This window comes from Thermobia domestica, chromosome 7, assembly GCF_964235325.1.
Source record: "Thermobia domestica chromosome 7, izTheDome1.hap1.1, whole genome shotgun sequence".
Taxonomy (NCBI): domain Eukaryota; kingdom Metazoa; phylum Arthropoda; class Insecta; order Zygentoma; family Lepismatidae; genus Thermobia; species Thermobia domestica.
Genome location: NC_137460.1, coordinates 262,604,203 through 262,748,381, shown reverse-complemented (window position 1 = coordinate 262,748,381; position 144,179 = coordinate 262,604,203). Strand labels below are relative to the sequence as shown.

The window sequence follows — 144,179 nt, the reverse complement described above, 5'->3', positions numbered from 1 at the left end:
CGTACGAGTAGAATAGGTTTATGGGAGATATTTAAAAGTTATATTTGATCACCCTTTCCCCGTTACGTAACTTATTTGAACAAAAGTGAAATAAAACCCCTAGCTCGACCATGTTCAAAAATGTGTTTCATACCATGCAGTATTTATTCTTTGCAAGAAATCTAAATTCTCTTCTGCTTTTACGATTCTTTTATTTCGAAGTGAGTTGATAAAATAGAAATGTCCCACATGCTAAATATGTTTAAAAATTCATTTCAGACGTTTCAAACACCTTGTCACTTTGTCACACCTCGGACCCCTCCAAACATTCGACCACGAAAAATAAAAGTTCTTGTAACAATATGTCAAATGTGTGTATAGGACATGAAGAATTGCAACGAAACTTTGTGTATGAACAATAGGCAAAAAATGAAAGAATACGTTTTCTTAATGTTCTGCAGGAAAACGGTTTTAGGGGGGCAAATGAACCCACCCCAAAAGTTTGAAATTTGACGCCGAAAAAGCAAGAAGAACTGAACCGAAGTGAATGAAATTTTTCACACATATTGTGAAAATAAAATGTGGGAATTCTAGTTCCGTATTTCCTGAAAAAACTGTTAGGTGGGGCACGGACCACTCCAAACATTTGCTCAGGAAATATCAAAAGTGCTAGTAACAGTATATCAGATTTGTGTAAAGGACATGAAGAATTCCAATGAAACTTTATGTACGGGCAATACGCAAAAAAAAAAAAAAAAAAAAATGGAGAAGGGTTTTCGGTTTTAGGGGCAAAAGCTCTCACACAAAATTATGAAAGTTGACGCCAGGAAGGCAAAAAGAAGTGAACCGAAGTGAATCAAATTGTGCACGGACATTGTAGACATAAAATGAGAGAATATGGGTTTGCTATTTTCCTGGAAAAAAGGAGTGGGTGCGGCACGGACCCTCCCTAACGTTTGATCACAAAATATCAAAAGTGCTAGTATGTCAGATGTGTGTCAAGGACATGAAAAATTGCAACATAACTTTGTGTATGGACAATACGGAAAAAGTAAACGAATACGGGTTTTTCTAAGTTTTGCGGGAAAACGGTTTTAGGGGGCAAAAGCTCCCACCCTAAATTTTGAAAGTTGAACTCGAAAGGCAAACAGAAGTGAATCGAAAAAAATGAAATGAAATCTAAATTTTACGTCCCACGGTTATGCCGGTTATGATGATGAGTAATGAATGAAATGGTGGAATGAAGAAAGTGGTAGGAAACGGGAGAACCCCGAGAAAACCCACGCACACGGTGTTTGTCCACCACAAAGTTCACTTGGCGGGGGCTGGGATCGAACCCGGGACCCCAAGCACCAGAGGCGAACGCTCTACCACTGAGCCACCGCGGCCCCAAGAAGTGAATCGAAGTGAGTGCAAATGTGAACATATATTGTAGACATAAAATAAGAATACGGGTTTCATATTTTCCTGGAGAAAATAGTCGTGTGGGGCACGGACCCCTCCAAACCTTTGATCACAAAAAATTAAAATGCTAATAACAGTATGTAGAAAGTGTATAAGGGACATGAAGAATTGCAATGAAACTTTTTGTATGGATAATACGCCAGAAATAAAGCAATACGGGTTCTTTTATGTTCTGTTGAAAAATGGTATTAGGGGCAAAAGCTCCCACACAAAATTTTGAAAATTGACGCCCGAAAGGCAAAAAGAAGTGAACCGAATGAATGAAATTCTACACATATATTGTAGACGTAAAATGAGGGAATACGGTTTTCTATTTTCCTGGAAAACAGGGTTGGGTGCTGCATGGACCCCTCCAAACCTGTGATCACGAAATATTAAAAGTGCTACCAACAGTATGTTAGATGTGTGCAAACAACTTGAAGAATTCCAACATAACTTTGTGTTTTAACAATACGCAGAAAAATCAATACTTTTTTTTTGTTGTGCGGAAAAACGGTTTCAGGGGCAAAAGCCACCACCCGAAATTTTGAAAGTTGACGTACGAAAGGCAAGAAGATGTGAGCCGAAGTGCATGAAATTGTGCACAGATATTGCAGACGTGAAATGAGGGTACGAGTTTCGTACTTTCCTGGGAAAAACAGTAGGGTGGTGAACAGACCCCTCCAAACCTTTGATCCCGAAAAATCAAAAGTAATAATAACAGTATGTCAGATGTGTGTAAAGGAAATAAAGAATTGCAACATAACTTTGTGTATGGACAATACGCAGAAAGTAAATGAATACGGGTTTTGTTATGATCTGCGGGAAAACGGTTTTTGGGGGGCAAAACCTCCCTAATAAAATTTTGAATGTTGACTCCCGAAAGGCAAAAAGAAGTGAACCGAAGGGAGTTAATTTGTGCACAGATATTGTAGACATAAAGTGAGTGAATACGGGTTTCGTATTTTCCTTTAGAAATCGGTTGGGTGGGGCACCGACCCTTCCAAAGCTTTGATCACAAAAAATGAAAAATGCTAGTAACAATATGTTAGATGTGTGTAAAAGACATGAAGAATTGCAACAAAACTTTCTGTGTGGACAAAAATAAAGAATATGTTTTTCTTTTTTGCGGAAAGACGATTTTAGGGGCAAAAGAACCCAAAACCAAAATTTTGAAAGTTGACGCGCGAAAGGTAAGAAGAAGTGAACTGAAGTGAATGAAATTTGGACAGATATTGTAGATACAAAATTAGGGAATAAGTTTCCTGGAAAAAACGGCCAGGTGGAGCATGGATCCCTCCAAACCCTTCATCACGAAATATCAAAATATCTAGTAACAGTATATCAGATGCGTGTAACGGACATGAAGAATTGCATCAAACTGCGTGTATGGGTTGAGTTGAGTTGATTTTAGTTTAGCGTCCCTTTCAGCAGCGAGGCTATATGAGACGTGGACCTACTGATTAATGTGGAATCCGAACTACATGAGCTCCCGCCGGGAATCGAACCCGGGTCTCCCACGCCAAAGGCCCGTACGCTAACCGCTTAGCCACGGAGGAGCTCTGCGAGTATGGGCAATACGCAAAAAATAAAGGAATACATTTTTTAATTTTGGTTAAAAATGGTTTTGGTTGGCAAAAGCCCCCGTCTACAATTTTGGACGCCATGGACCCCAAAAGACAAGAAGAAGGGGACCGAAGTGAATGAAATGTCCACTAATATTGTAGAGGTAAGGTGAGGGAATACGTGTTTCGTATTTTCCTGAAAGAAAAAAAATTGTGAGTGAACCAAGGCGTTGAGTCGCGGGAGAAGTGGACCGAAGCGAAAGCAATTGTATGTAGATATTGGATATGTAAAATATGGCCTCTCGTATTTCACAAGTGTCGTGTCTCTATCCGATTTCTTCAAATTTGGCAGATCAAGTAACAGCAAACACAAACAGTATAGCGTATTTTATAGTATTTCAGGAGGCACCTTTAACCCTTGCAATGTTTTTTCAGCATAAAGAAAAACACGTGTCGATTTATTTCCAGTTTGCTATTGGTATGCCAAATTTGAAGCAAAACGGATAGGAACACTTGAGAAACACGAGAGCCCTTATTTTACATATAATGTCTACACACAATTTGATTTGCTTGGGTCCACTCCTTTCTGAGCTATTACGGTAATATTTCCTTTTTTTGGGGGGATGGGACCTAGGCCCCAACACTGTTTTTCCGCAAAAATTAAAACACGTTTCATATACTGTTTTGCAAATAGTCCCTTTACAAAGTTTCGCTCCAATTCTCCATATTCTTTAGGAACTTTTGCGTATGCTTATTTGCACTTTTGATATTCCGTAATCAACGGTTTAGAAGGTCCGTGCCTCACTCAACCGCTTTTCCCAGGAAAATACGAAACCCAATTATCTCGTTTTTCGTCTACAATATCTGCGCACAGTTTCATTTAATTCGGTGCACTTCTTCTTGCATTTTGGGCCTCAAATTTCAAAATTTGGGATGGGGGCTTTTGTCCCCTAAAACCGTTTTTCCGCAGAAAATAAAAGAAAAACCGTGTTCGTTTATTTTTTGCGTATTGTCCCTACACAATGTGTCGTTCCAATTCGTCATGTCCTTCAAACACTTCTGTTATTAGCAGTTTTGATATTTCATGATCAAAGTTCTGGAGGTGTGTGTGTCCCACCTAAATGGTTTTCTTTTTTTTTTCTCAGGAAAATGAGAAAAACGTATTCCCTCATTTTATGTCGACAATATCTGTGCACAATTTCATTCAGTTCGGTTCACTTCCTCTGGCCTTACGGGCCTTAACTTTCAAAATTTTGGGTGATAGATTTTGCCCCCTGAAATCGTTTCTCAGCACAAAATAAAAAAAAACCGTGTGCCTTTATTTTTTGGTATGTTGTTCATACACAAAGTTTCGTTGCAATTCTTTGTGTCCTTTACACACATTTGTCATATTGCTATTATCACTTTCGATATTTCGTGATGAAAGTTTTGGAGGGATCCGGTACCCACCGTTTTTTCCAGGAAAATACGAAACACGTGTTCCCTAATTTTATATCTGCAATATGTGTGTAAAATTTCGTTTACTTCGGTTTCCTTGGTTTTTGCCTTTGGGGCGTCAACTTTCAAAATTGTGGGTGGGGTCTCTTGCCCCATAAACCCTTTTCTCCGCAGAAAATAAGAAACACGCATTCGTTTATTTCATGTATAGTATCTACATTCCAAATTTTATCAAGATCGGAGTGTTACACTTCAGAAGTGTTGCTTGTTAATAATAATATTTTTCTAAAATTTTATGAACAAATAGAGGAAATTAAAGCGAAAAATTGGGATCAATTGGAACTTCGGTTCCTACCAACATTGAAAGAAATGACAGCACAAGTATTTAGATGCAAGGTAGACATAAAATTTAGAACTGAGATTTAACTATATTTCTGTCATGATTTTAATGCAGACTTCGAAGTTCTTAAATGCTAATTAAGTCAGGATTTCACATCCAAATTAAGTTGCAACATAATAATTCTTGTTAGAAAACCCGAATCGGCAATGCGAATTTAAGATTAGCCGATACTTTAGATAGCATGGGAAAAAGGTGAAGAGTGTAACCTAAGTGTGCTGCCAAGTGAGTTGCGAGGCGGTTTAATAAATTGGATGTCTTCTACTCGGCAGAGTCCACTTCAACCGTTTAATTTTGTTTTAAAACAAAACATTTTTGTCATGAGTTACATTTAGGGATGCGCACGAGACGAATCGAGACAGGATTTTCCTGACAAAATTCGAGTCGAGACATGGCATTTCCAATAGAGAAATTAACATTTTTCGAGTCGACACATCACTTTTACAGCACATTTTCGAGACGAGACAGCCACAAATCTTGTCTCGTGCGCATCCCTAGTTATATTAGCACACACTACATGAGTGACAATTTATATTATGATAGAATATACTATGAGCTTTAATAGAAAAAGTGTAGACACTCGATAATTATTTTATGTAGTAAGATTTCAATAGATTCAGTGCTTGATCGTGCCGTGTATGAAGTTATGAAATATGAATTGGTTTCAACAGGCGCGGATCCAAGAGGAATTTTATAGGGGATAGGGATACAGCCCCCCCCCATGACGCTCAGGTGTACACTGGATAGAGTGGGTTTCAATCCTAGTTTATTTACACTGGGTAGAGTTGGAAACTATGGTTTAGTCCAGCGTTTCCCAACCTTTTTCAACTTGCGGCACATTTCAGGGTAACTTGAATTCTCGCGGCACACATATTATTATTATTATTATTATTATTATTATTATTATTATTATTATTATTATTATTATTATTATTATTATTTGAAAATATAAAATACTGTTGTATTTTTTTTCTGATTACTTACATCCTTCTCACAGAGAAGAAAGCTAGACCACTGTTTTTATCCCCATGGTAAATCATTATGCTTATTTTTTATTTTAATTTAAAAATAGAAAACAATTACAATCAGATATAGGGCTCAAGTTGTTAAAAATACACTTTTTTTTCGAAAACTGTATCCAACCTTTCATTAAGAAGGAGGATCACTAAATAACGAACGAACAAACGAATCTCTTTTACTTTTAAAACACAAATAAGTAATTCGTATGCATGTTTACTTTGCCGGAAGGATTGAATAATATTTTAAAATTTCAAGTTACGAAATAGTCTGCAACAATAAAGAAGCAATAATGGTCATAACGATGATAACAAATACTTTTTTTAAATTAGAAATGTACAGAAAAATGTTCTACAGAAAAGTAACACAGTATGAAACTTTTTAGATTCATAGTAGTAATTTGAAATACAAATATACCTTTTTCTGTATGTCTTGCAATTTGATTGCTGTAGAATTAATAATTTTGTTCCGATTTCCTCGCGGCACACCGGTTGGCAAACGGTGGTTTAGTCCATCCCTTGATCATATTCTGGTTCTGCGGTGTTAATATCTGGTCAGAACTTGCTGTTCTAGAAGCCTTAAGTTCATACGCTATAAAATAGTATTTCCGCATTATGCCCCTTTTTAAACTATTTTCAATATTTGTATGTATCTTCAGATAAACCCTCCGTGAAAAGTTTTATTTATTGGATACTGTATTTCTGACGATGCTTCCATTATCAAATAGTGTATGTAGTTTTATTTAACATAGAATTGCATACGACAAAACAGTAGAAAACATTCTCATTGTTTTAACTTTTCTTGAGTTGATTTTGAACTTAACGTCCCTTTCAGCAGCGAAGCTATATAAAACGTGGACCTACTAATTAACGTCGAATCCGAATCACACGAACTCCCACCGGGAATCGAACCTGGGTCTTCCATGCGTTAACTTTACTTGAATTTGGACTCGAACGCTCTGCAGCAGATTTAAAACGGTTGACTTGCCACCCCTGAGTTTTTCAATGAATGTATTTCTTAGTAATTATTTTAATTTTACTTTTGAAAAGGTAAAGGCATTTTGCTTTAAAAAAAATCCTTGAATTATACGTAGTCAGTGTTGAATACAGGTTTCATTTTTGTACGTGGCAATAGTAACTTCCATGGTCCTCTCTCTTCTACCTCTAGACACAGAAATTTTGTTTTTAACAACGCCAAATTACGATTTTTATCAATAAAGAGTGGCTGTCCTACTAACTCTTGTATCGATTTCCTGCTAAGCAAAGATAAAGTGAATCTGAAAAGGTAGGGGATCGGTAGGTAGCGGCATGACATCACGCCGTCCCCCATGCCTATCTTTGCCCATTGTAATTTCTTAGGAACTGGGGGGACGCCGTACACATTTTTTGGAGGTGGGGGACGGCGTCCCCTGCATTCCCAAGCACTTTTACCTCTGCTGCTAAGTATTAATTGCTGTAAGGACTAACGAAAAATAGTATGTGGTAATTCTACTACTACTACCACTACTACTACTACTACTAATAATAATAATAATAATAATAATAATAATAATAATAATAAAAACAATAATAATAACAAATGATCTGAATGATAAAGATATTTTTTTTAACTTTCTAATACAATCTCTGCGTGCTTTCGCGAATCTGGATATATTGTTTTTTTGAGGAATAAAGAGGCTTCAAACAACGACGATTTGTATAAAAGTCTTATCAGCTGCCTGACAGCTGACCTTGTGTTTTTTTTTAACACAATGTTACAAGGCAGTAGATGTACCCCACTTCAGAAGGTCGAGTCAGCGAAATTTGATCTTGTTTTCCTAGAAATCGATATCATTTCTTCGAATTGTGAGGCAAGTTTCGACAAGCCTTTAGTTGCTATGGTCATAGCCTTTTACGGCTACCACAGAAGCGCGTGGGAAAATTTTGGTTTATTTGAACCCCCGTCACCCCCTACTCCTCTTTAGTTGCTATGTTCATAGCCTTTTACGGTTACCACAGAACCCCGTGGGAAAATGTTGGTTTGCTGTTGCTATGCTCATAGTCTTGGACGCCTACCAGATATAAAAAAACAAGATAAAACATGCCTTTTTCGTGTTCTTGTCGTTTATTGGCTAATCATTTGAATCCCCAAAACCCCCCACCCTCTTGCGAAGAGCGTAAGCGGAACGTATGTGCTTGTGTAGATCATTCTGCTAGCAGCTGTTGCAAAGGAAGAAACGTCAAAAATTTTCAAGATTTCATCGTCAATGAGTTTATTAGATAAGCTTAATAAGCCATCAATGGTACCCTTTACAAAAATGCGAGATTTGGAGATTGGAGTACCATTTCGTATTGTAAACTGTGAGATAATTACAACGGTATATGGTAGGAAGGCATGTGTGACATTTGAAGGAGGCGAAAAAGTGATTTTACCTGGACGTTGTACTGAAAAATTGGAAGCAGATAATGGTGCATTATTAACGTATTTACAAAGTAGAAATGTCTGTTTAATATATAAAGGAATGAAGATTAATGTATCTGGACGTAACATGCACGATCTTGAATTTACTGAACTGGTTTACTCATCGTAAGTGTATGGTAGCATGTACAAACAAGATGAAACATGAATTTTTCTCTTCGCCCCTCCTCTTCATGCATGCGCAGTCATCTGTATGCATAGTGTCGTTATTCTGTGCTGACCAGCGACTGGAGTAACATGTCTTTGAGTGCTTGTGCGTCAACTATGGATACCAAGAAAGAGTACTTGTTAAATGTTGAATATGGACTTAATTCAATGAAAACGAAATTAATTTGTATTGGACTGGATAGTGATACATTTGAACCAGTGATTCGTGTTGGCAAAGGACTTGTGTTTGGAGTGGAGTTAAATTTGGCCGAGCGGGAGAAACTTGTACATTTAACCCCATTTGTTACGGACTATTTAAATTCTCAAGTGGAAATTACATTTATAAAATATCTTGGTCGAAAAAACGAACTGGTGGTACGAAAACTAATGGGTGAGAAATTAGTGATGTTAGAGAAGAAAGGAACACTTCATGCTCCTCGAAACACTGTGTACTTAACTTCAAGTGATTGGCTTTATTTCTTGGAAATATTACCGTGTATTGAACATGCTGTGAAAAACAGTAAAGTTTGTAGTGTTGTGCTACGTGAATATTTTGACTTGTGTACAGATACTATTCGTAATCATGTACAATCGCAGTGTCTTACATGCAGAGGACTAGCCGGAATCCATACCTGTGTAGATGAACAGAGTATTATTAATGGTATGAACATTAGTTTTCCAAGTGTCTCTCTTGATATGAACAGTGATGTGAACATTGATGGTGAACGATTAAAATTGGAAATGAAAGTATTTTGCAAACAAAAACTCATAGATTCAATTATGGCTGATTTATTTGATAGTGTATCGACACAACCATGGTGGGGAGAAACCGATACTCAACCTTCGGAGGGTATCAACGAAGTTAACGACTCTTCATAAAGAAGAAGAAGAAGAAAATTGATTAGTTTTTTCATGTATACTAAACAACGTAATATCAAATGTAATAAAAATATATACAGTGAAAAGTGAAATGTTTTATTTGTGTGTGTTTTGTGTTTATTTCATACACCTCAATATGATAGGATTTTTAAGTTTTTTATAAGAAAAAAATCCTAACATATTTTTTTCCTCGTATATTATAAGTGATACGTATAATAATAATAATAATAATAATAATAATAATAATAATAATAATAATAATGAATTCAAATTCTTGAAATGAATGTTTAAATAAAAATTAGTATTTGAAATTGTTATTATTATTATTATTATACAACTTTGTCTGAAGTATGATGTGACTTTTTTATTTTTTTAAAAAAGGAACTAAAATACTTAATATTAAAATTTTAGAAATAAAAGTCCTATCATAATAATAATAATATTGAATTCACATACTTGATTTAATTTACGAAAAGAATAACTGATTAAGTATTTGAATTCGTTATTATTATGATTATATGATTATGTTATTATGTTATTATGTTATTATGTTATTATGTTATGATTATGATTATATTATTATGATTATATGTTATTCGTTATATGATTACAGCATTGAATTAAAATCAGTTTTAGAATCTTTTTTTAAATCACTATGAAATTCTTTAATTCAATGACTTAAAAATATGTTTTATGATATGTGTATTTAATTACATAATTGATCATAAAACATATTTATTTATTAGGAAACGGAGAAAATAAGAAATAAAACATTTGTTTTCAAAAAGAAAATAGAATACAAAAGGTTTATTGCTGATGAAACTATTTACACAATTATAACGACGGTAAGTATAGTACATTTTAAAAGAACGTTAGATTTTGTTTTCATTGTTCATGTGACGATAACTTCACAACTGTCATATAGTGTTCACTGATGATACTACTGCTGTTGATGATGGTGATGAAACGTAGATAGAAGTCAGTCTGTACAATGCTGATGTCCATACACACGATGACGATCTTTTACTCTCTGAAATGAAAAAAAAATGAAAAACAAACTTAAAATTTATTTTATCTATAATCATGAACAAATAAAACAACAAATGATAATACATACAAACACATTATAATAAAGAAGAAGAAGAAGAAGAAGAAATGACTACCTGCAATAATATGAAAAGAAAGTAATCAAAACAAACGAAGAAGAAGAATGAAGACATGATTGCCTGTAAAAGTAAATACAGCAAGCGACGATCATTTTTTTCTGGAGTTGATGAGAAAGTGTAATGAAATTCATTTAAGGACTTTCCTTTAGCTTTAAAGCATAGGAAAAAATATGAATTTTGCCCACATATTGACGATTTCACACTTTGAATTTGTTTATTATTAAATGTATAAAAAGTGGAATTTCTACGTAGAAATTGAATATGTTGCATTACATATGGAGGAAATCCAAATGTATCGAAGTAGTGGGCACGTCCGTTAGTATGAATATATACGGAAATCCAGTGTGTGCCAAGTTTGTTCGAGGGGTCTGTATTTATGATGATAGCTGCAGGTAGTGGAACATGTGCTGGTAATTCATTGTCTGCATATACGCCAACGAAATGATTATGAAATAAAGAATTTGTTTGCAAAGCATTCAATAAATCTAGTGTAGAGGACATCATGTATAAAAATGCAGACATGTACATATATGATATGATATTTAAATAACGTACCTTTAAAAATCCATGATGATGTTCCTCTCATGATCCACTTCTAAGAGAGATTGGAATTCTCCATACACAATGCAGGAGATAGGTGCTGCTAGAGGCTTCGTAAAATGAACTTCCAGACGAACACAGCCGTGACGTATAAGGTTCCAATGCTGCACAGCGCTGGCTTCTCCATCTTGAGTAATGTCGAAAACAAAGATAGTGTATCCTTGAGGAAAGTCAAGGCGAGGAATATTGTTGCCATGATTGGAAAAGTGAATGCCTGATCCACAGAATAAGGTATGATATGAGGAAACATAGAGGTTGTTTTCGAAATTTGGTTGTAATGGTTTTGAAGGTACAGGTTTTCCATCAATGTATAGAGAGAAGAAATTGATGTCAAAATGTTTGAAATGAAATGGACTTGAAGTTATTGTTCCTGTATACGCATCATTTTGTGTAAACGCCACAATCACTCGATTGGTAACACTCCCATAAATAAATTATCAATTGTTTTTGATTGAAGATTCTTTGGAATGACGAATGACTTCATTTGCACTCTTGTGAGAGGATATTTGGCTGTTGTTGATTGTAGAAGCTTGTTATGTGCTAGTTTTATTGTAGGACTAACATTAATCTTTTTAATATGTAAAGCAGCATCTAAAATATTCACTTTAGCCTCAACAGACGCATAACTATGAGACAAAAGTTTGGCTTTGCAGGAATTAACTTCAGACGTAATTCTACTCCTTGGATTAGAAATTTATCTTGATTAAAAATATCACAATGAAGATGTCCAAGCAGGTCGAATTCTGCACTTTTTTGTTAATTCATATCGTTGTTGAAATCCTCTATTATCACTAGATGTTGCATCCATATGTCCAGCAGTATCTTGAAACCAGAATGCACATTGAAGATGAGTATTTTTAGCAGAATCATCATAATTTAACAGTTTTTCAATGTATGATCGATATGGATGATTATGAGATGGAAATGAAATCAGTTTGTTATTTAAATACACTTCCACTTCACTGAACATAGAATTTAAAAAGTCATTAATAGGAGCCACAGCTTTATCACTTTCGCCAAATGCTGATCCATCAGGCTTAACGATTTGAGCTTCGATGTAAAGAGTATGTGGTAGATCTATGTATTCATCACTTGTTCCTGGGATGACAAACTCTATAGGAGCATTATCAGCTAGTGAACTGATTGGTTTGTATGTAACAACATGATTATCCAATATACTGGTTTGCGTTGGTTTTGTAGAAAAAATATCTAGTTCACTCTTTACACACTCGCAGGATTGATGATGTAAGAAAGCCATAATGGTGATGATTTAATCAAAGATATCGTGTGATAAGTTCCTCTTCTTATAAGACTGATTTTTCTTTGTTTTCTGTGTACGTTTCCTCTTGCCCTCCTTCTTCTTGCGCTTGATGATGTGTAATGATGTAGGGTTAAAGATGGAATGATGTGTAATTCTTCTTTTCCTTCGTTGATATCCAGATCGTAGCATAGATTTGAGTTTATTTTTTGCTTTATCTTGCAAGACGGATCTCGCTTCACCCATTCGTTGATGAAAGAATTCGTTAATAGGTTGATTATCGATGATGACATCAGTAATAACGTTTGCTCCAGATTTTAATAATTCCTTTCCTACTGTTAAGCTCCTTGTTTTACTAGTGGAATGACAGAACGAAATAATCCTCCAAGGAAACTTCCAATACCATGTCCAACTTGATAAGGGGAACCAACATAAACGTTTCCAGTTCCAGAAAGAGCTTGTTTTTGATAATATTGTAAATATGGATTATTCATATTTGTCGATGTTGACGCACTGGTCGAAAATGTAGTTTAACGCATACAGTTCCGAAAGTGAATGCCAGTGGAGAGCCTGTACTATCTCTTATATCTATTTTGATGTGTTCAAAATGCATCTTCTTTATAGGCACATAATGTGGCGGATGAAAAATTTCTATAACACTACTTCCAAATGTATGATTCACAGGATTCATATTTATGATACGTAATAATGGTGCTACTGTATCTCCAACAAATACAGATTGAATTATATCACAATACACATACATTGTAGATGGAAGTCCTAAACGTAAATTTGGAATGCTTTGGCCTTGTTGCATATCCTTTAAATCAACGCTTGGATCAAACCCCAACATCACACTAACACTTGGTGATAATGCAACGTCTACATCTATGTCTTTATGAAGACGTCGTATAAAACAGGTATTACTCTCACGAGTATAAGAAATATGTAAATTTGTGAATCTGTTGTACGTATGTATTATCTTTATCAATTCTGATATGTCAGTGTAATAACGTACAGGAATAGTTATAAATTTCCATTCATCACTTTTTGCAGGTTTGTAAAAAATTTTATTATTTTCGTCATTAATATTTAATATTGAATGAGGATAATGAATTTCAACAATAGCCACTTCCAACTTTTCATGGAATTCCATTCTTTGATGAAGTTTCGTAGTGTATGATGTTAAGGTGTTGTCAGGAAAATATTCCATAGAACTATTACTGGGAAGCGTAACGTAAAAATCTCCATCAGGTTCCATTGTACTTCTCGATCTTCTATACGGACGATGCAGGTATCCAGGAATCGAAAAAAGAAGGATATCCTTTCCATTGAACAAGATATTCTTTTCTGCTGCCTTTTCTTCTTGTACGTATGATTTTATCTATGTAAAATGTCTTTGATAACGTCACAGGTTGTAATTCCACTTTGTAAAACAATCCATCCAGTGGTTCCTTGTTTAAATCTTCAATTTCGTAAACAGGTGGATCTCTTGGTATTATCTTCTTCACTTTAAATATTTCCCAAGTCCAATTTTGCATATATCCTTTATCAAATGTACGTTTAGTTTCACTAATTCGTACTGTATCACCAATCTTAAGATGTTTTGAGAAATTTGGATTCTTCTTCTTCTTCTTTATTTTATTATCATATTGATTATGCCATACTTGTAATAGGTTATTTTGAGAAACATTTGCAGGTGACATCTTTATGCTTGAATGATAACCTTCATTGTATGATTTCACAAGAAGAGGTAATACATTTAAATAATTATACGTTTGATACTTTGTAAAATACTTCCACATTTTTTATTTTAGAGTTCTGTTAAAACGTTCTACAATACTAGCTTTTATATCAGGATTTTTAGTTGTAATATGTTTTATTTTGTTGTCCTCTAAGTACTTCTGTATTGTTTTATAGTAAACTCACTTCCTTTATCTGTTCGGAATGTAATTAGTTTTCTGTCTTTGAAAACAATTTGCAATCCTTTTAAGACATCATTTGTACTTTTAGATTTTAATGGCACAGCCCATGCATGTCGACTGAACACATCTATCACTGTAAGAATATAACGATATCCATCATTAAATTTATGAAGAGATTGAAGATCATTAATATCACTTTCCCACTCATCATCAATGTTATTCACTACATAGAAATCTCTTTTAAAACGACGACGTACAGGTTTGTGTAACGTATATGTTGTTTGTTGCAGTAACCATCTTCTTATACAATGTATAGGAATTTTCTTCTTTGTTGCTATCCACAATTTTTTAACAGTTGAAAACGAGGCAGGATGTGAAGGGTTGTAGTAAATCTTGCTTAACTGTCTGTTTACGGTTTCCACCTTGACCATACTGGACGTTTACAGGCACGTTTCCTTTTCCTTATAGGAAATATTACTTTTTCGTTTTCTTCTTCTTCTTCGTAGTCTTCTGGAAACGATTTCAGAGGTATTTTTTCCCTTGACGATGATGCTGTTGGTGATGCTTTAGTTCGTCGTAAAATATATGACAAACGTTTTGGATTTCCAATAAGTTCTTGAGGTGTGTTATTAGAAGATAAATAATTACAAAATTTCTCCCATCCCGGTGGATTTGTGTGTTTCCGGGGTCGCGACACATCAGAAATTAAATCTACAATTTAGGATCCTTCTAGTTTATCACCTCTGATGTAAACAGTTCCTTTATTATCCCACGTGATATTATCATCATGTTTCATTCTATGTAGTAGTAATTCAGCTCTTTTACGAAACATTTTGGGTATAGATAATAATATTTCTTCTTCTACTTCAGGCTTCTCTGATTTAGTTGACGTAATTGAAATTGACACAGGTTCTTCTTGTTTTCGTATTAAATGTAAATATTTTTGAAGAATATTGTTATACTGATTCCACTTTTCTTCATCACTAAGCGGTGATAACTGTAAAATCTCTTGCATTTCTTGATCCAAATTAGATTCACGTTTCTCCAGGGCTGATGATGATGATGATGATGGTGTTTGTATACGATTCAGAACTTCAGGTGGAACTAAAATCATCTTCTTTGCGTGTTCCATTGTACTAACGGAATAGTATACTTGATAATGCACCAGTTAAAATAGGAGCTAATAATGCCGGTAGGAATCCACCCTGCTGCTGCAATAATAAATGCTTCTTCTTCTTTTGGATGGAATTTCCTTTCTTCACAAGATATCGAAGCGTCCTCTTGTATCGCTTTAATCTTGCTTTCTGTGTCTTTGTAAGAGGTACATTCCCTTTTAATAGATTATAACAACATTCGCAAATACTTCAAATCACTGAAGAGTCTGCATTGGCCAGTATAGCTTTACGTAATTTAGGATTTGCTTTGCTCAGCGTACGAAGAAGATCTCCGTGTTTTACTCTTGGAGACATATTGTCAGAATGAAGAAACACAGTTTAAAACAAACATTATAAACACATCTTCTTCTTCTATTTCGATGGAACATAAACGTAATGATAAATATCATCAGGAAAGATATTTGTTTGAAAACGAAGTTCATCTGGCGTATCCTGTTTTAAATCAATAAATAAATATCCACATGGTAACTTTGTTGCGTCGTTGAAACTTTCTTGAAGAAATTTTGGATTCTCAGGAGCTAGTTGATAACTCAAATGTTTAATTTGTGATTTATCTCTTGGATTTTTAAATAATACGAGATAAGAACAATTCAAGCTCATATCTCTGCTTCCTTTTCCCTGATGAAATATGTTTTGTGTAATAAATAGTACACTAAGATTTCTATGATGAGAACCCTTTGTAAAGAAATCAACTATATTGCGGTTCACTACACACATTTGATCATCAATAATAATAAGATGTGGTCCAGTTCCAGGTAGAAAGTCTTTTGTTCGAGGTAATCCTTCAATAAATTGTACTTTTGTCGAAATTTCTCTGTATGCATTTTGCCATTCTGCATAGTACCAATAAATATGACGAAACGATGTATTAACCATACGTGGTAAATTGGACAGGAATCGTATTACAAAGGAAGTTTTTCCACATCCACTTGGTCCGGCAACAATACATGAAAAGGGATGTTTCCACGTCGTGTCCATATTAAAGAGTATGATCATTCTTTCTTCATACGTATATTTATAAAGGGCTTTATTACATTTCTCTTCTTCTTTTGTTGGAAGTAGTGTAGCTATATGGAAGAGTATCATATGAATTTGGTATTCTACGTCGTTTAATATAATTTATCTTATAATTTTTTGTTTCGGGCATGCTGACGATAGTATGGTGTTTCCTGCGGCATTTTTTTTTCTCATTGGTAATTTTGACTTCAGTGGGACGAGATTCTTCTTCTTCTTCTTCCGCATCCTCTTCACTATCAACTATCATTTTCTTCATTACATCAAAATTTAGGTGTTTTGAAGATTCATAGTTTAATGAAAAGCCCCGTATCTTGCATACTTGAAACTCCTTCTTCGTGCTGGGATCAAAAATACGTAAGCTGCAATTCTTCGGGCCCGCCGATACATATTCTGAAATATAAGCTTCTTTACCATATTCGAGGACTTCATTTGTTAAATCGCCTAAAAAGTCACCAGTTGGAATTGTACTTTCACCAGGTTTTTGCGTATAAATGACGGAATCAGTATCAAAATATAATACTCTTTCTTGTAGTTGATCTAAATATTTGTACAATTCTAATCTTGCTTGTGCTGTTGTGTATGCGGCTATGACAACATTTACTGTTGGTAGTGAAACAGGAACGTCATCGGTGTATTGCCAATATACATATAACATGTCATCATTTACTGGAAATATTTGATGAACATCTATATCATGAGATGTTAATTTCTCATATAATTCCTTGGGTTCATTAATAATGCTGAAATGACCCATGTTCTCACGTTGACCAAATTTTCCCAAAATGAATTTAGCATTAATTTAGCTAAACTTCTAAGTGCTGGATTATGTTTAATTTTGTTCTCATCTAGACGTATTCCTTCCTTTTTATAAAATTGCTGAATGTACTTCTTCTTTAATTCATGTGTTTCACACCATGATGGCCATCCACTAGCTTCTGTTTTTGCTTTCAGGAAGGTGTTTATGTATTCTGCAAATAAGCCGCCACTTTTTTCATCATATTGAACAACGTCATATGCCCATATTTCATGAATATCTATTTTTTGTATCCTTTTTCTAATGCCTTTCTTACTTCATCTGCTACCCATGTTCCATGTAGAACTCGGTCTTCATCGTTGTGATTACAAGGTGCTTGGTTTAATTCACCACAACATGTACGGCAGAGTGGAAACATCAATCTATCATTTGATTTATAAGGGAGGACAGGATGAAACAGTTGTTTTGGAGGCAAAATACTGAGCTTAACTAATCCTTCTACTTCTTCAATGTTGGGAATATTTGAATTTCCAGGCAGGTAGATAGTAGGATGACGAATTGGAAACTTCTTAGTCTTAGAGATAAATGGATAAAGTGAAATAACATCTTTGTATTATATGGTTTCTCCTTCAGATTCTTGTGCTTTATGATACAAACGTATGGCATTCACACGTCCTCCATAAAAAGCGTCACGAGGATTTAATGGTGTTTTCTTTGTATACGGATGATTACTAACATACTTCTTCATCTCTTCATTTCCTGCCAATTTTTTTTTAAATTCACAACCCCATATTTCATGCACTTCACAGCCAAAATCTTTTAATTTTTGGATTTTCTTCTTTGTTGCTTCATATCGAAATTCCATGGTATCTGTAGTATTGTTATATATGAATTTATCTCTGTCGTTAGTGTAACACTTGATACAGGCATGCGTTCAGCATCCCTCATACTCCCACACGTGTATTTTTCCTGTATTGGGTTCTGTCCATACACCATCTACTTTCATTGATGCTATTCGTTTTTCCTTACTACGTGCAGCATTCGTAATTTGGACGTTTCTGTTTTTTTCTTCCCAAGCTATCCATTGTACTGCTTCAATTGATTGTACATCTCTCCATCGATATCCGTTCTTTGGTATGATACCAATTGTATTTTCCTTTAAGAAATTTCTACGATACACTAAATTACATGCACTGGCAATTGTAATACATTCAAGTAAGGGATTGACATTAGTTTCAGATTCAAATGTATTCATAAAGGAAATACAGGCTTGACGTAATACTTCGACATCCTGTACACAATACTTGATGAGTTCTTCTTTCATTTTAAAGGTGTCGTTTTGATGTTCGGTATACCATTCGAGAAACTTGCGTCTTTCGTCTACTTTCATAGTATCTGCTCCATAATATTTAATGTCTGGAAGCGGCCCTTCATAGGTTTGGTTCTCACGTCGATTAAAGAAGTGTGGGAAATATCCTTTGCACGATTGAAGCCCAAATGCACCACTTAATTTACTTAAGGGCATAGGAAGAAAGCTTAGTGAATCGATGAAGGTTACGTTTCTTATTTTAAGAGAGAGAATTTTTGCTCCATTCGTGATTACTTCTGGAGTCCAATTCATCTTCTCAACCATGGTCTTAATGATGAAATGTGCGTCATATCCCTTTGAATTATGGGCAACACAGGTTACTGATTTAATGTTTGGTCGACGTTGTTGAAGATGTTTTAGAAAATCTTCTATTACATTTTCTCCGTCAAAAATATTTTCTCCCTTTCCACAAATGACACAATCATTCTTGATGTTGTTATCTTCATAACATTGGTAACATACATGTTGACTAACCAAGACATTAGGTATGTGTTCATATATGTTTGCGTCCTCGTCTTCTATTTTCGTATCTTGTGTGGATTCAATATCATAAAACAGAATCATAGCTTTCTTCTCCATGATATTTTTTTCATTGGCTTTTTTTGATTTTCTTCTTTCATTCACTTTCATGTAACATTCATGATTGGGTGGTACTATATCATAGCAAATGTTGCAATAAGTTTCTCCACATACGTGAGATCCTTTTTCTTTCACTACAAAAACTTTCAAACACTGGGTACAGCATTTCACAGTTGAACATAAAGGCTTTCCATTTTGATACGGCGCTGACTTGTGATAGTCATAGCATGACTGGCCATAAAATTCTCGATTACAATCATTGCAAGTAATGTGGGTTTCTTTAAAGTCACATGGTGGCTTCTGATGACAACGATAGCATACAGCTGTACAATGTTTCAAATGTGCATGCTTCTTTTCATATTTCTTATGACAGCTTTCGCAATAAAACTTACAGCTAAAACATGCTGTCAAGCTTTCAATGACGTTGTAGTGGTTATTTATGAACAGTAAATTTAAAGCAGTTGTCTCGTTATCACTTGGTGGTGCTTCAAACATAACATCACTTCCTGAAAAGCCCCTATACACTGTAATTTTATAATCCTTTAAATAATCCTGAAATTTACGTATTTCAGGAATTCCACCACCATGACTGAGATCTACATCGGCAGCTTCACACAGTTCTTCTGCTTCTTTTTCTATTATATAATTACTTTGAGTTTTTACATATCTATTATATTCAGTTTGATTTCTTCCCTTGTATTTTTTCAGTCCTATGGCAACGACGATTGCATGTGCTAAACATCTTGTACCTTTATTCTTAATTGTGATAATACCACGTTTTGCCTGTACATATTCTTCAGTATTCATAACATGTTGTTTCAAACGTCCTTGTTCTCTTGGCATACGTACATGATGAAAATTCACGATGCAATCTTCACTTATAAGAAAAGCCGCATTACTTTGCAGTACTTTCTCATAACTTGTCGATAGAACTTCTGCTGAGAGATTTCTTGCTTCTCTGAACGATAACCAAAAAGGGCGGTGTCCTTCTCTCTCATTTGTAATTGTTATTCCTACGTAATCATGCTGGTCCACATTACGTAGTAAATAATCTATTAGTGCCCGTAGACTTGCTTCAATTGCCGTAAAAGGGTTTTCATCTGCACGCACGGGGGCTAGACGGAATCGTAGCATTCTACCCTCCATATTGTATCTTCTGTATTGTCTTCTTCGTTCTTCTATTGTATGAAATCTATTGTGTCCATCATTACGGTTGTTATTTCCGAATCCTACTTGTATATTTGATATTCGTTGTGCTTGAAATACGACTAGCAATTCGTCCATTCTTTTTTCTATGTCGTCTAAATCGACTTCCATTTCTTCGTGTTCTGTACTAGCCTCTGCTAATATTTCCATAATTGAGGGATATATTACTTCTTCTTCTTTTCTGGGATCAGGAAACAAATTTTTTAATCCAATTTTCTAGTTCATTCTTGTAAAACTTATCATCTTCTTCTTCTATTTTCATCTCTTCCTTATTGTAATCCTCTCCTATTATTTGGGAAAACGTGAGATTTAGCAGCTCTTCTTCATTTCTCCTTTCTTCGACGTCTTCTTCTGTTCCTTCTTGTAACCACTTTATAATTTCTTTAATACGGCCTGATGCTTCTTCTGTTATCTTTCTATTGCTAGCACTGTTCAATATTTGTAATAGTTCTTCTTCATCATATTCTTCTTTTTCTACTGGAATTTGAATTTCAATAGTTTCTCTTTCTTCTTCTTCTTCTGTTGCTGATGCTGTTGCTGTTGCTGCTTTTTCTATTCTTTTTTCTATTTTCATTTGTTCTTCTCCGTCTTCTTCTTCTTCTTCTTGCATTTTTTCATGATGATCTATTTCCATTTTTTTCTTTTGCGTCTTCTTCTTCTTCTTCTTCTTCTTGTATTTCTTCTTCTTCTTCTTCTTCTTGCATTTCTTCTTCTTCTTCTTCTATCCCGATTATGGCATTTATTTCACTTAAAAGAACTTGCGTTTCGTTATTTACGTCCACTACCTCTTCTTCTTCTTCAATGCCATTAATGAAGACCGTAATCTCCTTCAGTAAATCTTGCGTACTCTCTTTTGCCATTTTTCTTCCTCAGATGTATATACGTAATGCGATAAATGTAAATGGTATATGTAATAGTATATGAATATGATATATAATAGTATATATAATAGGATATATAAATTTTATTTAAATGGAATATATATGTATATAAATATTTGAAAGGATATATAAGCGATTAAAAGAATATACGAATAAGTAAAAATGTGATATATAACTAATTAAAAAGGAATAATAATAATATCAACAGGAATAGGGAAAAGGATTACACTTATCTTTATTTGTATGCAACCTAAAATAAAAAAGAAATGAATTTTGTTACTTATAAATCAATATATATTAGATATATAAATATATACTATATAAGACTTGAAGGTATACAGGCGACGACAAGAATTAAATTCAGTATGATGTAAACTCTAAACCTTAACTGGACATAAAACTATATAAGACAGAACTTTATGATGTCAATGAAATAATCTCTCATCATACCTTTTAAATATTTTTAACTTTTCTTCCTATTCCACGGGATGAGGAGTGAAACAAGTGTATGCTCACAGTCTCTTTCAAATGTATTGACTAATGAAGATATGTAGATTACACGGCCTTTTATACTTATTCTGTTTTAGAATTTTATCGTTAATTTTAGTGAACGCGAAATCCGTATTTCCTCCTCCTCTCTACACGTCTTTCTTTTATACTGTCATTAATATTAGCGACTACAAATTCAATGCTATCTTCTTTACAACTTAACGAAAAGATGCTATTGACTTTCCCCCTTAAAACCGTTCCTACATGTGTCTTACTTGTCTTATTCATATGCTCCCCTTAACGTGTGAATGAAGGAGGGAAGACATTTTAAACTAAAAGATTTCATCTCTTTTTCTTACGTGATACAACGTTCATCTTTAGTGCACGGGAAGTCACAGGTTGGAATCCTGTCACGATATGGAATCAACACTAGGAAAACTATGGAATCGATACTAATATTGTTTATTTTATATTATTTTACGTGTAAGAATATCACCCCCGGGAACCCACCACTTTTTACCCCTTAGATGTCATGTTACTGATTTCAAAGTGTCTTTATTGAATACAACACCTTCGAAAACTATAGAATCGATACTAATATTGTTTATTTTAATTTTTTACGTATATGAATATCACCCCCGGGAGCCCACCACTTTTTACCCCTTAGATGTCATGTTACTGATTTCAAAGTGTCTTTATTGAATACAACACCTTCGAAAACTATGGAATCGATACTAATATTGTTTATTTTAAATTATTTACGTGTATGAATATTACCCCCGGGAGCTCACCACTTTTTACCCCTTAGATGTCATGTTACTGTTTTCAAAGTGTCTTTATTGAATACAATACCTTCGAAAACTATGGAATCGATACTAATATTGTTTATTTTAAATTATTTTACGTGTATGAATATCACCCCCGGGACCTCACCACTTTTTACCCCTTAGATGTCATGTTACTGTTTTCAAAGTGTCTTTATTGAATACAACACCTTCGAAAACTATGGAATCGATACTAATATTGTTTATTTTAAATTATTTTACGTGTATGAATACCACCCCCGGGAGCTCAACACTTTCTTCCCCTTAGATGTCATGTTACTGTTTTCAAAGTGTCTTTATTGAATACAACACCTTCGAAAACTATGGAATCGATACTAATATTGTTTATTTTAAATTATTTTACGTGTATGAATACCACCCCCCAGGGAGCCCCTCGACAAGTGAACTTTATGTTAGATATTATTATTACATGAGTACTGTACTTTGATCTAAGGGGACTCGGTGAATCAATGGTAAAGCGTTCACTTGTGATGCGATAGGGGACCTTGGTGATTTAGTGATATAGCGTTCATCTTTTGTGCATGGGTTCTGAGTTGAGCAAAATTTTGTTATATTTAGAATGAACTTGTGGTGTACAAACACCGTGTACGTGGATTTAATCCAACTCTTTCCTTTCCAACATTTCATTCATTTCTCATCACCACCGTCCCGGCGGGAGCTCATGTGATTCGGATTCCACGTTAATCAGTAGGTCCACGTCTCTGCTGAAAGGGACGCTAAACTAAAATCAACTCAACTCAACAACTCATCATCACCGTCTGCATTAGCATAGCCGACATAACTGTAAGACGTAAAACTTAGTGGTTCGGATTCCACGTTAATCAGTAGGTCCACGTCTCATATAGCCTCGCTGCTGAAAGGGACACTAAACTAAAATCAACTCAACTCATCACCACCGTCTACATTAGCATAGCCGACATAGAAAGACAGACAGACCTTGTTGGCTTTATTGTTGGACGTAGAACTCTTCATTGTTCAAAAGATTTCATTTACAGACAGAAAGACAGACAGGTATACATCATATTATCAAAATTAAAACACCAAGTCTACAGACACTTCTTGCGTCAATTGCAATGCGAGCCAGAAAACATTCAAGGTGATCATCCTTTTCTCTATTTGGTCTTTCTAGAGAATTATTCACAGTTAAGATGAGATTTTGTAAAGCCGGTCAACAGATATTTTCTCCTTCGTGATCAACTGCCAGTAAAACTGTACCTGCTTGATACAACTAGTCTAACAATTATATTTATTACATTGGTTAGAGCAACAACCAACAATTACAAAAAATATTATACATCAAAGCAAATTTCTCTTGCAAAGTGATATTACTAATATTAACCTTCAGAATTCTACAAACTAGTAAACTTTGGGGACAACACATATCAACTGAAGTCTGCTGAACCGGACGAAACTTCACTGACATAAGTTTTCATTCACTAACGTATATATCATTATATACCAAAAAAATGACTCAAACTGGAACCAAGCTCATGAATTTAAGGTTTTGTTGTAAGATCTGCGTTTTACCAGAGAGCTATCTTGAGCCTTTTTGATATGCTAGTTTTTAGTGGGAAAGAAGCGGGATAATATTGCATACAAATGGAAAAAGGAAATAAAGAAGTGTTTAAAAACCCTCAGAAATATAGTTTCCACTAAGACAGCTATAATGAACAAGTTCAAAAAATACAAAATTTGTAAAATATTTGCGTTTATGAGCAACTGGTACGGTGTAAGTGTAATGTGTGAAATAACTAACGTAAATGTCGGAATTGTAAAATCTTGTAGTGGTTAAAACATACGTCATTGGCTGGAAAACGAACTTCAACTGGATTGCCTAGTACTAAAATAATATTTCAAATCAGGATAAACGTTAAAATTCATGGCAGTGAAAAAGAAAGTGTGAAGTCGGCACAGTTTTTATTAACCATTCACATAACTTCTGCCACATATCTGTTACATAGCTACAACTTTTTTATGCATGACTAAAGGTTTCAACTTGGTGGGTTTCAACATGTTATAAAATACACAAAATAAACAAGTGAATATCGTTTCTCAGGGTGAATCTAAGACTTCCAAAATATGTGAATTCAATACTCAAACTTGAGGTAGTACATCTGTAATAATTTGTTCCCATATAGTAAGAAGATCAAAGAAGGAATCTGTTCCTTGGACGCTGGATCTATGTCAAAAAACTATTACTAGTTATTCGTTACTCTTTCACTTCTATAGAGATAAATGTTGAAAAAATCTTTAACTTGAAGCATTTGTAATTTGATTAGAAAGTTAAGGAAGACGATAGAAGCTATCGTTGGGACGCTGATCCGATCGCAGAAGAGCTGATCGTCATCTTATACAGTTTTATCTATGAAAATTAGATATCAGGATTACTAATCACTTACTAAACAGCAGCTACTACATTTTCGTTTTGTAGCGATAAATATTCAAATCGGAGGCGGATAATTTTAACCAAAACCAGTTTGATTTGAATTTCAGCGGAAAAAAATGAACATACTATTTGAATGCAGAATTGATTACAAGAAACTGCAACGTGACAGATTTTAGCATAGATGAAAAGTGTTGCTGGAATTTAAAAGAGTCCTTACATATCTTACCTTGTTTCCATACCTGCAATAGTAACCGAGTTGGCCTATGGGCTCCGGACTTTTGCGTCACTCTGCATATATAACGGCTTCTTGCTGGGAACAAATAGTGGGTTGAAAACAAGGCGGCCAGGCTGTGACATATAGTGCTCTTAAACTGGTCGGGTTACGGGTCGGGTCGGGTCAGGTAAACTCGGGTCGGTCAGTCGGGTCAGCTCGGGTCGGGTTAGTCGGGTCAGTTCACTTTGGTCAACTGAGTTTAGGTTGTTTAAACTCGGCTGGAGTCGAAAGCTGCTGTTTTTCACTAGCTGCCTAATTAAAAATTCAATTGATTTTATAGAAACCATAAATCTATTTTAAACACTTGCAGCTAGTGTTTTTATGATAAATGCTTATTTTTCTACTTGTGTGTACTTTAATTTTTAAATGCGGAAGATTGATTTTACCAATCGACTGTAGGCCCTAATATTAATATCTACGCCAATATGGAGTCTGGATTTAGAAGAAAACTAGAAGTTGTTTAAGCAACGCCAAAAGAGATATTGGATATGGACGACCAAGCCCAAGCAGGGCCGCGGTGGCTCAGTGGTAGAGAATTCATCTCTGGTGCATGGTGTCCAGTAGCGTAGCTGAAGTTTTTTTCAGGGGGGGGGGCAATTAAGGGTCCAAGAGGATTTTGAGGGGGACATCTCCAATATATATATATATATATATATATATATATATGTGTGTGTGTGTATGTGTGTGTGTGTGTGTGTATTCAAGGTGAATGTTTCCATCTTTATTGTTCATGATTTTACTCTTTGGAAAACAGTGAAAATATAAGAATTTAGTACCTCAAACAACTAGGATTCATTAATGCAATTGATTTCTAATATAAGTAAATAGTTATTTAATCATGACGTTTAAAATATGTGTAGCTGGTTGACTTAAGTGGAAGCAAATACACTTTTACAGGTTAAGAAAATAACTTATAGGTTGATGCCTCTACTTGAAGAGGATCTTTCTATTCGTGTGGGCAGCAGCAAACATATCCACAACTTGTTTAAGATCTAACGATTTAGCAATTTTCTTCTCAGAATAAAGTAACACTAAGTTTTTCAACCTATCATGAGTCATTGAATTGCGTATACAAGTCTTTAATCTTTTCAAAGAAGAGAATGACCTTTCACATGTAGCACTAGAAACTGATATAATCACAGAGATGATACCTAGCTTGTAGGTTTCTAGGAGTGCGTTTTTGTAGACACAAAGAAGATCAACGAAATTCGTAAAGGAATCAGCTTTCGTTTTCTTCTCGTCTTCATACAACTTAATTGTTAGAGCAACCCACATTATGCTTTATTTCTTGTTTAATTATGCTTTTTTTAAATTATGCTTTATTGTTAATTTCAATGATTATTTTACATTAATCGTGTATAATGTATATTTATTATACATCAAATATTCTAAATATCTTGATCTATTTATTGATATTTTTTGCAACTAGTTTCTCTCATATTTAATGAACTTTCTACTTAATTCATTGTAAAGAGATGTGCTTTGCTCGAATAATTTTTTTCTATCATTTGTTTGCGCCTTACAGGTACATATATACAGAAAGGGAAAGTAAAAGATGCCACCAAAAAGTACAGAAAGTGCTTAAGTTCAAAAAGTAAACATAACAATACAGTGACGACACCAGAGGGGGCAAGGGGGTTAGCGCCCCCCTAGTAGCTACTTCTGCCCCCTGACTGCCACCTAGACTGCCCCTCCAGACTCGTACAATCTTTAAACATTCTTCACGTAGTATTTTATATCAGTATCATAACCAATCTCATTGACAAATTGTAGTCTATTTTCCATGAATTTACTATGTGGCAGATTAATCCTCAAGCTTTCTTCTTTGAGCGTCTGGGTATGCACGCATATTTCTGTTTTCTAATTTAGCCCCTTTTGAGGTAAATTTTAGTTATACTTCTTTCTTATGATTTTTAATAATTGTGCCTAGTGAACAATAGTAGATTTGGTCGACTTGTTTTCTTTTCATTGGATCAACTTCGATTGGAAACAAAAGAAAGGTAAAACCAGTTACGTAACTTGTTTGTATTTATCCAGGTTTGAAGTTTTCAGTTTCATATTTTGTTTTATTTAAAACTTCTTTTTTCTGAGACATTATTCTCGGCTTCCAATATTCAGAGGATGTGCTTATAACAGCTTAGTTTGCAACTACCAGGGCTTAATTTTTTGAAGGAGATAAAAATAGTTGTGTTTTCCCTTCCTGCAAATGATAATAATAAAATTATGGAATGAAATTGATTCCCAATAAAATGTATTGTCAGAGTGCTGATCTTTAGTTAGTAATTGGTTTATACTAGTGCTCCTTTACTTATTTTGTTTCAAAGTACTGACGTGACGTCTACCATATAGACTAGGAACTGCTGAAAAATTCGTAGCCCAACCAGAAAGAGTGCACGTGGATTGGTGAAGTTTTACTTCTTCTTCTCTTCCCCCGAGAGTCAATATACTACCTTGTACAGTGCTCCAGCTTTTGCAGAAAAGTTAAAAAAATCTAGATTTCCTCGCACAACTGTTCGTAGTACTACCCCTATCAGATCTAAAATGGCGTCTTTCAAGTGTTATTTAAGTTTGGAAATAAGTACACGTAATAGTTAGACGGAGCCAAATCTGCGGAATAAGAATGATAATCTAGACATTGAAATCCTAAATTATGCAATGTCAGTTATGCTCGCAGGGGCTTGATGGACAGGTGTATTCTCCTGAAGGAACAGAATTCCTTTCTTTTCATTTTCCGCAGCGTTGAACTTTGAATTTTTCTTTCAGTTTTGTAAGTAATGTATAGATTCTGGATTAAATATCTGACCATTGAGGAGGTAGTCTACCACTCCATACTTATATCAGAAGAATGTTCCAAACAGTTTCTCAATCTACTTCTGTGTCTTGAACTTTTTGGGGCGATGGAGATATGAGTGCTACTACTCCATTGACTGTTGTTCCGATTCAGGATCATAGTGGTACAACCATATTTCATCTATGGTTACTATTCGTCAGCGAAATTGATCAGCATTACGGTCAAATTGGAAGAAGACTTCTCTTAATGCCGTTACCCTTTTATTCTCCTGACATATATTTTGGGAACCCATTATGCCGAGAACTTGCGCATACCCAAGCCATTCTGAATTATGCTACCGACGAGTTCCAAAGAAATGCCCAGAATCTCTGACACAAGTTTTGCTGAGAAGGTAAAAACTGAGAAAGCGGGGTGCAGACCTCAGACTATAATAAATATATCGTGAGTTTACTATACACTTTAAAAACTGTATAAATAATAGGTTAAATTATTTTTGTCACACAAAAACTGGGGTGGCCTAGGCCCTCTGGCCCCGGGCTATATCCACCACGAGCTGAAATGCTGCAATTTTCAAGAATAATGTCACAAATTGCATCCATGATTCCAGGAAGAGTCATTGCTTTTAATCATCTTGGATGTAAAGCATAATTTGTTGAGAAATTGCTACGTTTATACTAAGCCACTTACTTCTTCTCCACCATATATAACGGAGGAGAGTCCCGTGGTTTTTCACTGATTTCCTAATTAATTTACTTCGGTGACTTTCCTTGGTGGAACAAAAATGTTATAACAGTAAGGATCTGGATGTTCGTGAAATTATCTGTTTGGGCACACATAATCACTTCAGAGGTCTGAGAAACAATAAGAATTTCATTATTAATATGAAAATTTATATTTGTACATACAGAGATATGTTTTTCTAAACTACGGTTTCATTTTTCTACCTAGTACCTACACTCCTTCTGGATTGGACTACGACATTTTCAGCAGCTCCTCGTAAATTCTGTCTCTGGCTATATATATATATATATATATATATATATATATATATATATATATATATATATATATAGAGAGAGAGAGAGAGAGAGAGAGAGATACATAGCATATAGACGAATGTGTTACTTGTAGCATACGCGAAAGAAATTCAATTTATGTTTAGGCTTCAAAAGTTTCATTGAAAAATATTTCATATGCAGACGTTACTTGTTAGTTACAAATTTTATTTTAAATAAGTTTAATTTATAATCATATAGATCTAACATAAAAACAGCAACGAAATACACAATGTAATGTAAAATAAGTCAAACGTAATAAATATGTCATTTTTGGTATGGCAAATAGCCGCCCCATGAAAATGTATCTGCCCCTCCTTTGCCCCCCTAAGAACTTAAAGCTGGCGTCGTCACTGTAACAATATAGTATGGAGTTCTTGCATACTATTCATTGTTGGCAGAAAAATTTCTTCTTTTACTTTTTTCTTTTCTCCACATCAAAGAATTTCACCGAAAAGTTTACAGAAATGAAAATAAGCTTTTCATTGTTGCATTGTTATCTTCTCAATGATTTTGCATTGTAAATATTGGCTTTAAAAAATATTAACACAGTATGTTAAACTTTCAGTTAAAGAGAATTTTCCAAGAATTGTGCTATATATTTTAAATTATGCTTTATTTTCTAAAATTATGCTTTTAAAACTAGTTTTCCAATGTGAGTGCATTTTGGCGTTCACCCAGTGTCGTGACCATAGTCGGGTCGGGTCAGTTCGGGTCGGGTCGGGTCAACGTGGGTCGGGTTGTCGGGTCGAATCAGTCGGGTCAGCTCGGGTCGGGTCAATCGGGTCAGCTCGGGTCGGGTTGTCGGGTCGGGTCAGCTCGGGTCGGGTTATTCGGGTCGGGTTGTCGGGTCGGGTCAACCGGGTCAGCTCGGGTAGGGTCGGGTCAATGGGTCGGGTTAGTCAATTCGGGTCACGGGTCTTCAACCCGACCCGACCCGACCCGTTGAGAGCACTAGTGACATAGCAGCTGGAAGAAAACAAGATTCTTCTGGACAATTTTACCTGCTTAGACATCTTTGCCTCACTCTGTCTTCATGACGAGGAACCATAGCGGCCCACAGACTGACAATAAATAAATAAATAAATAAATAAAAACAAAATAATAATAATAATAATAATAATAATAATAATAATAATAATAATAATAATAATAATAATAATAATAATAATAAACAGTGTAAATTATAACTACATAATGTTAGCTTGCTCTCATAATTTTAAGCATTTTTTTTACTCAAAATCTTATTTACACAGAGAACGTTTCTGGGTGTTTCACTGGTACTAGTAGTATGTGACCATGCCGTGCATATATGTTGGGGGGTCTTATGTTACTTACGAGATTCAAACTGCATATCAGTGTGTTCACAATCGCAGCTTGCCAGTTTTGAAAGCGGCTGTATTTTTTTTTTTAATACGAAAAGGATTGAAGTTTAGACATCCAATTCAAGAAACAATTGTTGGCAATCATTTTCCTATCTTAAAAATAATAAATCCAATATAGCTGCTTTGAAAATTGGTACGCGATGATTGTGAAGGCTCCAATTTGCAGTCTGAACCTCGCAACATCACATAAGACACCCCAACACACATAGTCGGCGTGGCCACATACCAGTAGTAGCAGTGGAACACCCAGAAGCATTCTGTGTGTAAATAAGATTTTGAGTTAATAATAATAATAAATGCAGCTTAAAATTATGAGAGCAAGCTAGCATTATACAGTTATAATTTACACTGTCCACAATAATAAATATACATATATATCAGTTTCTATCGGTTAGTAGTTAAATAAAAATATAAATGTACACTAATCTGCCTTTATTTATTTAAATTCTCCTCAGCAGCATCTTCATGCTGCTCGTATTATTTGTTTCTATACATTAAGAACCATCTTCTCAAACATCAGAAATTCACATTTTAACTTGTAAACACTTGTTCTAGAAAATTGTCACTGACACTAATTAAATAGAAATCAACAACAATATTTACGTATGTTGGTGAAAATATGTATTACAAATCTACGGAGCATGGTAAATAGATCTTTTCACGAAATGCCACTTTTTGCTACTTTCAAGAAATATCACATTGATGAATAACCAGAAATATATATTACCTTCTTTATAATGTCACTTTTGATTACCACAACTAACTATAATTTCGACGCTGCGAATTGTCAGTTAAAGTTCTGTGGAACTGCAACTGAATTCTTAACTGATCTTCTTCTTCGTCCCTGTATGACATGTTGAAACCATATCCCAATAATCTACGCGATCTCATCGTTAGTTACGTTTCTCTTGTGTTACACAGTTTCTGAAATTAAAAATAATAGGCAGTGTTTAATAACATAATAACAGCAGGTAATGATTAAAGTTCAATTATTACAACTTGTACCTTGTGAGGACAATATTGTGTTACAAAAGTAACATCCTGAAGAAAATGTAAACGGCAAGGAAGACAACAGCTACAGCTGAAAGTGACATATCTCAGACTGTAGCTTAATTACGGACGTTGTAACATGTTGAAGCGATCACACATTTATTTCTAAAAAGTATAGCATATTATAAATATTAGACCTAATATTAAAAAGAAATAATAATTTGAAAACATGTGGCAGCATTTGAGTTGATGAAGAACTAGTGTCTCATTCCGAAGGCTCTGATATCAAATCTGGACCCGATCATTCTTTTTCTCTCAGTCGCACCAGGTGAATGCCGAGGTGGTTACTAAGGCCTTGATGGCCGCTACCTTGCTTGATTTCTTTCCCCACGTAGCTGGCCATACATATTATTTTGCCTTATACAAATGAACAATTTTGATAACGTTGCATTGCAAAGAATACAAAAAATCGCGAATGTAGGAATGTATCATGAAATGCTCAAGAAAACTACCAACATGACGGAACAATTCAGTAAAAGGATGAAATATACTGTATACATATTCGGCTCTTTCTTCCACGGACACTTAAATGTAACGTGTTACTTGAAGATGGGAAAATTGCACATTTTGCTAGAATAAGGATTTTCACTGTTTTAAATGTTATAACAGCGCTTGTAGTACATGCTTTTGGGAAATACAGTTTACAGGAAGATGATTCTGAGAAATATTATTGGGACAATAGTATGTATTTAAAGCGAAAGAAAATAAAAAAGGGCACCAGAAAGTTTTTCCTCTTTTATTTATTTATTTTTTTACAATAATTTACACATAGTGTATCCCTCTTCAAATGACAACTATATTCTTTTCCACTCTGAAAATGAGATTAAAGAACAGTAGGGAGAGTTTCTTACCTATTATTGTGTTAGTGATTAATTAGTGAAAGCTCTTTCCTTTTGCACCGTGCCAACTAAATTGCTCAGCTATTACACTTGTCTTTTTCATGATGTTTCTTGTGATGGCTTCTGAGCTGTGACCTCCAAGTTTTTCATTTTTAGACCTGTAACGAAATACACACTAAGCACTCAAGTAATAGTAATTTAAATTAGAGCATACAACTGATGCCCTTAAACAAATTAGATTGATTTTAGACGACAGTGTCACCGAGTCAGTTGCAATTAGTGCATCCTCAAAAATTAATATTTGCACTGACGTTTTGTTTTTCCAATAAAAGAAAGTTACATACTAATTTTCAAGCAGTTGTACAGGATTGGCAAAAACCATGGTTTTTATTGAAAAAACAAAAAAAACAGGTTTTTTGGTTTAAATAATTTACACTGTGTACTTATATTAGATATGGACAGAAATTAGTTTGTTTCGTCTTGGTGTTATTATGCAACAACAAGGTTATGCTGAAAGGGAATCCAAACCGTTTCTCGGCTTACATCCAAGAGAAATCTTCTATTTCGACACAAAACCGGGACTAATTGGTCACAAATGAGATTGCCGACTCACTCACGGACTCCTGATAAAAATACGTTGTACTGATCTTTACATAGGTTTACTTGTTAATATAATTGTCAAGGGTCATTTCAGAATTACAAAAAGATAAGCAGTTACACAAGTAAAATTTGGTTTCGTTTCGTATGTTTAGGCTTAACTTCCTTATGAAATACCAAGATTATCACGGAGAAGACTTTCGCTTAAAGGGACACCTTGAATCGGTTCTTGGTTTACACTTGAAAGATAGGTTGTGGTTCGACGGAGAATTGAACACAGGACCCCTTGATTAAAAGGTAAAAAGTAGATAAACGTAATGCAGATGGTGCGATTTGTGAAAACGTCACTATGAAGTTCACATGATTTAATTTTTTTTGTTTAAACCAGCCAACCCTACAGTTGTAAATTAGAAATTGATGAAAGCAACGTATCTATAAAAAATATTACTAAATCTTCAGGAAGACAAGGAATAATTTAACAGTTTCAGAATAGACACGGTAGTTGTAAAGTCAATACTCTTTTTAACCTAGATTACCCTAGAAAGTAGCATCTGCTTTAGCTGGCGTGCAATACTATTAACATTTTAGAAGTTGTGGAAAATGCGGGTGTATACGTTGAATTGTAACTTAAGCAAATGGTACACTCTAATAATGTATTCGATGAAAATAAAACTGGTAGGTTGTTTACTTTTAGAAATATACATTGTTACAAATAAGAACTGACTTTACACGCACGCTGTATTCAGGGAGTAATAAAGGGGAAACAAAAACTATTAGCGAACTTCAACATGGATGAGAGATACTTTCCGGCATGCATTGAACAAGTCATGTCTTTCCAAATTACTTCCAAAGCAAAGCCTACACGAAGTTGTTCTATCAGAAATCATAAATATCAGAAAAAATAAAATTTTTGAGTGTTACGTCCCACGCTTATGCCGGTTAGGCTAAAGGAGACGGTGATGATGAGAGATGAATGAAATGGTGGCATGAAGAAAGTGGGAGGAAACGGGAGAATCCACGGTGTTTGTTTACCACATCATAAATATCAGAATTGTCGGCACTATAACGTCAGGAACCTATATTAATACACTAGTTTAGCATTGTTCACAGATTGAAAATATTATGTATAGCTCAAGAAGCAGGTACTTTTACATGGAAGTTAAGATGAAATGAAACATTTAGTTTAACGTCTCACGATTATGCATGGAGGTTAAGTGAGACGCTGATGATGAGAAATGAATTAAGTAGTGGAATGAAGTAAGTGGGAGGAAACAGGACCGCCCCGAGAAAACACACGCAAACGGTTTGTCTACTACAAAGCCCGCTTGGCGCGAGCTGGGATCGAACCAAGGACCCCATGCAGCAGAGATGAACTACGTACTTTCTAAACGTTTCAACTAGTTCTAAACGTACTCGCTTTGCTGTCAGACCAACAATTAAGCCCCTTTCACTCTAATATACGGAATTTTCATAAACTCTCGGACACGTGTCTACTAATTTTTACCAGCTCCATTCTCCCTCCATCGCCGTCAGCGCAATTCTTGTTCCCTTCTAGAATATATATTTAAAAAAGAAAGCTTAATTACGTATCTAATTATTTTAAATTAGAAGTCCAAATACCAAATTCCACGTTTCTAACCTTCAAACCAAAACCTTTTTTTCCTTTGCCCCTCTTTTCTTCAAATTTTTACTAAAATATCAAAACTCAGTGAAACACATACAAATTATTTTGAATGAGGAGCCTAAATACAAAGCATCAAATTTTTAAGCTTAAGGGATTCGGTGATGTGGCTATCTCATTAAAATGCTTTTCACCCCTTTCCGCGTAGCCAGCCTTTTTCTTCCATTCTAAGTTGTCAAAAAATAATATATATATATATATATATATATATATTCATCCTCACGGCATTGTCAAGGCTCTATATTTGTATTTTACATTTATTATTGCAACCGGGTGTTACTGACTTCCGTATACGGTAGCCCGATCATCACCCTTGTTCTTCCCGCGCACAGTCATTCGAAGAACTGAAAACGTACTCTGTACACAAACAGTTTATGGTTGTGAACTCGGAAAGCCTGGTACTTCTGCTTGTCAAGGTCAAAAAGTGGGAGAAAAAAGGATGTGTAGAATGTAAAGAGGGTGCAACAGTGACGGATGCTTGTAAGGGAACATATTCATTTGTAGTTCGTGCACATTCCGCCTGTAGCGCTACTGTGGCACGACGTATATTGTAACTGTATAACTCTTGTACACCGCTAGTAGGTCTATTCGCGTTAGTGACGACCGAAACTATGTTGTCAGCTCTGACTGCGATAAGGCACTGCCGTGCTGGTTTTCCTTCTCTTTTTTTCCCCCTTTTCCATTTGTGAGACGCCAAACATGTTGTTTTTGCTTGTTGCACGCGCTGAACGTGTTTCGGCGAGCGAAGTATTTAAGAAGTTGACTACATATTCTTGTTTGCGATAGTTTTAAATTGGTTAACTGTTGAAAAATATACGAAAATAAAGCTGTACTTGTTAAGGTATATTAGTCGAGGACGTAGCTACTGACAGTGTTGATTACAGATTTTCTCGAGGAAGAATTTAATTACAGTAGAGGTGAAAAGGAGACGTCCATTTAGACAGCCCCCCTTCCTTATCAGACTCAATCGGAAATGGTCTCAATCGTTTGTACACAAATGTGCAGGCGAAATTTTCGTTTGTACACAATTAGGGGCGCCGTCAGAACGAAAACAAAGTGGGGGCTGTCTAAATGGTAGCCCCCCAACAACATGTCCTATTCAAGTACAAATTGTCGCAATCATTTGTACATCGTTTCTACAGAAATGTGAAGGCGAAATTTTCGTTTGTACACAATTAGGGGCGCCGTCAGAACGAAAACAAAGTGGGGGCTGTCTAAATGGTAGCCCCCACCAACAAGTCCTATTCAAGCACAAATTTTCGCAATCATTTGTACATCGTTTCTACAGAAATGTGAAGGCAAAATTTTCGTTTGTACACAATTAGGGGCGCCGTCAGAACGAAACCAAAGTGGGGGCTGTCCAAATGGTAGCCCCCCCTCACCATGTCCACTTCAATCACAAATTGTCGCAATCGTTTTGTACATCGTTTGTACAGAAATGTGCAGGCGAAATTTTTGTTTTACACAATTAGGGGCGCCGCCAGAACGAAAACAAAGTCGGGGATGCCTAAGTGGTAGCCCTCCCACCATGTCCAGTTGAATCACAAATTGTCGCAATCGTGTGTACTTCGTTTCTACAGAAATGTGCAGGCGAAATTTTCGTTTGTACACAATTAGGGGCGCCGCCAGAACAGAAAAAAATGGGGGCTGTTTAAGTGGTAGCCTCCCACCATGTCCAATTGAATCACAAATTGTCGCAATTGTTTGTACTTCGTTTGTGCAGAAATGTGCAGGCGAAATGTATGTTCGCACGCAATTAGGGGCGCCGCCAGAACGAAAAAAATTGGGGGCTGTCTAAGTGGTTGCCCCCGACCATGTCCTATTCAATCACAAATTGTCGCAATCGTTTGTACTTCGTTTGTACAGAAATGTGCACCCGAAATTTTCGTTTGTACATAATTAAGGACGCCGCCAGAACAGAAAAAATGGGGGCTAAGTTGTAGCCCCCCCCACCATGTCCAATTCAATCACAAGTTGTCGCATTCGTTTGTGCATCTTTTGTACAGAAATGTGCAGGCGAAATGTTTGTTTGAACAAACTTAGGGGCGCCGCCAGAACGAAAACAAAGTGGGGAGCTGTCTGAGTGGTAGCTCCCCCCACGATGTCCAATTGAATCACAAAGTATCGCAATCGTTTGTACATTGTTTGTACAGAAATGTGCAGGCCAAATTTTCGTTTGTACACTATTAGGGGCGCCGCCAGAACGAAAACAATGTGAGGGCTGTCTCAATGGTAGCCCCTCCCATTTCCAATTCAATCACAAATTGTCACAATCGTTTCTATATCGTTTGTACAGAAATGTGCAGGCTAAATTATTGTTTGTACATAATTAAGGGCGCTGCCAGAACGAAAACAAAGTGGGGGGCTGTTTAAGTGATAGCCCCCGACCATGTCCAATTCAATCACAAATTGTCGCAATCGTTTGTACATCGTTTGTACAGAAATGTGCATGCAAAATTTTCGTTTGTACATAATTAGGGGCGCCGCCAGGGCGAAAACAAAGTGGGGGGCTTTCTAAGTGATAGCCCAATCACCATGTTCAATTCAATCACAAATTGTCGCAATCGTTTGTACATCGTTTGTACAGAAATATGCAGGCAAAATTTTCGTTTGTACACAATTAGGGGCGACCTCAGAACGAAAACAAAGGGGGGGCTGTCTAAATGGTAGCCCTCCCACCATGTGCAATTGAATCACAAATTGTCGCATTCGTTTGAATATAGTTATAAAGAAATGTGCAGGCGAGATTTTCGTTTGTACACAATTAGGGGCGCCGCCAGAACGAAAACAAAGTGGGGGGTTGTCTAAATGTTAGCCCTCCCACCATGTTCAATTCAACCACAAACTGTCTCACTTGTTTGTACGCCTTTGTACATAATAAATGTGCAACTGAAATTTTCGTTTGCACATAAATGTGGCCCCGCCAAAACGATAACAAACTATGGGCTCTCTAATTGATAGGCCTCCCACCATGTCGAATTCAACCACAAACTGTCGCACTTGTTTGTTACGGTTTTGTACAGAAATTTGCAGGCGAAATTTTCGTTTGTACACAATTGCGGGCGCGCCAAAACGATAACAAAGTATAGGCTACCTAATTGGTAGCACCCCCTACGTCCGATTCAAAAGAAAATCATCTCAATTGTTTGCACATCGTTTGAGCAGTAATGCGCAGGCGAAATTTTTTTTCTAAGCTATCACATGCGTGGACAGAACGAAAAAAAGGGGAGTTGTCTAAGTGCTAGCCCCACCATGTTCGATTGAACCACAAATTGTCGCCATCGTTTATACATCGTTTGTGCAGAAATGTGCAGGTAAAATTTTCGTTTGTATTAAATAATATACGGATGTGAGTATTTTTAATATCTGCGATCAACATTAACCGGTTTGAATAACGGTTGATGAGTTTGAAAATGGTTCCTATTGCACTAGTTGAAAAAAAAATTCTTTTTCTCTGGCACACGGAAGAAAATGCCTGATTCTAATAGAACTTTTCACGTAGAATTCGAAATTAGTTTTTCTCCATCACCCTCAGTTTTCCCGTGACAGAGGTGTTTTCGGAAAATTTCCCCTCAAATTTCTGTTCTTTTTCTTTTTTTCTTTTTTTAAACCATTTTCATACTTGTAGCTTGGGTACCTTAGGTATATAAACGCACAAATTATATTGTATGTTAGCCTGATTTATACTTAGTAAGCCCTCTAAGTTTCATAAGAATAGCATTATTCTATCTAGAGAAATAAACATATTTATATAAAAAATATGCTATGTGTACTGTTCATTTTACAATATTCATTAGTGCAGATAAAATCACATATAACTTCCACGAAAATTACAATATAAGCACGGTTTATATCTTATTGGATTTGAAATAAAACATTTTCAATGATGTATACACCGTGTCACCATTTTATATCTACTTAATAAATAATACAAAAGAAGTGAGTGGTATCTTCTTAATAAATGTGCACTTACTTACCTCAACTAATATGTTTTAGTTGTCGACTTTCTTCTCTGTTTGGTTTCTGGAACATCTCTTTTAAGTGTCCAACAGTAATCAGCTAGCATTTTTGAACTACACTGTCACTGGTACCTCTTCTCCATGGAAGAAATGTCCTGATGAAAATGTTCCCCATACTCATCACTAACAGCACCAAGCTTTTCAGGAAAGAAATGCAGGTGAGAGTCTAGAAAGTGAACTTTAAGGGACATGTTGCAACCCATTTCATTGAATGATTGCCGGAAATCACTCACAATTTCACGGTAATTTGGGGCTTTCTTGTTTTCTAAAAAAATCTCTGTTAAACATTTAAATGGACACCAAGATGCTTTCTCAACCAGAGTTAAGAGATCCTCAAATTTTTGGTCACGAATCAAACATCTTATTTGGGGGTCTACAAAAATCCCTAGCGTCACTAACCCGAGGAATTTTTTCCTTGAGGTAACAAGATCCTGCATTACTTTTGTCCATTGTCCTAACAAAGTTTTTTAAGAGCCCCAACTTTATGTGAAGAGGAGGTAGAATTATCTAATCAGGGCTCACCAGTGAGGAATAAACAGCATTCTTCTGTCCAGGAGTTAATACATGCGTTGGCCATTCCTTCTTGATGTAATGTTCCGCTTTGTTCCTGCTGTCCCATTCGCAGAGGAAACAACAATATTTCGTATAACCAAGCTGCAAACCCATTAACAAAGAAATGACTTGTAAATCACAGCAAACGGTCCACTTGTATTTCTCATACTGAATTTTTTCTAACACTATTTCGATGTTTTCATAGGTTTCCTTCATATTAGTTGCATAAGCCAAAGGCACTGAAGGAAATTTGTTCCTATTGTGTAAGAGGACAGCCTTAAAACTAGTTTTCAAAAAGTCAATAAGCAATCTCCACTCTTTACTTATCTATGCATGTCCAAGTCTATCCATCACAGCACAGACATTATTACAATACACTAAATCATTTTCTTGAGAATAGTAGTTTTAAAACTCTGTATGAAGGTTTCGAAAAATACACACTTTAGTGTCACGATGGAGCAGATTCCAGCCTTAAGTTTAGAATCAAGAAGTTCTGTCTGTGTATTGGAGAGTTTTAAATCCCGTATGAGGTCATTTAGTTCACCCGGAGTTATCAGATGGGAATCCAATGTAGATGTGCTTCCTACATAAGTAGGATCATCATCTTCATTTGGAACTTCAATAGTTGCCTCAAGTACGTAATCCTCATTTACCGTAAGATGAGAAGGAGGTACCGGTACAGGTAATTCTGCACTGTGTGGAACTGGCCTAATTACTGATGCAAATTAGGGTACTGTACTGTGTGGTTAGATTTACTGCTTATTTGTTTTATCTGTGTCATACAAAAGTAGCAGTCTGAAGAATGATCTTTTGGTTCCCTCCATGTTTCGTCCATGTTTCGTCCACCATTTGCCCATCCAGTCAGACGTTTCACGCAAGTACAACAAATGTAGTGAGGAACCCAGTTCTTATCCTGGTCTCCTACACAGCAACCAAAATATAACTAATAACACTTCCTCACAAGTGGAGTAAAACATCGACGTTGTGATTTAAATATCAGCTCCCCACATACATAACAGAAATTGTCCGGTTTATTTACACACTTCCTCGACATCTTGTATCCTGTAAGGTATCACACACACACATACATACATACATACACACACACACACACACACACACGTATACGCGTATTTGCGTACTTGTTAGCTCCGAGTTGGGAGACCGACTTGTTGGAACCAAATGTGCATAAAAAACTAGAAGAGATACAAAAACGAGAGTGAGATCAAAATGCATTAATTTTATTCATATTTGTGGTGGGAAAATACTTATGTCGCTATTTCTGGCAGTTTCTTGGAAAACACGTGTGGTGCCGTACTATATTTATTGGATCCTGGTGCCAACATCACCTGCAAGATATAATTGGTACCGGTACCAATAACATATCTGGATAATCTAATATCACACACATACACACTATTAACATTCTTCTACAGAATTGCAGGCGCTGTTGGGACCTCTACAATGTTGCAATATTTCAGTTATCTACAGTGTAAAATAATAGCACAAAGTAGATAAGTGCACGCAGTTTTGGGGAAATAAGTCGACAAGAATTTAAAAGTATGTGGAAAGAAACTACATATTATTATATTTAAATTACCAGATATTCGTCAAGTTAACTTCCTACTCTACTCCTTAAATCTGGCAACCACGTTAAACCGGGAGGCACTCTGTATGTTTGGTCTCCACTTCGCTTTATCGGAGTAGAAGTGGGTATTTAAAACAAGTTCTACCAAGAAAGAAACAACTCGTTCGTAAACGGGCGAGAGGCAGTTTGAGGTTTGCTATGATTACAACTGCTCGCTGCATTTGTTAATAAACGCTCAGAAGAATATATCCACCTTTTCGATTAACTCTCCCGCCATTCAAACAGTTCCTTTCCCTTCTGCGTGACGATGACGTAGAAACATTCTCACGACAGTGAGACTCGTTTTATATCACATTCGTCGATAGAAAGGAAAAACATAAGATCTGAATTGTTTCGAAAGAAAAATGTTAATACAGAAACATAAATAGGATATGCTGAGAATTTTAACGCGTAGCTACTTTTTGCATTTTCTTGCTAAGTACTTAGACGTTCAATGTGGGACATTTGGAATTGCTTTTCGAATAGATGAACTGGACTTTTGATCGGGCTCTTGTACTGATCATATGAATTTAAATGTATTCCACATTTGACACTATTGAAACATGAGCATTCAGTACAAAAATTGCACATTAGAAAATGACTGTGACAACTTTGTTTCCACAGTTTGTATGTAAATTCTAGAATTAGAAAATATTCTTGTAATAATCCTGGTCACTGTGTAAGATAATTCTTGTGGCCATCATTATTACATTACTGAATACGTCTCTAACAAGGAAACTTACAGAAGTGTAACTCACCGATTTGAATGAAACTTTGCAGATTTGTACAACATCGAAAAAGAATCGACACGTATTTTTTTTAAAATTTCGAAAATGGTACGGATTTAAATTCCCTAGTTAACCCTTTAAACGTTAGGGAAGGTTTTGAAGCATAGACAGAAAACAATCATTTAATATAGAAAACATACTCCCAGGGAGGTTTTAGGACAGCTGATTCAGAATTTGATGTCAAAATTAGAAAATTCAAAATAGCGATTCAATATGTTGATTACAATTACAAAAGTATTCTGGTTTGAAATGGTTTGCAGTTAGCCAAGAACAATCATAATTGGCATGAGTTATTGCGAGAAGGTTGCAAACCGATTTGAAACCCCTTTCTGTACTTATTTTAGAGGCATGTTTGATTAAAGTGAGTTTCTGCACCTCTCACTATTCGGGTGCTTATTTAAAGTGAGTCCCCTCGCTTCTCACTATTAAAGGTGCTGATTGAAAGTGACCCCCTCGGCTCTTACTACTCGAAGTGCTTATTGAAAGTGAGTCCCCTCGCTTCTTACTAGTCGGGGTGAGTATTTAAGTGATTTATATTCCTATTTGAATCCCGAGTTAAACCTCAAAATTGTATCTCAAAATAGAAACCATTCCTGCAGGAACAACTGGATTTAGTATCTTGATGTATTTTCATTATGAGTCCCTGGAAAAACTTCTTGGGACATTTTTCTGACATTGTCCTTCTCTATAACATAAATTTACATATCCGTAATAATGTAATTAAGATCCAATCATTGATTCATAAATAGCTTTTCTTCTCCCACATTTGTAAATATTAGGTATCTAGGATACGAAAGCGGTTATTTGAACAAAAACCTCCTACATTTGACAATCCCGTAACATTTTATTTCAAAGATTGTGCATCATTTTGTAATTTGTGCGCAGTTATTGCTGTAATAAGGTGTGCGTTGTGTGAACTATGTTTATGCATCACATATCTTTTTACGGAATATCATAACTGTAAAACGTTTTTTCAATAAATTCATAATTATAACAACTGAGGACATATGAAACTCGGACATATTGACGAGCGAGGAGACTCACTATAAACAAGCACCCCGAATAGTGAGAGGTATAGAGATGCACTTTAATCAAGTATCTCGTTAAAATAAGTAGAGAAAGGTGTTTCAAATCGTTCTGCAATCTCCCCGCAGTAACCCCTACCAACTATAATTGTTCTTGGCTAACTGCATACCATTTCAAACCAGAAGACTTTTGTAATTGTAATCACCATATTGGATCCACCATTCTGCATTTTCTAATTTTGACGTCAGATTCTGAATCAGCTGTCCTAAAACCCCCAGGCAGTATGTTTTTTTCTACATTAAATAATTGTTTTCTGCCCACGCTTCAAGATCACCTCTAACGTTCAAAGTTTATTTCTACTCTTAAACCTCCACCAGTGCCGAAATAAAAAAAAAATAAAAAAAAATACGTTGTGAACAGCACATGAACTGTGTTTATATAAGATTTGCATATTAAATTTTTGCTTCATTTTATGAATATTGAATCATTTAATTAGGGAATTTACATATATAATGTATTGGATTTGCATACGTAGCAACGGGAGCAGATAACTTTTATTGGTATTTTATGTATATATATTGTTTATTTAGAGTATGTACTTGAACATAGACTAACAACAGGACGGGACGTCATATTGGTGCAGCGATATTTTAATATTATTTAAATATTACAATGGAGAAGATAGAACATTCTGAAGTTGACATATGCTATTTTGCTTGCAGTAGAGGCAGAGAAGTCCTCAAGAAAAAAAAAACTTTAAGAAAGCTTGCTTTTCTAAAGGAGCCTTGTCCTCCACTGCGTGGGAGAGAAACAGTGGGCCAATGTAGCTATTTTTATTTGGGTAGAATAACTATGAGCTCCACTCTTCGCATATCTGCAGAGCTAGTCTCACTTTCTAGTGTAGTTATAGTTAGGGATATACACTGACACTATGGAGACACCATGTCCGCCTGCACAATAGTTTCGTAGCAAGCAAAATTTTAGCGTATCTGTGACAAATTTGCTGGTACAATGGAGTGTGATATTTTCAAGATACTCCCCCTTTTCGCGTCCTAGTTACTGAAAGCTTCGCTTGGTCAACGTACTTCTATCAGAGAGGAGAAGTTTGACAAATTTGAAATTTTGGACGAGTTCATTTTAGTCCTGGTAGTAGCCGTTTAGAATCCTGATGGTAATAGTGCAGAAACATCCGTCAGATGTCTCTGTTAAGAAATCATTTTCGTCTGCTCTCGCATGTATGATTTGCTACAAGTGATGATTTATAATATGTAAATAAACTTTCTGGATGTATCCGTAGTAGTTAGATATAATTAGATCGATATTTAGTTTGAATTATGATAATGGCTTGTGCTAATACTAATTATAAGCCTGGTTGATGGTCTTGAGAGATAATCGAAAGACAAACACAAACCTTAGTTTTTTTTAACCGACCAGATGCAATACTGAATGATGGAGAAGAGAACTCTCAAACAATGTTATAATAATTGTTTTAATGTGTCAAACCATGACAGCCCTGTTTGGGACTCTTTTAACTTAATATCATTTGAGTAGTGTATTTAAATTGTGTATTTACGATGAGAAATCATATTACAATCAAATTCCTGCAATGTATCAATTCCAGGTTTATGCGATTTGCACTGTCACTTGGACAAAAAGTTATGTTAGTCGCCACTAGATGGCTCCACTTGTCAAGAGAAGTACGTGAATATGTCGGGTGACTAGTTTTACTATAATTTTCTGTGTTTATTTAATAATTGCCAATTAACACGGACTAATAATCGTGTGTGTTATATACTATATTGAAGCTTGTTAAATAAGCTAATAAACACATATAGTGACAGTTAACAATTTAATTGGCGTAAGATAGAAATTGCATAAAAAGAAGAAAACCTGTGGAATGAAGAATTAAGTAGGTCACCGGAAGACTACCGGTGAAGGAGGTACCTACCCCCTATTTTGGAAGAAGCGGGTAATAGTGGTTTGACCCAACACGAAGTTCAAGCAAACAATGAATTTCGAGGGGAATAAAACAGTAGGGTACCAAACAAGAGGGGCAGTTTTTCGTGAATCTTCGAAACAGAAACATCGGTCAAAATTCTCTTAGTTTTTTTTAACAGACAGTTTTTCTGGATTCTTCGAATTAGAAACGTCGTTCATGTTAAGTGTTGTGTTGAAAAGACAGTGTTCTAGTTTGAAAAGATACACATTGTGAGTGTGTCGAACTTGCGTTATACGAAATGACCGCTAAAAGTTTAGTTATTGTATTATAAACCGTATTTACTACGAACTCAGTTTTCTAGTGTAGGAAGCACGCTTACTATTTGAGAAGGTGCAGTTCTCTGAAATGCCAGTGAGTTAGTATTACATTACATAAAAAAACATGTACGGCCAATGCGGGTGTGAAGAGACAATTCTTCATATTTTGTGAAGTGCTTCGCCCATATTAAACTTTTCAATCGTACGTCGAGCGCCGTGAAACATGTTTATCTTTATTTGCAGTGTTTGCTGAGTTGTAGTTGATATTATTGGTCAAGACAAACTCATTGCCTGTCTTTTAGGCTGTGACCAATGGTAAAATACATTATAGTTTTTTTAAATGATCTTCGGTACAAGAGACTTAGCATTTAGCCTTGTACAGATTAGGCGTGTCTTAGCGGCCTGAAAATTAAGTGCTTCATATAATGGCGAAATAGTGCGATCATCTACAACACGTACCAATAGTGGCTAGTACGATGACACAGAGGCCAACCCGCATTACCCGCCACTGACAGAGCATAACCTAGATGTTAGATGGACAACCACCGGTAAAAGGAGCCTAGCAGCAACCCAGCAGCAGAAGGAGGATGGTAGATGCAAGAAACCTTGGTCGCCAACTTAGGAAGAAACACCACAGTACAGTGTAAGGAGTGTTGACATGCAGGGACACTGCAAGAAAGAAGAAATCAGAGTAATTACAGAAAAGTGCACGAACAATTAAAGCGAGATCTCTGCTTAAAAAGGGTGATTCAAAATTTTAAAGAAAGTAGAAAAATTTTTTTTTCTTTTTTCGTGTCTCAAGTGGAGACTGCGCGCGAGTGGTTTTTGTATGAAATATTATATGCTTTCGCACTTGGAATGGTGGATCTGCGCATTAAAAGGATAACAACCAAAATTTGGGATTCTCTTTCCTTTCGTCAGTGTGGCTGCCAGGTATGTGTTACCATTTCCTGTCTATTTGTTTACTTTTCAGGCCAGATGCTGGGATTATGAATGAATCGTGAATACGGAGAGCGTGTTTCATGTTTGTTTTGGGTAATTTTCACACTCAGGATGGATGTTAAAACTATGAGGAACCTGTAAATTAGAGTTTCATGTTATAGAAGACATAGTTTAACTTTTCAAAATTTAAATTTGTTTCATTAAATCAGACTCTACCGACTAACTAAATTCATTTAACTCTGTGAGTGGAGGTTCCGCCTAATTAGAGTAATCTTCAGCATGCATGTGAAGTTTCCTCCCACATTTGCATTCTAAAATAGTAATTATTTTATTTAAAATATTCATCACATGCAATAATCCTTCCTCCCGTTCACAAAGAACTTGGCTGCCGTTCGCGTGGGGCACGGCACACACCATCCTGAGTGCAAGTTTGGTTTCAATGTCCCTTGCAGAATTTTATTTTAAATATTTAACGTTGTGGTAAGAGAGTAAAGTTTAAAGTTTTGTTTTCATTTGTTTGTTTTAGTTGAAATATGATACCACAACAAGAAAAGAAAATTACCCAACGTGTTCACGACAATTAGAACAAGCCAGACGCATGTCAGTAAATGTTTTTCTTTCAGGTTGTCGCGCCATCCAGAAAGTTTATCATTTATTTGTGTTGTATTTTTGTGTTATATGCATATATGTGTTGAAGTGTGTTGAAAATTCTACCTTTTGGAACCTTTTGGAGGGGAATATTTTAGAAGAGAATTCAGTTAGGCATATTAGAGTACAAATTTCTTTATTAGTAACACGTAATATACCTTTATGGTAATAACTCGTAGGCAAGCGAAAGCAATGGAGGGCTCTGCAGACAACAGTTTAGTTAATGAACAATTCGCGCAGGTGATTGAGTTCCCTTCGGAGCCTCAGGACACCGTTAGTGATCCTATAGGCGATGTAAACACCTCTCTCCAGGAAGTACTTCCGCCTGGAGAAGGTACCGTTAGCACTGAAAGGGCAAATGAATCGGAGCAGGTTAGGGAACCGGTTCCTTCCACCTCAGCGCAAGTCACTTCAGTTACTGACCCGTGTCTCGCGTCACTGTTTCATATGATTAAAGAGATGGCTGAACGTCAAGAAAAATCATTAACAGAGATATCAGGCAAGCTAGAAACCCAAGAGAAGAAACAGGAAAGAACGTTGATAGAGCTTTCAGAGAAGCAGGAGAAGTCGCTTTTAGAGATTGCAGATAGGCTAGATAAACAGGAGAAAAATCTAGAGAAACAAGAAAGGGTGCAGGAGAGAACATTAAAGGAGTTAGCGAACAGGCAGGAGAACTCTAGTAGAGCTATGCTAGAGAAGTTAGAGGCTGTTGAGAAGCAGATTACTGCCAGTTTCAGGCAGGAAATGCTTCAGAATGTATCACAGCTAGAGGCAAGGATTGATTCCTCAGCGGAAGCTCTTGAGTCTAAGATCACAGCATCCTGCCAGGAATTAAAATCATCTGTAGAGGCAACTGAAGACAGAATTAGCCAGTTAGAAGTAAATACAGAAAATAGGATAGGCCAGATTTCAGAGGTCCTTGGTTCGGATCTCGCTCAGGTCTCTCGCGATGTCAACCATTTACGTGGTGACAATGAGAGAGTGGGTGAAAATGTAGCCGCTGTATCCAGTGAAGTAGATAGAGTGAAGGCCACCGTAGACAGTTCTGTAGGACACCTACAATCAAAATTACGTCGAGCAGAAATGAGATGGGAGGAACAGTTGGAACTGTTAAAGGAGTCGGTGAGAGAAAACAGTTCCAGCTGTCAAAACACAGCCTCTGTCTCGCATGAAGGGGTGGACACGCCGGCCGCTGGACCGAGCCATGCGAGACAGTTCCCTGAGCTCCCCAGGCGTGAGAGTTCAGATGAGCAGGCTGCCCCTCCCCCTAACAACATCAACAACACCAGCAGTAGTAGTGGTAGTGTGACTACCTGCCAGGTAGCATCGGCGCTAGGGCTACTACATAGGGATCTGTCTCTTCCTATATTTACGGGATGTGAAACCGAGGTCCAAGCCCACAACTTTCTAATGGAGTTGGAAAACTATTTTGATTTGACGGGTGTGCCGGAAGAAAGACGGCTTACATTTTCATCCCACTGTTTTCGTGGTATCTCACGGCAATTGGTGCAGGTCACGCTAAAGAAGTGCCACAGTTATCAGGATCTCGTTAAGCACTTCAAAGATGCCTATCTTAGCGAAGAGAAGCTCGCTAACCTCCGCGCCTCTATTCTTACGTCACGATTCGAGACACGGGGCAATAAGAAACCAACCGAATACTTGTTGCAGTTGTTACACACCAACAGTATTCTCGACTCCCCTTTGCCTCCCCAAGTGTTATTGAGAGTTTTGCCACGACAATTGCCGTTCTCGATCTATAGGTGTATAGTTTCGTCGAAACCACGCACTATAGACGAGTTGTTAAATATTGTAGGTGAGCTACAGTCCACTTACCAGCCGCCGAATACCAATAGTAGGAGGGGAATTAATGCGCTCACTGTTGAAGAAGAAGAAGAAGAACCAGGGCGATCTTCCCCCTCCCCACGAAGCAGTAGGCCGAGTAACCCCACTAGAAGCAGGAGGTTCCATAGGGACAATGGGCCTTATCAGAATAGGGGTAATAGAAGAGGCAATGGTAATAGAGATAACAATTCTAACGGCAATTGGCGTTCGAGAAACTCCAATGGTCAGTCTCGTGACGATGGAGGTTCTCGAACGGGAAATCAGAATAATAGGGGGCAAAGACGTGGCAGAATTAGGGGTCGTGGTAACATGCAGCAACGCAACAACAACCACAATAATGACTATGCTGCAGAGGTGAACCAACTCCGAATTCATGATGAAAGGACTGCACAGTCCACGAGACAAGTCTCGTCTCGAGGTAATTCTCGTGCGAACAGCCCAGGGAACAATCAACGCAACTGAGAACTGTCCGCATGTTCTCAGAACGGTACCTTGGATACTTGCGTGCTGAATATTCATGGACAACCGGCGAATTTTCTTACTGAGAATGTGCGTAACAGTGTTATAGAACTTAGCAATGATTTAGAAGAAAAAGAAGAAAATAGTTGTGAGACACAAGTAAAAAGTATTGAGACACTAGAGAATGGGGACTGCGATACTTGTAAACGCATTATAAGCACCACACATTTCAATCGTGGAGGAAACAACGACATTCGTCATTCGGAAATAATGTTTTTGAAGAGAAATGGGGACAAAATTAAAATAAACAGGAATTTGTTTGATGAGACGAATGCGATTTTCAGGGACCTTTTAGAAACTTCAACCGAAAAACTACCCACTAATAATTTGGTGACACTTCCAGAGGCAGAAGTAGGTTTGTTTGGAAATAAAATTCTGGCTTTATTAGATAGCGGAGCTAGTATATCGGCGATCTCGCTCCAATTTTTGGGAAGTTATACGTCAGCGAGACTCCCCACCAGCGTTTATCAAGTCATCTAACATACGTGTCAGTTCAGCGTTCGGTCGTTCCGTTGCGTCGATCATCGGTCAAGTATTATTAGAATTAATTATTGCGGGTAAGGAGTTCTATACTTCGGCAATAATTGTGAAAGGGCTCAACCGTGAACTCATTTTGGGTTCACAGTTCTTTGTAGAGAGTAGAGCAATTTTGGATTACGAGAGAAACGTCCTTTTGTTGAACCAACCCCACCACATAGAAGTTTCTTTTCGAGACATAGAGGTAGAGGAAGAAGATCTATTTATAAGAAAATTATCCTGGGAATTCGAAGATGATGTGGTCGATTTATATAATCCCACGGTTAGTAGTATGTGCGCGTCAAGGATAGGACCGCTGACTACGCCGCAGTTCGCGCGAGCGTCAGCAGGTGGATCCCACCAGGAAGAGTTGGCTACCCTGCGCAGCCAGTTGGATGATGGGAAATTCCCAACTGCAGCCGACATATTACAATCAAATTCCCGCAATGTATCAATTCCAGGTTTATGCGATTTGCACTGTCACTTGGACAAAAAGTTATGTTAGTCGCCACTAGATGGCTCCACTTGTCAAGAGAAGTACGTGAATATGTCGGGTGACTAGTTTTACTATAATTTTGTGTGTTTATTTAATAATTGCCAATTAACACGGACTAATAATCGTGTGTGTTATATACTATATTGAAGCTTGTTAAATAAGCTAATAAACACATATAGTGACAGTTAACAATTTAATTGGCGTAAGATAGAAATTGCATAAAAAGAAGAAAACCTGTGGAATGAAGAATTAAGTAGGTCACCGGAAGACTACCGGTGAAGGAGGTACCTACCCCCTATTTTGGAAGAAGCGGGTAATAGTGGTTTGACCCAACACGAAGTTCAAGCAAACAATGAATTTCGAGGGGAATAAAACAGTAGGGTACCAAACAAGAGGGGCAGTTTTTCGTGAATCTTCGAAACAGAAACATCGGTCAAAATTCTCTTAGTTTTTTTTAACAGACAGTTTTTCTGGATTCTTCGAATTAGAAACGTCGTTCATGTTAAGTGTTGTGTTGAAAAGACAGCGTTCTAGTTTGAAAAGATACACATTGTGAGTGTGTCGAACTTGCGTTATACGAAATGACCGCTAAAAGTTTAGTTATTGTATTATAAACCGTATTTACTACGAACTCAGTTTTCTAGTGTAGGAAGCACGCTTACTATTTGAGAAGGTGCAGTTCTCTGAAATGCCAGTGAGTTAGTATTACATTACATAAAAAAACATGTACGGCCAATGCGGGTGTGAAGAGACAATTCTTCATATTTTGTGAAGTGCTTCGCCCATATTAAACTTTTCAATCGTACGTCGAGCGCCGTGAAACATGTTTATCTTTATTTGCAGTGTTTGCTGAGTTGTAGTTGATATTATTGGTCAAGACAAACTCATTGCCTGTCTTTTAGGCTGTGACCAATGGTAAAATACATTATAGTTTTTTTTAAATGATCTTCGGTACAAGAGACTTAGCATTTAGCCTTGTACAGATTAGGCGTGTCTTAGCGGCCTGAAAATTAAGTGCTTCATATAATGGCGAAATAGTGCGATCATCTACAACACGTACCAATAGTGGCTAGTACGATGACACAGAGGCCAACCCGCATTACCCGCCACTGACAGAGCATAACCTAGATGTTAGATGGACAACCACCGGTAAAAGGAGCCTAGCAGCAACCCAGCAGCAGAAGGAGGATGGTAGATGCAAGAAACCTTGGTCGCCAACTTAGGAAGAAACACCACAGTACAGTGTAAGGAGTGTTGACATGCAGGGACACTGCAAGAAAGAAGAAATCAGAGTAATTACAGAAAAGTGCACGAACAATTAAAGCGAGATCTCTGCTTAAAAAGGGTGATTCAAAATTTTAAAGAAAGTAGAAAAAATTTTTTTTCTTTTTTCGTGTCTCAAGTGTGAGACTGCGCGCGAGTGGTTTTTGTATGAAATATTATATGCTTTCGCACTTGGAATGGTGGATCTGCGCATTAAAAGGATTACAACCAAAATTTGGGATTCTCTTTCCTTTCGTCAGTGTGGCTGCCAGGTATGTGTTACCATTTCCTATCTATTTGTTTACTTTTCAGGCCAGATGCTGGGATTATGAATGAATCGTGAATACGGAGAGCGTGTTTCATGTTTGTTTTGGGTAATTTTCACACTCAGGATGGATGTTAAAACTATGAGGAACCTGTAAATTAGAGTTTCATGTTATAGAAGACATAGTTTAACTTTTCAAAATTTAAATTTGTTTCATTAAATCAGACTCTACCGACTAACTAAATTCATTTAACTTTGTGAGTGGAGGTTCCGCCTAATTAGAGTAATCTTCAGCATGCATGTGAAGTTTCCTCCCACATTTGCATTCTAAAATAGTAATTATTTTATTTAAAATATTCATCACATGCAATAATCCTTCCTCCCGTTCACAACGTATCAATTATTTTTCGAAATTTTATAAGTGTACAAAGTTTCATTCAAATCGGTGAGTTTCACTTTCGTAAGTCTCCTTGTGAGATAAACATCTTATCCATAAATGTTTAATCTGTCTCTGAAATTAACTTTTTAGATTAACATTTATCTAAAACATGTATTTTATATAACGTTTGATAACATAGTGCTTTTCTCAATATTCACTATCGCTCCTGTGCCCTGGAAAAAAATAAGTTGTTTAACGTAATCTTTTGTCGTGCTGAACGTACATGGACATCTCATGTGCTTCTGCAGCTTGATTGATTGGATGGTTGGTTCGGATTTTAACATGCCTTTTGAGCACTGAATCATTTGACACAAACTTCCGCCTTATCGTTACGTCCTAACCCCTTCAGTTTAAACCCGGAATGTTGTTGATTTCAGCTGAGCGTCTTTTTCACCAGCGAGGCTATATGAGACGTGGACCTACTGATTAACGCGGCAATCGAACCACTTGAGCTCCCGCCGGGAATCAAAATTGTCAACTTGTGAGGTGGAAGTGGTCGGATCAAAATCACAATCTAAATCGTTTTTTGACTTTGTATCCGAGATCTGGAATTGAATCTAAATTGGAGATATAGTTCTTGTGATTCAGCGTGTTAGTAAACAAGTAGTTACCCACCTCTTTCCGGCATTTGAATCATATCAATATTAGTAAATGGAAAGTATTGGTAAGATACCGAAATAGAACATTTATATTTCTTCACAGGTAATTTCAGTGAAATTAGGGTTGCCACCCTTTCGGAGTTTGCCGAGCATGTCCGACATTTTGTGATTTTTCAATGTCAAAACATCATTTCAATTATTTTTGAATAGTCTGACATTTAATCATATTTCTCTTTGTTCAATATTTTGGTTGAAACATTAGTATGTTTCTCAATAGCGTTAGAAAACTGTCCTTCATTGGTTTTTAATGAACTCTTTATTAAAATTGATTCTTGAAAATGTGTCGAAGTCCAAACTTCAAATTTGATCTCATCTAACTCAGGAACTAAAAGCCTGCAAATCATATTTATTTCATATGAATACAACGTTGTCAAGATTTACAACCATGCCAAATTTAATTCAGATCAATGAGTTTGATTGAATTTGTACTGAATAAGTCCCTTTGATCTTTCAGAAAATAATCAATGAAAGACGAAGCTATAAATGACGAAAGTTATGTAAGTAGTTATATAAGCATAGGCGTATCGCATATAGCCTAGTCCTAATAACTCATTATGTGTCCGTTATCTTATATGAGTTCTTAGTCTAGAATGAAAATTTAACTCTTGCTGAAGAGTAGTGATGGGCATTTTTCAGAAATAACAATAGCATTGAAATTTCCAGTGAACTTTATCAACTTTATTTTGCGATTTTAGCAGTACGGTAATGCAGAGAGTAAAGAGTGTTTTCTCTAATCAATGCTTAGTGTAAATAAAAAAGGTCGTTAATAGAGTCAGTTACGGGATCGATCATTATCCTAAAATGTACGTAGTTTTATGCACATGAATTATGAAGAATTTTACAAATACTTATTGCAACAACATAATGCATTACTTCGGTCAAAAAATGCTGGCTGGGGCAACTACAATTCTGATTTAAGAACCAATGCAGATTCAACATCATCCACACAATTATAAGGCAAAACGTTTTCAAATTTACATGTAAAAAAAAGTCCAGCTTTTAAATAAAAAAAAGTCAGCTATTTCCTGAAAGAATGTCCACTGTTTGACAATTTCGTTGTAATAATCTTATAAAATGGTAGAATAAAAAATGAAATGAGAACAAATATTGATCAGTTGGTAAGTGTACGGTGTATTTATATCCTATAGTCCAATCAAAACATCAAATGCAGACTTCCCACTACCGCATCAGTTAAAAAAAATCATAATAACAAATCACTGTATGAGGGCAGATAATAAATAATTAACATGAATTTCGGTAACTTTCGGAATGAACCTGATAACGAAAGCACATGCATCAACACCAGGGCCGGATTAAGGGAGGGACTTAGGGAGGCTATAGCGAGGCGTGTAGCCACGGGGGGCCCATCGGGGCCAGCCCCCCCAAATGATCTCTTGGTCCCCCTAATGACTAGCTTCTTAAAACATCATAGTGAGATTACCTCGCTTCAATCATTTAAAAATAACAAGGTTTACATATGATTAATAATTTACGGTAAAATAGTACGGAAAAATAGTACATAGTATTTTATCATACCGATCGGAAAATAGTGTGGTATCTCATTCTTATAGCGATCGGAAAATAGTATGGTATACATTTTTTGTGACAGCAGATTACACAATTTACGGTGATTTTTATTTGACAGTTTGAAGACAAACGTTTTAACAAGGTACTAGACATACTACCATTAAACAATGGTACTAAACTAAATTGTAAGTACATTACGTTATTTATATGCTGTAATTATTTTTTTAAAAATTATCAGATGGAAAATTTGGTGGTTTTTATTCAGTTTTTTAGTTTAGATTTCATTCGCTTTTTTAAAATGCTACTTCGTGTAAAACAGCTGTATTTTTTTTTAGTCACGAATAATAAACAAAAAATTTTTTTTAGAAAATCTTAAAGAAATTAAGAGCAATTTCAAAGAAAACCAGTCTTATGTATAAAGGTAACCAAGGAAGTTCTGTCGCTTTTTGTGGAGGTCTGTGTTCAATTGGCTCTCACACCGTGAGTTAAACGAGAATGAAGATAATGCGAAGATCAGTTGCTGGGGGTGGTACATCCAACGTACTAGAGCCTTTCTATCTCAACTATGCCCTTTCTTGCGCTACTGTCGATGTGTGTTTTCCTGTACCTTCCCTCGAAAGAGGAGGGACAAGTTGCTGCGACCAAGATCTTTCAATTATTGGATGCAGAATCGTTGCCAGAATGAATTATTTCATGAACTTCGCTGTGCGCTATTTTGTTAGCCATTCTAAGTAGCTTACGATCTTCACTCGTCAAGACCAAACGACTGAATGACAAATTGGCAACACAGCTTAGGTCATTCGCTTCTTCTCCCTACGCAAAGGGAGGGTTTCATCAGTCAGAGGGTGGCGAGGGTGGGGTCGAAGTACAGTTCACATAGTTTCCGAGGGCACAGGTGGAATAGACAGTCTCTACCTGCTTCTGGCACTTCAGTTACACCGTGAACTTGCGTAACGACAGAGTGAACATGTAACCACCACAGAGCGTCATGTGCTGTACGAGTTCAAACTGGGATGAAAGATATGAAACGGTGCAGTAGAGTGGATATGCCAGGCGTTTGATGAGCGTGTCGTGACTACGCGGACAGTGCAGTGGTGGTTTAATAAGTTTCAGGACGGTGACGAAACACTCGAAGATACACCACGTGCCGGAAAACCAACACATGCATTTAATGAAGATTTTCAGGCAGCAATTAGGCGAACAGAGGCCAGACATGTGAGGAACTGGGGCTACAATTCAGTGTGAGTGGGAAACCGTTCGGCAGCATCTTCAGCAATTGGGGAAACACTAGAAGTTGGATCAATTGGTCCCACATAACTTGACTCCGGAGCAGAAGGCAACGTGAGCAGACACCTGTGTTTCTTCGCTGTCTCGGCTGAGAAAGGAGCCATTTCTGGACAGGATGTTGACTGTGATGAGAAGTGGGTCCTGTACGAAGTTCCACGGCACTGTCATAATTGGTTAGCATCCCATGAACCGGTTCCAAAACAGCCGAAACCAGCACTGCACCAGAAGTTCCTCCTGTGTGTTTGATGAACTGCTCGTGGCATCGTGCATCGGGAACTGCTTCCGGCTGGTCAGATAATCAATGTATCTGTGTATTGTCAACAGTTGAGCCTTGTTCAAGAAAAACTCAAAACTCTGGAGCCAGCACTTCTGAGTCCCAAAGGGGTCCTCCTGTTACAGGACAACGCTCAGCCCCACGTGGCAAGAATAACCCTGGATACCATTCTACGCCTTGGATGGGAAACACTATTGCATTCATCATACTCCCCGGACATTACACCGTCCGATTATCAGCTGTTCCATTCCTTGGACAGTCATCTTAAAGGACGCCAATTCAAATCCCTAATAGAGGTGCAAAATGCACTTGATATCTTCTTCGGAAAATGCAAGTTCTACCGCGATGGAATCCATGGCCTTTCAGAACGTTTGCAGAAGTTGTCGATGGTGATGGGGACTATTTTTGATCTTTCAGGTACGTCTTAGATGACATATGAATGTTCGGAGGTAGTGGGTGAGAAAACGATAGAACTTTCTTGGTTACCTTTATAGATAGGTTCTGTGTATTGAAATAGTTATGCACAAAGGTATAATGTTTGGTTCGGGGCAGTAGTTCTTGGTTAAATATAATAAAAACTACCTGGAATATAATATATATAAAAACAATAAATAAATAAATAAATAATATAAAAAAGAGTGGTTTTAGTTTTCCGGAAGGATATTAAAATTTTCGTTTTTTCAGGCTTCAAAAACACTAGCTGCAACACTTTTTTTTTGATTTTGTATATTGTAGCTGGCCCCCCTTCTAAAACTACAGGCCCCTCCTACAGAAACCTGCTGGCTACACCCCTGGCTATAGCCCCGGGCGTCTAGGTGAATAGGGTCCTCCAATCTGATCAAAATCTCGGGTGATATCAATAAAAATAAGTAACTACTCCTGAGAAGTCCTGCTCGAGAATCGGAGTAACTACAGCTAGAGTAATCTTCTCCCTCAATTTCGTATCAATAGAGCAAGCAACTACTCAGGTCTAGACTGCTCCAGATTTATGAACGTTCGCTCGCGTTTCCTCTGCGCGTAGCAGAGAGTCGTATCAATAAAAGAAGTGATTATTCATTTCTCCCATCCGTCGCGCGGTCATTTCGTTGTTTTTAACCTATGGCGTAGTATCCTAAACGCCATGGAACGGGCAAATAGCAACGATAGCTTCAAAGTTCATTTGTGGATGTTATAAAAGAGTTTCCAGTAGTACTTTAAAAGTGACAGTTACCAGAAAGTAAACGAAGGAAAGCCGAAGCTTTGAAGGCAATTACAGTGAAATGCAACGAAATATCAAATATATCGACGACTGAGACACAAATCAAAAAGAGACTATTTAATATTTGAGCGAGAATAAAACAAAAATAAAAAAGAAGAAAAAACGGGAAACAAGAAAGTAACACCGAAACCATGGGAACGAACCTATTGGAGCTGATGGATGTTGGTTCGAATCCAGCAATATCAAGATTAACACGACAAGTGCATGTCACGTGTTGCCGAAGGTCTTTGTAGATTGTTTGGCTTTAAGAACGAAATCAGACACTTGGCCCCTTTGTTTTCTTTTTAAAAAAGTTAAGCCAGTCACGTCATAAAGCACGTCCATCTGATTGCGTTTTCTACACCATACGTGTCCCCTTTCGCCTTGACATAAACAAAATACATTCTCATGTATATACCCTTCCTATCAACGTTGAGTTGAGTTGATTTTGAGTTTAACGTCCTTTTCAGTAGCGAGGCTATATGAGACGGGACCCACTGATTAACGTGGAATCCGAACCACATGAGCTCCTGCTGAGAATCGAACGCGGGTCTCCCATGCCAAAGGTATGTACGCTAACCGCTTAGCCACGAGTGAGCTCTTCCTATTAGTGTATTCGTCTCCAAAATACTAGGTTTCTCAGATTTCGCAATAATCGCATTCATTACACTTGTAGTAGTCATAGACACAGTACCTTGAGCCACACCAGAATCCCCTGACATTCCGATCTGGAATTCCGGATCACTCATGTAATGCAAGAAAACCCGCATCTTTTCCTCATTACATAGTGCACCACCCCGAATTTCGGTTGATTCTCCTTAAAAAAAAAATGTTGTGCTAATCACTTTACATTTTCTTTCATGAACCTATAACGTTTTTTTGTAATTTCCATTTGCAACATTACTATGCAGTTTACAAGTTTTTCTACGTAGCAAAACAATCATATACTCTGCTATATTTCGCACGGAGTCACCCATTTAGCTTGCTCCATAAATTTGGAGAAGTTACTAGCATCACAGAGGAGTCTTTCATTTTTATTGATATCAAACGCGGAGTAGTTACTCGGCTTGAGAATAGAGGTGTGGTTACTTCAAAAGGGCGGTGCTTCTCCGAGGTCAGCCGAGACGAGTAGTGCTCAGTTCTCTTTTTATTGATACCAATGCGAGTAACTACTACAAAACTGGGAATAATGAATAACTTCTCCGTTTTATTGATATCACCCCTCAACTGGCTTTCTAAAAAGAATCATGGATATATAATCATCATCATAAAATAAAATATAACCGAAAATATTAAACATATTCCATTAACTTTCCTACTGTACTTTAAGAGAAATTTATTAGGTGAAGTCAGCAGGGGCCACATATTTTTTTTTCTAGCCCCGGTCCTCCAGATAAGTTAATCCAGCCCTGACTAACACCTTACGTACTACGGAAAAGCATTAGAAAAATGAAAATATTTCAATTCTTTTCCCTGTTAATCTATCTTAAACCAGACTCTTAATAAATTATCTTGAAATACGGAAACTGAAGAGACGTTCTATTAAAACAAAGATTCTTCTTGTCTTGTAAACTTAAAAATTCCTTTCACATAGCACGAGTGCGGAAAAATCCGAACAGTGGAGAGAGTTGAATTGATTTGGCTATGTATTATTATGGCTGTGTGGAACCTAGGTACATCATTGCGGTCCAGAGTCCAATCAACATAGCATGCAGTGGCGGCTTCATGATGTCCACCCCTCAAGAAATTCAAGATAATGCAATCAGATGGCAAGATTATGGCAATTATTTTTTTCTGGGAGGGGATATAGTAAGGGCATACTTTTCATTGATTATCTTCAGGGTCGAACGACAATTACAAGTTACTACTATTCCCAACTGATTCCAAAAGTAAGGCAGGCAATCAAGGGGAAACGCAGCTACACATGAAAGTGCTGCTGCTGCAGTACAATGCTTCTACTCACAAAAGTCACCTTTCCTCCACCGCTATTGCCGATGTCAGGTATGAAATACGTGAGCACCCTCCCCACTCTCCAGATCTTGCCCCAAGTGACTTTCACGTGTTTCCCAAGATTAGGTAGCACCCGCGAAGAACAAAGTTTGCCAACAATGAGCATGTTATGCAGGCTGTCGAAGAATGGCTTCCAGTATAGCCGTTAAGGATTTTTTTAAAACTGGTATTCATGTTCTAGAACATTGTTGGGAGAAGTGCATTATAGTGAAAGGGGACTATGTGGGAAAACGGAAGATCTTCTATATCAGGAATTATCGAACACTCCTCGTAATATCATTCATCACTGCCTACATTGCCTAATTCACCTATATATACCGATTTCCCTTCCTATAGAACGTGAGGGGGGCGGTTTACAACTCCTATGCATGAAATTTTGCCTCTGTCGTCCCCCGCATTGTATGGAGAATATCTCACGAGGATACAATGTCTTTAGATTTATTTAGTATGTGTTTTTGCGAAACCAAATCATCATCACGTCTTCAAAGTTTGGTAATATTGTTGGTGAACTTTTGGTGTTTGACGTTTTGTCAAGCGTGCGTTCGCAAGACGGCTCCACGAATCGTATACCGAAATCTTTCGAAGTATCAGAGGTAAAGCAAAACATTTATGTGATTGGTGTAGAGCCCAGGTCGTTTGGTCACTGCAGTTAAAGAAAGAAAACAATCTATAACCCAAGACAGCAAAGAATAGGAGTGCAGACATGCCAACACCTTACAAAAATAAACAAAAGTTTTCAGTGCATAATTAAGGTCTGACACTGATATTAATTATGCAGCAACTTGGGACAGTGGTGACGGAACCGGTTTTGTCTGATCCATCTGTAGACTAGAACAGTGATGGGCAAACTACGACCCACGGGCCAGATGCCACCGGCTGAAACATTCTATCATGTCCGCAATATGAAAAATGAAATGAAATATTTAAGTTTTACGTCCCATGCTTATGCCGGTTAGGCTAAAGGAGACGGTGATGATGAGAGATGAGTGAAATGGTGGAATGAAGAAAGTGGGAGGAAACGGAAGAACCCCGAGAAAACCCACGAGCACTGTGTTTGTCCACCACAAGGTTCGCAGTATGAGTCCTGATCTACAGAATTTAACTTCACTTCTGAAAATCCGTGAATCCCACTTTAATCAATATTGTGAGAAACTTGTAGAAATGCTGTACAAATTTCATTTAGCACTTCCACTTTATAGTCTTTCAATCATGGGCTTAGTATTACAAGTTTTTTTTTTTTTAAGAAAATGTATAGGCCACCTAATTGTTCTTTTTCTTTGAATATTAGCCCGCCAAAGTGTTTTTAGTTTTTCTTTTGGCCCCTTCCTAAATAAGTTTTCCTATCACTGGAATAACACCCAAGTGCTGTGCAAAACAGTTTCAAGGTTCACCCCTCCTCCAGGGGTCTGGAGGATCGTTACTACCACCTGTTTGCTTGATAATATTATTAGCACTGTGGGTTTAATTAATAATATGCATGCTTGCGATAGAAGAACACAAATTTATCGAATTAAAAAGTTGGTGATTTAAAAAAAGTTGGATCATTATATAACAGTTAAGAAGCAGTTCTTATCAAAAACAGAAAACAATTATGGCAGCCAAGTTTTGCTTCTCATCTTCTCTCTAACTAGACCTGATACAAAGAATGTATTGATTTTATTATATTTAAGTCAGATATACGAGGGGTGTTCAAATGGAAAGGTGAAAGATGACACTGCGGATATAATCGAAGTCTTTGTTCGAAAGTAATTACCAGACGCCTGAGCACAACTATCCCACTGTTTATGCTATCCAGTGGGTGTGAGAGCAGCCAGTCTTCCACTGTTTCTTTCAGTTCTCGTCCGAGTTCAAGCGCTTGGCTTTGAGATGTCTTTTTAGCGGACCAAACAGATGGAAGTCGCAGTGAGATATGTCCAAACTGTAGGGCGGAGCTGCTTCCACTTCAACTTATTCAGTACCGGTACACTTCGTGTGACCTGCGAGACGTGTTGACAAGCGTAATCGTGGAGCAGAATCACTCCACTTTCTCACTGACTTGTTGGACACACAATCTTTCCCGTATACAGTCACCATCCGGCGATGAATATCGACCGATTAAACCCCTTTTCCCAGTCAGAAATCGGATAATACCTCGCTGCTCCTCACTCATCGAATGTTTCATTGTGAACGCTATTATTTCCTCACACACACTGCCGAGTCAATTCGACTTAGACGGAACCACGGCGGACTTTATACAGGCGGGAACGTTGGTGGATGGGGGTGTGACGTCATGGGTCCGAGCTCCAAGCCACTGCAAGTGTCTTTTTTTTCGCCCGCTGTGTTTTCTGCACCTTCAGTGGCGCGGAAGTGTCTTGTTAGCCGTGAGTGCATTGACCTTTCTCAAAATGCCGCGAAGATGTTGTGTTCCTGCCTGTAAAAGTAACTATACTCTCAAAAATGTTGTGGGTGAATATGTTTCGTGTTTCACTTTCCCCAATGATCAGTTATTATGCGAAAAATGGATACGAAATATCCCCAGAAAAGATTGGGTTCCTTCAGATTCCAGTGTTGTTTGTATAAAGCATTTTGAGCCAGACTGCATTGAACGTCAGGTTTCTTATAAGAATTCCAAAGGTGAAGAAAAAGTTTTCGTGTACGATAAGCCGCGATTAAAAGTTAGTTCTGTGCCTACTATCTTTGATGGATTACCTAGTTATTTGTCAAAGAAACCGCAAGTGAAAAGAAAAACACCTGATGAGAGAGCTTTCGAAATTGACAAAAGGAAGAAAATCGCCGAACAGGAAGCCAGTGCATCGGATGAGATTCCAAACTTTCAACAGTTACAGCAAGAAATTAATGGTAAGTTAGCAAAAATGCAGTATGAAGATAGAGCTCTTGGTTTCAAAGCTTTCGACAATCAACTTGTAGTGTATTCCGTAAATTTTAATTCAATGAGCGTAGAGTTTTATATCAATGTAGATAATAATTTAAAAGTGTCTGCGTATTTGAAAAACAATCAAGTTTGTTTTCAAAACTTGAGTGAAATTCTTGGGACAAAACTTTTACTGAAGAAATGGAGTTTTTTAGAACAAATCATTAATAAATTCACTATGAGTGACCTTGTTTCTAGTGTAGATACTTTAGTACAGAATGTAAAGTCCAATATACAAAATTTAATTAGTTCTCTGACAAATAATGACAAAGAAGACTTAGCTAACCAAGTGGACATTCTTTCTGAACAATTTTCATTAATTTTCTCTCCAAAGAAAACATATTCCCCGCGTATGATTTTAACATCCTTTATCATTTATATGCAGTCTAAAAAATGTTATGAGGCTCTCAGAGAAAACAAGATTCTAGAATTGCCTCATCCGAAATATTTGCAACGACTGACAGCTTCCCTACATATTTCACCAAATCTTAAAAAAGAAAACAACAATTTCTTGAAGTCTGTTGGCGAAAAATTAACTGAAACAGAGAGATGGGTTATATTGCAATTAGATGAAATTTACGTTCATGAAGGGGTGGATTATCGATGTGGGAAAATTACTGGTTTTGCAGAAAATCACGATGTCCTCACAGAAGCTAAAACTGTCCTAACGTATATGATATCTTCTGCATTCTCCTCTTTCGAGCACGTTGTGTCTTTACATCCAGTGAAAACAATATCAGGGGTAGAAATGGCTGAGATAACAAGGAGAGTAATATGTATTTTAGAAGATTGTAATTTCAAAATTTTGTGCGTAATTTCTGATAATAATAAAGTAAATCAAAATATGTTTTCTGTACTATGCAAAGGCTCAGAAGAGGAATGCACATTGTTTTTGCCCAACATTGACCATCCAGTATATTACATGTACGACACAGTTCATCTTTTAAAAAATATTAGAAATAATTGGATAAATCAAAAAGACCCATCTAAAACTTTTACATTTCCAGAATTTGAAACTGAAAGTGAAACGTGTACTACGGAGTCCCCGAAAAGAGCAGAATTCAACAATCTTAGAGAGCTCTATAAGAAAGAATGTGATAATATTTTGAGAAAAGCATTCAAATTAAATTATAAAACTCTGTACCCTAGTAACCTAGAAAGGCAGCAAGTATCGCTTGCATTGAATGTTTTTCATGAAAGTACTAGAACATCTTTGATTCTGTACGGTTTTGAAGATACTGCAAAATTTATTGATATCATATGGAAATGGTGGTCTATTGTAAATGCAAAAAGTATGAATCATGGTGCTCGTAGATTGAATAACTTCGGTGATTCATTTCGCTCTGTAGATGATTTTAGACTTCCGTTTCTTGAAAATTTCGTCACATGGATTCAAAATTGGGTGAAACTAGGAAATGGTTTGAAAGGAGGTTCTTTAACAACGGACACAAGTAATGCATTAATTCAAAGTACGAAAGCTCTTATAAATATAATAAAATTCTCTTTGTCAGTCTTGAAGGTGAAATACGTCCTTCCTGGAAAATTCCAGACAGACAAGTTAGAGAAAAGATTCAGTATGTACAGACAATTTAGCGGTGGAAATTACAATATAAGTGTGATTCAAATAATTGAGGCAGAAAGAAAAATTCGAACAAAAAATGTACTTGGGATAAAATCTGCGAGATACGGCATGATAAAACTCAACTTCGAATCGATGGAATTATTCAGTGACAGTTCCTGTGAATATGCAGAATGTACAAACTCTAGCATAAATGATAAATTTAAAGATATTGAGACAAATAACGAGGATGAAATTGATTCATCGGCACTTTTGTACATTTGTGGGTATGCAGCATTCAAAATTCGTACCAAATTAAATTGTGAACAGTGTTTACAGTGTATTGTGTCCGAAGATAATAGTGATGAATATATTGAACATGTTAACAGAGGAGGACTATCAGTGCCATCGGAATTTGTTATTCAAGTGGGAAAAATCGCATTCAAGACAATGAGCGCTCTTGTTTCTAACAAATATGAACAATTGTTTCTTCGAGAGAGTGAAAAACAACATAAGTTGTTATGCAGTTTGACATTGAAAAAAGTGTGTGAAAATAATGATCTTAGCAACATTTTGCTCAAGAAGTGTTTTTGTGGTGCTGGTGTGTCTAACACGAAAAAAGTTATCAGTGTGTTGTGTAATATATTACTTTCAAACTACAAGAAAAAACGAAACGATTTACTGTCGACCAAGAAACGGCATAACACAAGAAAATTGAAAACACTGAAGTAAATTACTTCACTACTTTTTGAAGTGAATGAAGAAAACACCAAAGAAAGGTATGTACTTTTTCCTTTTATTTTAATCTTTGTAACTAATTTTATACGATTATTCTTAATTCTTTACTTTTAAAAGGAATATATAAAACCTTGGAGAAGTACTAGTACGTATTAAAGTTATAGTTTTCCTTCGAAAGCTTTCTTAACACTAACAACAAGAATGACAAGTCGCTTCTTTCCCTAAGTCTCCCTATCTGCTCCGTGTCACTGCCGGACCCATGACGTCACGTACTTCGTGAAAAGGGGAGGAAGCATTCCCGCCTGTATAAAGTCCGCCGTGACGGAACACATAATTGCCTGATTCTCTCCTGCATCATGTGAAAGGCAGCCACACATGGGCACAACCAGGTCGGACACTACATTCTCTCCTTAGTTGTCCAGTACTTAATTTCAAAGCGATATATTCCTATTTCAACATACGACGTTTGGTTTCTACGACGTTTCGTGCCTTTTCATTTGAAAATTCCTTGAATATATGACCTCGGAGTACGGGTCTTAACAATGAGACCGCGAATGCACTTATGGTATACGTAGTCCCGCACACATTATCAATAAATCCACATAATTACCGCCATTGTATGTCCTTCGTGACAGATTATGATTATGGTTCCAAATCAGTTATGCTAACTTCAAACGTTATAAAATTCCATTCGTGGTGTAGAAATTCCCATTTTGCTCTTGAATTTCCCATGTTATGCTAATTATAAATTTACGAAACTTGCAAAATAAGAAAAACAGAAGTACTGAATGTTATTTTCTGCGATATATAATTATTATAGATTTTCTACGTTTATCAAATAGCTTTTAAAGAATGATTTTCCTTGAAAGAAGCAATTTAGTATGTTGACAGAAACAAATATATATATATATATTGTTTTCAAAACTTATTATTTCTGCCTCTCCTTTGTGCCATCATCTTGTACTGGATGTAACAACAAAAATGAATACGAAAATAACACGAAAAGGAAATAGGAAAAATAAAAAAAAAATCTTCATTTGGCAGTATATATTTTCAATGCCAGAGCACAATTTAAGTTTGTTGGAGGCCGATAGCAGTTTTTTAAAGACATTTTCCTCTACCATGTGTTTGTAGCATACAATTACAATTAACCTGATTTTAGATTGAAGATTTATTAGACTATTTTCGGTCCATAAAATAATTGTTGGCGTTGATAAATTGTTAAAATCCCACATAAACCTACGCTGCCAATTTCGATGAAAACTTCCTTTATCCCTTTTCTAAAAGCAAATGTTAAAAAATCCTACAATATGGATTTATCCCACAAGTTTGTATCATTGGTTCAAGCTTTAGTGGTGGTAGTTGGTTCAAATACAAACCCGAGCAATGTGTTTTGGATATTACATTAGTGTGCCTCTTGTGATATAGCATAGGTGCTAAAAAGGGAGACTTAATTCCAACCAGTCGATCAATGAGCGTCGTCAGTCATTGGTCATTTTCACACATTAGAAAACCAAAAATAATTTACGATTGGAACCGTAGTGCTAATGAAATGTCATTATAAAAGCCCTCCAAATCTTCGTGGTTTGTAATGTTAGAACCTTTATCGTTATGCAAACACCTAAATCAACTTCTTTTCTTAAAAACAAATCTCTTCTACATGAAATCTTATGTCAACTTTCCATTTTTAATATGAAGTTTTCCTTTTAATGAGCATTCTCCCGGTTTCTCTTCAATTTACCTATTACACTTCTAGGTTCGGTGATTTTTCGATATATATCCGTCCGTCCGTTCGCTAAGTTTTCTTCAAATTAGAGTAGTTTACTGAAGAGTAAAAATCGAAAAACACGATTTTCTCAAAAATGACTCCAACATTTTTTTATGTTTCATAAATCAATATTTAATTAAGAACCCTATATTGTGGTATAAGACATTTCCCTGGGAAAAATCTGCGAGGGGTAGTTTATTCTTGGGGTTGAGCTTTTTATCGATGCTTTTCTCAAAAACGGCTCAGGTTATTTTATTCGTATTTCATAAATAAGTATTTCATGAATAACATTGGAATATGGCATAAGTCATTTGACGTGAAGAAATATAGTAGGGGCAGTTTGTGAATTGGGAGTGAGTTGTTTATCGACGATTTTCACAAAAATGTCCCAGGCGATTTTGTTGATAATTTATAAATATTTTTTATAACCCTATATTGTGGTAAAAATCATTTCCCTGGGAAAAATCTACCAGGGGTAGCATATTCGTGTATTTTCGGCTACTTTTCGTTTTAGAAAACAACTCAAGTGATTTCATAAATAAGTATTTCATTAGTAATCTAATAACATGAAATAACTCATTGTTCCTTAAAAAAAAAAAAAGGTAGTTTACTCAAGGTTTTTCCCGACAATTTTCTCAAACGACTCAGACTATTTTGTTCAAGTTTCGAAAATAAATGTTTCATTAATTAGCTAAAATATATGGCTAAACTCGCAGGATCGAAAATGATCCACAATATGTAGTTTACTCTTGGGGTGAGATTTCTAACGATTTTCTCAAAAATGGCTCAGGTGCTTTTGTTAATATTGCAAAAACAATTATTTTGTTAATTGCTCTAATATACAGTATGACATATCTAATGAAAATATCTGAAGGGGTGGTACATTTTTTGGGAGGAAGGGTGAAGTTTATTCAATTGAGTTTTCCAAGACAAATTATTTTATTCCTATTTCCCAAATACAAGTTTCAATAGGAAGTGTGGCCTAACAGTTTAGGAAATTGGAGCGTCAAAGTGTAGTGCGGTGGCCCGTACCTTTTATAAAAATCAAGACTATAACTTCTTCCTCTCCTTGTTTATCAAAGCAGAATTCTGTCCTTATTAGTTACACAAGACGATAATTTTATCATTTTCATTACCGTTTCTGTTGTTCTCTTAAGCTTTAGTTCATAAGCATTAACCATTATTTTTATAATCATGCATCAAATTAAGCAATCATGTTGTAATTTTCAGCTGCGGTCGTGAGATTTATAATCAATAAAATCCTACTGGTGCTTTTGATTGTATCTAAATCAGTGACATAGTCAAGATATATATTTAGGAATTTCGACTTTATACTGAAAATAAAAAGAGTTATCGAACCTACATTACAGTGTGAGTTATAATCTTCGCCTTACTAACGTATTTCCAAAGTCCTGACCTGTTTGGTGGTGACGTCGCCGGGAATCTATCTTGAAGCAGCTTTGACAATGAGTATTATATGATATATATACGGTATACTCGTATATCCTTCAAATTAAACAGAAAAACACTGTCAACGTTTAACACTGGACGCCTTACAGTGTGGAGCGGAAACGGCTGGAGCGATTGGAATAAATCCGAGATTTTAGATTGAAAACCTTCTATTTCCAACAACCTTCCTTTGTCTGTTGTTGCATCTTTATCATAACAAAGTTCCGGTCTTTTGATGCACCCAGTATACTAAACGAGTGATCTGCAACCGCCGTACCGCGGCGCCAGAGTGCCATGGCAAGGTGGAAAATGTGATACAAAATTTTAGACATCGTAAGAAATTATTTTTTGAGTTATTATTATTTTTGAGTTATTATTCCAGTTACTATGCTTCATACGCTTGTATAGTATTTCGTTCTCTGTCGTATTTTATTCTCTATATACTAATTTCGTCGGTTGTTGGAACAAAAAAAGAAGACGTTTATGACTGCTACGCAGTGACGACACAAGAAGGGACCAGGGGAACGGGCGCCTTCCGATCACATCGTCCGCCTTCCGTCCTCGTGACAACCCCCGCTTCGCAGGCAAGCTGTATTATCACACAGCAGTTTTTGGGTACACAAAATATAACTGGGTTTCCAAAAATGTATCTGCCTATTCACACACACCCCTTCCCCCAAGAAAGTAAAGCTGGTGTCGTCACTGCTCCCACGGTGCGTGTTTCGCAAAAAGTACAGATAGCTAATTATAAGATATCCGAACTTACCGTTAAGACCAATAGATCACACACAACAGCTGAAACGTTGTTAATGCTACTTGTAAATAGATGATGAAAATAGTCCTAGGCTTAGCTAATAGTGAAATTCCAAACTTTCTCTCTCAACCGACAATCTGTCTCCGAGTTCGTTTTTAGCTAGGTAAGGGCACGAAAGATACAATTTTGTTATTTAACAGTCAGTGAAATGCAGTTCGTAGAAGGAGGGACTATAACAGAGGCCAGTTGTTGCATTAATGTCATTCTCCGTTATGTTCGTTTGTTGCGTGGAGCTATCAGTTCGAAGTTTCGTTTTATGAATGTCAATGCTTGTCCGCATCGTACAGCTGCCGTGGCCGCCCTCCTTGAGGAAGAGGATATTCATTAAATCTGATGGCCAGCGTATTCCCTGGAGTTCAACCCATAGAGCATGCTTGGAATGCTCTAGGGAGACGTGTTGCCGAGCGTATACCTCCACCAAGTACTCTTCCAGACTTTCGAAAAACTCTTACGGAAAAGTGACAGACCCTGCAACAAGAACTGCTTGCCAAAATACGATTTTTATTAAGTGGTCTGTATTTGTAAAAAAAAAAAAAAAAAAAACTAGGAGTGACAATTACCGTCTATGCCCTCCCAAAATGTCGTTCCTGGTGGTGAGGATTTTTGTCTTCTAAATCCGCGATTTTTTTACGAAGCTTAAATTTTAATAAAGTCACTTAAAAATTTGGCATTCTTAATAGATACCATTTATTATTATTTTCGTTTAAGAATATAGAACAGAGTAGAACGATAAATACTTATAGAATACTGATGGAGAGATATAGAATATAGAGAGATATAGTGATATAGAATACTGATACGAAGCTAAATCTACTGATACCTCAGTTGATTAAGTTATGATAAAAAAAAGGCAACTGAAACTTTATCCAAACTGAAATGATCAACAAAACTTTTAAATACATTTTTCTTACGTATTCTTGTGTTTGAAAATAATTGAATCCAATGCTTCATAATGGCCTAACATTTTATGATAAAGGGAAACATTTCTGTAAAAACTAAAATGAGGAAACGTGTGAGCGCGTCGTGACACGGGTACTGCTGAAGCTCTAGGCTACTCAATCGAGAAATATGAAAATGTACAAAGTAAAAGAATAGCTCCTCATAAAAGACAAAACGTTACTAGATGAGCACAGAATAACTCCATATAAGCATGGGCGTCTCTTGAATGTTATAATTGATGGGTACAATAAAAGCATTATAATGCTTATAGACTTAACTAAAGTTAGCATTATAATACTTGTAGACTTAACTAAAGTTATGTTGAAATGGTAAGGCAATTAGATGGATATTTGAATTAAAAGCTAATGAGTTTCAATTTTTAGTCTTCCAAACTATGTCATACAGTAGAAACTCGATTAAGCGTCACCCTCGGGACCGGGACCATGACGGTTAAGCGAATAGACGGATAACAAAAATATCGTTATAAACCTCTACAGTAAGTAGATTTAAAAGGTTCTGGAAGAAATAAATAACCTTATACAAGTGAATAGTACATGTCCATGCTTTTTTCCATAAGGGTTTCAGTACTGTACCAAGTTTTATGTGGAAACTAGCATGACCGGAAGTGACGCATGACTATTTCAGTCCATTTCGCTTACACTTTATTCCGTGCTCTGTACGGCGCACGGCGTCAATTATGGCACATTTAAAGTACAGTGCTGTCCGGAGCAGTGACGGATAACAGAGAGTGACGGTTAAAAGGGTGACGGTTAATCGAGTTTCTACTGTACATAAATATCGGAAGTTTTACAAAATGCCTATACCCGTCCTTCCATTTGTCGACGGGGATTAGAGCAAAACTGGTGAGATATATTGAGAAGTGGTTTTCGAAAATCGATTCAGCTTCTCAAGAATAGGCACCATCTTATCCTCCGTTAATCCACTATTGAAGTCCTAAGTGGTAAAAGTCAACCTTATGCAGTCTCAACAATTGATCACCTTAAAATTAACACAGTAATAACAGTAATAATCAAAAATCTTTTCAAGACTTTTCGCAATACTATGATTATTCTCAATGCCAGATGAGCTACCTGGAAACACCTCGTATCATTGGCTATCACTCATGTAACTTCTCACTTGAAAAGAGCTGCAGAATATGTTGTTTTCGGGAATCAATTCAATTTTGAAAGATTTTAGAATCTTCATCCATATGGTAGTAAAACCGAAAGCATTATAAATTTAATGTTACGTCCGGTTGAAGTATTGGTATACATAGAAAAACCGGTCAGATATATCGAAAACCAGTTTTTTAATCGATTCAGCGTCCCAAGATAGGGTTCCTTTTACTCCGTTAATATGCTGTTCAAACAGAAATGGTAGAAATTAAGCATAACAAAAGCTGTACTAGATATTGACAAATAGTTTCCAGAAATCGATTCAGTTTCTCAAGAAAAGAATCTGTATTTCTTTACTATAATTCGAAATTGTATTATTTTACTACTGTTTCCGGTTTCAATATTAATCTACACAGAGAGATGGAGAGATAGAGAGCGAAAGTAAGATATAGAAAATGCGGTTTCTGGAATCTATTATGCTGCTGAAGAATAGATTCAATCGGCTCTGATAAGTCTCTATTCAAACTGGAAGTGGTAGAAGACAACCGTATCCGGTTTCAAGATTAATTGCCATAGAATAAAAGCTTCAATATATAACGACAAGTTTTTTTGGAATGGATTGAGCGTGTTAAGGAAATATATCTGTCGTCTGTCTGCTAATACCAGAAATTATTACTATACCTTTTTTCACATGAAAACCTACTTGAGCGGTAGCCAATGATACGCGATATTTCTAGGTACTGCGGCAGATATTGACAAAAATCATAGTAGTACGAAATTTTGTGTGTCTATATACTGTCTGTCATCTGCCCCACAATGATGACAACGTCGCTTCACTGCTATTAAAGGAGCAGGAAACCTTCTCAAAGGTATTTAACTTGACATTTGAAAAGAGCTATAGTCAGCGTTTCAATATCAATCTCCGTACAGGAAGAAAACCGTAAGGTATATCAAGAATCGGTTTTCTGGAATTGATTCGCCATTCCAAGAATAGCGGTTTCATTTTCTCCGTTAACGCTTTTCTAAAACCGAAGTAGTGCAAATAAATATTTTACGGTTTCAACACTGATTACCATAGAAAGAACACAGTAACAGATAGTGCCAAGCGGTTTTCTAGAATTAATTGAGCATCTCAAGTAAATATACCATCTTCACTCTTTCTATATATTAAAACAGAAATGGTAAAGAAATTACTACTGCTGCTAGTGTCAGTATTGATCTGCATTGAGATAAAACTGAAAGTTATGTATGAGAATCGGTTTTCTGTGATCGATTCAAGGTCCCAAGGATCCATTGAGTCTTTGACCAATTTAATTAAGAAGTGGTCAAAGTAGACAATTTCTGGTTTTAACGTTAATCTCTATACAGCAAAAATGGAAATAGATAGCAAAAATCTGTTTTTTGTATTCGATTCATCGTCCCAAGAATATTTTTTCACTTTTACCTCGGCACTAAAGGCGAAACCAGTAAAACCGAATACTACTTCCGGTTTCATTGTTGGTCTCCATAAAGCAAATACGATAATACATAGAACTTTTTTGTTGCGTATTCAGCGTCCTAAGAACATGTAACCTCTAATCTTATTCCTCTATTGTAATCGAAAGATATATATCTCCTGCAACCAGTTTTAATATTGAATGTTCATAGTTTCAAAGTGTACCGTGTTCACATTGCGACACGAAATACAGTTGTTGTCTCTACTACAGTATTATATAATTCATTATAGCTGTTTGCCATCTCAAGTAGACCACTTGAAGCGAATTTTCATCGTTGCGATTCTCAGCAATTTTATCGTCCTGATATGCGAACTGTCAGCTTTAATAAAACTAACTAACTAACTCTATGGCCTATGGAACTCGGAGGTTCAATGCCGCGTTCACAAAAGCTCTCCACTGACTTCTATCCTTAGCTAACTGCATCCAGTTTCTACTTTGTATTCCAATCTCTGCGAGATCCATCTTAATATTATCCTCCCATCTGCACCTAGGTCTTCCTAATGGTCGTTTTCCGATTGGTCTTCCAGTCAAGACTTTGAAAGCGTTTCTACTTTCTTCCATTCTAGCTACATGACCCGCCCACCTAAGCCTCCTAGACTTGACGACCCTAACAATGTTGGGTAAACCGTATAAATTATGTAGTTCCTCGTTATGAAGTTTCCGCCATTCCCCATTCCCGTTCCTCTTGGGTCCGAATATTCGTCTCAGGATCTTGTTCTCAAATACTTTCAGTCTATGTTCTTCCCTCAGAGTAAGTGACCATGCTTTAATACCATCATAAATTGTAGTATTTATCCCTTTTCCTCTCCCATGTACTACCGACTCTCCCACAATACAATTTGTTCAGCAGTGATGGCCTAACCTATTTTTGTCTCCAGTTACTTTCATTTCTTCTATATTATTCCCTATGGGCTCCTGTGAGTGGGATCCCTGGTTTGATTACGCCAAATAAACTTCGTGGTGGACAAACACCGTGTGCGTGGGTTTTCTAGGGGTTCCTCAGTTTCCCACCATTTTCTTCATTACACCATTTCATAACCATTACTGTCTCCTTTAGCCTAGCCGGCATAACTGTGGCACGTAAAAGTGAAAGATTTCGTTTCATTCCCAATGGGCTCTTTGGTTTTATGTTTTGCATAGCTACGGTCGCATTTTTTCCAACACAAAAATTTTGGATAATTTTAGTTTCCTTCTTTAGTTCCCTTGTAGCTAAATCACTGTCGTTACAGTCTTGGATGCAGAAAACCTGGATTCGAAAAACATTACTCATATTACTGAATAAACTAAATTAACCAACGCTACTATTGCGTATACGCGCTACCTACAAATAGCTTTAGAGCACCACCATACAAAGACAATCAGACGGCAAGGCCATTCGACAAGAAATACTGTCACTCATTGCGCAAACATAGGTCGAATGCTTTCATGTCGCAGGTATGCTTATCGTTTGCATGAGCTTGTATAAGGCTACCGAGTAGTCCCTTCTTGAATTGTCATAAATAAAGAGTCCAGGGGAAAAGGGGATGTCCATTTTCACATTTTTTTCAGGAAACGATTTTTAAAGATCAAAACATTTTATTTCGGAAACTAGTCGTGGAAAATGCTTCAGATATGGTTTACAAGTTATTTATTATATTGGAAACTAGCTTACAAAATCTTATGTTCAATGTATATTATTGTAAGTAAAAGAATACAAGAAAACTGACATGAGGTATATACTGGGAAAAACGGGTCTATTGCAGGCAAAATAACGGAAAAAAGAGGCAATTGTTTATCAAATTATAAATAATATTATTAAAAATATGACATCTTTGTTCTCCTTTACTCCGCTAATTACTTCTCTTTTGAGTTTCGTATAGAAGGCGTAAGCGTATAGGCTGCATAAGACATTCAAAGCATACAGATCCTACCATTTTTCTTCCTAGATAGGCAACTTCTCTTTAAGAAAGAGGAAACGATCTTGTAAATCCTACCAATAATTGATGTTGGTCATAGCATCCTATTCAAACTGCTCTCAACCGATTTAACCTAGTTCCTTAATGTACAACGAAAATCTTGGAAATGTACTTTTATCCTCTAATCAATATCAAGTATGGGAGAGTGAAACAAGTTTATGCGGTCCTTTGCGCATTATTGCAGTGTTATTGAGTTGTTGAGTTGAATTTCAGTTTAGCGTCCCTTTCAGCAGCGAGGCTATATGAGACGTGGACCTACTGATTAACGTGGAATCCGATCCACATGAGCTCCCACCGGGAATCGAACCCGGGTCTCTCGTGCAGTGTTATAGTACTATATTTCAACATTAATACAATTTATGGTAAAAGCGTCCAGCTTTCCGACGCGAGTCATTTATGGTTTAAAGAATTCTATCTCCAATAAATCTGGTTGTGGTGGGACATTTGTTAATAGTACGTGAATCAAAGAATAAAACCAAAGTCCATTATAAGTCTCCCTAGGTATCACAAAACATGGGTGACTTTTCTCTACTCGAAGCTCATTATTGGCCTAGAGTGGAATGAGCATTTTCCCAAGTACAGTGATTGTAAGAATATCAAATCTCGAATTATGAAATTGTAAATTCACTTACTTTTATATGGTGTACCTTTCACTCTGCTGCCTTTGATTACATTATTCCAATCCTCTGGTATTTGATCTCTTGGTTTTATGTTAACCAGTCTCATGTTCTTATCACGTTCAAGGTAGGAATGACACGAACTGGGAATGTCACTTGAAAGAAAATGAACCCCTGCCTTTCATGTGCAATGCAATGAAGGCATCTGAATAAAGTATAATCCTTATTTTGACTACTGTAAGAGTAACAGAAATGCTCAAGAGTAACAGAAATGCTCAAGATGAATGTTGGGAGATGATTTGTCTTACTATTTTTTAAAGAAATAGATTGTTGAAGCTACATTTAGCTGTATGATCAGTCAACACTGGAACATAAATACAGTTGAACGTTATCGACAAAAGAGACAGAAAAATAAGAGTAAAATGAATTCCCCTTTCTTCCACTGAAAGTGATGACGATATCTCCTTCCATTTTAAAAGGATTTTTAAACTGCTATAGCAGGCTAACAGTAACCCTTTCCCCCTTTTCGATATATTGAATGAAACTCACAGCGTGCTCAACAAGATGGCATGAAAATCGAAATTTCGCCCAAAAGTGGACATCCCGCATTTCCCCCTGGACTCCTCAAACGTTAATTAGACGGTTGCTATATTTTCTTTAGTCGAGTTCTTTCTATAAAATAACATTTTTCTTCGTTTCTAAATTTCTCAGCTGTGAACAGTTTCAAAAAATCATGACCTTCGTTGATAGTCGGATTTGGAATACTTGGTTTACAATTTTGGTACAAGTTCTCAACGAAATTACTCGTTCTCCAGTTATTTTTTCCTGTAAAGATTTGTAACAGCGTGTTAATGTCTTTGCTCTGTCTGCAGGATGCTAGGAGGGTTGAGCTTTTGCATTACCTACCCATACCTCAGGTGCGGAAAAACTTCTTTGTATTCAATGGGCTTTCTCGGTGTTCTTCTGTTCCATAACGGAGACAATTGGACCATAAAATACCTGATTCCCAAAAATGACAACATAATCACGGGCACTGGCACAACCGGTATGCGTCAGCACAGAATCTACTGAAAACAGCATATTTGAGACAACAACGACACAGAACCGTCGACATGTTTCACTGTTGACGTTGTGCCAAAGCGTCATGGTCCATTATGAAGGCCATCCATGTCAGGTCATATTCATGTCATGTAACTTGGCAGACTGATTGTCGACGCCGGTTGAGGAAGGTGCTATTTGTTTCTCCATTATTTGCTCCGCACTCAGACGATGATTCAAAGTGACAATACGCCGTAAGGCTTGGCGAGATCTGTCAACGGCGGTATTGTTCCATCCACTGTTTCACTTCGCGGATGAGGATTTGCCATCAGTTTTGTATTTTGTAATCACTTTGGACACTGTCCTTTGCGGCACACCTAACAGGCCTGTAAGTTTTGTCGCGCTTGCAGAACTTGACGGAGAAACAATTTTCCTTCCTTGAAAACTAAATAGAACTCTCATTTTACACTAACATTGCTCATCTCACTGTCCATTCACGTTCTACTACCCCTCGCGTAGTATGGAGTTGCCCGTAACACGTCACTACCATCGTCTCAGATCTGTGGTGGCCGCGTAATCTTTGGTGGCCCAGATATATGACGTGTTTCCAACTCCAGGTGTGACTGTTAAATAGTTAAGCATTTGTAGATCTGGAAGAACAAATATTGGTACGTTGGGTATATGGGAATTATGTGAAAGCGTATTTAGTGAATTCGTTGATAGTCTATAGAAAATACAATTTTAATTTCGGATACTCTAAGAAAGACTTACTGGACTTCCGCTTTCATATTCCCTAGTGGTTACATGGTTAGTATGCGCGCCTTAAGTGCGTGAAACCCGGGTTCGATTTCTGGTGGGACCTCATGTGGTTAGGATCCCGCGTTAAGCTGCATTTCATGTTTCCTATAGTCTCGGTGCTGTATAGGATGCTAAGCCCTGAATCAACCAACAACTCTTGCGTAAGGATCTGAAGAAACGGATGAATGTGATGCAGATATGTAAAGAAAGAAAGCTGAAGACAAAAACTGCCAAAGATGGACTAAGGTTGGGTGTTCGAAATCAAAAAGTTTCAAGTGCGCTAAGTGAAAGTTTTTTTTTTTTGTGTATTGAGAAAACAGAAACTGTCCTGATGATTTGCATGTAAAGTAAAACAGATATGAAATACAGAAGAAAGAAGGGACATAATAATAATAATAACTATTACAATTTCAACACCAGACTCGGCTCCGGAGGGAAGTCATGTCCGAAAAGCTTAAAAGTTTTGTCGCATCAGACTGAGAGAAGAAATGTTACTTACTGTTTCTGTTTTTGTAATCAACAGTCAGAACACGAGAAAGTAATACATCTGTTTGTTTTACGCAATATCATTTTATTTTTTACTGTCGTAATTTACCTTACAAGCCGCCTTTGGTAGACACCTTTAACATATTGTGCTCGTATTTTGATAGATGAACAACTCTAATATACATAGTGCACTAGATAACAAATATACTGAAATTCACAGGCTTTTATTTTTTCGATTAGGCAGGTTCGGGTTATTTAAATAAATATATCTAGGTACTGTCTTCTTACAAAACGTCATTTCTGTTTTATAACACTCCAATTTTAAAATATACAAATTTGTTTTTCCTACGATACAAATACACAAATATATACATTTGTATGATTGCAGATACCTAGGTAATTACCTGGGATTGAAGAGGTTAAATAGAAAATATCGACATATTGTGAAACATGGACATATTAAAGCATTAAAAGTATCGAAGAATCGTAATATCGTAATACTGAAAAATACCGAAATATTGAAAAATATTGAAATATTAAAAACACCGATCTTAAAAGTTTTCGATACTTAAAAATATCTACCAATCGATATATCGTAATATCGCACAGCTGTACGTGGGAGCTGTCACCAAGGATTTTTTTAAACCCCTGTTCCTCTTCGAGGATGTGGTTTCCCCGTAAATTTTGTAGAATTTTATCACTTTGACCGTCACCTAAATGTTGTTACTCGCGACACTCAGCATACTTACCACTTTCACCACGCTGACACCATATATCCGAGCTTTAATAGTTTGGCCTCTATGGAAATTAGTTAATTTATTTTACTTTATGACCGCTTGCTCGATACAGGCACACTACTTTTCTACTGAGACTCACAGAATACGTAGTTAGCCCTATCACCCCCACCAACAATCAAGGGCTGCGGTCGCTGCCTATCCTTTGCCAACCCAGACATCTTACGTGTTTCCTACTCCATATGTTTGAATTAATTTAATAAATCTGTATGCGACATATCTGTAAACTACGGTTGTGCTTTTTTATTTGTTAAAGTTTAAAATAAATATTTAGTTTATTATTATTTTTAAACTAAAAAAATGAAATGAAATCTGTAAGTTTTACGTCCCACGATTATGCCGGTTAGGCTAAAGGAGACGGTGATAATGAGAGATGAGTGAAATGGTGGAATGAAGAAAGTGGGAGGAAACGGGAGTACCCCGAGAAAACCCACGAGCACGGTGTATATTTTTAAACTAATGAGTTCTGTTTGACAAAAGAAGGAAATAAAATAGTGTAAAAGTTGGAACATATAGTATGTAGGTATGTATGAATCTGTGCTCTGCCAATGTGCTTGTAAGTCTTCAATCTTAGACAATTCTAGTGTACCTCTTAGGATACATTTGTTTTTGCTCTTGTTCAAATAAATTAACTTTCGCTTCAGACACTGGTCCCAGACCTTCTTACATGGTGCAACAGAAAATCGAAATACATGTGTAGATAGAAACAATAATTGTGTCCCGATAACATAACGCTCTGTGTATATGTTTTACGCTAGCCTATCTTCCATTCATTTATCACAATCTTTGTTTCTGTTCCCACCGTTTCTGGAAGTACGAGTTGTAAATATATGCATATACGTTTCTCCAATAGTGATCAATGCCTCCCCCTGATTTCAACCCACCTTCTGCTCTTTAACTATGTCATGTGACAGGCAGGCTACTGTGAGTAGACGCGACTGCGCAAACGAAAATTTCAAGGTTGCGTCGGTACCAACAAGCACTGTGTAAATTTGCTTGTGTGTTTATTCCCCCGCACGACTCACCTCCTCTTTCCACTCCCCTTACGTTTCTCCATCCCGTAAGCAGGGCAGTGCCAATAAATGCGGTATACGTCATATTTACACACCGTTTCTTAGTTAAAGTGTGAGACCACCAGGAGGCAGCTAATTCGGTAGAGCATACACACGGTATACACAGATTCTCACATTTTTCTATAATTATTGGGACCTTCCCGAAATTCGGCCAGGAGGCCCAGGGCGTCGCCACGAAGCTCCTGTAGGCTTAAAAATTGTTGGCACCGGAAAATGTCCCAACAATTTTTCCGGTCCCAACTGGTAAGGTGTTAAACCATATGCAGGTGCCAACAAGGATAGGAATGCGGGAACACACACACACACACACACACACACACACACACACACACACACACACACACACACACACACAGGAATCTACACTCCATCAAATTCCCACAAAATCCCTCTAGACATTCCCTCATACAAAAATGGTGACATGGTGTACACATCATTGAAAACGTTTTATTGGAAGTCCAATGAGGTATAAACCGTGGTATATTGTAATTTTCGTGGAAATTATATGTGTTGAAGACCGACCCGACCCCACCCGTGACCCAAATTGACTGACCCGACCCGACATCCCGACCCGAGCTGACCAGATTGGCCCGACCCAAAGTGACCCGAGTGAACCAACCCGAGGTGACTTAACCCGACAACCGACCCGAGTGACTTGACCTTACAATCTAACCAGTTTGAGAGAGCTAGAACTTTACAAAACTGCCACCAGAAAAAAATGCTGACCAATTCTTATGCATAAACCATTGTTTTGGCTTTTTTAACTTGTAGTATAATTATCCTCCTCCTTCTCCTCAGTGTTCTCCCATTAATGACAGGCCAGTTTCCGTGAACTAGGTAAGAAGCTTCCATTTTTGCGATTTCCCGCTAATATCTGCCTCGCAACCCAACATAAAGTACCACCCTCCATATTACAATCTATCAATTCCAACCTTCTTACACACTCTCGCTCTCCTGATATCACCCCCTTTACTACATTCCTCAGAATGCAATCCCTTAGCAAGATCAAAACTTGTGATCCGTCCATTTTTCGCTTCCTTATATCGTCTAATATTGCTCTCGTCTCTCGCATTTTTTCAGCATTTCCTAATTCGTTTTCCTCTCTACCCTGCTAACCGTTTTTATTTTACTCCACATCCAAATTTCCAAGGTTAAAATTTAGGCAATCAAGTTCGAAAGTCAAAATAAAATTTGACTGAGTTCTGAAGACAAGTTCTGAAGGCTAAAAGAATAAAAGTTCTGAAGACAACATTATTTTCTAGTAAGGAATGTATATAGAACTTCTTTTAATATTTTTTGCTGTGTAACAAACAACAATTTCATCACGTTAACAATCCGATTTTTCTATTTAAAAACAGCGTTGCTGTCTAATAGAATCATAAGGAACTAATTGCACTGAAATATCATTCTGTAGGGAATTACCTTTTATTTTTTCTTGAATAAATTATCTAGAAGATATTTGCAACGTTATATAAAATTAGCAAGTATTTTGTTGCGGAGAAAGTCAAATCACTACCCCAGCAATAATAATAATAATAATAATAATAATAATAATAATAATAATAATAATAATAATAATAATAATAATAATAATCTGAAGGTGAACAAGAAAGTTCTGTCTCTTTGTGGAGGTCTGTGTTCAATTGGCCCTCACACCGTGAGTTGAATGCGAATGGATATAAGCTGAAGGTCAGTTGTTGGACGAGACGAGACGAGACGAGACAGAATTTTCATGAAAGGGTACGAGATGAGACAGAGCTCTTTCAATAGAAACATATGCACTTTTCCAGACGAGACTACCTTCACGACACATTTTCGAAACGAGAATGCCCCAAACCAGCTCTCGTGAGCAACACTAGTAAGTATATCCAACAGTGGCGGCTGGTGACAATTTATTAGGTAGTGCCAGAACTATATAATAATAATAATAATAATAATAATAATAATAATAATAATAATAATTATTATTATTATTATTATTATTATTATTATTATTATTATTATTATTAGAACACATATAGAATTTCAATTTAATTATAATCGATTGTGCTTACATTATCAGTAATCAGGTAGGTACTGGTTCTCTTGCTCCTTTCACTGAAGTTCTATTCTTCTTCATGCCAGTCAGTTATATATTGAAGTGAATTCAGAAATTAAATTTGGGGAATAAATCAGATGCTCTTATTTAACTAAGTTTGTTATTTATCTTGTTGATAAAAAAGACACATACACACTGATATTGAATACACATACACACATACACACGAGTATAGACACATACACACGAGTACACTGTTTAAAAAGAAACACTTCACTTGCACTGTTTATTCTCTTCGAACTTTCAACTGAACACGTTTGGTTGACTAGTTAAGATGCACGATACTGAAACTCCATGCGACGATTTTTCTTGCTGGAAAAGACGTCGATTTTTTTTGTTAAAATTATCTATATCTATATCTATATCGAATGTCTTTTCACATAGCAACATGCCTAACGCAGTTAATCTTTCCTCTTTCATGCTATTTCTTAGGAAAAATTTTATTCTGTTCAACATCGAGAAACATCTTTCTGCTTCTGCTGTTGACATTGGCATAGTTATCAATAACTTTAAGAGTTTAACTGTTCCTTGAAACATGTCGCACAATTCATCGTCTATAATGAACATTAAGAATAACACCGCGCCAGATACCGTTCTCAGTTCGCGTCTCGAATAGCACACTTCAAGTTCGCTTTTTAATTTCTTTTCCTCCAAGAAGGGATATTTTTTAACCATCTCACTGAGATAATTATCGGGGAACTCCTTTTTGTAATTGTCAAATTCTACTACAGCAAATAATTTCGTAGCTACAAGGTGCTCAGTGAAGTGAAATCTAGATTTGATCTCCACTAGGATTGCATCACAAACTTCTAATGCTTGTCTTTTCTTTTTTTTTGTCGTTATAGAACGCCTCACTTCGCCATATTTTTGCACATGGTCCGTCTCTTCAGTTTCTAATTCGGTTTCTACTTCCTGAATACTGTTGTCAATTTGTTCTCTGACTGACTGCATACCAAGTTCAAAATTACGCAGATGTTCTCGAACCTTGACAGGACCAGTACATTTCTTCTGTAGTTGGCTGAAAATAGTTTCTACGTGTGGAATAATCTTGTGGAAAAAAGTCAACCAAAATACGAAATTTTCTTCATTTAATAATAGCTTGTACGCGGAAGATTGAGTTAAGGTGGTTTGTAATGTTATATCTTCACAGTTTTCTATTGCTAACATAACATCAATTAGATCTTTCCGATACTCGTAAACTGTATTTACTCCACGAGACTGAAAATTCCACCTGGTGTGAGAAACCCGCGGCAACCCCCAAACAGTGTATATGAGATCGTGAAATATCGGCTGCTTTCGGATTCTGCGTGACAAGCTTTCGTTGTCACTAGCTAGAAGCAATGGAAAGCCTTTCCCGTACACAGCTGATAGGGCGCGTATATGGTGATACCACTATGCCAAGCAGCATTCAGAAGCTGGGGCCTGGTGACAGTCACCGAAGCAGAGTTGCCACCGCCAGGTCTTTCGCGCTAGGTCTTGCGACTAAATAGATACGGCAGCGGGCAGAAAAAAGGAAGAGATTCAGAAGCAGTTATGATATTTAACTCATTTTCTTTTAATATTCTGAATCTTCTATCTCTCAAGGCAGTGACATGTCACGTCGTCACTGCCTCAGAGGCCGCCACTGATATCCAACATACTACTTGGTTGTGGCTGTTCAGATACACCGCGAACGTGCGTAAGGACTGAGTGAACATGGGGCCTTCACAGAGCGTCATAAGGGCTTGTTTGCTGTACGAGTTCAAATTGCTGCACCGCGGGGCGGAAGATATGACAGGCCTTTGGTGAGGGTGTCGTGACTACGCGGAGAGTGCAGTGGTATGACGGTTTAAGGACGGTGACGAAACACTCGAAGACGCACCACGTGCCAGAAGACAAACAGATGTTCAAAATAAAGATCTTCAGGCAGCAATTTAGGCGAAGACAGACATGTGAGGAACTGGTACTACCTTTCAGTGTAAGTGGAGAAACCATTCGGCACCACCACCATCAACTTGGGAAGCACTGCAAGTTGGGTTGATAGGTCCTACATGATTTGACTTGGAGCCAGAAAGCAACGTGAGCAGACACCTGTGTTTCTTTGGTGTCTCGTCTGAGGAAGGAACAATTTCTGGACAGGGTGTTGACATGTGATGGGAAGTGGGTCCTGTACGAAGCTCCACGGCGCCGTCATTGTTGGTTAGCATCCCATGAACCGGTTCGAAAACAGCCCAAGTCAGCACTACGCCAGAATAAGGTTCTCCTGTGCATTTTGTGGACTGCTCGAGGCATCGTCCGTCGGGAACTGCTACCAGCTGGTCAGATCATCAATGCAACTGTGTACTGTCACTGTGTTTTCAGAAGGTCGTCGAGGCTGATGGAGACGATTTTTGATATTCCAGGTACGTCTTAGGTTACATACCAATGTTCGAAGGTGTTGGTGAAAAGGCGGCGGAACTTTCTTGGGCACTCTTAAAGTTATAATAATAATAATAATAATAATAATAATAATAATAATAATAATAATAATAATAATAATAATAATAATAATAATAATAATAATAATAATGTGTCCTGCCCAAAGGCAGATGTTTGACCCGAAGGTCCATGGGTATTGATTCCAGCTCGTACCAAGTAAGTTTTCTGGTGGACAAACCCCATGTGCATGGGTTTTCTCGGTGTTCTCCCATTTCCTCCCACTTTCTTCATTCAACCACTTCAATTATTTCTCATCATCACTGTCTCTCTTAGCGTTGGTGCATAACGTGGGACGTTAACTAGATATTTCCTTTCAATTTCACTTAATATGACATTTAACTTGACATAGAAACGCAGAAAGGAAAAAAGTCAGTAGTAATATTAATTACAATTACAATACCAATTAGTTAATATAGGGTAAAATTAAAATTTTATTACTATTTCACCTTCAATTAGTCACATTTATCATTCATTCACCAACTTCGAATTGAATTCCACAACAAAGCTCTTTATAGTATTCCGTATAGAAAATAAGTGAAGAATGTGACGACCCGACCCGAGTGACCCGACACGAGCTAACCCGACTGACCCGACCCGACAACCCGACCCGTAACCCGACCCGTTTGAGAGCACTATCAGAGGGGTAGTATTTACAGTACAATTTATTTTGTATGGTTTAGCATACTTTAAGGCTACCATACTTTTTGAAAACAGAAAAAACGGGACATCTTACAAATTAGTAGTAAATATTGCATTTTGTATTAATTTTATGTTTCGAATTTTACTACAGTATCGCACTAGTTATACAACTTAAAATAATGTATTAATATAGTCCATACTCAGTGGCGTATTTAGGGGGAGGGCTTCCGGGCTCAAGCCCCCCACCGAAATCTTACTTACTATAGTAAAGTATATGTAATATCTTGCAGAATTTTCATATTTTCAGGCAAAGCACCCCGGAAGTTAGCAAAGCCCCTCCCGAAACAAAATCGTAAATACGCCACTGTCCATACTTAATCAACAGTGCTAAAAATTATTATAGAAGCTAGAAGCTGTTATACAATATAAACGCAATCAGTGAACATACAATATTTAGGCAAAAATTATATTTTCAATATTATTACGCATACCACCTTTACATGCTCTACATGTCTATAAAGAAAAATATCCAGATTTATGAAGTTGTTTCAAAATTTCAATAGGCTGATTTATTTTTGTTAACCTAAAATGCGAACTAAAAAAAGCAATTTGCATAATTGTTTTTCTCAAGCAGAAAAAAAAAATGTGTTTTCGGGGCTGGTCTGCAACGTTACAAGAATTTGTTGCCACCTCGGGGTATACATTCTTACTTTTAGTGATAAGAGTTATACTTAGGAGGATTTAAACATTGCATGTTATATCCGGGAAGGCAGCGATTGCAATAATAATAAAGATTAGAATGAAATTGTTCCTATAGTATTGTCGGAATTGAAAGCAAAAGGAATAAGTCGATTTTATTATCTTTTCAGAAATTTTGATATGTAATTAATAATAATAATAAAGAAAAAAACAGGACAAGAAGGAAAATTTCTGCACACCGGGACAAATTTTAAGAAACCGGGGCGTATGGTAGCCTTACATACTTATTTGCATGCGGAGTGTCAGTACGGAGCCACTACGTAGCAGAGTTGAAACAAAACCTCGTAAATAGGTTGCCAACTCAGGAAAACAAAATTACCGGCATACCCTCAAAATTCTCTGTACAAATGAGAAACTGAAGACTGTATTGATAGTTATTGTATTTACCAGCAATTGTCACTTGTTTAAAATTATCGAAACAGATGAATAATACTGGATATTAATCTTTATGTAACAATAGTTGATTCATAAAATGAAATTTATTCTATAAACTTCACTTCAAACAAAGGAAATTGCTTTAAAAAGTCATTTTCTACTCTCAATAAATGAATAAAATTCTTTTACAATAAAATATAAGTGTTATCAAATTTGTTATGTTAAATAAATAAAAAAAACTGCCATACGTTAAAAAATGTCGATAATGTATAATAGAACGGAAATTTGTGTTTGTAAAGGCACTGTTGAAAAATTTCGATGTTCAATGTTATATTCTGGATTGCAGATTCCAAAATACCGGTCAGAAGGGGTCTAATAAGAAGTTTGTACCGGTCACCGGCCTTAATCAAAATTACAGCAAATACCGGCCAGTTAGCAACTCTACTCGTAAATCAGAATGCTGAATGCACCAAAATACTTCACCATGCATTCTATAGTTTCTGCAAAATGAGTTTAATGAAGATGATCAAATAAAACAAAATACTGTGTTATAATTTTTCCTTTGACAGTCTACTTTGTGAATTTGTTATATCTTCCACTTATCAATTTCCTGTACGAGATGAGAATAACGGTTTCTGCGCAAGATAGAAAGAAAAAAATACATTTTTCTCATAAGGATTCAGTTCACGTAAGAAATAATGAATAAGTTTAATAATAAGAGACGAGGAGTGAAAAACTAACTCAGCAATAATGATTGTAAGTATAAATATGAATATAAAAAAAACAAAAAAAAAAAACATTTAATTCCATCATCGTTAGGATAAGATCAATATAGTGAATCACACGATAGTGTGAACAAACCAAACAATACAATAGTGTGAACAAAGTCCTGTTAGAAAAATACTCCATAAATGTGACACATTTTTTTAATGCTTCTACCATTTATACAATCCCTCACATTGTTTTCGTTCTGGCGGCGCCCCTAATAGAGTACAAACGAAAATTTCGCCTGCACATGTCTGTGCAGCAAATGATGTACAAGCGATTGATATAATTTGTGATTGAATTGGATATGGTGGGGGCTACCATTTAGACAGCCCCACTTTGTTTTCGTTCTGGCGGCGCGATTAATTGTGTACAAACGAAAATTACGCATGCATATTTCTGTACAAACGATGTACAAACGATTACGAAAATTTGTGATTCAATTGGACATGTTGGTGGGAAGCTACCACTTAGAGAGCCCCCAGTTTGTTTACGTTCTGGCGGCGCCCCTAAGTGTGTACAAACGAAAATTTTGCCTGAACATTTCTGTAAAAACGACGTACAAACGATTGCGACAATTTGTGATTGAATTGGACATGGTCGGGGGCTACCACTTAGACAGCCCCACTTAGTTTTCGTTCTGGCGGCGCCCCTAATTGTGTACAAACAAACATTTCGCCTGCTCGTTAATGTACAAACGAAGTGCAAACGATTCCGACAATTTGTGATTCAATTGGACATGGTGGGGAGGTATTACTTAGAAAGCACCCTACTTTGTTTTCGTTCTGGCGGCGTCCCTAATTGTGTACAAACAAACATTTCGCCTGCCCGTTTCTGTACAAACGATTGCGATAATTTGTGATTGAATTGGACATGGTGGGGGGTACCACTTAGACAGCCCCTTTTTTCTGCTCTGGCAGCGCCCCTAATTGTGTACAAACGAAACTTTTGCCTGCACATTTCTGTACACACGAAGTAGAAACGATTGCGATAACTTGTGATAGAATAGAACATGTTGGTGGGGGGCTACCAGTTAGACAGTCCTCCACTTTGTTTTCGTTCTAGCGGCGCCCCTAATTGTGTACGAACATACATTTTGCCTGCACATTTCTGTACAAACGAAGTACAAACGATTGTGACAATTTGTGATTCAATTGGACGTGATGGGGGGGGTCTACCACTTAGACAGCCCCCCACTTTGTTTTCGTTCTGGCGGCGCCCCTAAGTTTGTTCAAACAAACATTTCGCCTTCACATTTCTGTGCAAACGATGAACAAACGAATGCGACAACTTGTGATTGAATTGGACATGGTGGGGGGCTACCACTTAGACACCCCCCATTTTTTTCTGTTCTGGCGGCGCCCTTAATTATGTACAAACGAAATTTTCGCGTGCACATTTCTGTACAAACGAAGTACAAACGATTGCGACAATTTGTGATTGAATAGGACATGTTGGTCGGGGGCTACCACTTAGACAGCCTCCAATTTTTTTCGTTCTGGCGGCGCCCCTAATTGCGTGCGAACATACATTTCGCCTGCACATTTCTGTACAAATGAAGTACAAACAATTGCGACAATTTGTGATTCAATTGGACATGGTGGGGGGGGCTACCACTTAGACAGCCCCATTTTTTTCTGTTCTGGCGGCGCCCCTAATTGTGTACAAACGAAAATTTCGCCTGCACGTTTCTGTACAAACGAAGTACAAACGATTGCTATAATTTGTGATTGAATAGGACATGTTGGTGGGGGGCTACTAGCTAGACAGCCCCCAATTTGTTTTCGTTCTGGCGTCGCCCCTAATAGTGTACAAACGAAAATTTGGCCTGCACATTTCTGTACAAACAATGTACAAACGATTGCGATACTTTGTGATTCAATTGGACATCGTGGGGGGAGCTACCACTCAGACAGCTCCCCACTTTGTTTTCGTTCTGGCGGCGCCCCTAAGTTTGTTCAAACAAACATTTCGCCTGCACATTTCTGTACAAACGATGCACAAACGAATGCGACAACTTGTGATTGAATTGGACATGGTGGGGGGGGGCTACAACTTAGACAGCCCCAATTTTTTTCTGTTCTGGCGGCGCCCTTAATTATGTTCAAACGAAAATGTCGGGTGCACATTTCTGTACAAAAGAAGTACAAACGATTGCGACAATTTGTGATTGAATAGGACATGGTCGGGGGCTACCATTTAGACAGCCCCCAATTTTTTTCGTTCTGGCGGCGCCCCTAATTGCGTGCGAACATACATTTCGCCTGCACATTTCTGTACAAACGAAGTACAAACACTTGCGGGAATTTGTGATTCAATTGGACATGGTGGGGGGCTACCACTTAGACAGCCCCCATTTTTTTCTGTTCTGGCGGCGCCCCTAATTGTGTACAAACGAAAATTTCGCCTGCACATTTCTGTACAAACGAAGTACAAACGATTGCGATAATTAGTGATTGAATAGAACATGTTGGTGGGGGGCTACGAGTTAAACAGCCCCTTTTTTTCGTTCTGGCGGCGCCCCTAATAGTGTACAAACGAAAATTTGGCCTGTACATTTCTGTACAAACAATGTACAAACGATTGCGGCAATTTGTGATTTAATTGGACATGGTAGGGGCTACCATTTAGGGGAACTCCCTCGAGAGGAATCACTCTACTTATTTATTGCAAGAAGCAGAATTTAAAAATTCGCATTCGTCCAAAGTTATCGTGTGAAGTAACAGCCGTTTGTATGTACGTACTAATATTGATAAGTTCCACTACGCGATCCCAATTAATAGTTCATATACCCGCGCCACACACACACACACTAGCAATTGTACACACGAAAGTATACCTAGTAGTATCCACACGCTTACGCCGGAAACTAGAAACAAACACACACACACACACACACACACAGGGAGAGAGAGAGAGAAAGAGAATATCTTGTTGTACCTTTATACTGAATGCACCATTACAAAATCAGTTAAAAAAGAAAAAAGGAAAAAGTTGTAAATGAAACTTTCAAAGATTGGTAGCACTGCTGCGTGTCACACATGAGATTGTTCCATAATGATTGATTCGTAATGTGATGTATATGGGTTTCTTAATGGTAGTATAACAAAATGCCTTCAAATTGACCACTAAATAAAAAGTGAAATTTATTTCTCAAATTTTGTAAAATCGAAGTCGGTGGGCATTATGTGAACAGTCTACAATAACAATATATGCAAATAAATATTAATATACTTCACGTTTTCCAGTGGGTGCAAGAAAGCTTCGAATAGTATTTGTTGCCAGAAGCATTAGCTGATGTATATATATATATATATATATATATATATATATATATATATATATATATATATATATATATATATATATATATATATATATATATATATATATATATATATAATTTTAAAAACTTAAATACGTGTCTAATTATGTTAAATAATGAGTACAACTCCATGTTCCAAACCTTCAAATGTTCCGGGATATCGACATTGGATTATAATAATTGCAAACCCATCCCCAGGTTTTCATTTTCCCCTCTTATCTTCCCATTTTTATTAAAATATTAAAAATAACCTTAAAAACGTATCAAATTATTTTAAATGAGAAGTCCAAATAAAACTTCAAGCATCTAAGCCTACGAAACTCAGAGATATGGCCACTTATTGAAGTACTTCCCACCCCTTATCCCCCCTTTTCCGTAGAATTACCAAAAGTCTTCCTTAGTGGTCACAAATCCTATGTACTGTCCAAATTTCAAGTTTTTAAGTTAATCGGCTTGGCTTGTGGGAGGATCAATCAGTTGTCACTCAGACCTTTAAATTTTAGGTGCTGGCTTACTTTTGGCGCACCACATTTTGGAAGATATACAGGTAAAATTCAAAACTATGCATGAAAAACACATTTATAAAAATTAAATTTCTGCAGGCGACAGAATTAAATTCAAAGTAACATACATGTATTTTAGGTTTATAAGTGAAGCGTTACAAGTGTAAAATTTAGGTATCCATATTGGATCTTAAATACTACTACTACTACCAATAATAATGCAATCCAATACTAGTTCGAAAATCTTGCTTTCACTGTATAGCACCTGCGTGTTTCAACAACAAAATCATAAGGTAGGATGGTATACGGTTTCCTCGTGTCGTAGACATGTCTACAGTTATGCCTTGTTTGGCAATTCCGGTACCATCTTCTACAACCTTTCCAACCATCCGCGGGTTCTCATAAAAATTAAGTGTTTAAGGGCAACTTCCACAGGTGTACATGGATTCTCCAAGCATTCGCTTTGCAAATAATTGAGAAGTCCCTTCACTTTTCGGGAATTCGGGAAGTCCTGGATACTTTCTTTGAAGTTCTCTAGCATCCATCTCCACCTTGGTAAGTGGAATCAGTGACTATGATGATGTCACGGTTTTGCAGGAAGCGAACTTGTAAGACAAACGGACAATACGATCTCAGCAATTCTCGACTTCATCTGCAATCATTTAAAGTAGTCTTAGTGTATTTTAGTGACCTGTGCAGAAAATATAGTAGATTGTTCAGAATGGAGAACTGCATGAACGAATGTTACATAATTTTTAATGCTTGATGACAAAATAAAATTGTATTTCACATTGCTGTTGTATTTCATATGCTAATGTACTAACTATGTTTTTTTTAGTGTCATTATCTTTCCAATGAGCGTGGAGAGGACTAAAAAACTGACATTGTCCATTCTGAAGACGGTACTTTTGAGGGACGTCGCAATGAAATTTAGCATTGACGGATTACGTGGGAAGGAAAAATTTTGTGGTTTATAACTGTTCCATGTAGTTATAGGTACCTCATATACAAATTGTATTTCATTGGGCAAAAGTCATCCAGGTCTAGTTTTGAAAGTAGTATCACAGGATTTCTTTGTGTAAGAGTAAAATCGCTGGAAAAGTCTCATTAGGAATGTGCATTTAATAAAAAGTCCTAGTCTACTAGTCCTAGTCCGTGGGCCCAGGCGTTTTTTTTTTAGTTCTATTGAGAAAGTACGTATAAGTGAATGAATACACCATTTGATTATTATCGCTCGATAATTGACGTACGACATGGTTATACAATGATTTTAATCAGTCTGTTCCCGTGCATTTGATTACGATTAGGGGTCGAGTGAGACTGACAGAAGAATTACTAAGTTTGACTTAGTTCAGTGAAACTTCTATGTCGCGGACACAAATAGGGAATATAACTGTCCTATTATTGGGAAATGTCCGCTATTAAAACAATCTACAATATAAACTTAACGTACAATTCGTATAAGCAACATAACGTAGGCAAAATGTCTTTCTGTTTAATAATGAGCTAATATAGTGTTTTTTTCCCTATAGTATTATGTTCGGACAAAATACTCTTTCTCTCTTCGAAGTTAACAACTTGCAGCAAGGCAAATAGACAAAGATTAAATAAAATTTTGGTGAAAATGGATACTAAACTAAATGCATGTTGAAAGCAAATAAATGGAGACATTTGCGTTCGATTATCTCATCCAACAATGCGCGATACATTAACGATCCTGCCTATTATTGCTTGAAATTCAAGAAAATAACAAAGCTTTATTTGAGGCTGTCCGTTAATTGGAAGTTCTACATAGACGCTGGGGAATAGTTTTCAGTATCCGCGTCCGTTATTGACAATGTCAGCTATTCAGAAGTAATTTTCACATTGTACCCAATGTATTTCTGCCAGGAAATTAAAACCTGTCCGTTATTTTGAGGTGTCCGTTTGAAGTTTTACTGTAAATGTAATTTCTATGCGTTGTACAAAAGTCTAATGAGGCCGAAACAACACATTTCTCCTTCGATTTTTGTCGTGCGACGAATACGGAATTATTTAAACAGGTAGTTAAGTGACCTCACTTCAAGATATGTGCACTACATTCACGCCACGATGTAGTTCGGGGCCCCTAATAATTTTAGGTCCTAGCATTCTGCCCTTCACGGATGAGACTGAGGAAAAGCCCCATTCGCGATGGTGTCACTGATTCGCCTGTTCAGGATCTAAGTTCTTAAAGAATTTTGTTATATATATATATATATATATATATATATATATATATATATATATATATATATATAATAGGGTCTTATTTCATCTTTCGGATGTATGGCGTTTTTTAGTAATATATTTTTAGAAATCTCCGAGAAGGGTTACTACCAGTGAAATCCTTTGTTTAGGTGCAATTCTTGCATTATCCTAGTAAAAGTAAAGCTTGCGATAATATATCCCAAACAATACCACACTTACGAGGACAAGTTCCTCTTCGGATCGAATCGAATTCCTTAACAATATGTAGTAAGGGAACTGGAAGTGTTATTGTTCGTTGTGATCATCTTACTACAGGAATATGAAAATAATTTTGAATCACCATCAGAGTGAAAGGTCATTCTAGAGGACAAAACATAATTCAATAATACATTAGATACTCTCCTTTCATATGGATCCGTATCTGCTATGCTATACGCGTTCCTTGTCATATTCATTCATCAGTTTTTATTACAGCAGTTCATGTTTGGAGAATGACTTTTTTCTCTCTTATATCGAAGGTTTAGAGACCAATTTGTGTTAATCTAGAAAAATGAAACTAAGAAAATTAGAGTTTTTGGCATTTGTAGACACTTTAGGGCATTGGTAACGTTGTTATCCGCAGACAAATAAAACCATTGTTTTCCTTGTTTACGCCTCTGAAAGCAGCTGTAATTTTCTGTCAATCGCACCGTGAAAGTGAATTTTCAATTTTTGACTTGAAACGAGTGGATATTCTGAGCCATCCACATATCGTTTTCCACTTCCTACTTCCTCTGTTTGACACCGAACGACAATGTCCTGTTAGATTCGCCTTTCGAGCACGTAATAATGCGCTCATGCGTACAATGGATGTTTTTTGTGTAATGTATAAAAGGTTTCTTTGCATTTTAGGAGAAAGTTACATTTTCGTTCGAATTTTATTTATGTAACTTCAAAATTAATCTGTTATTTCTCAATGATGGCATTTGCTATTTAAATGTGTAGTCCCTTCCGGTGACACAATATTATTAAGTTTTATGTTAAGGTTACCATTTTTTCTTCTTCAGAAGCAGTACAACTCCGATTTCCTGACATACAAACTAGCGACATTGTCCGACGGATTGGGAAAGTCTTAAGTGGTTCGCAAGATTGGGATGGCTACAGATGTAATCGGAGAAGAGAACAGGCTCAAGAGTTAGGGAAAATGCACTTTCGTTCCCCGAGGAACCCGCAAGAGTCCAAGGACCAGTTGCATTCACCTTGCAGAGTCGCCCCGAAGGGAAAGCCGTGGGGTGATCGGTCCCGCGGCTAGTTGTGGTCAACCCTCAGTAGCGTGTCCGATATAAACAAACTTATATGAACGAAATATCTTATTGTAAATAAATTACTGAGACAATAATATGTTAAAGTACAAGAGATTTATAAACTTCATGAAAGTAACCGTTATTAATAGTTTTTTTTTAATTTATCACAGTCACTTTCAGTTCGCTAATTTGCAGAAATATTTCTTAGTGATATTTTCATAAGTTTTATGTTGTATTTTACTGCAAAGAACCTATCCAAACTAAAACTTTATAGTGGCATGCATATTTTGCTGAATATAATGAGTTTTCCGAACTTCCATGCTGTCTGTGTAAGTGTAAGGGATGAGTCCACACGATTGGCGAACCCAGGGGGCAATCGTCCCCCCCACAGAAGAGGAAAATTTCTTAATTTATATAGATAAATAAAACCCATTCCAAAGTTTGGAGCCCTTAAAAGTACCAGTATGACAACTCACCGCCCCTCCCCAGAAGTTGGTCCTGGATCCGCCCCTGGTCCACACTACAGACCAGTGTGCGAATTAACGGATATTTTACAGTGGGATAGAAAAAAAAACTTTGAGAACTTAAAATTTATGTGAAACTAATAATTTACAGAAGAAAATACTTACTAAATTTTCTCTAAATTATTTCAGGTTAAGTAGAAAGATAAATATTATCTGCATAGTTTCTTTAATTATATATTAGTTTCCCTAGCCGGGATGTGTAGCGGAAAAATTCGATGTTTGAAATAAATTTATTTACTGTAACTTTTGTTGACGTAGAGTGTATTTGACTTTTACGTGTTTAATTTTATTATAAATATGATATAATGATATAAGGGTCAGGAAAATGGAAAATTATCAGTGAACCCTTTTTTAAATAAACTAAATAGTTCCCAACACGTTGCGAAACAACAGCTGGTTCCTTCTTCAGTGGAAGGAAACAATGATGTATATGAAGAGTGCGCGTTAAGAACAGTGAAGGTCACATTTTCAACATGCTCAAAAAATATTTTCTCCACACCAAAAGATACAAAATGGTTGGTGAAAACAGGTCGTAGTCCACTCGTGAGCGTGAATGTACACGTGAGCGAATTACAACGCGTTTTCACCTTCTTAATTATACATTTTGGTGCTGAGAAAGAATTTTCTGAGCTTTTTAAAACGTGCCCTTCATAGTCCTCCCTGCGTACTCTTCATACGAAATGAAACAAAATGGTAAAGACAGTGTCAACGTTTGGTAACTATTAAGTTGATGCAAGAGAAGATTCACTCATTTTTCTATGTTGTTTCTATATTAATGATAATAAGTTACGTGTCTACAAGTATTTATTTGCATTCGTTATGTTGGAAACAGCAAAACAATTGTTCAATAAATACCTCTATGCAATGAGTGAAGTTCACAATAAAAAAAAAAGGTTAGGGAATATATTTTGTGTAAATTTTATTTTAATTACTTTTAAAAAATAAAAATGAAATTACTTCAATCTGAAAGTGTTTTTATTATATACTGTTTTGTTTAGTCTAAAAACTGCATCTCTGAAACACGCTAAGTGTCGCCCGCCCTCTTGGATCCGCCATGGATAGAAGTGCGGCAAAACTACTTGCACCAGTGACATTTTGAAAAAAAACATGAGATGTATCGGATGTCATTTCCTCCTACTTTCATCAGAAAAACATAACTTGGATCCCAAATGGTGGACAAGCATGTAGCGTGCGCCAGAGATGTAGTACATGGCCCTATTCAAATCTGATATGGGTGCCGCGGTGACTCAGTGGAAAAGCCTTCACCTCTGGTGTTTGGGGTCCCGGGTTCAAACCCTGCTCCCGCCAAGTGAACTTTGTGGTGGACAAACACCGTGTGCGTGGGTTTTCTCGGGGTTCTCCCGTTTCCTCCTACTTTCTTCATTCCACTATTTCATTCATCTCTCATTATCACCGTCTCCTTTAGCCTAACCGGCATGACCGTGGGACGTTAAACTCAAAAATTTTATTTCTTTTCTTTTTAAATCTGATATGGTGACTTATCCATCTGGTGTTTAATCTGTAAAAATTATATGGTAACATCTAGTTTACCGATGTGGGTGGGATCTCCCACTCAGATCTTCCCCATACCCACATTGTGATTTTAGCTCCCGTGGTTAACCGATGTAGCTCTATATGGGTCCAACCCAGATCTACAACATGCCCTTCAAAAGAACATATCCGCATTCAAATTTGAATAAAAATTTTATATTTAATCTTTTAGTGTGAAAAGAAATAGGCTGAATTCGTACGTTTCGCAATTGTGTATAGAAGCTGGGCGATCAGAAATATCGCCTATTCTATGTTCCTTGTGAAAAGTACTGGGCGATTCAAATATATTTGAATAGCTCCGTTCTTTTTACAAAGAACATATAGAGCTACATCGGTTAACCATGGGAGCTAGAACGACGATGTGGGTATGGAGGAGATCTGGGTGGTTCAACATAGATTCCACATCGGTCAACCAGACGATGTGGGTATAGGGAAGTTCTAGATGGGCCGACATGGATCCCACATAGATCCACATCGATCAACTATGGGAGCTAGAACGAAGATGTGGGTTCAGGGAATATCTGGGTGATTCAACATAGATCCCACATAGGTCAAGTAGGGACCTCGGACGATGATGTGGGTATGGGGCAGATCTAGATGGGCCGACATTGATTTCACATAGGTCGGTATTGTTCAACCAGGGACCAAGATCGATTACGTTGATATAAGGCAGATCTAGATGGGGCGACATGGATTAATGTGGGGCCAACATTGATCTGGAAGAATCTACATGGGACCCACATAGATCAACATCGACGCCGATGTCGATCGACATAGATTTGGCGATCTTGGCCAATGTCGGAAAATATTTGCTATTCTGCATCGATCCACATCGACACCGACATCGATCCCACCAAAAAATCCCATGTTGATCGACATCGGCCAATCAATTGTACTACTGGGGTAGTTTTTGGTTGCGTCTTAAGCAAATCGTCAAAGAAATCTTTCCATCTATTTAAGATGCTATTCGTATCAGTGAGAACTGTACTGTAAGTTTACGTTAATAAATTAGCACGAGGTTAGTACCCTTTCTTAAATTCGCTGATCCCCTTATACATGTCCGGGATGTTTTTATTTTTACTATTATCTTTAATTTCTTTAATTTTAGCTTTTAAAAAATCGCGTTTCTTTGTTCTAAAAGTTTTGGAAGTGTCCCGCCTGTTTTCTGTGAAATTTTGTGTAGTTATTTCACTCGGATTTTGTAGCCAGCGTGATTTTGCCTTTTTTTCCTCTTCTCTGCTATTTTAATGCATTTCTGGCCGAACCATGGCTTGTTCCTACGTATTACCGAGTGTCTCAATTTTTTGTTTTGCTGAAATTTTAATGCTATCTCTAATTTCAATCCAGGTATCCTCAACACTAGTGCACTCCGAATCTTCTAAAGCCGAGAATCTAATCGAAACTTCAATCTGGTATTCCTCTCTTACCTGGCTCTCTTCTAATGTCTTTAAGTTGAATCTCTCTGTTTTCGAGCAACGAATATTACCTTTATTCAACGATAATCTCTCTCGTATTATCACTGCTACTAGGTAGTGATCAGTGTCACAATCAGCCCCTCTAAACGACCGGACATCTATTATGCCAAGTTGCCTTCATCCATCTACTAAAACGTGATCAATTTGATAATGTGTTTTTCCATCTGGTGATGGCCAAGTGTATTTATTAACGAAGCGATGTGGGAATTTTGTACTCTTTACGATTAGGGTTTTGAATGTTGCAAAGTTCACGAGTCTAACACTGTCTCCTATAATCGGTTGAAAATATTCTTTCGTTCTACCTTCGCATTGAAATCCGCTAATGGAATTTTCATATAATATCGCGAGAGTTGTTCAAATATCCGTTCCACTTCTTCGTAGATACTGTCTTTTATATCGTCATGCTTAACTTCATTTGGGGCAGGTACATTTAAAACAACAATATCGCACCACTCTTCCTTAACTCTTAGTCGGTAATATACGTCTCCCAGGCGGATGTACGATATTCTTTTCTTCAGAGTTGGTACCCATCTTCAAGGTATGATCTGGTATTTCACCTATGCTTCAGTTTAGGGTTGACTGTACTGTTTTGAGCAGGTGGTCGCGTGTCTAGCTCATTGTTGCAAACTTCGGTGTTTATAAAGTTATTCCACCCCGTCTCGCAAGCGGATATTACTGTAAAGGAAATATATTTTGTCCGTCTAAGGGGCGGATATTACGTTATACTGACAACTATTAATATTTGGGTGTTTTTTTTTTCTGTTTCGAAAATCTAAATATTTTAAGATGTCAAATAGCAAATTTATATCACAAAGGAGTAGGGCTATATTACAAAAGACTACTAAGGTAGCACTTAGAAATGGCTATAAATCAGAAATTGGTTATGAATAGGGGTCCGATAATTCGTATGTTTCTGAACAAGATCATTTATCCAAAACAGATCATCACAGCAATCCAGAAATAGAGTTTAATGATCGAATAATGTAGTTGATGAAGGATACAACAACGATCAGAATAATACGCAAGTACAACAGAAACAGATAGTGTTTATTGCAAAAAAATAATAATAATTGTATCAGATGGAGGTACAAGAAGCCAAATTTGAGTACTAAAACACCTAACGTGATAAAAATTAAATTGTCATCATGGTTAGGACCTCCGAATCAGTTACGGAATTTTCCAAATCTAGAGAACATATGCCATTTATTTTTATAAAAAAAATGGACCGCATTAGTGTGAAATGGAAGTGATTAAAATGAAGTTCTCTTCAAGTTATAAGAATACTGACAAGACTAAAATTGAAGCGCTTATTGCTTTGATGACTTTGTGCTCCATTTTCAAGTTGGGGCGTTTGGTGTCACTTTTATCAACTGACTGCATTGGACTTCATCCTTTTCGTGCAACCATGTCTCTCAAAAGATGTGATTCTTTGCTTGCGGCTCTTATGTTTGATGATTCATCTATTCGTGAAAGAAGGAAATGAAAGAATCCTCCAGTAGTAGTACCTAATGTTTTCAATATGTTCATTTCTAAATGCCAAACGACATATTACATTGGGATGCATTTATATGTTGATAAAACTCTATAAGTTATAGCCTATGCTTAGAAATGGATTCTCAGTGGTGAAGCACGTTGTAATGAATTCATGGGTACATCCATAAATGAATTACGACGTGTTTCATATTCAGTTTATGAATTTTGTTACTTAGAATCAATTCTCTGGGTGTAAATAACCTAATTGAAAACTGACTTCCACAACTTTGGCTTCAAGCGTTTCAATTGTGTGTGTCCGTCTCTCAGGCGGATGTTACTGTTAAAGCTTATCTTTTGGATGTTACCATCTAAGGGTTAAGAGTAATAACAAAAAGTCTGTCAGTAACAAATTCAACCCGTTCAATTGCTAGTAATATTCGTTTGTAAACGAAAAACCCTGTTATTAACTGTTGATTTTTATTTCCTTGCCCGTAAAAGAACGTAAAATTTCCAGAATTCACAGATCCATTTCCTTCCAACCTAACTTTCTGAACTACTACTAGGTCCATCCTGTATTTATCTAACTCACTCGTAAGGGATTTTAACGCGCCGGCCCTATAAAAACTTCTAATATTCCATGCTACAAATCTCATGTCCATTTTCTTTTGCTGAGGTCGTGCAAGGTTATCAGTCCTTGTCCGATGCTTTTGTGAATATTTCTGAACAAGTGCTTTTTCTTTCTTTTCTTTCTTTTTTTTTACATGATGAGGTTGTGAGTGTTACCCAAAGCCCCAAGCTGGGGGACCGCTCCTAGTCGGTTGTCCGCGACTGTTTATTCAGATTATTCGCAGCTAACCTGTATATCTACATGCCTTCTCCTCGATCCGCAACCTGAGGACGCGCCATGCCGTGGTGACAGTAACCCACGTTACACGGACAATTACAGATTATCTATCTAATATCAACTATATTCTATATATTTTTTCTTCTTCTAAACAACAGATTGTGCACTTTTAAGTAGCATCCTTGCCCAAAATAGCTACAAGAAAAATGGATGTAATTCACAAATATACAATATCGTTGTATAATCTGAATTGGCATGTCATGAAATCAAGGAATACAGACGAGAAAAGTTTCAGGCTGTGTGATTTCAGTGATGTCTTTAAGAAAATCATTCAAGAAATGACTAACCGGTTTTCGAAACACGAAAACCTTTACCACGAATCGGTGTGTTTCGATTCACGGCGGATTTCTTATTTAAAAGACAATCTACCCTCAAATGCAATCAACAAAATCTGTGAGCCCAACATAGATAAACGGACACCAATCGAAGACCTAAAATTTATGCAGAGGTCTGGTCCAAGACATAGCAAAGAGATGTTCTGAGTGAATATGATATTCAATATAAATGAAATCTTTGAGTCCCACGGTTATGCCGGTTAGGCTAGAGGAGACGGTGATGATGAGTGTTGAATGAAATGGTGGAATGAAGAAAGTGGGAGGAAACGGGAGAACCCCTAGAGAACCCCCACACACGGTGTTGGTCCACCACTTGGCGGGGTCTGGGATCGAACCCGGAACCCCAAGCACCAGAGGTGAACGTTCTACCACTCAGCCATCGCGGCCCCATCATATTCAATATTTAATTAGTGAGTATGAAGAAGAAACATGGTGAGACGATAATGAAACAGCGATGTAGGAAACCAACTTAAATAATGCTTGCCTTGCTTCACATGTGCGTTCAAAATTATATATGAATATCGCGTGTATGCCTTATGCTATACATAGCTCTTCAAAGTGTACAAGTTCTTCCCTACGATCCCTCTTACAGAAGTAAAAGAAGTTGTAAACGTGCGTTTTCCAAACTCAATATTATTAAATAAAGATTAAGGGCGAACCTTGGCCAAGACAACCCTTTATGTTAATGCAGTATGAAAGGGATATACTTAAAAAAGTTAAATGCTATATATATATATATATATATATATATATATATATATATATATGTGTGTGTGTGTGTGTGTGTGTGTCAGTGCATAATAGTAATTATGCTGTCTGAAACCAAAGTGAGCTATCATAACTGCATTTTCAAGCTGTAACAAGTATGTGTAAAACTGTAATCCAAGGATGTCAAATACCACAAAAAAGATAGGTTGCCACTTGTTGCATCACATTTTTATGTGAGTTTATTTGTCATTGTTTGCAAAAGTGATAATTTATTACGATTGATGAAAAACTACATAGTTCAATCTGGTTACTGATAGTTCGAAAATGCATTTAGTTGACTCTTTTCAAACAGCTCAATTTAGGGCCCCATAAAAAAGGGTTCTAAGTTATACGTGACAATTGCAATAAGGTTTATTTATATTCAGTAAAGTACTCTTCGGAGCATAATATGCAAACTAGAAGGAGAACTACATCGCAGTCTACTCGAGGGAATACCAATGAATGAATTGCGTCGTGGTTCTTCTCCCAGCTTATATATTTCACTATGGAGAGTCCATTTACTGGGTATAAATATACCTACTTCAAAAGTCAGTTCTCTTGACCTCCAAGGTCTTCACCTTATGTTTGATATAAATGTTTTATTGAGCGTAACGGAATAAAATTATGTGGTTTTGAAATTTACATATTAAGCGTTTAAACGGTCTGCGAGGATAGTTTTGTAATAATACTGCATATACAACTGTTGATCAGTCAGTTGAACAAAAAATTGGCATATGTGATAACGTCTATGTTAGAATTACTTTGTCCTCCTAATGATTTCAGGTCTACGCCCCTAAGAGCTTCTCATTATGACCCTGGTAGAAATGAAAACACTATTGATATTAGAAAAAAAAATAATTCACAGGCATGGGATAACATCAAATGGTAAAATATCAAATTAATTTCAGAAATTAGCTCAGCATATAGTAAACAATATGTCGAGAAGAAAATCACAACGAAAACAAGAAAAAAAATATATATTACTTTAGCACAAATTATAAATCTTTATAAAAGAAGACGTGAAAATTTGTTATAAACAAAATTAGCTTCAATCGAAATAACCTAGAACAAGTGAACATCACTTTCATTTTGTTAATGATCGTTATAATACCTGTTTGTAATTCCAAATATGTTTGTTTTAGTGTGGCAACAGACCAAATGAAAAAGGGAAAAAAACATAACAAACTGATATTCGGAAGAATGACAAGAAAGCGAGGAACGAACTTTTAGGTGATATCCTTGTTGATTGCCAGCAGTTTCTTGTTGTTTTTAATTCCATTTTACTCGCACTTTATCCTATAGATTTTAAGACGATACTGATGGGAATTAATCGCGAAAGATTGATCCAAATAATAACATTATTTTTAACCGAAGACAAAGAAGAGAAAGTAGTGTTTTGATTCACTCCCAGCTCTTTTAGGATTTCCATGTTTGTAACGTATATGCTATTAGAGTAATTTTTAATTTCAGAAAATATCTTACAAAGTAGAAGGAAACGAAGGAGAAAGGGACTGAGTTTAAACTTTAGACACCATGCAACATTTAAAATGCATAATTATAACCTACTGAGTTGTAACTAACCAGAAAAGGGAGGCAACGGACATAGACAATTGCAAGGAAGATAAAGGCATGAGGCAAGTGCCCTAGATAAGACTGTAAGTAGTCGACAAAGAAAGGGGGAACACAGGCTATAATCTTAAAAGAAAACAATAGTATAAATTAAAGAAATCCACGTTTGATAATAGAAATTCTTGTAAAGGGTGATGTAGAAGCTTAAAAACAACACCCAACCCAGTATACTATGAACTTTGAGCCACCTGCAAATGCTAATCGGACAAATGTCAAGCATGCAATATTTTGTTGGTAAATTATGAATATTTTGAGAACCTGTAATTTGAAAACTGACTTCGGAAACAATCTCAGCTTTCCACTTTTTTTTCGTGAAGTCGTAATACTATTCGAAATGTAAAATTTAACTTTAATTTTTAAGATTTCACTCGTGAACTTCCTGGTTTAAATGCAATAGTTCAGCATTTATATCTTCAAGTGCAAAAATACGGACCTGTCCAAACAGACAGTATGAAGTACGGTAAAAGCTATAAATACACAAGAGTACTCATAAAATAATAATAATGAAAAAACTCATATCTTGGTGAAATTCAATCGAAAATAGTGTCAAAAAATACTTTTAAAAATTGAGAAAAGCTGCAAATTAAAGAAAGGGAAAAATAGTGGAAACACAAAATATATTTAAAAAAACTTATATACAAGTAAACTATAAACCCCTGTCTAATAACCTTTTCATCAGTCTGGGTTCCTGAACTCGTACGCTCCTGCACTTTCGATTGGATCACATAATATATTCCGACGTGCAAGAAATCTAATAAGAGTGGACAATAAGGTTTTTCAAAGCCGTTTACATCTTTTCTCCCATAAAACCTTGGATTCATAGCCATCATTGTGCTCTTGTAATGTAAGTCTGCATTCAAGAATGAAATGCCGCTTAGGTGTGTTTTTCTATGCTACTAAGAGATTTTCTTCGACAGGCGGGATGTACTTAATAATTTCGTAATTACGATTATATTTTTAATCTGGACTGTAGGGAGCTAAGTAAATAAATAACGCTTTGCTGGCATTTTGTGAGAACAACATATTACCCCATAATGAAAATTGACTAACATCACTCTGAAATCAATTTAAATACTAATGATTGTGTCATCCTGAAACAGTTCTATATAGAAGAATGAAAGGTCGTTTATAGATTACCTTTATAAATGCACTACGAAAATATTGCATAAGAAAATATTGCTGCCCCTTAACACACATTGAGACTAATGTTACTTAGAAGTCGATTTGTAGTCATAATGACCATTACCGTTTAAAGGAAACCCACAGATAAGAAACTAACGTCGGTCACACTTTCTAAAGGTATGAAGATTCTATTTTTGTCAAAAAAGATACTTTGCATAGTTATTTTGTATTGATAAATCTTTTCTTAATCTTCTGCTCCAAAGCTATTCTTAAATAAAAAATGCAAAATCCCGCGGGACTTGTATCTAGGACCATGTCCGCTTGTTTAAAATCTAAAAGCAGAGTAACAAAATATATATTCACTCAACTAATAAGAAAGACGTGATCTCACAAGTAAACCTTACGTTTGGGTGAATCGAGTTGCTGACTGAGACACATATGAGAAAGCAGTACTAAATGTGGTAAGTATTTCAGTGAAGTTGTAGGTGCGAAGGTCCAGGGGTTTAGGAGATACACCTACCAGAACATCACATGGAAGTACAGAATAGTCTTCATACAATTGGAGGTAAAAGCTCTGTAAGACCTCTTGTAACGACAAAAGGTGAATAACAAATATGTGGGTACATATTAGGACTAGGGGGAAGTCATATAGTAAGGGTATACCGGACGGCGGCCATCTTGAAATCCGCCATTTTGAATTAAGGTTAAGTTTTTAAAATAGGAATAGGGTCATGTGATACATGATTTAAGGCTCAAATTTAATGAGAAGAACAATGGTGATGTTAATTTTGATTTACGCGCAATTGGTAAAAAGTTACAGGGAAATTAAATATTGCTGCAGCGTATGTATTAGTCCTTTATCCCACCTTGTAAATTTTGTGTTAATGATAATAATTAAATAAAAAGCAGGTGGATAAATATTAGGTCTATGGTAAGAGTTTCCTTGATGGCGGCCATGTTCAAATCCGCCATTTTGAATCAGACAAAAGTTTTAAACAAAACTCTTAGCAGTGACACCTTATTAATAGCAAATTTTACCATAAATCCAACGGTATAACCATTTTGGCTATCGTATAAACAAGCTGCTAATTTAAGGAAAAATGATCAAAGTGAAATTGAGTCATAATTGAACTTGGGTCTTTCGTCCAGAAAAGTCCTCAATTATTACAATCAATATGTAGTACAGGATAAAAAAAAACGAAATGCCGTGCAGCATCAAACAACTAACATTGTAACTGCACCATTGTAATTCTGATTAACTTCTAGCCCGAAGTCATCTATTCCCATTTAATTACGCTATTCCCATTTAATTTTGTGCTGGTTAATAATTAGCAAAAATGGTTATAACGTTGGATTTATGGTAAAATTTGGTATTAATAAGGTGTCACTGCTATGCGTTTTGTTTAAAACTTCTGTCTGATCCAAAATGGAGGATTTGAACATGGCCGCCATCAAGGAAACTCTTACCATAGACCTAATATTTATCCACCTGCTTTTTATTTAATTATTATCATTAACACAAAATTTACAAGGTGGGATAAAGGACTAATACATACGCTGCAACAATAATTAATTTCCCTGTAACTTTTTACCAATTGCGCGTAAATCAAAATTAACATCACCATTGTTCTTCTCATTAAATTTGAGCCTTAAATCATGTATCACATGACAATATTCCTATTATAAAAACTTAACCTTAATTCAAAATGGTGGATTTCAAGATGGCCGCCGTCAGGTATACCCTTACTATATGACTTCCCCCTAGTCCTAATATGTACCCACATATTTGTTATTCACCTTTTGTCGTTACAAGAGGTCTTACAGAGCTTTTACCTCCAATTGTATGAAGACTATTCTGTACTTCCATGTGATGTTCTGGTAGCTGTATCTCCTAAGCCCCTGGAGCTTCGCACCTACAACTTCACTGAAATACTGACCACATTTAGTACTAGTTTTTCATATGTGTTTCAGTCAGCAACTCGATTCACCCAAACGTAAGGTTTGCTTGTCAGATTACATTGTCTACAGTTAGGAGCAAAATAACTGGTAATAACTTTAGAAGTTCGAAACATGTTTCAAATTGAATGGTTGGGAAATTTTTCATGGTTTGTACGTGGGATATTGTTACATTCCTTTATATTCTCAAACAATATAACAATTCATTGCACTCGCCTAAAAGAAATGAAACGATCTCAGATTACACCATCCACAGTTAGAAGCAGAGTAGGAGCCGTTCTGATCAACAAGTTTGAATCAACTTTAATGCTACGATCAAAATTTCTTTCATTGTTTGTTGGTACGGATATTAATACTTCTTCCTTCAAAAAAAAAAAAAAAAAAAAAAAGTTATTTGCCTGTTCAACTACGAATAGCAGGATGTCAAATATATACTTGGTACAAATCCGAAACATGTTAGGAAAATGTTTCCAATCTTTATTCTTGAAATATTATCAAACTTGTGATTGTTAATAGTAGTTTTTCCGATTCTTAACACAAAGGATATAATTTGAAATTCTTTTATCCGTAATAACTGAGGAAAACACATTTATTGCTATGTGACACAATAATAAAAATACAAATATGTTCGTAGATAACAGAAACTAAAACTATTCATTTCATTTATTTTATCTTATTCTAAATTTTGACCTCTCATTTACGCGCTCCGAAGTGTTTCAAGTGGAAGTGTTTCACTTGAAATACCGTTATCGGTACCCGATGAGTGAAATAATTAGCCCTTTTAAATTTTTTGGCATGTGTACAGGTCATAGCATCGACTGTCGGAATTTGCTTTATAAATCTCCAGTTCTTGCATTTATTCAAGTATGGAAGCATCAAAAAACATGTTTTATGGGAATTTGGAGTCACGTGTGCGATGACTGGGGGCAGTAACGTCACAAACAACGAAAGCGTGTTTAAAAAAGAGTGAATTTCAGAGCTTTTTTTTTTTTTTTTTTTTAAATTCGTGACGCATCCCTATTAATCTTACAAACATAACTTGTACATCGTTGGTTTCGGTATGAAGACGAGTTTTCAAATCCCACCCAAATCGAAAAATGAGTTTTCAGGAGAAATTTCCTCTTTTTTTTTTTATAAATTTCTCCCCTCAATGACATATAGACATACTAGAAGTGGTACAGTTGGGAACAAACTCTTATTTGGAACAACGTGAGATACAAATCATGATGCTAGAGTAAATAGAAAGGTGCCAGGTAATTTCCCAATGTTTGAATTCTTACTTTATTTACACATTTTTGGGCAAATTGTTTACTAAATTATCTACAGTATTATCGATACTTACCCTTAAACAATGAGTTGTACCTTGTTTTCTTCTGCATGAATCTGCCTTTCGAACGGTATAATTTGCATATTCGTATCATGCACATGAGAGGAGAAAATTTTCCCAAGAGGAAATATTTTGTAAAAAGAAATGCTGTTTTTTCAATATTTCGCCCCCCCCCCCTGTGTGCCCCGGTTGGTAACGCTCAGCGCCCAAGAAATTTCGGAATATACTACATAGCGTATGTAATAACTGTACGAAATACCAATCATATACCTTAACAACTAAAGGCAAGAAAAATATTGACCAATGTCTCAACAATTTGCAAGTTCCCCTATAGAAGCAAATGGATCAGCATTTTTTCTCGGCCTCAATTTTCAAAATATGAGATTGATATTTCGTACTGTTATTACATACCGGTACACTATGTAGTATATTCCGAAATATTTTGGGCGGCACAGAGGGGCCCGGGGCACCGAGGGGCCCAATATTAAAAAAGGTACGTTTATTTAAATATATTTGGTGAAACTTTCTCCCCTCAGATGCGAGATATGGATATGCAAGTTAAACTGTTCGAAAGGCCAATTCATGCCAAACAAGACGAGGTATTATTCATGTTCCTACAGTTATTACTCTTTATGCTGAAGGGGGATTGGAGAGAAATTGACTGAAAATGTATTATTGAAGGAAAATTGGTAAATCGGCTATAGCGTCAAGACTTTTTTCCACTTTGAGCGGGAATTTCTCGCCTTTGGTACGTAATAGGGAAATTTGACTGATGCAGTTGGAAACTGCTTCATTGCAAAAAAAAAAAAAAAAAAAAAAAAAGACGAGGTACAAATCATGATCCTAGCGCCAACAGTGTTGCTACTGTAGCTGCTTGACTTAAAGCCTAAAAATTACCCCCCCAAAAAAATACAAAATTTAAAAGGGTTAGTTATTATTTTCTACAATCTAGGAAAGAATATGACTATTCTAGGCAAGAGCTATAAAAATATCTCCAATAGTTTTATTTTAACATGTTCTGAATTTGAATCTACTAATGGCGTGTGTTCTGCTTTTCACCATAGAGGTTACAATTTGAAAACACAGTATTTAAAAGACAAGTGAAAAGACTTATAATTTCCGAGCATCTTAAAGAATGAATGGGCCTAGATATGAATCACAAACTACTTCTTACTGTTTTGTATTTGAGACGTGTTCCCAAACTGTAGGGGTTTTTGATGCAATTTTCAATTTTAAGTATTTAATCTTTTAAAGATTGTTATATTTTATTCACCACTGGTGCCATTATGTATTGTCCTAGGTTATTAATTGGTTATGATTATATATATATATATATATATATATATATATATATATATTGGAGTTATATCTCTTGTATGCTGTTAAAAAATAATATATAACACGAATTTTTGGCTCAAAATCAGGTAAAAATTCTTATTATAATATTGTACAAATTTGAATTTTGCTAGGTGTCAGGCGAAATAGCACTAGCTCCAGGAAAAAAATTAAGCATATTTAAAAGTTTTTGAAATAAGAAACTACTGAAAATAAATACGAGGAGCATCATTCTTGCGATTGTCTATTGAAGGTATACTTGCAAATCCTAATCATAATTATAATAATAATTATTATTATAAAAATTAAGCAAATTAAATATCAATGAGCAACACTTACTGCGCCTGAAAACTATGGATTCAATACTGATAGGTGGAGTATTTGTTCATTTTTTCATCTCTACTCTTCCTAATATTTTGGGGTCTTTCACCTCTATAGTACCCTTCTCCATACTGGTAGTTATAAGTGTATATTATCTTGCTGTTATAAATAATTACACGAAACGAGCTTCATCCTCCTAACGTGATGACAGAGAGAGAGAGAGAGAGAGAAACTGAATTGATAACACCTTCTTTAACACTTTCTTTTCCCCAGTTAAGATAAACCAAATAATGATATATAACCTAACGTTTCTTCAAAACTATGATATCTTGCATAAAACTAATTTGAACTACCGTACGACGCGGTTAATTCGCACATCGGGTGATAGTTTGAACAATATTTGAAAAGAGATTCACAGTTCTCTGTCGATAAAACCATGAACAGTAAAGAGGAAGTTCCAACTTCCACCGTAAGATAGAACATGTAACTGTATTTTAGCTATAATGTTGAAAGTTAAAAAAAAAAAAATATAACTACCTGAAAAGTTCGTGGTATGGAAACCAGTCACTGAAAAAACTGATAACATTTGAAAAATGTCATCTATAATAAATCCCGTCGAAGTTAAATCAGTTTCGTAGAATACTACCACGTATCATGGGACTTCGATGCAGTAGTTGAAATTGAAATGCGAAACGTTTTAAAGTTCTAAAAAACGTAAAACTGGGAGAAGGCGGTTTCAGCCTCTACACGGGGTTACTTTGCACCGGTCAAGACTACTGCTTAGTAGGAAATTATTACTACTGGTACGTTCTGCGTTCCAAATTTAGGTAAATTTCGTATTTAGGTACATGCAGGAACGAAATTATTGTTAGAAAACAAATTATGACGAGTGGCGGATCAAGAAAAGTAGTTTGAGAGGGGCTTCACTAACAAAGGCTTATTTTCTATAGAAATCACTAGACTTTTGGGGAGTTGGCTTGCAGCTTACGCATAAAAATGACTAACATTACACTTTTTAAACAAAGAAATCGTGGAATTTTGTGTGGGCTTCAGCCTGAAAGTTACAATCCCCGTAAATCTTCCACTGATTATGGTTGGGATGATATTCTTGGAAAATGAATAACAAAGGAAAATCAGTTCACGCGAATCCTTTTTTCTGTTCGTGAGTTTTTACAAATATCGATAATTCAAACTAGGTAGTGCTACCTGTATCATCTTTCTAATATCAATATTTATAAACTGAATGCAGTTTTGTGTAGAAAGTAAAATGTATAAATGCTGAATTGAAAACATTGAACAGAAACGTACGTTCGTATGTCGAACATACCTTTTGGTATGTTGCGCAAAGCAACCTCAGCAATAAAATATTTCACATTTCAATTTCAACTATTGCATCAAAGTCCCAATATACACAGTAGTTTTCTACGAAACTGATTTGACGGAAATTCTTTTAAATTTTAGCGGTCTTTACAATGATCGTTTTCCATACCATTACAACAACCCTCCCGGTAATTAGAACTGATAATAACTCCCAATATCATAGCCAAACTAGAGTTACAAGTTCTATCTTACAGTGTCAGTTGTAACTTCCTGTTTACAGCTCATGGATTTACCGACACATGACTGTGAATCTTTTTTCATATTTTGTGCAAAGTAACCCTCGATGTGCATAGTGACCCCGTCTCACGGTAGGTAGTAAGCACTACAAGCGAAATGGAGTATCAACATTCAATGTGTCAAACATTGACACGGAACTAGATAAATGTCTGGGAGTGAAGGAATCCACATAGTTAAGAAATTACGTTGTTAATGTATTGTGTTACTATGGAACACAAATATGCAAGTAAAGAAAGCATTTCAGGATGTTACGTATAAAATACTTAGGAACGTACAAATACACATTCAACACGTAACACATGTAAGTTTTTTTTAAATACAGTATTTTGCGCTATCCTCGTTTTCCAACATTCTGCGCAATGTCCTAAGCTCCATAACAATTTTATTTTTATCGGCCATATAGCTAATGTTGGTCAACGTTGTATAATTCATATATCGTGTACGTTCATTAAGCCCTTAAAGTGATCTTATATTGAGAAATGAAGGTCCATGTCATAGAAATAATTGATGGGAATATAAAAAGTCGACTTCCTTGAAAGAAATGGATACAGGTTTGAAACTGATTTCTGTATGTTCCTCTACAATTAACAAACATACATTGTTGGTTAGAATACTCTTTATTCTGTATTTTGCAAACGCCTTCCGGAGCCCTGCGGAAAAGTGACGCTAGACCCGTTTGAGCTTAGCTCTTTCTCCTGTGTAAACCAACTTGTGGCCAAACATGAACGTACAGAATATCGTCTTCACAGCTTTCGAACTTTTGAGGTTTTCTTGTGTGTAGTGCAATATATATAGAGTAAACCCGATACTACACTCTTGGTATATGTGATACTTTTGTAATAAGTGGATTAACATGGGTAAATAAATTTGAATGAATATTAAATCCCTTTTGTCTCTTGATACGTTTAATATTTTTATTTATATATTAACGTTTTTAGCAAATCCGTAGGTTGAATGAATCCCTTTGTCGCACTCTTGGCATTTGTGAGGATTTTCTTCATTCGTGAAATAATATGTGTGTAGCCAAATACCTATGCACTTTTAATCCTTTACCACATACTTGCTATATGTGAAATTTTTCTACTGACTCAACGTATGTGTAGACAAAATTGAACGTACACTAAATAGCCTACACAATCTCGCCTCTGTGGATGAGCAGTTGGCTAACCAAATTTGCACGTACACCAAACCTCCTACTACACTCTTGGAAAGTGTGAGGTTGTTTTTCTGTGAAGTAATGTGTGTTGACAAACGTGAACGGTTCGTAAATCCCTTACCGCACTCTTGGCATGTCTAGGGTTTTTCTCATGTGTATCGACATATGTTTTGTTAAATTTGAACGTTGATTAAACGCCTTTCCGCACTCTTGGCAAATATGTGGTTTTTCTCCTCTGTGTATTAACAAGTGCCTAACTAAATGCGAACGAAGCTTAAACCCGGTCCCGCACTCTTGGCATTTGTAAGCCTTTTCTCCTTTGTGCGTTAACCTGTGTGTAGACAAATGTGAACGATGCGCAAACCACTTACCGCACTCCTGGCAGGTGTATGGTTTTTCTCCTGTGTGTACTAATGTATGTTTTGTCAAATTTGAACGTTCTCTAAATCCCTTCCCGCACTGTTGGCATGTATGAGGTTTTTCTCCAGTATGTATTGACATGTGCCTAACTAAATGTGAACGTTGCTTAAATCTTTTTCCGCATTCTTGGCATATATAAGACTTTACTTTGTTGTGCGTTAACATGTGTGTAGACAAATGGGAACGTTGACTAAATCCTCTTCCACACTCTTGGCATATATGAGGTCTTTCTCCTGTGTGAATGAACATGTGTGTAACCAAATGTTGTTTATGTTTAAACCTCTTTCCACACCTCTCGCATGTGTGAGATTTTTCTCCTGTGTGTACTAACGTATGTTTTGCTAAATTTGACCGTAAAGTGAATCCCTTTCCACATAGTTGACATATGTAAGTTCTTTTCCCTTTGTGAATTAAGATGTGTGTAAACAAGGTTGAGCGTAAACTAAATCCTTTTCCACATTCTTTACAATTGTGACGTTTCTTTCCCGTGTGGATCAACATGTGTCTGTTCAAACTAGAACGTATACTATATTCCTTTGTACATTCTTGACATTTGTAAGGTTTTTCTCCTGTATGGGTAAGCATGTGTCTAGCTAAACTTGAACGATAATTAAATCTTTTACCACACAGTTCGCACGTATGGGATTTCTCGCCTGTGTGTATCAAAATGTGTCTTACCAGGCTAGAACTATGACTAAATCCTTTTCCACACTCTTGGCATATGTAAGTTTTATAATCTGTATGTATTAATATATTGGTTGCTAACACTGAACAACGATTAAATTTCTCCTCACACTCTTCGAAACTGTGGGTTCTTTCTCCTGTATGTATTAATTTATGATTTGACGAAGTTGATGTTTGACTATAGCGTTCGTCACTCTTTTCGTACGAATGTCGGTTTTCACTTTTAAGTGTTAGCAAAGGTCTTGACAAACGTGACCGTTTACATCCTCCGCAAAACTGCCTCGAAGTGTGATATGTCTCATCTGAATAAGAAATTGTTTCCTTATCCACTTCTCTGTGCATAAGCGTATTCACTTTTCTGACAAGAGCAGGTACGTTATCTCGCCTGCAACAAATTCAATAAAAAAGGATATGTGAATTGAGGTAATTAATAAGTAACAACGAAGATATATCATTCGTCATTTTTCATGATAGAATTACGTACTTTTTGTTCGATTACATGAAATGATGTAAAAATATGAACCGAGAACTATCGGGGAGTTTCCATATCTCTCTATTCTCAAAATAGGAGGATGTACCTTGCTTTACTATATCAAATTTTGCATTCCCATAAATATACGATATCAGAGCTAACTCAAGTACATATGAACATACATATTTTTTGCTATATCGAATAAAGATTTCATTATTATAAACGAAAACAGAAATTCGTTGTCGCTAAAAATATTTGTATATCTTTAATTTTCGTGTCAGTAAATTTAAAAATTGCATGAACTTGTTGCAATTGCATGCTACAAAAAAATAATATCACGGCGAAACAAACGAAGTGTATGACAAGTTTATTTTTTTTTTCACAAAATGCGGCATTTCAATCAGTATCTAAATCTCCAGGGGTGTTTTTAATATAATCTGATACCTTCAGATAGTATATTTTAATAGGTGCTAGATTGTTTGCGTCTGTTAATATATAGCTACGCGGAACATCTGATACATATTTAAGACTTGCTATTAAATAAATACTTTTGAGATGTGGTGAGTTTTTAAATTATTGTAATTTTTAACTATTCATTTTAAATACATGATATTATGATTCCAGAACTCCACGTTAAGGTAAAATGGACAAGCATTAGCACCTTTGTCATATTTACATTATTACTAGTTCTTGCAAGTTTTTACTCAGAACATTCAATTTAAATTTCTAATAACCTCGTTTAATTCTATTCCGAGAAATTAAAATTCTATACTGGGTTTGGAATCCTCATATTACAGTTTTTTTTCAAGCAATATCCATCGAGTGTTATTAACATCGTGAAAGACTTTACCCATTATAGTTTTTTACGTTTAAAATAAAAAGGGTGTGCGAACATAAATGCTACATTCTGAATACCGTAAAATGGAAGAAATACGTTATGCATCAGATTATAATAGACAGGAAGCTGAACTGCTTGAAATAGATTATCTAATATATGGCGATGTACTACATTTAAGTGGCATTTTATCACGTTACTTTCATTGAAATGGGTATCACAAGCACGGGAAAAGGATTATATTTGTGCGTCAAACATTACAATCTGACGGGTCTCTCTCGACAGAGAGAGAACAGTTGGCGCACTAACATTTTTACTTTTAAAAAACTTATGTGCACCAGTGTTCGGGAAATACAACGTCCCAGAGGGAGATGATGAACAATCTGCATATTATATCTGAGTGCACAAACTTGACATACAGCTAATCTGGCATTAGCCAAGGAAATGGCTGTATCGATTAAAATTAGATTTTAAACTGCAGTTAGTCAGATCTGTATCTAAGCTAGAAAGCTTTCTTTCTTTTTTTCGTTACTGTCATTAGAGTAAAGATCCTACAAATATGAGGTTTATATTTTTCGGTAAAAGCAGACTATCTGACAAGTGGATTAGGTTAGGAAGGTGAAATTTTTCATACAAAATCTTTATTCAGTACCAGTTACCAAATGATCTATACGTTAAGGGATGAAAATCGGCAATTTCCGTAGATTTCTTAATATATAAATGTACCATATGATATATAATTAATATGTCATGTATAGAATTCTATCACGCATTGTCTGATGTAGTTAAGTGATCACAATTTTGCTAGTATACGAGAAACTTTAAGAAAACTACGTTCTCAAGCGGATGTTGTTCAACTAAGATGTAGACCCATATAGCTTCAAACCAACTTATAGACTTCTTTAGATGTTTTAACATGTGCAGCATCAAAAACAGCAAATAAGTTTGTAGTATACGACTTAAAAATTATTTACAACGAAACAAAGTATTACTCTTTCAAATAACGCTTTTAACATTTCCGGACGTGCATCTTTACTTGTACGGAGCATTCTACTTCTTGCAAAAAGACATCGAAGAATCACTGTTTCTTCTTTACTAATTCGCATTAATATTACCTGCTTCTTTCCCGCGTTATTATATTAAAAATGTCTACGTAGTTTTAATGGCATTATATGTAACATACCCTTTTTGAAACTTGACGGCAAAAAAATTACGTAATACATTATGCCTCATGTTGTCATGAGCACTGGAACTAAAATAATAATGATAATAATAATAATAATAATTCAGATTTAAAATAGAGTTTTCAGAAAATCTTTTCCGGACTTTACCAACACATTAAGAAGAAAGTACATATTTTGTTTATATTGTATCAGTCAGAGTTCATTTTCCTATCAGAAATGCGTCCTGAGATAGGTACATATTTCATTAAGTAAGAATTAAGATCGAGATCCTGCACAAATCTTGAACCAGAAACAATAAGCATAAGCTTGCCCCCGGTTGTAATTACTGAATGATCTGTGAAAGTTCAAAGTTAAGCATTGGTTTTCTGCACATTTTGTTGCAAACGTCGCACTCTTGTGATTAAGTGTGTTTCGCTGGTTACAAACCGGTAAAACGTACTGAGCAAACGTTTGCAAAATTATTAATTAAGGCTAAAATATTTAATTATTTGCAAGAAACGTGACCTTCATTTGAAGATTTCATAGTAATTTTCACTGTGTAATTTTAAGAGCAACTATTAAAAGCTCAAGAAACTAATATATATACTTCACCTTAACCTTTAGTATACATTCAGAAATACACGAAACTCATTCACCCAACGATTAACCAAACCCGATATAACACATCTCACAAATCTATCTTCTGCACTGGATATAGCTCTGCACTAAACCATGCCAACTTGGAATGTTATCACCCATTCTTAGAGTGTCGTGTTGTAAAATATTATCTTATCGTATTTGATATACCAACCTTTCACAAGAATTTTACAGTTCCCATGCGAATTACTGATACAAGTGTCATGATCCGCCTATCGTAGATATATCGAGTTCATTATTTCTGTAAAATCGATGTATTTATGTGATGTCTTACTATTGTAAATGTTAATTATACATACAGCGACGTAAGCTTTATTTTTGTTCATCTCACGCTAAGTATGTTATACAAAATTGGCAATCTTTTTCCTGCGAGCTAATTACTATATGTAACCTTTCAGCCCTGACCTACTCAATTGTGCAGGTAGATAGAATCACCAACATTTGCAGTATCGGCCGAACATGCAAAATTGTACAAGTTAATTTTTCCGAAAGCTACTAGATTAAAAGAAATATCATAGTTATGAGGATAAGTAAATCGTACTAGACTAGGAAAGCATTTTCTTTTTTTATTTATTTTGGAATTTAAAAAAAAATCGGCCGAGAGGAAATTAATATAAATGGATACCCTGGATACCAGAGATACACAGGATATAAATGAATTATCCTTTATGTCAATTTGATATTTTCTAAGAATTGTTTACAGTTGAGATGACATTTTGTAAATCTGGTTAACAGATATTTTCTCCTTGCTGATCGATAGCATGTAAAAGTGTAGCTCCGTGTAAGGTCTATTCTAACTACTAAATTTACTCTTACGATTACCGCAACAACCAACAATTATATAAATTACCATACATTTAAAGCAAATTTCTCATACAACGTGATATTACTGGTATTAATCTCTAGAATTTTACAAACTTATAACTTTGGAGAAACATTTATCAATTAAAATGTAAAGAACGGGCAAAACTTTATTGACATAATTATTCATGCACTAAGGTATATCATTATATACAAAACAAATTACCTAAACGAGTCTCAAACTCATGAACTTACGCTTTTATTGTTAGTCCTGGAATTTTCTAGAGAGCTAATATCTTGAGTTTTTCTTTATAAGCTAGTTAGTACAGGGAAAGAAGCGGGAAAAATATTCCGTAAAAGTGGAAATAAGGAAATAAAAATATCATGATAAAGTAAAAAAGTTACAAAATTTACAAAATATTTGTGTTTATGTACAAGTGATACAGTGTTAGCGGAATGTGTGAAATAATGAACGTAAATGTCAGAATGGTAAAAACTTGTCCGGTTAAAACATACATCATTGGCTGAAAGACGAACAAAATAACAGCATTACGTAGTACTAGGATAACATTTCAAATCAGGATAAAGATTTAAATTAATGGAAGTGAAGGACAAACTCTGAGGGCGGCATACTTTTTTTTAACCAGTCACTTAACTTCTGCCAAATATCTGTTCCATGACTAAAACTTTTTTATATATGACTAACGGTATCAACCTGGTGGGGTGTATTAAACATGTTATACAAGTTAAACATGTGAACATATTTTCACAGTGTGAAAGTAAGAGTACGAAAATATGCGAATACTCAAACTTGCAGTGGTACATCTGTAAAACCTGGTTGCCGTAGAGTAACGAAATCGAAGATAGAATCTATTCGCTGGATCCATCTCAAAAAGCCATCACTTGCTATCTGTTACTGATGTACTTCTATAGAGTAAATATTTTAAAAAATCTTCGAATTGAAGCATTTCCAATTTGAACAGAAAATTAAGCAAGGAGGTAGAATGTATCGTTGGGACGCTCATCCGATCGCAAAAAAGCTTCTCGACATCGTATTCAGTTTTTATCTATCATATCAGATAACAGAAGTACAAATCATTTGCAAAACAACAACTCAACGATAACTGTTACCATTTTCATTTTATAACGATAAATGTTGAAACCGGAGACGGATAATTTTAACCATTTCCGATTTGAATACAGCTTCAACGAGAAAGACAGATCGTATTCAAGCAAGGTAACTCGAATGTTGAAATTCATATCCCTATATTTTTACTATTTTGGCCTTACGGAAATCAGTATTGATATCGGAAGTAATAGTAATTTTCAAGCACTTGCGGTTCAGATATAATGCTGTGAATAGTAGAGATATATTAAAATGTTTTAGATGCTAAAACGTTTGCACAAAACGCTTCTCATTATCTATTACCTGGTTTGTTTTGTGACGATAAAAATTCAAACCAGAAATGGTTCATTCTAAGTACTTCCAGTTTGAATTGAATTTCAACGGAGGAATAACTGATTCTGCTTATATGCTACCATTTTGTTCTTTGGCAATAAAAGTTGAAAAATATATTGAAATCGGAAGTATTAGTAAATTTCAACGATCTTCGTTTCTGGTAATAATTATCGAAAACTAAATTAATATGAGCCACTTCCAGTTTTGGTAGAGCGTTGCCAAGAGTTATGTTTGACGCTCAATTATTTGTTCGATGACGTCTTCTTGGTATGTTTCTGTTCTCTGGCGAACGGAGTTCAAACTGGAAGTGGCTAGTATTAACCAGGTTTGGTTTGGATAAGTTTTCAACATAGAAGATGGAACTTATACTTGATATGCTTCATCCGATTCAAAACGTCGCTTCCTGATAGCTTTTACAGTGTTCATTCTACGGAAATTAATTTTGAAACCAGAAATACTAGTAATACCCAGGACAGTAGCATTATGTTTTTTGAGATTCCGAATTATTGGTAGCAAACCGCTTTTCTTTCCCTGTTACCGTTTACATTCTACGGCAATAAGCGTTGAAAGCGATATTAGTAAAAGGGAATTTGAAAAACTGCCCGTTTTAGAAGAGTGTTGTAGAGAGTCATTATGTGGTGGGTATAGACACAGGATTACTTGCAAACAATCGCTTCGGGTTATCGGTTACCGTTTCGTTCGTTAAGTCTGAAACTAATCGCTAGTCTGAAGAAATTTCTGTTTGAGTAGAGGGTTAATGGGCGAAATTGAATCTATACTAGGGACGTTGAAATATGTATAAGAAACGGTATCATGAAAGCATTTACCGTTTATTCTAAACGGAAATCACTTTTGAAACTGGATGGAATAGTAAATTTGAACTATTTTCCTTTTCGGTAAAGTACATTTGATAGTCGTAAAATTTGTGTTAAGACGCTGAATCGTTCAGAAACAAATACTTCCCGCTACTTTACAATATTCGCTCTATACCGATAAACGTTGAAATTGAAAATGATTAGTTTGAAGCAATTCAGGTTTGAATAGAGTATTAAATAAGAAGACGGGAACTATTCTTTGGAGGCTGAATCAATTGCAACAAGACGTTTCTCAATATATTTTTTTAGCCACTTTGTTCTGATACCTGTTCACAGACGGATGGACGAGCTAATCCGTTCGAGAAGACTGCCGTCACTTACACACGGCATAGTGTTAGTTCAAAAACCTGCGTTTGTATTCATATACCTTATGAACAACAGCATACCATTGAGACTTATGTATATGATTCAAAATATCAATCGTGATATTACGCCAGATACGAAACGAGTAGTGGTATGCCTGTTCTAGAATGTTCAGTAAAAATCTGGGCGTGTCCAAATAAAACAAATACAATTTTAATACTATTTTATTATCAGGCTTTCTGTTTTTATATGATAATAATCCATAGGTCAGTTTTGAAACAGGTGTTAACACATAATGAGTGGCAAATACGTGATCGGACAGAGCGTGTACGTGCAGAAAATTGATGCCACCGGCATCAACAGAGATCAAAAGGTTTAGTTGCATAACACACACTTGCAGTAATTTTCTGAATAAAGGAAAAATAACGCATTGCTGTGTAAAAAAAAGTGCTAGGACATCGTTCTATATTTTCTGCAAGCATAGCCTTACCTGAAAAATGCTAACCCATGACAAACAACATTGAAATAACTTAATTATTATTAATAAATGCGAGCATATAGAAATCAATTTTTAACAAAATATACGATTGTGTAAGCATATACAACGAAAAATAATTTAACCTACCCTAATCGATGAACACGTTATCTAAGATAACATACGAGAAATGCAAGAAAACAAATATTAACCTCATGACGCGTGTCTGTGGTTTGTTCTCACCCCAGGCTTCACGTTCATATATTTTCTCTGTTTGTTTCATGTCATATATTTCTATTTTTACAGACTACGAATGCACACATCTCTTTTTCGTAGTTGCCGCATTTATTTTTCTCACCTAATGCATTGGGTTATATTAGTTAATCATACCCAAATCAACATTTAAGATGTACTCAAAGTAGACTCTGAATACCAAAAAATACACATTCCTTACTGAAGTGCTAGTATGACACTAACTAGTCCGTGACAAAATATTGATTAATGAATTCTCTCTGAATACTGCTGAATATGTTTATATTATCAGTAGTAGAGTGAAGTTTAAAAAATCCAATTACATGTAAAATTAAGCTGATCAGCCGTTTAAAAGTATGTGGACTTACTATACCATTTTTGATATATATTTACTTTCATAGAACATATTGTAAATAAATGTCCATTTATGCGTACTGTCTAAATATAATAACATAACATCCTTCAGAATATACACTTTAAAGACTCCCCTGGGGACAATAGTAATAATATACTGTGATATAAACCCAATTATCGTGTCGGGATTCGAACCTCAGCTATCTCCACCATCTCAACCCTAATATCGTGGGATGTAGATGCTCTTAGGACACGAATAAGGTTGCTTCAGTCTATTGTCCGTAATAGACAGGAATAACAGAATTAAAATGCAAGAGGTTATATAGTAAACTAGAATCTGACCACATACTATTAAATTAGGAATTTATTGTAGAGAATTATGATTTATGTGTAATGTGTATGTGTGAGAGAGAATGTTAGTTAAGCTGTCAGATCACATAAAGTAGACTATTGGCTATTCACTCAATTGAGAGCAACCGAGATGTAATACCACATACCTGTAGAGATTAGATGCGAACTCATGGACTCTGAGTTCCGTCCTTGAAGGTTATTAGTTTGGATCTCGATGTAGTACTTCGTTGATTCACAGTGGAAGGATTTCCACCGTAAAGACTCGCTGTTGCTGATCCAATTAATCGTGGTATGGTCCCCTTGCAATTGATCAACTAATCAAAATTCTCTCCGACATAACTTTTTTATGTCGTACTCCAGACTATGATGTTGTGTTGTTCTCTTTTACTTAATTTTGGTATTACATCTCTTTGCTGAAACCATTGGTTTCTACACTGTCTCTCAGTGATCAAATTTCCAAACAGTCTACATTTGTGATTTCAGCAATTTCGTCCAACCTTTAGAATGTGTTAATGTTAACAAAATTTTATAAAAGTTTAACAATTTAATCTTTTCTCAACGTTTGTTGACATTGTGATGACACGTACAGCCTCGGGTCTGTATCGTTACTTCATACATGAAAGAAAACAAACATAAAGATAATGAAATCTTATTTAGTAATTAGTCTGTCTCCATTATTTCTTACTTTTGAAATGCAAGCCAATTTAAAATATAATTTACTTTTAATCTTTAACTTCTGATAGCCAAATAAATGAATTTAAAATAGAAAATTTACATTCAAATTTAACGTTCCTTGACAATATTTACTTTCATAGAACATACTGTAAATAAATGTCCATTTATGCATACTCTCTAACTATAATAAAATAACATCATTCAGAATATACATTTTAATGATTCCCCTGGGGACAATAGTAATAATATACTATGATATAGAAATGAATTTAACTTTGAAATTATAATATAGTAATAGAATGCAATTTTCTTTGTGATTGTAGATAAATTCCCGGAAATTCCCATATTGGGCAATCTTCCCGGGAATTTACCCATCACCACACAGGACCCGCCAGAGCAATCAGAGGTTGGCAGAAAATGACATTAAGAAATCTACGGGCTTCGAACTAGCGGAATTAAGCATTCGAAATGAGCGACGTGCCTTCAAACTAGTCAAAACTTCAGATATAGAAAAATCCAGTTGTGCAAGAAACGGAAGCTCGAATTTATGTTTAGAAAGTAAAGGAGAAAATCTCAGAAAGCGACAAAACTGAAACATGTGTGTTCATAGAATTCACTATTTTGGTTCTAGTGCAAAAATCGGAAGGAAAAGGCTTCAGTGAAATGTGATCAAGTGAAAATGGACGTTCAATGTTCCAAACAACGAGTCACTGAATCGTTTTAAGTGTCTTCTTAGCATTTGTTGATTTGATAATATTCAAACTTGACAGGAAAACTTGAAAACAGACACGACGACAAATATTCGTCTCGGGACAAATATTCGGACGACAAATACTCTGGAAAATATTCGTTCTGATTTTCTATGGCCTATATAGGCCTGGAATATCTATATTATGCATGAGCAGCTGGTAGCTACGTTGATTTATTTATTATTATTTTTTTTTTTTTTTTTTGGTGCGTGTTTACATTCCTGGTATGCGCAGACAATATGGTATAAAGATTTATTGAGGGTGCAATGCTGAAGAAACATATTCATTCAAAAACAAAATATATGATGGTCAGCAAATGTTGCATGAATAAGGCAATGTAAAAAATGTGATGATGTGACTTGGAAAGCCATGATCAAATAAGGGAACAGATACAACCATGAGGATCTATATCACAAGAACCGGGTGCATCGAAGAGTTTCTCCTTCAGATAGCAACAGATGTTGGCAGATGAGAAGGCGGAAAAGGATATCCATAGGGAAATGGTTGAAAGCCGTGAAAGATCAGAAAATGCGTACAAATAAAGACAATGTAGAATATAGAAAATTTCAGTAGAATGTTTCGTTGTACACAGATATAAGTGTGTGTGTGTGCTGGGATCCCAATAATCTCTAAGCAGGAGAATAAAAGAATAGTTTGTGTTTAGTATTTTTCTCTGGTAAGTATATATATAGTGTGTGTGTGTGTGTTTATTTTAACTGTATTGTAGTAAATGAGCCTAAGTATCTATCTTTAGCAATATAAAAATGCCCAATGAAATAGTGCGTAAGCAGTAGGAAAATTCCCGATCTGGATGAGTGTCTGGAGTTTTTTCATTTTTTCGCAGTGATTCCTAGAGCATGTACTCGATTTCTGATTGTCGCACGATAAGCTATGACCCACGTACCGGCCAAAGATGGAAAATCGAAGTTCCCTTTTACGAACACTTCTTCGGGGTGTATTCGTTCCCTTTTATTAGCACATTTTGGGAGTGCATTCGTTCCCTTTTGTGAGCACTTTTTCAAAACCTATTTTAACACAGCAAAAATCACATAAAAATATGAACTCATTTTTAATCTTTTGACATAGCAAAGGCTACTAGCATAACAGACAATGGGCGTGTATTCGTTTTCATTTATGAGCACATTTTCCAACCCCTATTTTAACATAAAAAAATTACTTAATACAAGGAACACACAATCCAATCACACAATGCACAGAGACTACAAACGGAGCAAAATATTTAGGCGGTGTTTCCAGATTTAGTAATAAGTCATCTAGTACTACATGCCCAAAAGTAGTGACCATCGAGGGCGAGAGTGACCCGAATAATTTTTAAAGGGAGCAACATATTGAGGTACTGTTTCTACATTTAGTAACAGGTCACCAACTACGACAGGTATCCAAGGTACTGACCATCGAGGTCAAAGTTCACATATTTAAACCCGAATAACTCCTAAACGAAGCAACGTATTGAGGTACTGTTTCCCCATTTAGTAATAGGTGATGAACTACGACATGTACCAAAAGTATTGACCATTCGCGTCAAATAGGCACGAAAAAATTTGAGCGACCCCAATTTTGGCGGCAACCAGATTTACTGATATATTGGTATCCAAGTTTAGTAACTTTTTGTTCTCTTTTACGACCCTGCAGTGTCTAGCTCAATTAGAACATTGATTAAAAAATAAACAAATACTTTACAGTACAATATGCCATTAGCTTGGGAATACATTAAAAAGACACAAAACAAAAGAAACGAATTGCAGCTTAATACCCTGCTGTGGATAAGTATAGCCTAAAACATTCATTTTAGAATACAAACAGAATAAATAATACGCCAATTTTCTAATTAAAAAAACAGGTGCTTATTTGATGCAGTCTTAAGAGAATTTCGGCATTATCACACTATACATTGATAACAATAATAGTATATAGTAGCACAATTAATTTTCCGATTAACAGAAGGTTTTACAGGCACAATAACGGCCGTTTTGAATAGGTTATATTATAAGCAAGATTTTCCAATTAATAACGTATTTTACAAGGGCAATAAAAAATAAATAAAATAACCATAGTAGTGAAAATCACAATTATACTTCTATGGGGTTCGAACCAACTAACTTCGGCATACAGACTCGTTAGTTTAACTAACTGAGCTATTTGTTTTCTTACGTGAACTGAGCCTGTTCTACGATAAAGATGTTTCTTCATAGGATCGACTACCGATTCGTCCTTTTCCATACGTAATTTCCACTTTTTGCTCTATCTAGACGTTAATACTTGGCATAGATTCATATATTTGGAGTTTGCAGATAATGCACGTAATAAGACATATTAGAAATGTTTCGTTTTTAGATATAATCCACATTTCTCTCAATGACATAGATGTCACTGCTTCCTGCTGAACTGCAGAATTCCCTCGCATTCTTGGAAATTTCCCACTTTAGCAGAGTTGGTAATTATCTTGATTTCGGTCGATTTAATATGTTTTGCTTCTAACTTATTCTTTTAAGCTAATATCTAACACAAATATTAAAAGCGGGTTTGTTATTAACCTGTCCTGCAGGGGAAACCTTCCGAAATTTCCAACATATAAACAAAACGGAGATATTTTCAGAGATCTTCAAAAAAAAAAAAAAAAAAAAAAAAAACACATACTATTTATTTTGCTCATAGTAGTACTAGTAGAAAATTATCTGAAAAAATGCTGCTGCCCATCAACAAAAATTGAGATTATTGAAGATTCGAAATCGATTTTTACTCATAATGGCCATATCAGTTTAAATGAAAACTACAGAGAAAAAATCATCGGCACAGTTTTCAAATATATTAAGATTCTATTTTGTCAGAAAAGATACTTTGCATAGTTATTTTGTATTGATAAATCTATTCTTTATATTTTGTTCTCAAGCAAATCTAAAATGAAAAATAGAAAATCATGCGCGACTTTTATCTAGTGTCATTCTTATGTCTGGCTAAAATCTAAAAGCAAAGTAAAAAAAAAAATATTTCACTCACTTAGTAAGAAAGACCTCATCTCAGATTACATCCTCTGCAGTTAGAAGCAAAGTAACTGGCATAGGTGTTAATGTGTTTCAAAAAGAACGATTGAAAGATTGTGCGTGATTTGTACGAGGGTATTCTCACATTCTTTTAAATTTCTAAATAAATTATGAATTCACTTCACTCGTCTACGATCTGAAATTATATCACCCGCAATTAGAAGTATTGTAGGAGCCGTTCTCAGCACCAATTTTACTCCGCCTTAAGTTGAGCCCGTCTCACACGGATCTGATCTAAGGCCTCAACCAAGGCTACAACTTAACAGTGTTGCTTAACTCAAACCTCCATACAATTTATTTTATCTTGAGGTATGTAGGGGTCTCAGACGATCCTTAAAACTAAGTAGGTATTACCAGCAGAGCCTCTCGTGGTCGCTGTATAAAACAAACGAAAAGCGTGTTACGCAAATTGTAAACATTATTGTTTTTTTATTTCACGATATGAGTTCATCTGAAGAGGATGAAATAGCCATACCAGCGATATCTGTTCTGTTGCTGACACAAAATCCGCCCTCCCCTCCCCTCAAAAAAGAGAGAGAGAGAGAGAGAGTAAAGAGGAGCTGGTGGACCAGGGAGTGAATTCTTGGCCGCAATAATGCACAGGAAAGCACCGTATTTTCAATTGTGAATAATGGACTAATTCTCGTTAATCCCCGTTAATAAAATAATAATTATAAAAAAAAATATAGAATGGATTATTCATTTCCATACCCTATTGAAGTTAGTAACTCCGAACATTCAGCAGCAAGATAAGAACATGAGGGAGTCTGTATCAACTGAAAAATGGTCTGTAGATTTTTGGATCCACTACATTGTAAAACTGAAAATCAAATGTCTTGTCCAAATATGTAAATGAGCAGAGTTATCAGGCGCGGAAAAGGCGCTAAAATAAAGAAGAGCAATTTTCTAGTATAGGTATTGAGTGCATCCTCTCAGCTCAGTACCCACAAAAAATGCCCACATAGCCCATGAAATCAACTTATATCCACCGGGAACCCATCTCATGCACTACACCTGGAATTTTTGTATTGAGTTAGCATTGTAGAATTGTTCCCTAAAATTTCACAAAAGCCACATAACACTGATATCCACAAACTTTAAACCTCCAAACAATTTAAATTTACATGTAAGTGGCTTTTCTAAATTTGACTCTACTAAAGATATTATAAACATACTAAATGTTACAAACAATTTTGTCAACATTTGCGCATAAATATGTATGTTCACAATATTTGCAAAATACTTTCTTATCTTTATAATTTTGCAAGTAACATTGTCACAAACGACCTTTCTTCCTTCCCATTTCTCGACATTTCATGCGTTAATTCACATGTAAGAGAAGTCCGAGTACCTCTTCAGAAATTCAAGTCAGAGAGAGGAGACAGACCGACGTCTATTACTAACAGCGGTTCTGAGTTTGTTAATAGTATTTCATCTCTATTTCCGCATAATTCTACATTACTTTACACAATGGTTCCTTTTCATTTGTAAATTAGTACTTTGCTAATTTTGGCTATTATTTAACATTCGGGGGGGGGGGGGCGAGTTCTTGCATCTACATTTTTTCGATATTCTATTCCGATGGGGTTGTCTTACGGTTTCATACGTTAAATTACGTTACCAACATTAATTTCAAACTGCATTGTAGAGCAAGCGTTAGCGAATGAAGGCTGGATAGAGCCCCGCAGGGGACGTTATTTTCTATCTTCGTTAACAACAATTCACTTTCTTTTCTCACATAAATCACTTCCACTTACCTTTACGGTTTATACAAATCCCCTACTGCCCTAAAAAAAAATGTTCCGTATGTTCTTGACTACTTGAACAACACTATCAACTTGTTTCTTCCGTAAATTATCCTACCTTTTGCTAGTTTTAACCCCCAAATACTAAACAATTACTTTACCTTTTAGGGCAAATGGAAATGGAACTTAAAACATCATATTATTAGTTATATCAAGGACAGTCAAAGTATGATTTTTTTTAACCTTCAACTTCTTTAAAACCTACAAGTAAATTATAACATATTGAAATAAAGTAATTAGTAATATGTTTCTTATAATTTGGAAGATAAAATAAGCTAATGGATATAGATTCCTTCCCGGGAATTTATAGACCCCGGAAAAAACCGGGAATATTCCCATTTTTTAAATTCCTTCCCACCGGGAATATTCCCACTGCCCATCAATATCGTCGAGCACCCATACTGTAAATATATACAAGAATTGAAGAGAAATCCGTAATCAATAATAAAGTAATCATTTTTTCATTAACATACGAACTACATAAGATTTTCATGGGTTGTATCGATCTCTCTTATGATTATTACTATTAACCCTGCAGTGGTCGCTTGCGGACTCTCAGTCCGCAGTCAACAATGATTGAATTTTTTCCCTGCGCAAATCACCTCTCCCCATTCCTGTTTTTTATACCTCCCAACAATCGGCTTCTGCTTATCAGTACGGAGTTGCACTTCGAAGCGTGCACTAGTGTTGGAAATATTAGCTAATGCGGAGCGTGAGTCCGCAGCGACCATTAACGTTAGCTAAATATAGTGATGACCAGAAAGATGTGGGAAAGCTCAGTGGGAAATAAATATAAATATGACGAAGAGAAAAAGTATCCAGCGTTTGTTAGATGAGTGCTCAGTCGATTTAAATGATACCGTGTATGAAGATGATGAAGATGAGAGAGAAGACAATTTGACTACTGAAATCATGAACACGGACACCGAACAGGAAATATATGATGAATAGGAAGTGCCACATAACAAGCAGGTTAGTTCATTTTATCTGGGGAAAGATCAGAAGGCAAAGTCGAGTGTGCACGTACCCCCGAAAATCGTGAACAAGATCAGTGAACATAGTGACGCATTTACCTGTTGTAAAACAAGCCACGAAGGATTTGAAAGACCCACTCGAAATTTGGAAATATTTTTTCCGGAACAAATAATGAACGCTATTGTAGACAATACAAACAAAAAATTGAATGGTAGAAAGCCTTCTGAAAATTAGAGCAACTGTCAGCAATATTTCCGGTAGTCTGAAGAACCGATTTCATGAGCTTCTTGGATCGGAAGCTACTCAAAACTTACCTGAAACTTTCAAAGGCGCCCGGGGAAGGTGCAGTAAACGCCACAGAAAGAAGAACCGACCTACTAGGAAAATGTCTTTTTTTGTGTGTGTGTGAAGGACACTATAATACAACAATATGCATACTATCTCTTTTATATTGTATAAGCTCTGAGTTACAATAATGCTAAACAATTGGGATTTTAATTAAACTTTATCACGTAAAACATGTTTTGTAACTCATTTTAAAGCAACGATTTACTACAAGAAAATTAATAAACAGAAATACGGTAGCGATAAATACAATCACTAAGTCAAGTGATGAAATAATAACAGTTTTATAACGAGTGTTTTCGTGAAGGTGAATATTTTTACAATAAAATAGTTAATATTCTTTGCGATTTTTGTAATATCATTTATTTAGTATGCAATTAAACACTTTAATTTACCTGCGGAGTATCAGTCCGCAGCGACTACTCATGTCATAAAATAAGCGCGACTACAGCAGGTTAATTGGTATAGCCTACAGCTAGTCTATGTGTGTTAAGTCGTTTCCAAATTGCATATTCTTAACTTACGTTCGAGGTATCTCCCATACCTAAATAATTCTCGTGAAATATTATTTTTAACCTATAAACTTTCCGAACCGATGTAACCCTATTATCAACCTGAACCAATTACAATATAAAAAATTGAACATTACCTTTCTGGCCGAACTGAATTTAAACATTTTGTTGTTAATTGTTGGTAGTCATTACAGTACGACGCGCAAGTCTCTTGAACCTCTATGTTTCTTAGTATTTCTATACCACTTTCAAATGCAGGACCTTCTACTGCTAATTCTGATTTCACCCTATCAACTTTTAGTTCCACATCCAGAGAACTCATAGCACTATCATTGTCCATTGTTTGCTCTCCTTCCGTTGTAGATAATATTAATTCTTTATTGTCAGATATCACTTCGTCTGTACACAATTTCTCTTCGAGTGGGTCTTCCTGAGGCAAGTCATAATCAATTTCTTCTTTGCACATCAATAATTCCAACTTAACAGACGCCTCACCAGCCATTTTGACTTCAAATTTAGTAAGAAATGGGCACTGTTCTTATACTCTATTATATGTTATGCTGTCAGAGTTATGAAATGATTACAAGAACTTTCACAGAAGCAACATAAATACTTCCAATCAAACATATGATCAGACAGAATAATTGATATTTTTAAAAATTATTTCTTCTTCTTCTTCTTCTTCTTCTTCTCAGTTCAAGGCACCTTGTAACAAAGCTCATTAGCAGTTATTGAGTGTATTAAGCGTATAATAAATTAACAAAAGCGTATTACGTAACAAAGGATTTAAAGTATAGAATAAATAAGTATAGGATGAAAGGTAGTAATGGGTAGTTCCGGAATGATTCGTTCCGAAAGAACGAATCCTTCAGAGGAATGAAAGGAACGAATCTCGGAAAGGAATCGGATTTATTTGGGCGGATTCACTCACGGGATGGATTTACTCAGCAAGTTTACGTATTGAATCAGTGGATTCAGCTGTTGGATCCAGATGGCGGAACCAAACAACAGACGAGTGCATTGCTATGAATGGAGTCGGATTGATATGGATGGGACAAAAACAGTAGCAAAGAATAGACCGTCACTGCACAACAAGGAAGCAAATAATGCCCGTACGTGCATGTCTGGAAACAAGCAATCTTTTTACCCGCTCTCCTGTCACTTTTCCGACCACCGCAACTGCTCTCCCAACTTCTGAAGAGGAGAGATCGGCAGCTAGTCTTATCAATATTTTTTCTTTCTTTTCTTTTGTTTTTACTGTTTCACAGGTGTTCGTCGTTACCAGGTCTATAGATTTTTATTGCAAGACAGATAATAAAACTATTTGCTGTAACACACAAGCAATATCTTATTTAATATATTCTGATGTAATGCCCATATAACCCTATACTAATATAAAATTCGCAATTGTTTTTTTTTTTTGATTAGGTTTTAATGATTATTTCAACACCAAGATAATATGAAATAGGATTTAATGGACAAGATAGGACTTCAATCCAAGGCAAATATCCTCACCTAAATCAAACCCGGGACCACTTACACAAAGAGTAGGTGCATTAACAACTCTCGACCATCAAGAGGAAAAGTACAAGCAAGCCGAAACTCCTTACAATGAATTTTGAAATGAAATGAAATCTTCAAGTTTTACGTTGCCGTTTACGTCGGTTACGCTAAAGGAGGCGGTGATAACGAAAGATGAGTGAGATGGTGGAATGAAGAAAATGGGAGGAAACGGGAGAACCCCGAGAAAACCCACCAGCACGGCGTTTGTCCACCACAAGGCTCACACGGCGCGAGCTGGGATCGAACCAGGGGCCCCAAACATCGGAACTTAACGCTCTTCCAATGAGCCACCACACTTTCCCCCCGAACCACACGAGTTGCCACAGGAAATATAACTCGAGTCTTCAGCGAGGAAAACCAGAATTCCGCGTAATGTTTGTTATTATTATTATTATTATTATTATTATTATTATTATTATTATTATTATTATTATTATTATTATTATACATTTTATTAGAAATATGTAATACTCAAAATCAGGATAGAAAATTGCCCCTACCCTCTCCAAGTGACACTCCTACAAATGGAAGCCCGAGATTTCGTTTGTTGTTGCTGGTATTATGTATTTAAATAAATAGTAAGATCGAAAACAACAGAACATTTACTTTTTTGTGTTTAATAGTCATGTAAAAAAGAATGAGAAGAAGAAGAAAAAGTTATATTCATTCGAGGAGCTTAATCCCTCCTTTTGTTTCTACTCATTCCAATTTCTCACACCACCACACTGCAGCAACTTCTCAGGCGATAAGAATGATTTGACTACTTTCAGTGAAAAGAGGAAACGAATTGGAGAGCCATGTGAAAACTCAGAATTATTCCGACTTATCGGAACAAAAGGATTCGATCTAGAGAGGAATGAATCCTTGTTTGAGGGAATCAAATCAAATAAAGAAAAAAAAAAACACACACACACAGAATCATTTAATTTTGCGGAACGCATTTTCGCCGATCACAAGAGTTTCGTCCAATACATGGCTCAAGTAGAATTCTATTGGCCTAACTCGATGACGTCACGAAGTTTCAATTTCAACTTGCTAAGATTGTTGGAATAATTTCTTTCTCTGTTGTGTGTGTGTGACCCATGTGTATGTGTAAGAAAGAGAAAGAGAGAGAGAGAGATGGAATTATAAATACTTTTAAATGTAAAATATATTATACTCAAATAATCTTTGAACCAGTAGGAATTTTTAAATAAAAACAGTCCACTTGATTTTTTTGCTATCTACAATTTCAACATTTTTGTTAAATTATATGTCAGTCACTGGCGCACAAATCCCGAGGTATGAGGGGTACATGTCCCCTCCAAATCTTATGGGGCCGCGGTGGGTCAGTGGTAGAGCTTTCACCTCTGGTGCTTGGGGTCCCGGGTTCGATCCCAGCCCCCACCAAGTGAACTTTGTGGTGGATAAACACCGTGTGCGTGGGTTTTCTCGGGGTTCTCCCGTTTCATCCCACTTTCTTCATTCCACCATTTCATTCATTACTCATCATCACCGTCTACTTTAGCCTACCCGGCATAACCGTTGGACGTAAAACTCAAAGATTTCATTTCATTTTTCCCTCCAAATCTTGAAACTGGGGGAATAATCCAATTTGAAATGTGTTTTTATCGGGGGGGAGGAATGTGATGATTCGTAGCCGATTACCACAAAGGGAAGTGGGATGAAACTGATGTGTCCCCAGAATAAGATTCAAATCTGCCCGCCTCAAAATGTTGAAGAAAACTCTTCTCCTGGTCCTCCATATCATTGTTCCTCAGCTTCATAAATACTTTGAATATCGCTTAAAAACATGGAAACAGTTTTACCCCCTCCCACAATGCTGAAGACAGATTTGCGCCGCTGATATTATTTGATGGTGCGCACATATTAATACACTATGCTTTTACAACGATCGTGTGCTTTGTAATGCAACACCAAAGTCTTGGCCTTGCTACATAACCATAAAGGTACAAAATATGTATTTCAAATGTTTTCCGGACTAATTTTACAATTCGTCTTTATGTGCATCCAGAAGTATATCTAATTTAGAATTATTTTGCGACAAATAACATTGCTATATGCTTATAGATAAACCATGTTCGGTACAATTGCGTGAGAAACGTCCACCAGCTTGTGCTATTGATATATTGTCATTATTAGCTAGAATTGTTTGGTCCATATTACCAAATGAAAAAGGTAATGTAAATTGCATTGCATTCAAGTTCAGCACACTAACATTATATTGAAACCTGGACCCACTGCTTAATATGGAATCGAAGACTCTGAAACCAAGGACACGTATGTTAACCAGATGGCCACGAAGGAACTAAGGATGAACATATGGTTACTTCCCTTAGTAATAATAATAATAATAATAATAATAATAATAATAATAATAATAATAATAATAATAATAATAATAATAATAATAAAGTTTTGACACAAATGCTGAATCTGAAATCACAGATAGGTCAGACAAAAAGCACAAATGTCATTTTGAGCGGAAGGGAGTTGGGCGTGAAATATCACGAAAGAGTGGGTGCTAGTGAAACAAGGTTGGAAACCACTGTTTTAAACTTTATCTTAGCAAAGGAAGCTACCACTTGAACTTATATAACCATCCGCGTGTCACTTCTGCTTCGGCCTGCCCAAGTGCGAATTAGATTCCCTACTAACTTGTAGGGAGCACCTAGAATACGCACTTGAAAACACAATTACATCGAACAAGCTTTATCAGCAAAGGCACGACAATGACATCTGGCACAAAATACTTGTATATTTCGAATGAATGTGCAAACTGTAGGTCGTCGCCTTCTTTCTTTTTAACTCGTGTTGTGATGATTTAAATAAGCCTATTTAAATAATTTGTTTCGCTTCGAAAGCTTGAAAGAAAAGATTTGTTTCATAACCCACTGGAAACTGTAAGGGCCCTAAGGTTACTTGGGCACATCAGTTACACAGGGTAGGAGAGTTAAACGGAAGGTCAAGAGCTCTGATCCTAAAGAGTCTTAAAAAAATGTGTGTGTTCAAGCCCGTATCCACGGGGGAGGGTGCCTAAAATTTTCACAGTAGGCTACCAAATTAACTATAAAATGTTTAGATCGGGCCCGCCTAGCTTTTACCGCTCCTCAGCACACCCGCATTTGGGCTGGCTACGACCCAGTGTGTGTTGCATTCGATGCAAATTACGTCCTGTGCTATTAGTTGGAAATTTACAAAAAAAAAATGTAGTAATTTACATTTGATTTGAGTTTAGACTCCCTATCATCAGTGCGGCTACATGAGACATGACATGGGACCGAACCACTTAAGATTCTGCCGGGAATTACAGCAAGGCCTCTCGCGCAAAAGCCGCATACGTTATCCATATAGCTACGAGGGAGATTTGTGTAGTAATTCAGAAATAAAGAGGATGTTTTAAGAAGTATGTTAAGGTATATCGGGATTCATCAGACAATGCAACGCTCTGCCACTGTGCCAAGGTTTAGGGACGATGGTCATGTGTTCATTTCAGTCGTAGTTGCTGATGTCGTGGTGTTAACATTCGCACATTTATTTATTATTTCTGCCTATTACAGGATTTTATCCCAGTTACAACAGGCTTACAAAATTAATATTACATCTACAAATGAACAATAGAAGAAAAAATAAAAAGAAGAAAAAAATAAAAATATTCACAAGAAAACATCAGAACATATAATGGCAAAATGCTAAATGCATAGAGAGAGAGCAAGATGTGAATAAAATACCGGAAAGAGAAGATTCACAAACTATCAGATCACATAAACCAAAAACAATAGAAAATACATTAGAACTCTGATATAATGATTCTTATGAGCACAGGAACAGTGACATACTTCTAAAGTAGAATTATAAAGCCATCTTTAAGTGAAGGAGAGTAACAAAATCCATAAACGAACTTATCATAGCAATTTTAATATATACAAAATTGTTACTAAGCAAATTCAAAATAGTAATAATAGAAGAATTGTTCAAATATTGAAGACTTACATATGTAGATATAGAAATATCAGTACTATAGATAATCTAAACGTGGTAAAATTTTTATAAGCGAGCACATGGATGGAACATGGACTTCGGAGGCCATCGTTAGGAGTGTTCGGTGCACTGTTAGTTCAGACACACTTGTACTTTGCCCAGTAATAAAGTCTGATGTTAGTTCTGCCACGGTTCGCTGCCTGTCCTGTTATACCAGTCTCCCAGCTTATGACGTCCGACTAGTGATGGGCAGTGGGAATATTCCCGGTGGGAAGAAATTTAAAAATGGGAATATTCCCGGGTTTTTCCCCTGCCTATAAATTCCCGGAAAGGAATTTATTTCCATTTCTTTACTTTACCTTCCAAATTATAAGAACCATATGACTAATTACTTTATTTCAATATGTTATGATTTGCTTCTACGTTTTAAAGAATTTGGAGGTTAAAAAACTTAAAATTATTTGACTTTATATAACTAATAATATGATTTTTAAGTTCCATTTCCATTTGCACTGAAAAGTAGGGTAATTGGTTAGTATTGGAGGCCAAAACTGAGAAATGAGTTGATAGTGATGTTCAAGTAGTCAAGAAAGTCTCGAACATATTTTTTTAAGGCAGTAGGGGATTTATACAAAACGAAAAGGTAAGTGGAAGTGATTTATGTGAGAAAAGAATGTGAATTGTTGGTAACGAAGATAGAAAACAACGTGACATGCGGGGCTCTAACCCGCCTTCGTACGCTAACGCTCGCTCTGCAATGCTGTCTGATTTTAATGTTGGTAACGTAATTTAAGGTATGAAACCATAAAACAACCGCATCGGAATAGAATATCGCAAAAAAGTAGGTGCAAAAGCTGGCCCCCAATGCTAAAGAACAGCCAAAGTTAGCAAATTACAAATTTACAAATGATGAAAAGGAACCATTTTGTAAAGTAATTTAGAATTATGTAGAAATAGAAATGAAGTACTATTAATAAACCCTGAACCCTGAAGTACTATTAGTAATAGATGTCGGTCTGTCTCCTCTCTCTGACTCGAATTTCTGAAGAGGTACTCGGACTTCTTTTCCATGTGAATTAACGTATGGAATTTGGAGAAATAGGTAGAATGAAAGGTCGTGTATGGCAATGTTACGTGCTAAAATTTAAAGATAAGTAAGTATCTTGCAAATTTTGTGAATATAAATATGTATGCGCAAATGTTGATAAATTGGTGAGACATGTGTCTTCTAGCATTTACCCAATCTAATTTGTTTATAACATTTACAAATTTAATGTGTTTATAATATCAGTAATAGAGTGAAGTTGAGCAAATCCACTTATATATAAATTTAAACTATTACTATATATTTTCTCACACATATTTAATTGATAGAACATATTGTAAATAAATATACATTTATGCGTTCTCTCTAATTATAAGAAAGTGTTAATAAAGTAACATAATACCGTTCAGAATATATAGATTTTAAAGAATCCTCTGTGGACAACAGTAATAATATGCTGTGATATATAAATTAATTCAACTTTGAATCATAATATAGCGATAGAATGCAATTATCTTTCTGATTGTACATAAATTCCCGGATAAATTCCCATTTTGGGAATCTTCCGGGGAATATTCCCTGGGAATATTCCCGAAAAATATCTTCCCGGGAATTTACCCATCACTAATGTCAATATCTAAAAAAGGAACCGAGATTTTAAGAATTGTATTTTTGATGACGTCATAAATATACATTCTTATGGATATGGACTTTTGGGTTTCTACTATAAGGAATAGAAATTTCACAAAACTAATATATGTGCGTTAATATACAATCTAATGCACGTTTTGTAGTAAAATATGATGGTACCCTTATGGGTTAAATGAGAACCCCACTATAGTTTCTATAAAAAGATTACAACATTTACTAATTTCTTTAGGCTACCTTAAACAATGCACGAAGCTGTCGCGAATACTGAAAACTGCATGTCAATATCTAAAAAAGGAACCGAGATTTTAAGAATTGTATTTTGGATGACGTCATAAATACATTATTATGGATATGGACTTTTGGGTTTCTACTATAAGGAATAGAAATTTCACAAAACTAATATATGTGCATTAATATACAATCTAATGCACGTTTTGTACTAAAATATGATGGTACCCCTATGGGTTAAGTGAGAACCCCACTATAGTTTCTATAAAAAGATTACTTCATTTACTGCCCCCCACATTTTAGCTGGTGAATATATATATATATATATATATATATATATATATATATATATATATATATATATATATATATATAGCTCCGTCTGAAGGGCACGGACAAAAGGGCGAAGACAGAAATGCCTTAGTAAAAAGGGACCGGCGACAAAAGGGTTCGAGTCAAAAGAGACCCAATGTCAAAAGTGCTCGAATCAAAAGTTCGACGCGACAAAAGGCCTTGTCCCACAAATTTTACTGCGCTCTGTATCGTTGATCATCTATTTACTCATACCTTCCCCATGCCCCCACCCATTTCAGCTGCTGAATATTCTATGTCAGAAGAGCATGGACAAAAGGTAGAGGACCGAAATGCCCGAGTCAAAAGTGCCCCACGACAAAACTGCCCGAGTCAAAAACGGCCCCGCGTCTAAAGGGCTCGTGTTAAAAGGGCTCGGCGACCAAAGGACCTGAGTCAAAAGGGTCCAAATTAAAATGGTTCCTGGTAAAAAGAACCCGTACTCGGTGACAAGAAAGCCCACGTCAAAGAAGACCTGGTCAAAAAGGCCGCGGAGTCAAAATGGCCCCGCGTCAATAGGGTTCGAGTCGAAAGTGCCCTACGTAAAATAGGTCCGAGTGAAAAAGTATCCGCGTCAAAAGGGACCAGACGAGTGGACCGAAGCTTTTCAAAATTTCGTCACGGGTAGCTTGGTCTAGGGCCCCAGATCAAGACGAAGAGCTTTTATTCTAATTTCGAACTAGGGGATCTCAATGGGACGTTTACCGGGGCCGGCCTGGGGACCAGACAAGTTGACGGCCGAGAGTTACCAAATTTTGATCAAAGATACCTTGTCCAGGTCCCACACCAAGGCAAAGCGTTTTTGATAAAATTCGAACCAGGGGGTCTCAGGGGGGCGTCTACCGAGACATGTAAAAGTACTAGAAAATGACCGATATCAGTGTCGATTTCATAGTTTTCGCGGTCGCTGAGGTCAATGGAGAAACTCCGATCGCATTAACTTCAAAATTCTCCTTATTCAGCTGCGGGCCGTGAGTCAACGGGGGGGGGGGATACCAAACGTAAAATTAATCCAAAATGACCGATATTAGTGTCAAATCCATAGTTTTCGCGGTTGCTAATATCAATGGTGACGCTACCATTAGCAATGAGTCAAATTCATCCACCGTTGTATGCGGGTCTTGGGTCACCAGAGGGGGGAATTCTGAGACATGTAAAAATAATCGAAAATGACCGATATTAATGTCAAATCCATAGTTTTCGGGGTCGCTGGGCTCAATGGTGAAACTTAACCCTGGAATACACAGACAAACAAAGCTTACGTGAATACACAGGTGGGGTGCGAGCGCACCCCATATAATTAAACGCTACTGAAATTATAATACATGAACTTTAATATATTTATTTTACTTTATCAGTTACAAGAATACACAATAGGAGTTTTTATGTACTTTTGAACAGACAGCTATTCCTTACTGCACGAAATGCAGACTTCCTTTCTGTGCTCAGCACAAACAGCCTCTTTGCATCTCAAACAAAAAGATTTAGTTTTTCTGTCCTTATTCCTAGGGCACATTTGACATTGTGCTAGCTTTGGAAGACTAGATGCTGAATGAATTACAGGTGACAGTTCTTTTTGAATTCCAAGGATATTTCTGATACCAATAGACAAATTAGTAGGAAGATTCTTCTTGAAGCGCTCCAGCATGTAGGGTCTAGATAACTGCAACCCCAGTTTTTTTTTAGAAACTCCGAACGGATGGTTGAGAATTCAATTCATGACCGTTTCTTTCTAATATAGAAGCTCCCCTTATAGCTGGATCATTTTCGATGTTACCCTCAGTGTCACTCGTGCCACTACCACTAATTTCATCATCGACTTCCGATTATACTTCAATATTGACATCGGACTCACTAAAATTACCTTCAGAATCATAATCTTTTTCTAATGTGTTCAATACAAAGTCTGTAAACTTGCTTGAACCTGCACACACTTTGGTCACCATGCAATTAAACAAATATGCACGCAAAGTATCTAAAAGGAATTTCGTCAAAAATTGAATTTCGCATACGTAAATACACAGGTGGGGTGCTGGAGAACCCCACCCCTTGAATATATTCTCTTCTAAAACGAGACAATTTGCTTCACACCCACCACCGTGAATGTTATGTTCCAAAATGAGAATACACGGAAGATCAAACCAATGTGTCTGAGAACAGAGCCGCAATGGCGATGAGTATAACGTATGGAGTGCTCCAGCACCCCCTGTGTATTCCAGGGTTAAAACCGCGTTTACTTTCACATTTAGCCCCCATCAGCTAAGGAACGGGGGCATTATAAAGGGGATCACGAGATAAGTAAAAATAATCCACAATGACCGATGTCAAATCCATAGTTTTCGCGGTCGCTGAGATCAATGGTGATACCGTCATTAGCGATTTTTTTTTTTTCAAATTTATCCACCATTGTATACGGGCCGGGAGTCACCGGGGGTGGGGATTGCGAGACATGTAAAAATAATGTAAAATTACCGATATTAGTGTCAAATCCATAGTTTTCGCTGTCGCTGAGATGAATGGTGATACTTCCACAGGCGTTGACTTCCAAACACAGCCCCCATTGGCTGCGAACAAGAGGCGTTGTTTTTTTCAAAATTGGAACCAGATGATCATAGGGGCTTTTACCAGGATATGTAAAAAGTAGTAGAAAATGGCAGATGTTAGTGTCACATTCATAGTTTTCGCGGTATTGGTTGGGGGCCAGAGGTTTTCTTTCACAACTCGAACCAAGGGGGTCTGAGGGGGCGATCACCGGGACATGTAAAAGTAGCAGTAAATGACCAATATTTGTGTCGAATCCATATTTATCGGGGTAGCTCAGATGTATAGTGAGACCGCCGAAAGTGTTTACGTTCAAATTCAGCCCCCATCGGTCTTCCCAATGAAAACACATGTACGTTGTTGGATACACAAAATATGTCCAATTTTATAAATGTTTCTTAATTGTTCTCCCGTTGTTCAGTTTGTTTACATTGACATTTTATCTGATCCGTGCGAAGAACGGGCATAACAGCTAGTGCGAAATGGTAAAGTGTTTTTTATGAACCAAATTACAATGAATTCAATTATATAGATAATTATTATAATTATAATACATAATTATTTCCTTGTTGAATTATAGATATTTTTCAGTGGAAAAAAGAATAAAATTTGGAAGTCCCAAATCAACGTAAAGTAGACCAACGTAAAGGGAAAATGTATAACATTTTCCATATAATTAAGCTTACAAACTTAAAATTTCCATGTAATTAAGCTAAATTTCCATTTTTGTGACGCTTTGTGCGCCTATTTCCTCGTCTTCTGCGTCACCGGAAATGGCTCAATGTTATCCTACAAATATGGCGGAACAAGTTAATGCTGTTCCGTCAGGAACGATTTCGAGGTCATTTCCTTCACATCGTCTTGTGCGTGTTTTCTACCGTTTTGTAAGCCTATGTCCACGTTTTGTAAAACAATGGTAAATCAAAATGGGCATTCAATGTGGGAAGAAAAATGACCCACTGTCCCACCAAGATCGAATTTCGAGGTCGCTTTTTTCGCATTGTTTAGTGCATGTATTTAACGTTTCTGCGCATATTTTCACGTTTTGTGCGCCAACGAAAGTGGGTCAAAGACGACCTACAAATATGGCAGAAAAAGACATATTCATTCCACTTTCAAGGTCCATTTTAACCCACTTGCACTGATGCACAAAGCGACACAAATCATGCATAAAAATGTGAAGGAAACGACCTCGACATTCGATGGTGACGGAACAGCATTAAGTTATTCCGCTATACTTGTAGACCATTTTGACCCATTTTCGTTGTCGCACTAAAGTGGAAACAGGAGCACAAAACGGTACAAAGCAGGCACTATACGATGCGAAAGAAACGACCTCCAAATTCGATAGTGGCGGAACAATGGCTCTATTTCCTCACACCTTGATGGACCGTTTTGACGCATTTCTGGTGATGCTCAAAACGTGGAAGTAGGCGAACAGGACGGTACAAAATACACATTAAACGATGTGAAGGAAACGTCCTCCAAATTCGTTTGTAGCGGAACAACATTAACTTATTTCATTATATTCGTAGGTCCATTTTGACCTACTTCCGGCGACGCACAAAACGTACAAAACAGGCACTAAAAGATGCGAAAGAACCAACCCCGAAATTCGATAGTGGCGGAACAATGAGCCATTTAACTCCCACTTTAAACGCCCGTTTAACTCACCTCGGGTGATGCACAAGACGAGAAATATGCGCAGAAAGCTTTCAAAAAAGGCACTAAACGATGCGAAAGTAACGATCTAGAAATTCGATAGTGTCGGAACAGTGGGTCATTTTTGTCACACTTTGGAGGCCCATTTTGACACACTTCTGGTAACGCGCAAAACATGGAAATAAGGGCACAAAACGGCACGAAAGATTCACTAGTCGATGCGAAAGGAAGGACCTCGAAATTCGGTAGTGGCGGAGCAGTGGGTCATTTTCGTCCCACGTTTGAGGCAAATTTTGACCTCTTCCAGTGACGTACAAAACGTCGAAATAGACGCACAAAAGGTTACGCGATGTAAAATTAACGACCTCGAATTTCGATAGTGGTGGAACTCTTGATCATTTTTGTCCCATCTTGGAAGCCCATTTTGACCCACTTCCGGTAACGCACAAAACGTGAAAATACGGGGACTCATTTTATCCCACTTCCTATGACGCACAAAACGTGAAAATACGGGGACTCATTTTAACCTAATTCCTATGAGGCACAAAACGTGGAAGTAGACGCACAAAACGGCACAAAACGATGTGAAGGAAACGAACTCGAAATTCAATGGTGGCAGAACAGCAATAACTTGTTCCGCCATATTTGTAGGCCCATTTTGACCCACTTCCGGTGATGCACAAAATGTGGGAATAAGCGCATGAAGCGACACAAAACTCTCACAAAAGATGCAAAACAAAGTACCTCGAAATTCGTTGGTCGCGGAACAAGTTAATGACGCGGTGAGCAGCAATATAGACCTAAGTATATACTGTAGTTCTTACCAGGGGGCGCGGTGGCTCAGCGTTCACCTCCGGTGCTTGAGGTCCATGGTTCGATCCCAGCTCGCGCCGTGTGGACTTTGTGGTGGACAAACACCGTGCTCGCGGATTTTCTCGGGGTTCTCCCCTTTCCTACCACTTTCTTCATTACATTATTTCATTCGTTTCCCATCATTACCGTCTCCTTTAGCCTAACCGGCATAAGCGTGGGACGTAAAACTAAAGATTTCATTTATTTTTTTGTAGTTCTTACCATCAAGGCTGAGAGCTGCACGGTCCATTTTTTTAGCCAAAGTAGAAGCCCAACCGGGATAGTGATGTCAACCAGCTCGGCTCGGTTCAACTGAGCGTACAGCTTAAGCTTGCTTGGTTGGGATGACCCATCGACTGGGCTCAATTGAGCCAATGGCTTGAACCGGCTCGGTAGAAACGAGTCATCGACTCGGCTCGGTTGAAACGAGTCAATAGGCTGGGTTTGAGTCAGCTTAAATGAGCTGATAGTTCGAACCGGCTCGGCTGGGGTAAGCAATCAGCTCGGTTCGGTTCGGCTTGTGTGAGCCATCGGCTCGAGCTGGCTCGGTTGGATGATCTGTTGGCTCGGCTCACTTCTTGGTTCGGCTCGATAAGTGAATGAGCTGTGAGCGAGCCGCTTGAGTCGTTGACAACTCTAAACCCGGGTCGAGCAATTTTGAACATTTTTGACTGGAGTCCTATAACTTTTAACGATTTTCGGCTCGAGTCCGAATACTTGCTCATCCTGAACTCAAACCTAGAACCTCGTGACCAATGTCCTTGCCTCCTGAAGATTTCTTGACGACCGAGATCGACAGTAGTATTGCGATAAAAGCCACATATATTCCATGTTTATACAGGTACACGGTGTTATAATAATAGTGAGTTATAGTAGTACTAGTAGTATCATTGATAGTTATATTGTCTATGTAGGATACTTGAAGATAGTAGTACTTGTAACTACACAAAGGATTTAGCTCGAATTGGCTCGACTCGACTGGAACCTCGATCCGAATTCGAGTCGAGTTGGGGGAAATGTTTCGAGTCGAGTTCTCGAGTCGAGCTCAAAGATGTCTGCTTGGAGTCAAGTCGAGTTTTAAAGAAAACTCGCTCGAGCTCGCTCGTGCCCATTCCTATTGTATGCATAACGGGCATATAGAGTTCTTTCGAAGGGGATAGAACCATAAACATAACATATTTTTAAAAAATTCTTAGTTTCACGGCTTTCTTCCCAGGGGGGCGAGGGGATGATAGTTATCCAGCATTTCTTATAAGTACTTTATTTGAAATATGTAAAACAAGTGGACAACACAATATACACACATCTTCTTATCTTCAGTTTTAATTGCTGAGTTCAATTGCAATTAACAATTACAATTAACAAAACAAGTTTCAATTGTCAATTGCAATTAACAATTAAATGTTTCAATTGCACCCTTTGCAATTTACAATTAACAATTAAAAAGTTTCAATTGCCTGGTGACCAATTAACAATTGACGAAAATTTAATTGCAAATTTTATGATTGAATTCAATTTCAATTGAAATTAATTGTCAATTACAAATTGAAATCATTAGCAATTGAAATCAATTGCAATTAATTTTCAGAGCAATTACTTTAAATTGATTCATCAATTACAATTGATTTCAATTGATTTTGCCCAACACTTGTCTGTGATTCCTTTTCCTGATTGGGGGCGCGGTGGCTCAGTGGTAGAGCGTTCACGTCCGGTGCTTGGGATCCCTGGTTCGATCCCAGCTTACGCCGTGTGGACTTTGTGGTGGACAAACACCGTGCTCGTGGGATTTCTCGGGGTTCTCCCGTTTCTTCCCACTTTCTTCATTCCACCATTTTCACTCATTTCTCATTATCACCGTCTCCTTTAGCCTAACCGGCATAACCGTGGGACGTAAAACTCAAAGATTTCATTTCATTTTTTAAAGATTTCATTTCCTTTTTTTCCTTTTCCTGATCGCACCAAATATTAGGCGTCACTTGGCATAGCAGATACGTACACTACAACTTTCGTGCCACAACATGTACTGTGGTTGTCCTTATTCATCAAAGTAAAGCCCGGCATGTCTTGCAGGCCGAGTATACCTTTTTAATGTTTTTATATACAGTCGTCTTTGGTTCCTTCCAAAACTATTTTCCTTGCCAACGAAATATCTCAGTATCATACGGAAACACACAGTGCAATTGCTGTGGCATACTCACTCCCTAAGGGTGTCACGCGACAGTGTACTTATCAAAATGCGACGGTGGCCTTGGTCTTGAAAACATTCAACTTCAGAGCTGCTCGCTGTTCTACATAGCGTGTGCCAAACCAAGGCGCTTTAACTTATTAACTTAAAGCGCCCTGGCGAAACACTGCTCATAGTTGGAGTCCCTTTCCAGCACACTAAAGAGCGCAAGGACGAAAAAATGAAAAGAAAAAAGAATACGGAGAACTGTTCCTTATGCAAAGAGCGTTTGAAAACATTTCAAAAGGTATGCTATGACTATTATCAGTTAATTGTCAACAACCAATATCGGGGACAGATCCAGAAATTTTTGATGGGGAGGGGCGCAGGTCTGAAAAATAAATTTGAGACATTTTTTCTATATGTGATTCGCTAACTAAATATGTGAGCTGGAGTGCTTTCTAATACGTATTTATCGCCCTTCTGGAGGCAGCATTGAGGAAAGCCATGTTGTTCAACACGAGAGAATCCAGGATTACCGTAAGAAGATAAAACTTTTTTATTGCCATCTATTTATTATTGCATTATTTTATTTTATTATTATCATTATTTTTCTTAAATTAGATTATGTAGAGTAAACTATTTTTAATTTAATTTCCTATTAACATAATTCATATTAACTCTTCACTAATATCGTTATTTTTATACTGCATAAGTACTATCGTGGGGTCAGATTTAACCCCATTATTTGTTTTGAAATTAAACTATGTTTAAACGTATTACCATTAGCAGTTGATTGTGGACCTTTTACTAGTCCTATACTTTAATGGATTTAACTAGTTTTGGGGACAAAAAATATTTTCAAAATATTTTTTGACTAATTGTCTTTTAGTAATAGATTATTACAAAGCGAAACAACATACTTAAGTAAAATAAAGTTTTTTGTTATCCGAAAATAACAAAGTATGAAAATAAATTTATTTTCATATAAGGAAAGCATTCACTTATTAGTGCTGAGAAAATGTAACTTGTCATTTAAAAAAACTGACAATTGATGTTTTTTTCTTTCATCAGTTGCTTGGCTATAGGTCCGTACCCACATGGGGACTAGGGGGCCGGGCTCCTCTAAAGTTTTACTGTCCCCCTAAAATATTCACGGTAGGCTTGCAAATGAACTACTGTAATATAGTGATGAACTATTATATGGTTGGATCACCCCCTAACTTCTACCGCCCCCCCTTATATTGTTGGGCTGGCTACGGACCTGCTTGGCTACCTATCAATACACACAATGTTTAGTCTTAAGGGACCGTCCACATATTACATAACGCTATTTTTAACCAATTTTTACCCCCTCCCTTCCCCTTGTCACACTTCGTAACGCAAGGCTGAACCCCTCCCCCGTTCGTTACATAACACCTTTGTATTTTTGTTTTTCACCAATCTTGCTTATTTTGGGAGTTATTATAATAAAACACTATTTTTAATGGGAGAACTTTTATTATAAAATGCTTTTATTCTGAATATATTTGTAGTGTATTTCGCCAATAAATCAAATACCGCTACGTATTAGAAAATGGTAGGATGGTAATCATATTTTAACTCCATAAGATTGCTTAATTAACAGT

The 144,179-nt window shown here is 36.4% G+C and overlaps 2 protein-coding genes across 4 annotated transcripts; both read right to left on the bottom strand.

Moving 5' to 3' along the window:
- Nucleotides 1-10,146: 10,146 nt before the first annotated feature.
- On the bottom strand, nt 10,147-17,207 carry LOC145689057 (uncharacterized). 2 transcript variants are annotated; one of them, XM_081763186.1, is made up of 2 exons: nt 11,043-17,207; nt 10,147-10,351 (listed from the first exon to the last, which is right to left on the bottom strand). In XM_081763186.1, the coding sequence occupies exon 1, from the start codon at nt 13,604-13,606 to the stop codon at nt 12,836-12,838; it is 771 nt and encodes a 256-aa protein (XP_081619312.1). In that variant the 5' UTR covers nt 13,607-17,207; the 3' UTR covers nt 10,147-10,351; nt 11,043-12,835. Both variants share the same exon structure in this region, with proteins under 2 accessions (XP_081619312.1, XP_081619313.1).
- Nucleotides 17,208-31,149: 13,942 nt separating this feature from the next.
- Nucleotides 31,150-128,298, bottom strand: LOC145690874 (uncharacterized). Of its 2 annotated transcripts, XM_081766274.1 has the most exons (3): nt 127,651-128,298; nt 32,378-32,523; nt 31,150-31,400 (listed from the first exon to the last, which is right to left on the bottom strand). In XM_081766274.1, exons 1-2 carry the CDS (start codon nt 128,013-128,015, stop codon nt 32,400-32,402), a joined length of 489 nt encoding a protein of 162 aa, XP_081622400.1. In that variant the 5' UTR covers nt 128,016-128,298; the 3' UTR covers nt 31,150-31,400; nt 32,378-32,399. The 2 variants fall into 2 exon arrangements, with proteins under 2 accessions (XP_081622400.1, XP_081622399.1); XM_081766273.1 differs by lacking the exons at nt 31,150-31,400; nt 32,378-32,523 and adding an exon at nt 107,282-111,778 and having other exon boundaries at nt 127,651-128,277.
- Nucleotides 128,299-144,179: the final 15,881 nt, after the last annotated feature.

Bases quoted from the DNA above. Each gene is read 5' to 3' on its own strand.
- LOC145690874 (XM_081766273.1), bottom strand. From the start codon at position 128,015: ATGGCTGGTGAGGCGTCTGTTAAGTTGGAATTATTGATGTGCAAAGAA. The intron at 111,779-127,650 runs GTAATGTTCAAT...AATTTGTTGCAG, and splicing joins AATTCAGTTCGGCCAGAAAG to GCGAGATAACGTACCTGCTC.
- LOC145689057 (XM_081763186.1), bottom strand. From the start codon at position 13,606: ATGGAACCTGATGGAGATTTTTACGTTACGCTTCCCAGTAATAGTTCT.